This window comes from Tetrao urogallus (assembly GCF_951394365.1).
Source record: "Tetrao urogallus genome assembly, chromosome: 1".
Lineage (NCBI taxonomy): Eukaryota > Metazoa > Chordata > Aves > Galliformes > Phasianidae > Tetrao > Tetrao urogallus.
In genome coordinates, this window is record NC_136813.1 from 181341978 (window position 1) to 181472168 (window position 130191).

The 130191-nt window shown below is 38.0% G+C and overlaps 4 protein-coding genes across 4 annotated transcripts; 1 reads left to right on the top strand and 3 right to left on the bottom strand.

The window, feature by feature from the left end:
• Positions 1–310: 310 nt before the first annotated feature.
• ARMC10 (armadillo repeat containing 10) lies at positions 311–7101 on the bottom strand (the record flags this gene model as incomplete). Its single annotated transcript, XM_079535706.1, has 6 exons — positions 311–565; positions 1918–1989; positions 3055–3231; positions 4584–4718; positions 5679–5827; positions 6936–7101. 6 exons carry the CDS (start codon positions 7099–7101, stop codon positions 311–313), a joined length of 954 nt encoding a protein of 317 aa, XP_079391832.1.
• A 43-nt stretch (positions 7102–7144) lies between these two features.
• FBXL13 (F-box and leucine rich repeat protein 13) lies at positions 7145–83841 on the top strand (the record flags this gene model as incomplete). Its single annotated transcript, XM_079533747.1, is given in 23 exon segments — positions 7145–7222; positions 7384–7536; positions 11639–11742; positions 13909–13999; positions 15963–16114; positions 25710–25801; positions 26675–26778; positions 26781–26823; positions 45766–45818; positions 47929–47963; positions 47965–48024; positions 51371–51474; positions 51477–51499; positions 55436–55534; positions 56137–56254; positions 56417–56579; positions 59122–59241; positions 60249–60370; positions 60373–60375; positions 69725–69807; positions 74579–74713; positions 76979–77142; positions 83706–83841. Coding segments are annotated over 23 exon segments (2235 nt in total).
• Positions 37398–43497, bottom strand: LRRC17 (leucine rich repeat containing 17; the record flags this gene model as incomplete). Its single annotated transcript, XM_079549800.1, has 3 exons — positions 37398–37801; positions 38889–39044; positions 42744–43497. 3 exons carry the CDS (start codon positions 43495–43497, stop codon positions 37398–37400), a joined length of 1314 nt encoding a protein of 437 aa, XP_079405926.1.
• A 2802-nt stretch (positions 83842–86643) lies between the features above and the next one.
• On the bottom strand, positions 86644–126097 carry FAM185A (family with sequence similarity 185 member A; the record flags this gene model as incomplete). Its single annotated transcript, XM_079549839.1, has 8 exons — positions 86644–86759; positions 94988–95122; positions 97235–97330; positions 105104–105145; positions 110790–110928; positions 117085–117177; positions 120080–120189; positions 125731–126097. 8 exons carry the CDS (start codon positions 126095–126097, stop codon positions 86644–86646), a joined length of 1098 nt encoding a protein of 365 aa, XP_079405965.1.
• Between the last annotated feature and the right edge of the window lie 4094 nt (positions 126098–130191).

Consider the following 130191-nt stretch of genomic DNA (forward strand, 5'->3'; position numbering starts at 1 on the left):
ATCTAAGGCACAAAAATTCTAACCTTAAGAATATCTAGATAGACCTTATTCATGAATTTAAAATGTTCATTGTACATGTAAAAGCTTTCGTGCTTTAAAGTGTGCCTCCCTCTGTTTACATATATCAGTTGTATACTGGTTTCTCAGTGCTAAGTAACCCGTTTCTTATCTTGCTTTTTACAAGAAATCTGTTATACTCCGCAGTGTGTTTAATATAGAGTCTCTTGTGATTGATTGCCAAGTACAATAGCAATATTCAGCATTTTTTTAATATCTAATCTTGAGATATTTGTCAGTCACTAGTAAATTACTACTGTGTTAGTAGTCTCACAACTTGCTCTTTCACATCTGTGTCAGGGTGATGCAGTAAAGATGCCAGCTTCTGAGCAAATGCAGTAGAATCCCTGCAGAGTATAGAGAAAACAGAGTCTTCACTGTATTCATCCTCTATCATGATGCCGTCTTCACTGTTCATGTTCTTTTTCAAATTTGCTGCAAATACCAGGGCTCTGAGCAGAATATCTGTGTTCATGCAGTTGTCAAAGAGTAACAACAGTGATGGCACCTAGGACATCAAATAAATCATCCATATTTAATCATCAGTGCTATGTACATCTAGCTAAATCTAACTTTAAAAAATAGAAAAGAAATCTGCACCTAAACAATCTAAGCCAGAAACCTTGTGAAATACCAGAACTACACAAATGAGACATCGTGCAGGAAACCTGCACAGCATTCATATTTGCTCTTTTGAAAAGATGTGTCACAGGCTAATTAATACTTCATATTTTCAGTTTTTAAAATAGAGTGGTCTGGAAGCTTTCTGTCTGTAAGAGAGCCTGCTTTTCTTCAAGTAATGTTACTTTTGCCTTCTGTGGTGATCTGAACGTTTGTTAACGTGTCTGATAGAATTGGCAGGATATACTTTCAACAGAGGACTGAACATATGCCTACCCTAGTCTTTTTTAATTGTGAAAATCCAGTAGTATCTAGATTAGTTCTGCTTCTGGGAAATACCTCAGAAGTAAAAAGTTTGCTTTTTAAATCAGCCACTACCTATTTTAAGAAACATATTTTAGTGAGGAGGAAGAAGGTGCAGAACCATTCCAGCCCCAAATCTTTTGTTTTTGGTATGAGAAAAGGATGTAACTGAAATAAATGTGTATGTTAAGCCAGAAATGGGAAGTGTCAGATAAAGTTCTCCATGAAGACAAGCGATGCACAAGAAAAATTATTCATAATGCCGAGAGAAAAAGATTTATGGATGCATTTGAATAAAGAGGTGGGGATTTCAGTGGAATTTATTTTTCTTAGGTGTGTAAGCAATTGAAAAGGTGAAAAGGAAAAGCAAGAACAGGCTTCTCCACCTTACTACTATTTGGCTCTAAACTAAAAGAGGTTTGGATTAGACATTTGGAAAAAAATCTTCGTTATGAGAGCAGTAAGGCACAGGCACGGCTGCCCAGAGAAGCTGTGGATATCATATCCCTGGAACTACTCATGGTCAGGCTGGATGGGGCCCTGGGGAGCCTACTGGTGGGTAGCAGGGGGGCTGGAACTCTAAGATCTGTAAGGTTCTTTCCATCCCAAACTTTTCTGTGATCCTATGATCTGAAAAATTATACAGGAAGTCTGACCACCAAGTGCCTTCAAGTGCATACGCCCCATACATTTGCAGTTAATGTAATCTGTAATACACCACAACCTAGAATGTTAACCTGTGAAAGAACGTATGCTTCTAATTACTTATATGAACCAGGTACTTACTAGAATTTTACTTCAGAGTTGCATATAAACTTGGATTAGAGGAATTTAGCCGTATTACACGTACACATCTACATACATACACGTAAGTAATTGCTAAAAAAAAAAAAAAAAAAAAAAAAAAAAAAAAAAAAAAAAAAACTAAAACCTTACTTGAGCTTTGAGAAAATGTCTTGTTGTACCTGGGTTTGCAGACAAGTTCACAAGGACTTTCAAAACTTGTATCTGAAATGAGGAACATGCATGATCATTGCAGTCTCCAGAACCACAATGTGTGAACAGACATTAGTGCTCCCTGGCCTTTGTCATCTCTCTCTACCCTGAGCATATCCCATCACTTTTTAGTGTAGCCCACTATCTTCTGGTTTCCTTTATTCTGATAGTCTCCAAACACAAATTCTCACCTTCTTTCAGAGAATCTGGATGTTTCACTAAAGCAAGGAAAGTCATAAAAATCATTCTCTTAACATGGTCAGCAAACTGTAGGGACTCCAGTATAGTCTGTACTGTCATCTTTTTTAACATGGAAAAGATTATAGATTTTGGTTTTTCTCAGGATTTAAGCTTTCACACAATTACATGTGTAAGGCTTATATAAGTTTGAAATTCCTTAGTATTTTAAAAGCAGGAGGTGAGACTGTGGAAGGAGATGTTAATCTAAAGAACAAGCAATAAGGAACAGGATTCAGGGTTAAAAAATAAACAAGCACTTAAAACGTGATCAGAACGCACACAAACACAGCTTTGTCCTTTCCTGGACTTTGATGCACTAATCTTTTATATAAACACTGAAAAAAGGCCAAGTGTTATTTATTGCACTTCAGTGAAGTATATCTAGTAACTTTAATGGAACTTCATATTTCTAAAAGCTATTTTTGATCTGGGAGAACAATTCAGTGCATTGATATCGATGGAATATCCCAGGAATTCATGCATCCACGAAGCCTTTCAAATGCAGATCTTTCTTGCCCTGTCGTGCAATTGCAGTGTTTGGTAAGCAGAACTCTAGAGCTGCTGTAGTAAAGGAAGTGAGCAAAAACTGTGCACACAGCTACAGCTCTAGCCCAGTAATTGCATTATCAGGATTCTCTTCCTTCCCTCTCTCCATTCTTCCTGAATTTATGTGGAGTAAGTAATATCAATATGAATATCACATATTTGATGGACTGTCAGCTATTGCCAATAAATACTTGTTTTTCTAAGCACACTCTAAACCACTTATAAAAACAGTAGAAAGGAGGCAAGTAAAACAGCTTCATAAGTGGTTTATAACAATACAGTACTCAATACCTGTGTCCTTTCAGATCCTTCTGAAAGCAAATGAAGAAAGCATGGAATCTTGTTTATCATCTTATAATGATAGTCATTGGTAACAGACATGTTTGTCAACAATCGGAGTCCAGCTAGCTGCAGATCAGAGTTCAGAGGAGCTGATTCAATGTTCTTACAAACTTGCATAATATATACCTTGGGAAAAAGAGAAGATGAAAAGGAAAGACATTTCTTTGAGACAAGCAGATTTCCTATTCACAAATAGCATCAATAGTCTAGAAACTGGAGCTTAAATACCTACTGAACTGCTTGTTGAATACATAATCTGATCGAGGTACTTAGAAACAAGCATTTATGTTTTGTTTCATTTTTAATACATACAAATACTGTGACCTGATAGAAGGAGACAGGCCAGACTTACACTCCCTAACTTTCCTGAAGCATACTGAAAACTCAAATTGCTTTGACACCATCTCAAAATGAAAAAAGAAAAAAAAAAAGAAGTGGTACAAGTGGTACAAGTGGTTTGCTTCAAGAGGTTATTATTTTGAAAAACACCTACTTAAAGCAACTAAGGTCTTAAATGTTCAGAGCAAGCCAAGGGTAAGGCTTGGAAAGAAATCCTTCCAATTACATGGTCCATTCACTGGAGTACATCTCGGGAATAGTGATGACAACTGACACTGGCAACTATTATCTACAAAATTTTCTTCTGAATGATATCACACAGTGAACTCTGTGAGCGCTAAGAAAAAAATTACTTTGCCTTCGCCAAAGGAGTTGTTTTCTACCTACATGTCTATATAAATATGTGCTATGGGCAAGCACTTCTTTAAAATAAGTTGCTCAGCACTAAAGGTGCTATAAATGACAGTGTATAATCAAAGTGGCTTTCTATCATGCTACTGAAAAAGCTTCCAAAAATCTTCAAATCTGCATGTAAGCTCACTGCTTGGACACTTCTTGATCAAATAATGCCAAAAGAGGCTTTTTCTGATGGCTGGTCCCATCTCATCTGTACCATCTACTGTATTTATCAGCAGGACTTACTACCATTATTACAGACTTTTTCCTTTTTTTTTAAAGAGTAAAACACCACACTGAGAAGTGGGTCACAAACAAGCCCAAGGGATCAATTACCATTTTCTCATCCAGTTCCCTTGCCTACGGAGCCATGCGAGACTCAGAATGCTACCCATCTTATTACACCACCTTACTGATGTTCTAAGGATATTTAGAAATCACTTTGCCTCACGTTATTTCCCTATAAACCTAACAGCAGTATCTCTGTTTAGCAGCACTTGGTGAAAGCTAAATACAGCCTGCCCAGTTTCCTTGGTGCTTTTTCAAAAATAAATTGCCAGTGATACAAATGCATTAAGTTACCTGTTTGGCTTTAGGGTGCACAGCTCATCTACAGCTGATGACTCTCATGTCTAACCTCAAGACATTTTAGCATTCTCCCTCATATTATAAAGATATGCTGAAAGCCCCATACTATTTCCTGTGTCTCAGCTACTTTTATTTTTTCCTTGTAACAAACTTACCTGTATCTCTTCCTGATTTTTAATATTCATACTCAAATTATTAAGTGCATTCAGTGCTTTTTCTTTAACTGTGGGAACACAATCCAAGAGCATCCCTCCAATTACAGAAAGGCCATCCAAATTTCGAATTATATCCTGAAATATAAAAGGTACTCAATAAAATTGTTGCAAATTTTGAATTAAATGCTGAAAGCTTTACTCAAAGTTTCTTTTTGTGCAAAAGGAATTGTGTGAATTAAAACTTTCAGAACAGACTACTCTGTTTAAAGTGTTAGTTTGTTATTTTTTGTATTATGATTGCATACAAAATTAAATTATGGTATTTATTTTAAAACTGCCACCTGCTCACAGTATCAAAATCACACTGGAATGTAATTTCATTTGAGAGACACCAACAGCATAAAACCTTCTGCAGAGTTGCCCATAAAATAATAGAATTTTGAAGAGCTTGCAAATTAAGCAGGCTCCTAAAGCAGGCAGAATAAAACCCGTTACATTTTGCTAGTGCTTAATTGAAGAAGGATTTGATGCAGCTTGTTAATTGTAAAACATGTAATCACTAAGCTGCCGTTTGAATTTGGGATCTATTAATTCAAATGGAATTCTGAACAGTCCTGCTTAGGGCCAAAGCTTTTCTGCATCATATTTCCAACTGAATCAAAGAGAGCTGGATGGCAGGGAAGCTGCTGCAAATGGCACACAGCTTTGTAAACATCAAAGCTACTTGAAAATATTTCAGTAGATTTCAGATTGGATCCTGAGATTATTTAACTTGTCTCAAATTCAGCCTTTTAATTAACATTATATAACTGAATGCAACAAAAGACATATTTACAGCACTTTGAAAATACAGGACGCTGTAGAGAGTTTGAGTACATTTAATGCATACAAATATTAAGCACAGAAATCTTGTGAGGCTGATTAATTGCATTCTTTGGACTAGCATGAAATTAAGGCATAAACATAAAACACAAGATTCAGAATACAGGTTAGCCCAGCTCTCAATCTTGTGACACTCTTAAGCAAAACAGCACCCTTCATTTTCCATACTGATCGGTAGTGAAACGCTGTTGTTTTCTACAGAACAATACTTACTTGATTTACAGAGAAGGCAGCACTGTTACTAAGAGTGACTAAAGCTTGCTCCTGAATTAATGGATCATCTGTGGCCTTGAGCAAATGAATAAGCTTCTGTAGAGCGTCTGCGTCCATGCTGTGGGGTGATGGAGGAATTTCTTCCATCACTGTTTAAAAATTAAATAATACCAAGTTTGAGACATTTCACTTAGTTAGCAATGAATGCTTTTTTAGCAAGTTGAGTTTCAGTTCCAGTTTCTCCCCATTGTCCCTTGTTCTATTGCTGCAGCCCTCTGAAAAGAGTTTGCTCCCAGTGACTCGACTCCTTTACTTCAGGTATTTATACACAGTGATGAGATCCCTCTCCAGCCTTCTCTTCTCCAGGCTGAACAGCCCCAGCCCTCAGCCTTTCCTCATAGAGGGGTGCTCCAGGCCCCCAGTTATCTTCATGACCCTCCACTGAACTCTCTGCAGCAGTTCCCTGTCTTTCTTGAAGTGGGGAGCCCAGAACTGGACCCAGTACTCCAGATGTGGCCTCACCAGGGCAGAGCAGAGTGGGAGAATCACCTCCCTCAACCCACTGGCCACAAACACGTACATGTTTTATGTTTGACTGTACCCAACAACCATATAAAGGCAAAAAGATTTTGCTTTACCACAGCACAACTTTCATCTTTTTTCCTGAATCCCGTGACTACTTCTTCTCAAGGTACAAAAAGAAGGAAAAGAAAAGGAATGTGTAACAAAAGCTTGAGGTGTATTTCTCTAAGGTTCATTAACAGCAAACCTCCCTTGCAAAATTACAGGGAATGTTCACCAAACGTTAACTTTTTCCTTGTGTCCCACAAGATGAAATGTGGAGATCTGTTTGGACACTGCAGGGAAAGTGAACAAGCCTTCTGATCTGCAGCCTACTGCTTGCAGAAATCATGCTGGTGACACTGTGCTCGCGCACCGCGCTCCTCTGACACAGCCACAGCCCAGATGATAAGAACGGCGCTGCTCAGTGATGGAGACTCGCGAACAGAGAAAGGCCGTTCTGTCAGGATCGCAGAACCGCAGGGGCTCCAAGGCCTGCAGGAGCAGGCTCCCTACGCTGCCTTACATGGGAAAGCAAGCAGGCCGGTTCTGAATTTCTCCACGCGAGAGTCCGGCTGTAAGCCCGCCCCGCAGCAGCGGGCCTTCCCGGCGCTCACTGCGACAGCGGGAGTACTGCGCTGCCGATCCCGCGGCGCCGCCGCCGCCCCTCCTCTTCCTCTTCCTCCTCCTCCTCACCTGAGGGCGGAACGCAAGGCGCTCCCCGCCGCCGCCCTCGGCCCGCCGCCCGCCTCCAGAGGCGGTAGCAGTAGCAGGCGCCGGCGCCGAGCACGAGCCCCAGCACGGCTGCTCTCACGATACGCCGCTCGCCCATCTTCCCCGTCTGCGGAAGCCGATGCCGCATCCGGCGCCGCCCCACTGCGCGGAGAGCTGCGTGCCCGGCTCGGATGGCGAGTCCACCCGGTTCGGCCGCGGCTCGACTCTGCTTCGGCTTGTTCTTACAACAACAACGTGAAAATACCGCTGTCTTAACAAAGCACAGCGCTGTGTACAGTGCGTGTCCCAGGGACACGCGTAAGCGCTGACCAAAGCGGGAGGCACCGCGCTCGCCCTCCCAGCACGGACACACCCCGAGGGCTAATCGCTGCCCTCGCTTTTTCACGGGGAACCAACGCGTGTGTGGAAGGGGCGGAGCGGGGCGGGCAGGCCCGGGGCAGCACCTCCATCCCGGCCCGTTGCTACGCGACCGCGACGCCTTGCGGCCGTGGCTGCCCTCCGCGGCGGCGGCCCCGAGCTTCGCTCCTACCTGAGGCGACACGGACTCGCCCAGATCTACGAGGTAAAGGCCTCTGCGCGGCCTGACGCAGGCGGACGTGGGCCGCGTCTCAGGTGCCGTGCTGGGACGGGAGTAAAGAAGCTTCCGTGAAGTGTTGGGGAGTCAGGCCGTGGGGCATACGGTTTGCGTTTTCGGCTTTGGGATTTTTCGCCATTCTGCTCTATTTGTTTGGTTTCTTCCCGTTTTACCTTTCCCGTTTATCAATCCCGTTTTCTACACGTTTTACCCGTGTTTCAGTCTCCTCAAACAAAGGTGACGCACAAAGCAGTTTCAGAGGCTCCCTGATAGTCCTCAGGTACCAAAACACACTCGCTTGGAGGCAGGTCTTACAGCCAGGATTCCCATGGAAACATTTCTAAGGAAATCTTGAGCCAATTAGAATAATTACAGAGCAGCATGCCAGGCAGATTGAGCACTTCTGAGAATCTTTCTCCTGATCATTCCTTTTGGGTTGTTTTTCTTTACACTCAGAAAACCAAAAGAATGTGAAACTGAAAATGAAATAATTAAGGTTCAGAATAAAGGGGGTTACTTAAGGGAAAGAACTAGTTACAAAATCAGCCTCTGTAAGATCTTTTCATCCTTTTTTTGTTTTTATTTTTCGTTGTTTCTTAGGTGTTGGTGCTCACGGGTGCCTACAAGAATTTTGTCATTGTCATTCTTTATGAGGTTCCAGTATGCTTTGTATGGAGACAAATGAGATGGTACTGGTCTCAGTATTAAGGCATACCATACCTAAGCTGAGTTCTATAAACATTTATGTAAACATTCTCAAAATTAAGAAGGATGGGGAGTTCTAAAGTGGACATTTGCTTAAGTCATTTATGGTTATGTTGTGGTTTGGACATGATCCACGCACACTTGGTGTCCAAATAGTCATGTCCAAATAACTTGGGATTCCCTGCTGCGTCGGATTCTTTCATTCCTGTGTGATTTCTTCTTTCAGATCTCATCCAGATTTACTTTCATCAATAACCATAAAACATCAGGCAAAATGAAATCCTGCAAGTTGTATGCTTAATGTGACTTCACTGTAGCTGTGTTCACAGTGTTTAAATTAAATGTGGGTGCAGAGCTGGATCACTGCTTTTCTGCCAAATGACTCAGCTGAAGGATAGGTTGCTACACATTTAGGAATAGGAATGGGAAGGTCAGGGATTACAGCTGGAATGGAGAAGCTTGTGAGAGAAGTCAAGCATCTGGTCAGGGATAGCGGAAGACTGAAGGTCATGGCCAGGCCTCGTGGCTCATACACCCTCCTTTTGTACTGACAGGGATAGCAACTGTAGGCCAGACTTTGTGGGCCTCCAGAAGAAACAATGTTGACAATAGTTGTGACACATTTGTAGATCTATTTTGGAATCGGGGCTGCTTTAGGCTGCAGCCCACCTAATTGGAGCTCTTCCTGGAGATGCAGGCTTCCACTGGCTTTGCCAAAATGCATTCGGTGTACAGTGTAGTCTTCTATTGCAGGTAGATCTGAAGTAATAACATGTAACATTTATGATACTGCAGTGAAATTTAAGCAAAGTGTCATGGTGAATGTAAAATATAGATGTTAGTGTACTTTGAATACACAGTGAACAGCAGGTCTTCAATACTGTATATAACAAAACTGTTGATTCTCAATAGCTGTGTATTCCACACAAGGATATTATGTGGAATAGACTTTAAGGGGTAAGAATAAATTTGAAGGTATGAGTTTATTTTTATCTGTTGTTCAATGTATGCAGAAAGGGAGAGTAAGTTAAAGAGAAGCCTTGCAGACCAGCCTGCATCACAGAATCACAGAATGGCCAGGGTTGGAAGGGACCTCAAGGATCATGAATCTCCAACAACACCTGCCACATGAAGGGCCACCAACCTCACATTTAATACCAGACCAGGCTGCCCAGGGCCCCATCCAAACTGGCCTTGAACATCTCCAGGGACGGGGCATCCACAACCTCTCTGGGCAGCCTGTTCCAGCACCTCACCACTCTCTCTATAAAGAATTTCCCCCTGAAATCCAACCTAAATCTTCCCTCCCTCAACTAAAAATCATTTCCCATTGTTCTGCAGTTATCTACCCTTTCAAAGAGCTGACTCCCCTCCTGTTTGTAGGCTCCCTTTAGGTATTGAAAGGCTGCAGTGAGGTCACCCCAATGGCTGTTGTGGATTTTCTGTGTGTTAGACCTTTCAGAACATGAGAGGAAAAAAAGCTGTTGTGTTCACATTAAAGGGAAAAAGAAAAGAGCATGAACTTGACTCTATACTAATGACTGGAATTCATATGGCAGACAGGTACTGAGTTGATCCAGGAGAGGGAGTAGCTGAACAACAGCTTTGGGATTGGCTTTGGGAAATCTGTCCATAGGAGAACTTTTGAGGAAAGTTATTTAAATGTCTAGATATTATTAAAAATGGTATTATTTGTCATGAATGACAACAGTAAGATTTTAGATTTAGTAAGATGTTAGATTTATAATATTTTCTTAATATATTCCCCATCAAGGTATACATAGATACTTGTTTGTATTAAGAACATCATGCTAAGGTTGTAAGAAGTGGGTTGATAAGTATTACCAAATATTCAATGTGTTTAAACTGAAGACAGTTGCCTTTCATTGTCTGTGCATTAAAAAAATATTTTGTTTTGCCTTATTATAGTGGTCTTGACTTGTAGGCATGTAGAGAAACGGCACAGACTCATGGCCAAAAGTCTATTATTGTACTTCTTTGTTATGGCTGTCAGTGATCTCTTTCCTGACTGCTCTGCAGTTACAAATCTTTCTCAGTTGAGTTGGTATGGTGAGAAAGCCATTACATTCAGATATTGAGTTGATCCAGCACAGATGTAGCAGTTGCTTCAGATATGTATATATATATTTATATATTTTTAAATATATTTACTCATTTATACATATCAGTTGTTTTATAATAATAACAGGAGAAAATCAACATGGATGCTGGAAAATGAAGTATCTTTACCCATAGGGTGCATACATGTGAATAAATGGTTTGGAAAAAATTAAAGATGACTGGCAGGGGAGTTGGAACTTAATGATCCTTGGGGTCCCTTCTGACCCAAGCTATTCTATGATTCTATGATACTGAGTTGCACAGTCAGAATTTGGGTGATGAGCTTCCAGAGGTTAGACCAGATTCTGAAGGCAGAAATTAGACATAGAGAGTTAGCACCATCCAGCTGCATCAAGGAGAACAGCAGTAGTGGGAAGTGGGTTGAGACAAAGAAAAGCAGGTTTTTAAAAATCAGGGCTGGAAGAAAATCTAGAAACTCAGATGCTGCTTTTGTGATAACTGTTGAGAGCTACTTTATTGATAACCAGCAGAGGGAACTATAAACATAGAGCGTGCCCCAGGATAACTTCTTTTGCTTTAATGTGGATTACTATCTCATTAAAGATGCACAGTCATGTTCTGAAATTTTTATCTGGAAATAGAATCTTTCTAGTTCATAGTAGTAATTTAAATAACCAGAGTTTGCTCATATGCTTTTAAATATCAATATAATTTAGAAGATATGTCTGTATGTAAACTCATAATCCAAAAATGAATGAGCCATAGATTTTAGATGAAGATAGCTGAACACAAGTGAGAAAAACTGTTCATCAGTTATTTTGCAGCATTACTAAAACGCAGTGCAAATTTGCAAATCTTACTACCTGTATTTTGTTTTCGGTATTGATTACTGGATTGATATCTGGTCATGCTTCTTAATTCAACATATTCTATGCTGCACACAGTTAATCTTGTTTTATATTCTGTTTTTCATTAGATAAATGAAATTATCCTGTTTTATGGGTGTTCTTTCTTGAATGCATTTTTAAAAAATGAAATTTTTAGTAGGAATTTTTATGGAAATACCATGTATTTTATTACTGCCCTAAACCCAATGCTTTGAAGTCTAGCAACGGAAACATTCTGATGTATGCAATATTCTCTTTAAGATATAAATGAAATGAAATGTAAGCAATAAAAATTTTTAATTTTATTTTACAATATTTTAAAAGTAAATTTTAATCTTGAGTTTATTTTAATGTTTCACATCTAGAAGATCCTTTACTATTACCATGAAGGTATTAATTTACAATTTGTTTTTCAGGCTCTACTTTGTGGTGTAATTGTCATGCGACCAGAAGACTCACTTATATTTCTAGAGGAAAAGCTCAGGGAAGTGAAGGAAAAGGGAATAGATGCTGTTTTATGGTATGTATTAAATGCGCGCGTGTGCGTGATGTAGTTTATAATGTTGAACCTGGCCTTTTAAACATGCTAATGCCACAGCATCTACTGCTGACAAGAAGTTAAAAGTAAATATTAATGGCCTATGATACTGGAAATACAGTGAGGCCAATATTGGCAGTATCATGAAAACAGGATTTGGTGTTTTGCACTAGTTTTGAATATTTAAGGTTGTGTGCTCTTACTCTTCTTTGAAGTGAAAGCTCATGTACAGCTCATGTGGAAGCTAGTTTCTCCTCCTGTTTTGGCTTTCATGTGTAAGTAATTAATTTCATGGTTCAGATGTGTTTCTGTAAGTATACAATCTCTGTGTATGGGAACTGCTGAGTCACGGCCTGAACCTCTGACAGATCACCTGAGGCGAGCAGTGAGTCAGCCAGAGGAGCACAGCTAAAGGCAATTCACCTAGACCTAATTAAGAGCTGCTACCAGTGGGGAAGGATCTCTTCTGGAGATCTGCTCTGCTGGACTTCTGTAAGTGAGCCTAGGCTAGGAGTAAGCTTTCTATTTATTCTCCTTTTGTTATCGTCATCTGCTTTGCCAAGCTCTCTTGTTTATTTCATAATTATAACATCTTAATATTCATTGATTTATTTATTCATTCACTCTGAGACTACAAATTCTAATCTGATGAAGGTTTTGAATATTGGGAAAAAGTCTTCAGATGGTGTAAAGGAAAGAGAGCAAGCTGTACTAATACTTACTTTGACAAGAGTCACTAAGAAGATAGAGTATTTTTTTTTTTTTTTTTTTTACTAACTGGAATTCATCAGTAATGCAGTTTGTTTGTGTCACAGCTGTGCAGTAATTGAGTATGATATTGCATGGTATCATCAGGGTTGGGCCATGAGAAAAGCTTTGAGTATTGAGAAGAATTTCTGAGATTGTAACATAAGGGAAGAGGAAGAGAGGAAAAAATGAACAGAAGTTTGAAGCAATATGAACCAGAGACAAAAATTCAGGGAAAAAAAGGAAGGAGATGGAAAATTTTAATTAAATATGAATTAAATTTTGTGTTACATGTAAAGCCTCTGCTGTATAAGTTTTCTTTTAATTTATTTTCAATTTAGCTTAATTGGATTGCCATGGATACAGCCTTTTAGTAAGGAACCACTCTGTCGAGATACTGAGTTAAGCAAAGTGGCTCATCATTGTCAGAAAATTGCCATTGAGTATTTGCATTAACTCTGTACTGTGAACAAATCTGCCAGTACCAAACCAGTAAAGCACTCAAGAACTTCCTCACGTATTCTGTGCGTGTGTCACTTCATTTCAAGTTCTTTGTAGGATGTGGATCCTAACTCATTAGGCCCACCTATGAAGGGATTTCAGGCATTGCCTGAAGCCCACCCATTCTGAATGCTTTCAGACTGACCTTGGTACCTTACGATTACAGATGAAGTCATTGCAGTGAGTGATGCAGATTTGTGCCCTTACTGTGTCTTTTCCACAGCGTATCAGAATTCCTCATATCACAGGGTATGTCAGCAGCCTGAACAGCAATTATGAGATTTTATTGCTAATGTTTATGTTGTCTTTCCTGTAGGTAGAAAAATGACTTGATTTATCCTTTAATTTTGGTAAATGCTTTTCATTTCTATGTTTCTCATGAACGCATAATGAACTGCGGTCTTTTAAAATTTATTTTGATTTTTGGATGTGTTGTCTGCATTTCAAAATGTAAAAGGGGACACTTTACCTGCCAAACATACCATCATCTGTCTGTAAAAGAAGGAAACATTACTCCAAGTATTGGAAGTTTGAGATGTCTCTTAATTCAGTATTAAGATAAGAAACAAAACAGTTTAATCTGATTGAAAATGGCTGACGTTATATTGAATGTATTAAGCTCTGATTTTCACAATATTTCAAAATTGCCCTAAGAGTAACAATAAAGTGTGGTCATTTGTTTTTGTATTCTGTAAACACTTTAAAATGTCTTCTATAGTCGATTGTAATTAAACTGATACAGGTCTTAATCTTTTTATTAATAAAGTGTATTTTGTAACTATAATCTATTAAGTACAGAGAAAATATGTGTTTTCTTTTCAGAATACTCCTGTGTTCAATGTAATTTGATTGTACTTAATGTAACGGTTATAATTAATGTAATTTCTTTCATTTTTGAAGGTATCTGTGTATTGATTCATCTTTACACCCAAAATTAAAGAGGATTTCAGAAACTCACCTGGACACACATTTTGGAGTAGATGCGCAACTGGTAAAAATCATCAAATATATTGTATGAATAAACTCTGTACTGTAAACAAACCTTCTAATACCAAATAACTCAAATTCTGTTTTTAAGATTTTTCTCATATTATTTTTGTTACATCTGATGTCAGAAAAGTGATCCTTTGTATTTCGTTCTGTTGATACTGATTTATAGTCTTCTAAAAATTAACTTCATCAGAGGTAAGCATAGCATTTAGGGGGATATTCTTAAAATGAAAGATCATTGCTCCTAGTCTTAAACAACTTTGATTTTTTTAGAAGTTCTAAGAGGATTATTAAAATAAATATGGATTGAAGTCATGTAACAAATGGTGTACATAGTAATGGATGAAGGGAAGATTTATGCAGAGAGCATTTATTTAATTTGCTTAATTGCTGGATAAAGTTGATCGACTGAAGAGAGGATATGAAGGATAAAAGATAATTTCAGTTAGATTGAGCCCTCCTTCAAGAACACATAGTACTTTTGCTTCACATGTTAAGTTAGCTTTTCCTTAATTCACTGTGTTAAAGCAGGTCTGATTTGGCAGTGGAAGTACTTCTAACTGTAAAGAGAAAATAATACATGAACGTTCATCTCTTTAAAATAGAAACTTTAATTTGCACATGGACAATATTAACATAAGCTTTCATATTTTTGTTTGATTTAAAATATTCATAATACAGAACAGAGCTTCAGTCTGACCATAATAGATCTGGGTTCTCTTCTGCTCTTTATTCGGTTTCTTTTGTGCTTGGTGGTAGGTAATTTATACTTCTGGTAATCTCTCTTTTCCTTTCAAACAATGAGGATAGTACATAGGTATCTTTTAAAATACAGTAATCGCAAGTAAAGATATTCACTAGTTTCTTTGTTATAGACATGTGTATCAAAATTTAATGATCCTTCATTTAGAATAGATTAGAGATTTAACAATGCCGTTTTATTTTGGAAATCATAGATTGCTAACTATATCTGATGTACAGCTCTGTTAGAAGCGTAAATTCTGACAAGGGGTGACAGCATCATAGGATTGGTAGGGAGGTCAACATTTCACAAGCTGTATCTGCATTAGGCTTGGTGAGTATTTTTCTAGGCTGATTTTAGTGATCTTAAAGATCACAAGTGTTGGAGACATGACAATCTCTGCTGGCAGTTTATTCCAGGACTTCATAATCCTTTCTACTGGAAATATTTCCTCATAGCTGAATTTTCCTTGCTGCAAGGAAATTTTTGTCTTATGTACCAGGGACATGGCAGTCCTTCCTTTTTCATTTACGACAGCATTTTGAAGATTGTCTGAGCTAACGGTTATTTTTAATTATCAAAGAAGTTGAACAGGAACAATATGAATGTCCCATTCATTAATGCATCCATTACATATTTTAAATGCAAAATGAGAGAGATTTTTGCAAATGCAAGTGATCTGATAAGATCTAATTTATTCAATAGCCCTTTCAGAAAATCAGATGAAGAGAAATGGTACATTTTAATGAATCGGCGACATTAAATGTAATCAAATCTTGTTACTTCACATGGAACAGAAATGAGATTTTTAGCGAAGTTCAAAGTTGGTAATAACAAAAAATAAGCCTTTTCGTTGCCAATTCAGAGGAACACTTAAGCAAATGCTTGCATTTATAAATTTATTTGTATAAATACTCAAAAATCCTTTCTTAAATATGGACCAAATATTAAAGAACAGTGGATGACAGCATGCTATATGATGATGAAAGCAAGCAGGATTTTATTGTGTGATAATATAGAAATTAAGAAAAAACAGAAAATTTATTAAAATGAATAACCAACACATATTTTATTTAAATTTAAAAAACAGCTTTTATATTCAGAAATTTATATTGATGAGCTTGACTGCTTTGTGTTTCCAAGTAAACTGCAGTTTTATAGATTTTACTGCATTCAAGTTGAGTTAGCCATGTTAAGTTATTCATTCTGTTTCATAATTCAGAGGATGGATAAAATACAATTTGCTGAAAAAGAACAAAAGAAAAAAGGCAGACAGAAGATGGCTCTGGCAGTAGTTCCTTATGACATCCAAATATTAAAAACAGTTACACGAGTGGAGCATGTGGGTTCAGATTCACAAGGGAAAAATTGCATGTAAGTTTACACAGTTATTCTACATAAGGGAAAAATCCATGTCATATAGGAGAAAATAAATTAAATACACTTGGTCCAGTGATGTATCTGTCGTTTTGCTGGGTTGTATTGCAAGATGCTGTTTGTCGACTGGCCTGTGGCTGCTCGGTTCCATGAATGCCATGAAAGGCAAAGTTTCCCTGAGTTGCTTTGCTGGGACAAGTGGTGCTGGTACGCTTCTGTGAAGACTGAGCAGTGACGCTGATGAAAAGCAGGCATGGGAGGTGGTAGGAAAGTGGAGCGTATGTGTAAAGTACAGAGTGGTGTGGGCCAGTATTCTTTTCTGGGAAGAGTACAGCAATAGGGATAAAGTGGGAGGAATCACAGAGTCATAGTCTTGGCTTCAGCTAGGGTGAATCTTCATGGGAGGTGGAGAAGGAGTGAAGACCAAAATGAAAAGTCAGAAAAAAAAGAAATGCTTTATTTGCTCTGCCTGAGAATTTATGTTCCACAGGTCTTGTAGGTATATTTGTTTATTTATTTTTAATGTTTCCACACAACAGCTACTTTAAAGGTAGATACCATTAACATGAATCCTTTCAAATAAAAGTAAAAATTGGGCCACGAGTGCCACCTGTACCTATGGGGTTATGCTCAGATAGTTGTGTATGGCTCACACATTGCTTTTACAGAGCTGAAGTGCCATGCTATTGTTTCCCCTGTTCTTTCCTGTTACTAGCTTCTTTCTTCTCTTCTAAGTATTACTTTCAAACAAAGCAGCTTTTGTTAATTCCAAATTCATAGGGGCAGGGGAGGCATTTATTATGCATAACTACACCATATATTCCCTTCTATGACATATGGATAAGCTCCATTCAGTGTGTTGGTACCAATATAAGTGTCAGGTTGCACTGTAAACAAGTTAACTGCAATGACTGGGAATTAAGAAAAAGAGAAGAAGGAGTAGAAAAACTGTTGATTTTTTTTTTCCTTGAATAACTGCTGATGACTTCTGGGGTCTGTTTGCAGTAGATTTGTTACACTGTGACCCAGCCCAAGGAAGGAGTGGTGTGTGGGAAAAGTTCAAGAGCAAGCCATGTGTTTTGAGAAAGAGTTAGAGAAGCTTGCCAATAATGTGCTGTCAGACCCCGACTGATTTACACCAAAGCATGTCAATGTAGGTGCAGTTTTAACTTGCTTTCCACAAACAAAAATGGGTCTTAAATATTCCTTTGTCATTATTTGGTTTATTTTAGTAGAATTTCAAGACTTTTTTTGTTGTTGTTAAAATAATAGTAGATAAGTGATTCTATATTGCCTGTTTAATGTAACAAATTTTATGTTTTACACCTTGAATGATGATTGACTTTTTTTTGCAGAAAATTGTAGTAATCTCACTTATCTCCTCTCATCTTTTAGTGGCTATGAGGAGCATTTTTCCATTGTGTTTGCAACGCATTTTACATACAGACTACTGTGGGTTTGGGTTTGTTTGTTTGCTTGTTTTTGTTTTGTCTTTGGTGGTTTTTTTACATTGGTGCCCTGGACTAAAGAAAACTCTTTTTTTTTTTTTTTTTCCCCCCCCCCCCCCCCCCAAACTTTTCTTAAAATTATTTTGTTGTTTGCATTAATTCTGATTCTAATGATCTTACCATCAAACATAAACCATTTCCCAGAAAAAGCCTTATTACAGATTTGTGATTAAATAGAACACTTTTGATGTAATAATTAATTTTTATTTGATGTAATAATTAATTTTTATTTGATGTAATAATTAATTTTTATGTGTATATTTAATATTTTTGTGATATTTTTTATTTTACTTTTGTTGATATGCTTATGTGATGGAAACAAAGAATCCTGACCACATTGTTCTAGCTGCTTCAGTTTGAGTTAGGTGCAACCTCTGAAGGATGTATTCTTTTCTTCAGTATCAGGTCAGCATGTATTGCTCACCCCATTCTGACATCCAGAAGTTTCTACAAACTAAGAAGAACAAGAAATCAGGAAATTTGTCAGGGAGATGGAGACTGGAACTTTTGAGAGAAGTAAAGGGGTTTGTTTACAGTGGGTAGAAGCTCTTAATCCAAGCCCAGAAGATGATAAAAAGCAGTTTATTTTCTCAAAGATAAGACTGTATGGAGATTATGCAGCTCTGTAAGACTGTGAGAGCCCTGAAAGCAAGATTAGAGGAGAATCTACTGCAAGGGCACAGCTAGTAGGGAGAGATTTCATTCAAAACATTCTAAACCAGTTTGTTTAAATTTGTTTGTTTGTTGAAAAGGTTGCTTTATTCTTTTTTTTTCTTTTAGAAAATGTAGCTTGTTAATAATATACTAACTTCTAGAAGAGGAGGTAGTTCTACCCAGATGCAAGAAGCTCCAGATAAAAATGAGTCTTTGTATTCAGACTGGTAACAATGTGTATAATCAGTAGTGCTTAATCTGGGCAATGTTTAAGAAAAACAAGGAAACTATTAAGCATCGGATGGAAGACCTTCAGTTTTAGAGGACAGTTTGGCTGTGTTACAGGTTTGTTACTGCAAGTAATTGCAGTTGGGTGATACACTGTAAGTGCAGGTAAAATGTTTTCTTCTGTAGCTTATGTAGAAGCTTTTATTTGTCCTATCAAGTCTCTCTGCTAATTTAACACTGAGAAAACATTGAAGTGATATTTCAGTAAAACACAATGTGTTTTTCTTTTATATATTGTGCACTATGGCCTATAGTAAACTCAGAATTTGTTTTTTTGTTTGTTTGTTTGTTTGTTTTCAGCAAAACTTAAAACTCAAAAACAGATATCTAATTTTCATCATGTGCCTAAGGCCACTGAAGTCATGAAGTCACAGGAAACTTGAATCTGTAAGCCTTTGCTAAATTGTGTATATAGTTCTAGTGCTGTCATGCACATACAACACAGGGAGACCTGTCACCAAAAATCAACATACTTTAAGTCTTATTGATGTCATCTGTATGATTTCCGCTATTGGTTAATATGGTTTTCATGAATGTGAGATTGGTTTATTTTGGCCAAGTCCGTGAACAGAGTTCATCTGTGCTATTTTCTTACTACTGGCTCATTCAGTAACCAGTGAATTTCTGCTGTCAAATGATTCAGCCATGGGCCCCATCCAGCAGCAGTGATATCTCTCCTGAAGAACTTGGGAATCATAACACCCATACCTCTAATTTCTCAGACACTGGTGCATGTTAAAGAAGACTCTCTAATCTGAGCTCCTCTTCCAAAACAAAGCACTCAAAGGGCAATGTTTCCTCCCATAGAAGTGTGAACTCCAATAACACAGAGGGAGAGATTAATTTTTGGTATGAGAAGTAAAATGAACAAAATTTGATCTACAGGGCCACATCCTAAGTTTCTGTTTCTTAGTAAGATAATATTATATGCCAAAATGATTATATAAACTACCACAGTATATAAAAGATATGCAATAATAATGTCTTATATAATGTGTCCACACCTATCAGACTTTTCATAACTGTGAATAAGTAATTGATCAAGTTCTCAGAAAGACTGAGGTCTGCAATAGCATTTTTCTTCATTAAAAAAATTCTGTGGTAATGTAATCTTTCTGTTAGTTCCATATGAACAATATCAACAGTAGCCCTCCTTATTTTCCAGTCTGGGAGAGAGTTGTTTCTTTCTTCTTAATCCCCAAGCCCTGTTTTTTCAACATCCAAATTGTGAGCTCAATGTGTGTTATTCTTATACCTCTTCTGTTTTGACTTAGAGGCACTTATCTCAAAACAAAATCTACAGCAGTTACTTATGGCTTAAAGTTATTTACAGCTATATTGGACAGTGTATGTAAATCTCTGTCACAAAATGTGGGATTCAGCTTGGAGGCTGAGACCTCAAAAGACAAAATTCTATCAATAAGCCGAGAATTAGTCAGCTGAGCAAGCACAGCTGTTGCTGTGACCTGCAAATGAGCAGCGTGGTGTAGCAGTTTTAGTCTGCCAACTGCATCTTGCTTGAGGAATAAAATTATTGTTATTAATAGCTCAAACAAGAAGGAATAGCTATTTATCATACGTTGCTTGTAGTTCTTTGGAGAGGGTAATGTTGATGGCGCATTCTTTTTCTTAGGTTGCTGGGATCCTTGGTACTTGAGGACAGGGTGGAGGAGTTGTGAAGACTCAGCCATGTGTGGGTGCTGCTGCTGCAGAGAATTAGATCTCTCATAATATGTGATATCTATGCACACAAAAGCCAGAATCCACATAAAAAAATTTGAGTGATAACTATTGAGTAGTATGCAGCCGTTCTTTTTGATTAATGCTACAGAACAGCTGTAAAAGTACAAAAAATAAGATTTATCTTCTGTTTACATACAAAATTAATTTTATAGCCATTATAAATCAAAAATACTGTCAAGTGTTACCTCAGTGGCTTAGCAGAAAATGTTAATGTTTTCCACTTCTCATGCAATTCCAACTCTGAGGTCTGGATCTGAAAAGCAAGGTAGTTTGCCAGCCTAGACATTGGTCCCAACATAGAGAATGATTTTACGTTCACTTATGAGAAGAATCAAGTAGAAGATGAAAACAATACTGATTTTTAATAGGAAATAATAAGGCATAAGAAAAAAAAGTTGAATAACTTACACAGTTTTAACCCATATTTCTGTGACCCATGTATAAAGGTGTAACTCTAGGAAGAATAATTATTTTTGTAATTATTTAAATGGTGTTTACATATCTAAAATCCAAAAGTGATACTTATTAAAATTGTATTTCATAAAATCATAGCATCATAGAATCATTTCAGCTGGAAGGGAGCCTTAAAGGTCATCTAGTCCAACTCCACTGCAATAAATAGAAACATAAAGCAAAATTACTTCTATCGATTGAATGAATGAAGATCCAGTGATCCAGTCTCTAAATTTAAAAAATATCCTTACAGTGATGGTTTAGTACTGCTTAACCATGGTCAATCAAGTTTTCAGTATTCAAATTCCTTGGAATGTCAGGTTTGCTGAGGATCATGGACCTGCAACTGTAGTTGAAAGGAAACTGTCTCAGCCCTTATTGTCATTCACTCGTTCTTGCCCCAGCACTATTCTCTCCTTCGTGTTCATTACAGTCATTTATATGACTTTGTAGTGATCTGCACTGGGGAACAAGTCTGTTCAAAAAAATAGCCTCTTTTCTCCTTCCACTGAATCAGTTGGTTCAGTTCCTTAGTCCAGCTGCACAAGCACTTAGTTGGTAGGGGGGAAGAGATGGGGAATGAGTAGGGGGGAAATGGGTGAAGGGGTGAACCTGCATCTTAGGATAGCAGCTGCAGATTTTGCTGATGGAAAAGTGTGTGTTCAACCTAAGCTTATTGGGATCCATCACTGAGACATTTCTTAGTGAAGAGGCATGCTGAGCTGTCGTGGGCTGTGCTGTGATGTATGGGAGCACAGCTGTAATACATCTTTCTGAGTGTTACCCCAAGTGAAGCTGGGACACAGGGTAAGGAAGCCAATTCTCTGAGGTTATTTTGGTGTAGAGAGGGTTAAGGACTGAAATGAACAAATACAAAGATATGGAGGCATTCCAACTAGGGGTGTGCTTAGATGTGACTTGGAAGTGTGAGGCATTGGGTTGCACCTCTTACAGGTTGTCTTAAAGCACATATGGAAGGACAGGTGGAGACAGCTGTGCTGGAAGTATTTTTGCAAGTATTTTTTGTGTATGTGATACGAAATAAATGGTACAAGCTATTACATAAGTGCTCTTGAAGGTGCCTGTGCCAAAAAATAATGGCTTTATTTATGTGTAAATTGCAGAGGGAACAAAAATTATTACAGAAGAGCTGGGAGCTGCCCATATACATTGAGAACTGTTGCTGTGGAGAAAGAACATCAAATCCTAATTTTAGGTGCTTCCATTTTGGATTAAAAAAGAAAATACAGCTTTCTGGTTCCAGAGAAAAGTACAAACCTGTATTTCTGTCACCTAGTTATTCAGCTGTGTTTTATTCAGTGCAGTAAATACAGAAAGAACTCTTCTGTTTACTAGCAACAGTGTCCATTTGCTAAATATCTGTGACCATTTGACACTGTTGAAGGAAGGGATGCCATTCAGAGGGACCTCGACAGGCTAGAAAGGTGGGCCAGGGTGAATGTGATGAGGTTTAACACGGCAAAGTGCAGAGTTTTGCACTTGGGCCAGAGGAATCCCAGGCATCCATACAGACTGGAAGGAGCAATCCTTGAGAGCAGCTCTGTGGAGAAGGACCTGGGGGTCCTGAAGGCTCGGAATGCAAATGGTACCCTGGGCTGATGACAAGACAGGTGGCCAGCAGAGACAGGGAGGTGATCGTCTCCCTCTACTCTGCTCTTGTGAGGCTCCATCTGGAGTACTGTGTCCAGGTCTGGAGTCCCCAGTACAGGAAGGACAGGGAGCTGTTGAAGAGGGTCCAGAGGAGAGCCATGAAGATGATCAGGAGAATGGAGCACCTCCCCTGTGAAGACAAGCTGAGGGAGCGGGGCTTGTTCAGCCTGGAGAAAAGAAGGCTGCGGGGTGACCTCATTGCAGCCTTTCAATACCTAAAGGGAGCCTGTAAACAGGAAGGGAATCAACTCTTTGAAAGGGTTGATAACTGCAGGACGAGGGGAAATGGTTTTTAGTTGAGGGAGGGAAGATTTAGGTTGGATGTCGGGGAAATTCTTTACAGAGAGAGTGGTGGGATGCTGGAACAGGCTGCCCAGAGAGATTGTGGGTGCCCTGACCCTGGAGGTGTTCAAGGCCAGACAGGATGGGCCTCTGGGCAGCCTGGTCTAAATGTGGAGGTTGGTGGCTCTGCCTGTGGCAGGGGAGTTGGAGATTCGTGATCCTTGAGGTCCCTTCCAACCCTGGCCATTTTGTGATTTGCTGCAGAAAGGCAGAGAACTCTTTCTTTTCCTGCCTCCATAACTACTTCTGTTCACTTTTTGGTAGATCCGTTTACTAGATACAATCTCATTTAACAAGAGGTTTATATTGGGTATCAGTTTGGATGTCTTCTTTAAAAGCAGTAGATAAGCTCCAGCAGGGGAGGAAAACAGTCAAGCTGTGACATAGTTGTTGAATTTTGATGTAAGAGCTCAGCAATTTCTATTCATATTATGACTGTCAGATCCTTCGTATTCAATAATATTTTTATTCCTTGTTCCTCTATGGTAGCTTCCATAGAATTTGTTTTTAAGCATTCACAGACTATGGAAAATAAAGCATGCCTGAGTTTCTCAATGTTTTGGAACTTATGAGGAGATATTACTGTATCTAACACTGCAGATGTATTTGTCAGTGGATCATTTGAAAACCACAATTGTTTTAGTGATAATCTTTATTAGTGTGCTGTTATTTAGTGTCATTTTCTGTTCTGCTTTCATGGAAAAAAAAAAAAAAAAGCCTTGTCAGCTTATATTTGATGCTGGAATAAAGTCTGTGTTCAAAGCCATCTGGAAATCATTTACTTTCTAAATGTCATCGTTTTATGATACAGTTTCCTAAGAACATCACTGCTGCAACAGTACCCTAATGCTGAATTACTGACAGAAAATTATTGCGCTGCTTTAGAGCTGTAATAGCGGTCTTGACTTCACGTGAAATAGATGCTTCAGTGGGCCATTTCAGAACTGAAAATTCATAAGGTTGAAAAGTACCAAAGCAAAAATTTGCTTATGTTATTAGTCAGTAAAACTAAGCCCTAATAATAAATAATAATAAACAATTCATTTTCTCAAATACTTCTGTGAGATGTATCAAAATTCCTTGGAGTTTTAAGCTACACTGACTTTTGAAGTTAGGGAAATAATCCACATGAAACAGAGGACTGTGATGGTCCAACTGTAATTGTCATGGGATTCAAGTCTTTGAAGATATGAGGTGTACAGAAGGAATTTACTGTTCTAAAGGGGCTGCACATTTCTGGTTTTTTTTTTGTTTGTTTTTTGGTGTTTTTTTTTTTTTTAGATCAAACTGTGCCTAGCTGCATTCTGAATCACATAAATATCTTGAGAATTAGTATGGCTGTATCAGTCAAAGGTTTGTACTTGAATTTCTCCATGCAGAAGAAGTGACACCCACTGACATTCACTGACACTTCTGAATGTGGAGACCAAGCAATGCAGGTGAGCACAGTGAGGTGGTGAGTGGTGCGTTTCAGCAGTGGTGACAGTGATAGTGGGTCATCTCCACTGGTGCAAACGTTTACAGGTACAGCATGCATGCTGTTGATCATCGTTGTTGAACTTGCATAACTAATAGTGGTGACTATGTTGAAAAATAGTGTTTTGATAGTAAGAATTGTCTCTATTAAATAGTGTTATTGTGCTCTTTGTATCTGTTGTAGTTTCCATGGAAATAAATAGGAGGCATTACTTTTGGAGACACCTAGATTATTGTGTAGTTATGAAAATAATTATTTACATTACAGGCATAAAACTTTCCTTACATAGAAATTGGTTTAGGAAAAATAGTGTGCATTTTTTCTTACTATGCTTCTTTTAGGTGGTTTCTTTTTTCCTACTTTCAACTAAATATTTTAAACATTGAGTTTCATTTCAGATATTGTACTGTATTTTGGCATATGGTGTAGTACTTCAGTTCTGCAAATGATGTGGGTTGCGGGAGTTTTTACTATGTAAATCATAGAATGTCTTGGGTTGGAAGGGACCTTAAGGATCATCAAGCACAACCCCCCTGTCGCATGCAGGGCCACCAACCTCCACATTTAATACCAGACCAGGCTGCCCAGAGGCCATCCAACCTGGCCTTGAACACCTCCATGGACAGGGCATCCACAGCCTCTCTGGGCAGCCTGTTCCAGCACCTCACCACTCCCTCTGTGAAGAACAACTCCCTGACATCCATTCTAAACCCTCCCTCCTGCTGTCTTATATAATATTCAGTATATGGTCTTACTCTGAGTCTTAAATGTATTTTGTATTTTCAGATGATTAGAATATACTGCATGTTTTCTTCTGTTGCAATTAAATTTTACCATATTTTCTCTCATTTTGTTTACTGAGTTTCTTCTAAACTGAAACATTAATCTTGTATTGGCAGAAACACTGTATGGAATTGGCCTTAAAATGACAGGTGAAAAGCTATGGAAAAAGATTGCCAAATGCTATTTACTTTCAGTCTCTTATGGCTTGAGCTTGTTGCATCCAGTACTATCTATCTATCAGGGCAAGATCTTTTTGGAATAATTAGGTGCCACAATCATTTAATGTTTCAGAATGGTGTTTGTGGTAACAATATTTTATATGCTAAACTATCAGTGTAGCTTTTACAAGTGTTGTTTTAATGTAGATGAAACAAAACAGCTGACAGTCCATGGAAAACATCAGTTTAGAAACTCACATCCATCTTTCTCCATCACAGTTTTTGATTGAAGCCATCTTTTCTTATTTTTTAAGGTTGTTCATAAGAGCAATTATTGACATTCTGCCCACGTTTAAAGGGTTTAAAGAGCTTAAAAATACTAAGAAGTATTTAATTTGAAATTAGCTCTGGTTGTTTTTCTTCTTTTTAGAATAGATGTATGTGTATCATTTACTGAAGCTGTACTTCCTAATGAATAGCTTTCAATACCATGTTTCTCTGTTTTTCTGACCTAGACTTTCCCGTTATGTAAATATTGTTGATCTAGCAAGATGTGCTCAAGTTAGTCAAGCCTGGGTGCTAGTAACTCAGAACAGTTTGTTATGGAGTGAATAAGTAAGATAATAATTGTCAATATTTTATTGTAACTTTATTTACTTTTTAAAAAGAATATAAAAAGGAGGCAGGTTATTTTAAGAATGCTGAAGGCCTAGGATATAAATCTGATCTAACAGTTTGACCTATTCTACTTGGCTTTATGAATAAAAATGTTGAAGCAACTGAACCGAAGTTGCTTGTGCAATGCCATTATGAAACCAGTGGAACTGAAAGGACAATTAGCTGCTAATTCTTGGCTATAGTCCACTAAATTTAGACTGTTAAGTGAAGTGTCTTAAGCTCCATCAGTCGTCTGAACAACTGCTTGCATTTCCTACTTTCTGCTTCATGGCAGCTGCCTGTTGTCTGTGTAAGGTGTTTTTGTTTTTGTTTTTTTTAATTGAACTTCTGATGTGTTTTATTTTTGTGTATATTTTGCAAAGTGCCTGCTCAAATTTGAAGCACCAACACCTAAAAGACACTGCAATGTCCAGCTTCTAGGTGCATGTAGCCTTTATTTGGCCCAATCTTAAATTACTGAGATGACTTTGTAATCTTAATGAAAAATATTAAAATTCCTGTTGATTTTAATGTAAGAGGAACAAAATTCTAATAAAGAAGTGGAGAAAATTCTGAATTCCTGTCTTTCTGACCTGGTAACATCTTCTAAGTATCATACACAAAAATAATGGTGATTAATTTATTGAAGTGTTTGGTTAACAAGCATGTATTATAAAATGCACAACAAGCAGATGCAGTGTAGCTGTAGCAGATTCTACAAAAAGGGAAGAAAAAGCTTACTTATGTATATTTTGCATATGCACACATATTTTTAGTACTGAATTACACATTACATATGAATTACATATGAATTGCTTAAATTTTTATATCAATTTTTCATCAGTAAAGCGTAAGGCTCAGGACAAAATAGTAGTAAATATATTGCAGAAGAGGCGTCCTTGTGTACTGTACTTGAACCTTCAAGGTTCTCTCTCAAGTATTCTCTTCACTGGCCAAGCTTTATAACCATCAGTAAGTACTACACACACATATACATATTTATTTATTTTCATTCTTTCTTTAAATTAAGTTTTCACTTTAGCTCATCTCATTTTGCAGCCTGTATTCTTTTCTAGAGTTCGAGTCATAATGAAATAAATGAGCATGGGATCTGTAAAATTGATTTAAATTTGTCCCCTCACCACAATCTGTAAGCCCAGAACTATCCAAATGGCTGAATATTGTAGAGTAGTTTCTATTATGCGTGAAATGCTGTAACATGACAAATAAGATTTAAATGCAAATGTATGCTTAAATATATCAAAGTGCCAGAATCCAACTATACTGAGCTAACAGAATTGCAGAATCTTAGGTTATCTGAGGATGGTAGGGAGCTCTGAGTCCATCTGGCCCAATCCCTACTCAAGAAGGGACACCCAGAGCAGAGTGCACAGGGCCACATCTAGCAGAGATGTTTTCAAGCTGTGTGGGCCCCAGTGTGTCCTGGTGCCTAGGGTTGTTCCTCTCCAGATGCAGGACTTTGCACTTCTTGCTGAACTTCATGAGATTCTTGCCAGCCTTTCTCCAGCTTGTCAAGGCCCCTCTGGATAACAGCACAATTATCTGTTGTATGCTTGGGGAGGAGTGGCAGGAAAGCTGCCTGATGGAAAGGGACCTTGATGTACTGATGAACAGTCAGCTGAATATGAGCCAGCAGTGTGCCCATGTGGCCAAGAAGGCCAATGGCATCCTGGCTTGTATCAGGAATGGTGTGGTGAGCAGGATTAGGGAAGTCATCCTGCCCCTGTACTCGGCACTGGTGAGGCCTCACCTTGAGTACTGTGTTCAGTTTTGGGTGCCTCAGAACAGAAAGGATATTGAGGTGCTGGAGCAGGTCCAAAGAAGGGCAACAAGGGCTTGGAGAATATGCCCTATGAGGAGTGACTGAAGGAACTGGGGCTGTTTAGTCTGAGGAAAAGGAAGCTGAGAGGAGACCTTATTGCTCTCTTCCAATACCTGAAAGGTGCTTACTGAGAGAGTGGGATTGGTCTCTTCTCCCTGGTGACAGGTGACAGGATGAGGGGAAATGCCTCAAGTTGCAACAGAGGACGTTTAGGTTGGATATCAGGAAAAACTTCTTTACAGAAAGGTTATTAAGCACTGAATAGGCTCCCCAGGGACAGGGAGGTGGTTGAGTCACCATCCCTGGATGTGTTTAAAAACTGTTTGGATGTGGTGCTCAGGGTAATGATTTAGCAGAAGGACGTTAGAGTTAGGATGGTATGGTTAGGTTGTGGTTGGACTTTATGATTTCTAATGTCTTTTCCAACCAGCAATTCTATGATTCTCTGTTTCTATGATTATTCCAAAGTTCAGATGATAGCTATGTAATAACTTAAAGTCAAAGTCAGGAGATGAAGTTCACGGAAAGTTTTGATTCCTCAATACATTCTTTTTTTTATCCCAAAGAAATCAGAACAGATGCATAAAGGTCCACTGAAACTGTGTGGTAAGAATTCATCCTTGTGTCACTTAGAGATGATAACTGCTGAAAATCTTTTAGAGAGGTGCCTGTGGAATATTTACAGTACACTATACTTATGGCAGTTTAAGATCAAGTCAAATTTTGTCTACCCTAGATCTTCAAGTGTATTTTTCTAGACTAAAGACACTGAGAATCCCAGAGTTGGCCAAGATATTAATGTAGTGCTTGAACCTTTGTACAGATAATAGGTACTTGATTCTGCTGTCCAAAGAGTTCCTCTGGATGTGGAAAAATATCTTATTCCTTCCTGATAATAATTGGAGTACATATGACCATGTGATCAGAGGTTAATTGTCTTTGTGATAGCATTTTTCAATAATTTCAAGCCAGTCCTCTTTTTCCCAGGCCAGCTGATGGCTCCATTAAACAGGTAAATGGGCAGGAAAATAAAAGCCTTTATGATCAGTGTTAAAGGTTCAGTACTAGCTGTGAAACTGTGCTTGGTTCATTAGGAGTTACCTGCATCCCAACCACTATTCAACTATTTTATCATGAATAGTGTTAAAACATCTTTATAGTGTTTCCATGAGAAAAGTAAACCCTCTGTTGCAACTGGGCAAAACTCCAAGGGATGTTTTTGATTCCCCTTTTCTTCAGTGTTTCTCTAACAGTAGAGTATTACCAATGGACTCTTTCCTAGACTGTGCTTTAATTGAATGCGTATGTATTTATAAAAAAAAAGGAATGGAAAATGTTTTTATTTTCCAAAAAAGTATGATTTAACATTTTGAGACTACATTTGAGTGCATTTATTATTCCATCAGATAATACATTATTTAAATTGTTGATTTCAGTGTGTTTTCTTTTCCTTTAGAGAGTGATTGTGTAACTGTGGATGAGAACAATTTGCTCTCTCGAGTGGTGATGGAAAAGAACAGTTGGCCAGGAATAAAAAAATATTTGATCATGGTTTTGGCTTTTAAATCAGAGGATAGAATAACATTCTCGATGATATCAGCGTGCAAGTTACTTAGTAAACTAATTGATTTAAATATTATAATGAACTTTGGCAGATAATAAAGCCGGAAAGCCAAGATGAATTACACACAGCTACACTGTTTCCTTTCTGGGCGCTGAACTTTGAAATGTTACATCCTTTTATGATGTTGTTTTCCCTATGCATTTGAGTACAAAACTAAACCACAGTAGGGTTTATTGTGTGACATTTCCTACACTCTAACAATGTGCTTTTCAGCGTGTCTTCTGGAAAACATGTCCAATAGTATCCTATAGTAATATATTCTTTTAAATTTTATGTATCATTTCTGAGTTCTCTCTGAGTTAAAAAACATTGTTTCACACTTTGCCTATATGAAGTTCTGGGAACTAATTATTTAGTGCCTGTCATAAGAAAGACAGATTTTATTTTATTTTTTTCAGTTAAATTTTCACGAAGAGAATAACAGAACTTCTCTTATTCTATTCCTATTTTAGGACACTGTGTTATTGCTAATAACATGTATGTTGATATAAATCTAGAATTTCATGGCATTAGAGTTGTTCACAAATGTATGTACTGCCAAAAAGCAATGACATGAGTAAGGAGTGACTATAAAGTGAGAGATATTTCTCTCTGCTAAGAGAGGGATTATAAAAGTCTGGTAGACAGACATGATCAGATTTTTGAGATGAATACCTGATTGTGAGTCTATACATTAATTTTGAAAATTTGCAGGTTATATATTTCGTAGAGTCATAGAATTATAGAATGATTTATTTGGATTGGAAGGAACTTTTAAGATCACACAGTTCCAACCTCCTGCTGTAAGCAGGGACACCTCCCTCTAAACAAAGTTTAGATCCACCCGAGAGTGCGGAGGGAACTGGCGGAGGTGATAGCCGAGCTGCTTTCCACCATCTGTCAGCGCTCCTTGTTGACTGGTGAGGTCCCAGAAGACTGGAGGCTTGCCAATGTGACTCCCATTTTCAAGAAAGGTCGTAAGGAGGATCCGGGGAACTACAGGCCTGTTAGCCTGACCTCGGTGCCAGGGAAGGTTATGGAGCAGATTGTCTTGAGGGAGATCATGCGGCATGTGCGGGATGAGCGGGGGATCAGGCCTAGCCAGCATGGGTCCGTGAAGGGCAGGTCCTGTTTGACCAACCTCATCTCCTTCTATGATCTAGTGACCCATCTGGTGGATGAAGGAAAGGCTGTTGATGTGGTCTACCTAGACTTCAGCAAAGCCTTTGACACTGTCTCCCACAGCATTCTCCTGCAGAAGCTGGCAGTCAGAGGCTTGGATGGGTACACTCTTGGCTGGGTGAGGAGCTGGCTGGAGGGCCGGGCACAGAGAGTGGTGGTGAATGGAGTCAAATCCAGCTGGCGACCGGTTGTGAGTGGTGTTCCGCAGGGGTCAGTGCTGGGGCCTGTCCTCTTCAATATCTTTATTGATGACCTCGATGAGGGCATCGAGTGCACCCTCAGTAAATTTGCAGATGACACCAAATTGGCTGGAAGTGTGGATCTGCATGGGGGTGGCGAGGCCATACAGAGGGATCTGGACAGGCTGGAGAGCTGGGCTGAAGCCAATGGGATGAGTTTCAACAAGGCCAAATGCCGGGTCCTGCACTTCGACTACAACAGCCCCAGGCGACGCTACAGGCTTGGGGCGGTGTGGCTGGAGGACTGTGTAGAGGAAATGGACCTGGGGGTATTGATTGATGCTTGGCTGAACATGAGCCGACAGTGTGCCCAGGTGGCCAAGAAGGCCAATGGCATCCTGGCTTGCATCAGAAACAGCGTTGCAAGCAGGAGCAGAGAGGTGATTGTTCCCCTATATTCAGCACTAGTGAGGCCGCACCTCGAGTACTGTGTCCAGTTTTGGGCCCCTCACTGCACGAAAGATATTGAGGCCATGGAACGTGTTCAAAGGAGGGCAACAAAGCTGGTGAGGGGTCTGGAACACAGGCCATATGAGGAGAGGCTGAAGGAGCTGGGAATGTTCAGCCTGGAGAAGAGGAGGCTCAGGGCAGACCTCATTGCTCTCTATAACTTCCTGAAGGGAGGTTGTAGTGAGCTGGGGGTCGGCCTCTTCTCTTGTGTCATTAGTGATAGGACTAGAGGGAATGGCTTCAAGCTACGGCAGGGGAGATTCAGGCTGGACATGAGGAAGTGTTACTTTTCAGAAAGGGTGGTCAGGCACTGGAATGGACTGCCCAGGGAGGTGGTGGAGTCACCGAGCCTGGGGGTGTTCAAGGAAAGGCTGGATGTTGTGTTGAGGGACATGGTTTAGTGGGAGCTATTGGGAATGGGTGAACGGTTGGACTGGATGATCTTTTAGGTCTTTTCCAACCTTGGTGATTCTATGATTCTAAGTTGCTCACAGCCCCATCCAGCCCAGCCTTGAACAGTGTCTCACCACCCTCGCAGTAAACAATTTCTACTGTCTAATTTAAATATGATCTCTTCCAATTTAAAGCCATTTCCCCTCGTCCTGTCACTACATGCACTTGTAATTGAGTTGACTGAAAATGGTCTCAAGAATAAACAAAAAAAAACAGCAAAAAAGACTTTTTCAGCATTTTTGAAATCTGGTCTCAAATTCCTTCATCAGAATGAAAAGCACAGCTGCGTATTCTTTGCTGTTCACAGGACTGTGATCAGCCTATGCGTCAAAATGCATAAAATTATTTGCCATAAAATTGAGCTGGCACTACTCTGGGCCCTATGCCATGGCTTCAGCCCAGGTGGGGTTCATATTGCACCAATGTTTGATTGGTGCTGAGGCTCAGTCCAGGCCGCTTGGTGGGGCAGAGCTGCCATCATGATGGCTGGGGTAAAAAGCAGCCACAGTGTGAGGCCTACTGGCCATGGGTTGGATATGCCTGCTCTAAGGTGAGGTTTGAAGATAAAGGCCTGTATTAGAAACAGCTCTCCTCAAAGCTAAATCCAGATGTTGCCATAGCATTAAACTTTATTTATGCACTGCCTTTTCTATCATGTTTTAAGTGACTCATATCTAGATAAAATTATTGACCTTAGAAACACCAGCATGTTGGATATATCAGCTGGAAAATCAGTTTGGTGGTTGCCATAATATACATGGATCATTGTGTACTTACATCTTTAATCAAACATTATGTTTATTTTCTTCTACTCAATGCTGTTTATTTTAAAGTAATCATAGTAAAATAGTGTGATGGTCTGCACTTTTAGAAAACAGTGAAGTTGTTTCTTGCAACTTTGAAGATACCCAGTAATTCCTTCTAAGAACTAAAGATATTTGTGCCAGTGTACTATTGCCAATTAGAGTAATAACGTATTTCTTCCATTAAAAATCATTAATATTGATCATACATTCTATCCAATGCCATTCTTTTGAAGTTCTTGTGGGTGACTTAAAGTTCCTGCAGAATGATTTCTCTGTTTCCTTTTAGTGGTTGAATATCATATTGAAATTCTCTTCCTTTGACATTTCTTCAGCTAACAAACTGCCTTGAACTGTCTGTTCAGTTATATGCTCCAGATGTTATGATCCTTTCCATTGGAGCATCCCCCAGCTACAGTTCTGACCTCATATTTCTGAATAAATCCAAGATTACACAGATTTTGGCAATGGATTTTTATTGTTAATGGTAAAATCACAACGATGTTAGCTGCTTTTTAGGTCTGTTTGTCTTGGTAATCTTGTTAATATTTTTTGTTTGTAAATTAACTGCAATTTTTAAACATCGTTTTTATTTAAAGCAACATTGTTATGTATTATATGCACGAGATGGTAATCATTATTTAATGTCTACATATGAATGTTATGTGATTCCAGCCCAGACTGTCTTTGGCAAACGAATGTGTTACTGAGCCAAAGAAAAATGAGTACATGAAATACGTGGATTATAGCTCAGCTGTTTGTGGTGTTACTCCACCCACTCAGGGATCTTAGAGAATCGTTTCACCTCCATGCATGACTGGGAACTGTGTTTAAAAACTGCCATTCATGTTCATAGTGCAGGATCTGGGATTTCCTCAGAGGGATGTGAATTGCTTTATCCCCGTTAGTGGTCATAGTATTGACATATGAATTCATTTTTCTTTCACCTTGTCACGGCCAAAAGTGATGCAAAATAATCCTTTTTGTGTTTAATGTGTGCTGTGCAAAGAAGGGCCATGCTGCTTTAGAGTAGTGTAGTTGTTCCATCTGGACAGCACTCCTAGTGTATACCACATTTCAAGAATACAAGCAGCACTATCGTGCAACTATTCCCTGGGTATGGACAGAGAAAGAAGGGGAATCAAGAGAGATTATTGAAATAAACTTAAAAAGCATCCAAAGGAAGAGAAAGATCCTTGGGTTGCTTTTAGATACGAAAGTGATCCCAGAGCCTTTGTAATTAAAGAGTAGGGAGATAAAGAAATTTCAAGATTAAATTGTGACTGTGCTGTTTCATGGAGTGTATACTTTCATTTACAGTAGATTGCAGAGAAGCTCAGAGAAATAAAAAATAAGCTTGTAATGCTGACTCGCTTACCAACTGTTAATTGCTTGTATTTTTTTCCAAATAGATTTTTGTTTCTTACCGTGGGCTGCTTCATTCTCTACTATCTTCATAGTTCCTATATATTTTTCCTGTTCATGCATTCTTTTGTCCAAGAATTTGCTACTAGGCAATGTCCAGAGTACGTACACATACTCTGCATGTGCTCTTGCTCTTCTCTAATATTTCCATTCCTCTATTCCACTAACTGTCTGACACTTCCTCAATATGAAAATGCCAACATGGAAAACTGCTTTTTTTTTTTCAGGCCCTTTGCCTCTCTCTCTTAGCTCTTTTTGTTTCCCCAGTGGGTTGTACTTGAAAGTGTACAAATTCTAGTTACTTGTTTGAAGCTCTAGAGGCCATCTATGTAAAATAATGGCTGTGATAGAAGTTCCACATTCAGTGCTTGAGTCCGTCCTTTGATCCACTTCAGTTTGGTATAATTGCATGAGTCTTTCTTTATTATCTTCCTGGAACTTGTGGGATGACACTGATTTCAAAATTCCACATTGAAACTGTTATTTGCAAGATAGTTGTTGAACCATGATTCCTTCCTGTATGCATTGATATGTCCTTCACTCACTGCATGCGTCTGAGGCACTACTAAATATCTTGTGCAGACAGACACAGACAGCATGTTCAGTTGATCACTCTCTTGAACCAAGGATCAGCAGATGCAACATTTTCTGGTGCCAGTGTTTGAGAACTTGTTATTTCCAACTGTTACACCACTGTTTGTGGTCTTCCTCTTACTCCACTGCTTTTCCAACTGCAAGCATCCTGCTGACCAAAGATCAGAGAACTCTCACTCAGCTCTCCTCCTATACTCTATCCCTGGATTGCCTTTCCCTCCTCTGACTTTGGCCTATCTCTTCTGTTTTTTCTTTTATTTTCTTTTTTTTTTTTTTTTTAGCACTGACTCTGTGCAGAAATTATCCTGACATGGTTTATAAACTCATTTTTTCCTACTCAGCTTTTCTCTCTTGGCTGTGTTGCTGCTAACAGATGTTCTACTGTGGTTCCATTGTCTGTCCTTTTCAATCATTCCCAGTAGTTCAATTCTGTACTGAAAAAATCCTCCAGAATTTGAGATGAGGAGTTTGTTAGTTAATGCTGACCATGATAGATTTCTTTCTTTTGGCACTTTTAGAAGTTTCTAGAAAATGTCCTATTCAGTAAATATTATTGGCCAAATGGGAATTTCATCAGTGTTCTATCTTCCTAGGATTATCCTTTAAAAATTAGGATAATGCTTAGGATGTTCCCAGAAACTGAGAGAGAAGTAATATATTGTAGTATTTCCCATAAAATTTTTTAAAGGTATATGCACATATGATGTCTATATTATTCAGTTTATCTGCACCATTAAATAGATTTAATCTCAATAGTGGAGATAATGAACGAATACGGTTAATCACAGAATCACAGAACTGTAGGGGTTGGAAGGGACCTCCTGAGATCATCGAGTCCAACCAGCCTGCCAAAGCAGGTTCCCTACAGCAGGTTGCACAGGTAGGCATCCAGGCAGGTCTTGAACATCTCCAGAGAAGGAGACTCCACCACCTCCCTGGGCAGCCTGTTCCAGTGCTCCGTCACCTCACTGTAAAGAAGTTCTTGCGCATGTTTGTGTGGAACTTCCTATGCTGCAGTTTCCGGCCATTTCCCCTTGTCCTGTCTCCACTCACCACTGAAAAGAGTCCGGCCTCGCCATTCTGCCCCCCACACCTTAGATATTTATAGACCTGGATCAGGTCCCCTCTCAGTCTCCTTTTCTCAAGGCTGAACAGACCCAGTTCACTCAGCCTTTCCTCATAGGGGAGATGCTCCAGGCCCTTCACCATCTTCGTGGCCCTCTGCTGGACTCTTTCCAAGAGATCCTTGTCTTTTTTGTACTGGGGAGCCCAGAACTGGACGCAGTACTCCAGATGAGGTCTTACCAGGGCAGAGTAGAGGGGGAGGATCACCTAATAATAGCATGTTTTTACTTAAGAATTTTTTGGAATTTCTACCACGTTTAATTTTTTTTCTAAAATTTTCCTTTATGCTGTGCTTTTACTTCATGCAAGCATGAAAGTGCTGAGTACTTTGCATTACACTTCTAAACCAAAACATCTGACTTTTTCCGATTGTTGCTGGAGAACCAGAGGAACCCACAAACACCACACTTGCTTTAAAAGAGCAAGATTTCTCTCTGGAGTGTTCCAGAATTTCTTCCATAATGGCCAACAGATATTTAAAGTTTTGACCCTGAAATCTCTATCCTTCACTGCATATTTATTACTTGATCTAGGATTTCCTTGAGCTAGGAATATTGAAGTTTTAATCCAGCATCCCCCTACTTGTCTGGGGAGTTACTTATCCTTTTTGTGTGTGGAAGAGTTTATAATATCTATCTTTAACAGGCAGTAGGTCTAGTTCAACATTAAATGGTGCAGAAATTAAAAAAAGACAGAAGCATTATGTAAAAACTAGTAGGCATCTTTCAGTAAAAATAGCTCATTTTGGTAATGGAATACATAGCAAGGAACTTTAGAGATACTGACTGGTTAGCCAGGGCATTTCTATGGCTTTATACTAGAATAATCACAGGTTTTTAAGAACATGTGTTCACATAGACAGCTTTGTAATGAACAGATACTATAATGTGCATTTTTACAAATGAGTTTTGGGAAGGGTAAGCTGTGGCAGTATCAGTCTCTTCTACGAGCACTTAGATGCATACTCACCTTCAGTTTGTGTGGGCATCAGCATGTGGGATGCAGACTGCAGCAGCCTATGTGCTCTTCTTGATCTAGAAGGGAGGTTGTGTAAGCTGATATGATGACTGAAGTGCTTCCTAGGATGGCTTCAGCAGTATGAGCATGTGGAACTGCGTCTTGGGAACTGACCATGCCTTGGCTACTCCTATTTTCGGGCAGCTCATATACAGAAGAGGCAGAAGCTGGGTTGTTGAGTTAGGACAGAATAGGAACACAGGTAAATCAGAAAATAGAACCCAACTTCTGGGTTTGAATGTTACTTAGTATAACAACCACCATTCCTGTTCTTCTAGAACTGTATATAAGATTTAAGTCTTCAGGTGTTTGTTCGTTTGTTTGTTTTCTTTATATATACACAATAAAACAGGAGGCTGATACAAAATCTTAAAAACGTTTTCTGGAAATATTTTAGGAAACTGATAGATACAAAGAACTGGCAATGCATTCAAGAAAGTTGAGTGTTGGTCACAATCCTGCAGCGACTCCATGTCAACACATAACCTGCATTCATATATAATGTTCATGCACAGCTCCTCCCCACATGTCTACATTCATGTCTATCTATTTATAATGCATAGTTTTGAATTTCTACCAGAAAATTTCACAAGAGAGCGCAGAACAAACTGTCAGAAACAACTACTTATTGAAGGATTCTGTGTAACTAATGCCATTCTGTACTTATTTACTGCATTAAACAGAAATCCTTGTAGGTAAATAGTCTTGCAATCTGTATAATTAACAAAAATGTAAACAGTGTGTCGGGTTCCTTTTTTTGCCAGAGTACCAAATATTTGAATTTACTTTAAAAAAAAAACAGGGTTTCCTTATTAGCCTAGCACAGTGACAATTACACTGTGCTTTTTAACTGTTTGAACTGACTTTTCTTTGTGTCGTTCCCATTCCTCATCGTCCTTGTCCAGATCAAAAGTTTCTGGATAAATGGGCAGCTTGTCTTTTGGACACTCCTCGTAATAACTCCGAACATATTTTCCAACAGACCAGCCTTTGTATTCCTCAGGCATTTTGCATTCTAGGCCATTGTAGTGGACGTTGTAGTGATGCTTCAACCAGTAGAAAAGATAATGAATGTTGTAATCACATCTCCAAGGATTCTCTCTCAGCCACAGAACTTTCAGAAAGTAAAGATCTTCCAATACTCCATATTCAAAATTCTGCAAGCTGTTGTTAGATAGATCCAGCTCTTCTAAGTTATTGAGCCCTGAGAAAGCAGCTTGTCAAAAGAAAGATATTTATTTGTAACTTGTAAATATGAATTAGAGAAGACATGCTTATCTGCAACAAGAAATAACTTTTTCATAACTTTATTTGTTTTTACTGAAGGCTATAAAAAGACATTTCAAACACAGATCTTTATTAAATGGTTTGTGCCCTGAGTATCGACAGATATTATCCTGAAAATGTCAACATTAGAGTGGTTGTATTGCTGATAAAGTCATAAAACACTTATGAAAATGCATGAGTGTAGTATAGTGCCAGTGGAGATGAATGAATATTTGATTTACTCATAGAATTCTTGTATTCTTTCCATGACACAAAGTTCTGAGTCATGTTTCAGGGAGCACTTCATACTTTTTGCAAGTTTTGTTTCATGATAGAAGACTTAATTTGAATAAGTATGTTGCTAAACCTCAGAAATACCCTTCCTACCCTACCTGATATTAACAGTTTCTCCTATTTAACCTCTAAAATACTACTAAAGAAGGCTCAATTGCTTCATTATTTCTACCTCTCCTTGTGTCTGTTTTCATAATGAAAAATTGAATACACTTATGCAATAAGCAAACTGCTAAACAAAGTCACTTGAGATCTAATAATACATAACTTAAGAGCAACTATGTGTATCATTTTTTGATCAAAAAGAGTTTTAATTATTTTGGTTTGTCTATTACTTCATATCCATTACTATTTAAAAGCAGCATTCATTATATTACAGCTTTTTTTTTTTTTTTTTTTTTTTTTTTTTTTTTTTTTAATTGGAAATCATAATTCAGGATATTCAACTATTTGGCACTTTGGTAAATGGTTAACCTTCAGAATTCTATTTTTGCATTGGCTTGCTTAGTGTTAAAGAGCTGCTGAAATCAGTCACTCTTCATTGACTTGATGATTTATATGTCTTTTGTGATGATCTATGCAACCTTTGTGAATTGAATGCTACAAAAGGTTAAATTTGCACAGACTTCTAGATTTTTAGGTCCTTTCTTTCTTGCACATTTTTATGTGACGGAGACTTTACCAAAGTTTACAGTTTATGAAACACAAATAACTGTAAAATGAATATTTAAAATTATTCTTACCAGGATCAATGTACGTTATTCCATTACTGTTTAGGTTTAATATCTTCAGTTCACTGACGTCTTCAAACTCTTTGGGTCGCAGTTGTTTAATTTTGTTGTTGGACAAATCAAGTTTAACTATATCTGGAGGTATGTTACCAGGAACTTTCTTTAAATCTTAAAAAATGGAAAAGAGAGAATTTGTATCATTTTTAGGTTATTCTTATTGCTTAGGTTTCACACTTGCAAACAGCTTTGTTGGTCTCACATTATTTCTTTCCCTTTCTTTTCCCCCATCACTTCTATCAATGTTTTTTCAGCTTCTGACTTTGGCTGCCTTTTTCTTTTCCATCTTTACGTTTCATATGAAAGTTGCATTCTTCACTAGTGTTTACAGCAAAGCCTCATTCACTGTTTTTTATTTTTCTTTTGGTAGTACCATATTATTCATCTGTGTAGGAATGGGGGTAAAGACACTAATGAAAGGTGTGTGTGAAACTTGTAAATAGGGAAAACAGTATTCTGAGTAAATAAATGTTCATTGCCATGGGAACATATTCCATAATCAAATTACAATGTGCTCTATTACATCTTTTGTTTTATGTTGCCAAGAGGTAAAATTTCATTAGCAATAAAAGTGGTAATAATCATAGTATTTACTAAGAGGTATAGTTATAATTGTACTTCTATAATTATAGTTGCTTATTATTTATAAAAATACGTTTTGTTACAATGCTTATTTGCCCAGGTGATATTTCTAAGTATTCTATCTATCTACTTCTCTACCCTACTTGTATCATTGGCATTTCCAGAGCAGACAAGCATGTCTCAGTCATTATTTTTAAAAATTACTTTTAAAAGAGTTACAGAAAGAACAGCTTCTAGGTTGCCAGTAAGGGCATGTCCTTGAGAAGTGCCAGGTGTGGTCTGAATCTTCTCCAGATAAAGTTATTAAACCTTATCTCCAGGCTTTCTGTCTGCTAAATGTAGTGTTCTAATCCTGGGCTGTTAGAACAAAATGAGTGGTAGTACCCCTTCTTTAACTGTCTTTAAATGAAAGTATAATCCCTGAGTCTGTGCTGAAATTGGTGTTGTCAGTACATTTCAGAATTCTGAAGATGTCTCAAGCATCAGCATTCTTGAGACTAAAGCAACACATCAGAGACTTCCTGCCTTATATTTGAATTTCAGTAGAGCTTTGGTATGATAATACCTGTGTTATAAATATGTAAATATTATAAATGCTCCTGCCTGCTCTGGTTGGAATGTTTCCTACTTGTGCAGATGTCAAATTTTAGGGTCTAATTATTGCCAAATGAATGAAAATAATGCTTGAATTTATAGACATTTAACATACTCTTCATGTCTGTGCTCTAGAACATGGATTTTTTTCAGCTGTTTTTGTGAGTCCAGATAATTTTGCAGAAAAGCAAACAACTTTTGTGGGTTTTGTTTTTGTTTGTTTGTTTGTTTGTTTTTCTTTTTTATAACAGTCAAGGACACAGGATGCTTTTGTTCTGAAGTGCTGCTAGTTCTGGTGTATCACTGATCTGATGAGATCTGAATAAGAAGTTCTCCAAAAAGGAGGAGATATGTGTATTTATATTTATTTTCAAGAAATATTTACATTTTTAAGATGTCTATTCCATGAGCTTTCTGGCATTAACTAAAAGCTCACGACCTGAGGGACAAAGTGCAGGCCTTATGATTTCTCTACAGAAATGCATAGTAATGCTATCCTGCTTGTCGCTCTGTCCCCTCAATTGTAAAGAAATAATGCTTCAGCTTTTGGGGGCATCGTCTGATTTGACAAGTGATAAACTGTCCTCCTACTCTGAAATCTTGTTCATATGGATTTAGAAGAAATTTTATTTTTTGCCAGGAATTTGAGTTCATTATACTCCTCTTTCTGATGAAAATTCCAGTGAAATTGTGCATCTGCTGCACAGTAATCATATGCAGGGACAGATAAGTATGATGCTTTCATCAAAGATTACCATATGTTTAGAAATCCCAAATTTTCATTAGATATGTGCATCCAGCTGTCAAGCATATGCACAGTAGATCTGGTACTTCCTAAATGAGATTTACTCAGGGTGTGCATGCTAGACATTCAGGAAGTCCAGGAGTGATAGAGCTAGCTCTTGACCTGAAGGAAGGAGTCCTGTACCCTTGTACACCAGAACTGCAGTACACTCCTGTGGGTGCTGATGTAACTTTATTTCTTAGCCAGTAATTTATTTTTCAAATCCTGTGAAGCTCCCATAAAGAGCAGACATGATTGAAGGTCACTATGGAGTTAGGGAAAAAAAACATAACATTTTTCTTGCCCCAAATTTTTGAGTGTACTAAGGTATTCAGCTCATCTCTTCTATACCACCGAATGGGAAGAGATAGAAAGTCAGTATTATATCAATATTTATATTATAATAAATGTATATGTATGTGTACATGTATGTATATACGTACGTGTATAATATATGTATAATATATGTATATAGTGATAAATGTACATAATAATATGTACCTCTTTTTGTTCAGCTTTTGTTCAACACTGTTTTCTAGAAACTTGAAGTAATTGATGATGCAATTAAGATCATGTGAAGGATAGTTAAGATCATAATTTGTGTCTAATAACTAAGCTCTTATTCACAACGAGAGGAAAGATAAAGGAATATTAAGAAATTAATAAGTGTTAGCCAAAAAAAACCCATAATTAATAAAAAAAGACATAGTAAAAGAGGAATTTAGCAATGAGAAGAAGGTAAAACCATCAATATTTTTTATAGCATATGTAACAGACAAACCATGTCATCAAATGCTGAAATCATTAATTCTTTCTGTTTAGATAACACCTCCAACATCAAAGTTCAGGAGTAAGAACTCACAAAGAGTTATATAAATATAAGTCACTGTTAAATAGATAGAAGTTTAGCAAACACATTGCAAGATACAAGTAGACAAAATGTTCTGCAGGATATACTTTGCAAAACTTGGGAAAATAGTTCTCCCAATTTGGGCTACTTCAGGTAATGCTTTTTAGTACAGATTTTATAATGCTAAAGGACAACTCTCTTCAGGATTGTTTTGTTCCATGTTTTCTTTCATTGTGGTGTAAAATATGAGAAATATAAAGCATGGATAAATGTACATTTTCATTTTGATACATGCCACAGTTGGTTTACCCTTAGGGCTTAACTATGGCTTTTAGCAGACTGAGATGCATTTGGGAATGGAATGCATCCAAGAGACTGAAAAATATTTCTTAAAGTCACTTCAGCTTTAAAGTGTTTGTTGGGTACTGAGAGGAAGAACAGAGAGGAGATATTTCTTTATAAAGAAAAGTGTACAATTTCTTCCTTAAGAAGAAGAAATCATGCAAATACAGGTGGGGCTCTAGTGACTCTTCTTTGCATTTAGGTTCCTATGGGGATTGTTAGCACAGCTGGCCGGTCCAATCCTGCTTCACAATTAACTTTTGTGAAATCTTTGCGTTTATACATCGGGAAAAATAAGTAAATAAATAAAAATGCTCCATGCTTATTTTTGTCAGTGCAGCGATTTTTGCACAGCTGCAGTATGACGGATTAGTATGCTTACCACTGTAGTATCAGGCAGTTGAGGTGCTGACGGTTCCATAATTTAAGCATAGGCTTAATTTAACTACTGTTGATTTTCATTGGATGTGTTATACTAGAGAACTAAAAAATATTTGTGAGAAAATTATTTATGTTAAACAGACAAAAAATTAAAGTGTTAGTTAAAGTAACTCAAGAAAGAACTGGTGCCATATGGATTTGTCATAAATAATATGTGTAGCAGTAAGAGGGCAAGATTATGAAAATAATTCATTCAGTTAGAAGAATAGATACAAACCTTTTCTCTTGCAGTTCAGAGTTGGTACAGGAAACACATATATGTGGCACAAAGAAGAATCAAATTCTGGTTTGGTAGCTTCAGGCTTCTGCTTTATGTGTCGGGGATCTTGCCTGTCCTCTTCACTACACAGCTGTTCAGCTTTTATCTGTTTTAGCTTCTGATTTTTCAGTTCTATTGGGTACGCACACTTGGCATAGTTTCCCAAATTTCTGTTTGTTGGAACCTGTAGCATTGTAACAAGAGTTTCTAGTTCACAATTGCAATGCCAGGGATTATCATAAAGACGAAGATAGTTTAGACTGGGCGTATAAATAAAAATCTCCTCAGATAAACTCTTAATTTGGTTATGCTGGAGTAGGAGTGTGGTAAGTTTATTCAAACCAAAGAAAGCCTGGCTCTCAATTTTTGATATGTCATTCTGCTGTAAATCCAGACTTTTCAATACTTTATATTTAGAAAACATATTATTCTTCAATTTACGAATCCTGTTTCTTGCTAGCAGCATGTGCTTCAAATCCTCGGGCCAATCAGGTGCCACAAAAACCAATTTTCTTTCCTGACAATCTAGATATTTCTCATGAAGGTAAACATATATATCACATGGTTGGGCTTGGGCGTTGCGCTTAACGGTGCTAGACGCTCTTCTTACGATGTTTTCCTTTTCATTTTTTCTCAGATTCCTATTCCTTGTCTTCCTAAAGTCAGATGCTTTACAAAGAAGAAGTAGTATTATAATAGTAATGACTTGCATCCTGACATTCAGCTTGCCCACTTATTTTTTTGTGACAACTGGGAGAGAAGAAATTTTTGGTTGTCTTAATCAGTGTTGTCCAGATCTGAATACACACAGCTGGCGTATGTGGTATCCCTGCAGTGGAAGAAAAATAAAATATTAGAACAGATGAAATAAACTTTTTCACAGAGGCTTGTGCACAGTGTGCAGCTTTCAGTACTCAGTCATTACACTACTTAAAACTTCACAGTTACTTTGATAATGTTGTGTCCTTTTTCATTGCTCTTACTATCTGTGATCTACTGTCATTTATTTTGCCAAAGCACGGAAAATTAGGCAAACTGCTTGATAATTGATTTTTGTCACAAAGTTCTCCAGTGTTTAAGAAACACCATCGGACAGAATCTTCTTTCTATTTAAATTCATCTTGGTAGATAAGCTTGAAAAAGGAGCTTGAGGCTGGTATTTTCCAGCTTTCTGGATACTGACCTGCTGGATGTTCTAGTATGAAAAACAACCAATAGGATATAGAAATTGACCTGCATCCAGTGTTTCTATCACTCTCACAATATAAAGTGCATTTGTTTTCTGGTTGAGTCCCATTTTATCCCAACCAGCTGTGGTACAACCAGGTGTCTCTCATGGCCCATGTCAGGTAGACAAAGTTGCATAGACTGCTCTGTGAAGGACCCAAGTGTAGTAATTTTCAAAAGCGTATGTGGCTGTTGTGTCATCTGAGGGTAGACAGGATGCAAAGGAACCTGGGGAACCTGACAATGGTCTGCTTCAAACCGCTCACAGGTCTGCCCACTTGAGAAGATAGAGGATAGAGGGGTAAGCCAGGAGCTTTTATACAGGGATTACTCTTAGAGGAAGATGAGAACTACACTATGCAATCACATCCAAAATTGCGTTAGTAAGTTTTCAGCTGATGTTTGCTCCTGTATTTCTTACAGTGGTCCTAAACTTCCCTTAATGCAGTTGTTTTCAGTAAATTTTGGCCACAAAGTTGTGTTTCCTCAGAAACATTTTCACTCTTGAGATTTTTATAGTCTGAATTTCTTTTTATCTCATTAATTTCCTACTTTCTGCTCATTAGTATCATTCCTTCTAAAACTTTTTTTTTTTCCTACTTTTCGCTGTTTGAATTGTGTACTCAGTAATTTTTGCTCTGCCTATAGACATCTTTGTGTTATGATCTATCTTTTTTTACTTTAGTACTTAAGATGTAGATCCCAATCTTGAATGCAGTTTCCCAGATGTTTTTTTCTGAAGCAACATTGTTTGGGTCTCAAAAAACTTGTCTTTATCTGTTGGAAAGATTCTATAATAAAAAAAACAAATATTAAATAAAATTTGTCAGCAAATTGATAGTTTAAACCAGTTATGGACTAAAGAGCATTCTCAGTGTTTTTGTAGTTATAGTTTATTAAAAAAAAACCACAATCCTATCTGCATGCTGCTCTATTGTATCCCAACAGCTCTGGTACTGTCAGGTGTCACTCATGGCCCATGTCAGGTAGTTAAAGTGCATAGACTGTAGTTTAGAGGTGTACCTCCAAACCATGTGACCTACTGTCAATATCAGCTTTGAAAAGCCCTTAACTGGATTCTCCATTTTTAATGCTGTACTTGCCAGTTCTCTATTGGCATTCAGATTCTGTTAATTGGTAGTGTGCATTACTGTCAACACTTTAACTCTTTAACTCCCAGTGCACTACATGATGTTATGATGTGGAATACTGGTAGCCAAAGATCATAAAACCATGACATTTACACTGATGACTTCACATGAAAAATGAGATTGTTACTTTTCAGAAGTTCTATACTAGTTGGTCGAAGCAGTGCATTATAGTAACATCAGTCATAACTGGGATCCTCTGTGCTATTTTAAACTTTTCAGCATTTTTCAATATTCAACATTCATTTCCATGAGTGCTTGGAACTAGAAAAAGATAGGAACTTTATTCCATCATTTCCTAACTCTAAATTTCTTAACTAAAGAGCTTTCTTATCCTTTGGTAATGTAAGACAAAAAGCAGCTTGATTCATAAGCCAGAGATTGATGAAGTGTTAAGAAGGCATTTTTCCTCTGGACAACTTCAGTTTTGTATACTTTTTTTTTTTGTTTGTTTGTGTGTGCTTTCTTCTCAGTAATCTGACACTGCAATAGTTTCAGGTAGGATACTGGCCTCGATGGACTGAATCTGTAATAGAAATACTTAAGTTTCTCTGGCACTCAAAGAATTCATACTTTTAACATTCAAAATAACTGGTTTTTTTTAGGTGAATGTAGGAACTTGCAAGATTTAAATCTCTCTGAATGTCAGGGGTTGACTGTAAGTAACACAATCTTTATTTACATACCTATTACAGATGAATCTGGCAAATCAACCATCCACTGTATTTTTTTCAAATGAATTAAAAAATAAGAAACTTTACAACAAGTATCAAAATTTGACAATAATTATTTTAGGATTATGCTTTTCAGGATTATCCAATTATCCAGAGGCTAAAACTTACACTATACTAAATTAACCTTGTGAATAAATACGTTCTTGTCATGTTCAGAATGCTCATTTGGCATCGTCTTAAAATTTCTGACTATATACAGTTTGCATCTGAATTCACATAACATAGACCTCAACCATCTCCTTGATATGATTAATTTCAGCACGTCTCTTCAAAGAGCAGAAAAAAATTGCAACTCTTTTTTTAAATTTCTGTCATCTTTTTAACAGGTATTAAATGTACTTGCTTATCTGTATTACTTCAGATGTGTAGTTTGTCATAGAATTTGGACTACTTGTTCTAAAATATTGTTAGAATTTTAATTATGCCTAGTAGGGCAGTGGCTTCTTACCAACCATTACATAGTAAATTTTGAAAGAAAATTAAAAAAAAGAAAAAAAAGGAAGAAATCAGCAGTAATGTCACTACCACTGTAAACTTCCTAGTACTGTATTTTGGCAAACTCAGAGGACTGGTGAAATTGGTGAACTGTTGATATTTGGAAATAGAAGATACTTAACAATATTTGCAAGGAGGAAGATGTATTGACCCTTGAGGGATGTCAGTTGCCACAAGACACCGATGGTACTTAGCGATATTGGTGAGAATGCTTTGGCCTAGCAGTCCAGGCAAATTTTCAGTCACTTTGAAATTCACTTATCCAGCCTGTATTTTATCCATTTGACTATGAAGGATACAGTGTTGAAGGCCTTGTTGTAGTCAAGATACACACACTACTGTTCTCCTCTTATCCAAAGATTTTGTTATTTCATCATAGAAAGCTATTGCATCAGCGAGGAATGCTTTGTACTCAATAAATTCTTTCTGGCTGTTCCCTGTCACCTGTTTATCTTTCATTTGCTTGGTCATGGCTTCAAGGAGGGTCTGCTAAATAAACTTCTTAGGGACCTAGGTGAGGCTGAAAGACTCATAGTTTCCTGGATCCTTCTTCCCATTCCTGAAGGTGAATGCGACATTTCCTTCCTTCCAGTCATTTGACATCTCCTGTTACTTAGACCTTTGAAAAATGAGGGAGGACTCAGTGACAGTGAATATGCAAATGTGATATGCTTCAGCAGCACGTGCTAAAAATCCCATGTGCTTAATTGAACTGTATAGTGTTAAACATTTCCTTGAACTGCAATGTTAAATTTATCAAACTTCGTGCGAATAAAAGTAGTATCATATGTTTCTTAGTATTTTGCTTAGAGATTGAAGAAAACACCTTTCATTTGTAAAAATAAATATGATGATTTAAAAACACTTGAGGTGGGGTTTTGTTTTTGCTATTATATAAGGGCTGCTCTGAAAGTAATGCCTCCTACTTTATTATATTGGCATGTGACATCAGAGACTGATGTTGATAGTATGACAGTGGAGGCTGAAAAATATCCTGACAATATCCAGTTATGTTTTATTGCCATTCTACTCATGAAAGCAGGGGAACAATCTGGTGGAATGGCATTGAAATGCATATGAAGCAAAAGCATGTCACTGAATTCCTCCATGCAGAAACAATGGCACACACTGACATCTCTGCCAACATTTTTGAATGTTTATGGAGATCAAACATCTGTGCAGTGAGTTCAGTGAGGCAGTGGGTACTGCATTTCTGCAGTGCAATATCGGCAGTGGGTCACCTTTGCTGGCGCAGGTTTTTACAATCACAGCATGCAGGCTCTTGTTCATCACTGGCAAAAATGCAAAATGCTAGTGACAATGACTGTATTGAAAACTAATTTAATGCCTTCTTGTGCCACTCTTGTAAGTGAGACTTTGTTCTGTCAAATAGTGTTACTGCACTCTTTGTAAATGTTGTAGTTTCCATGGAAATAAATAGGAGGCATTACTTTCAGAGGAATCTACATATATACAAATGTAAGATAAATTAATGCAAATATAATGTTAATATACATCCGGATTTCTTTTAGTATTCAGGATGAATCAATGAGACTCATATCTGAAGGCTGCAGATCTCTATTTAAATTTGCCATATACACATATTACTAATGGAACAATACAACTTTTATCAAGGTGAAGTTAAAAATAAATGTTATAGTCTGTTTGTTTTACTCATACGGTAAGCTTAGAGGCATGAATTGTAGTAATACCCTTTTAAAGAGATGTACAGATTCTGTCTGTTAGACAAAACTTACAAAATACTCAATACATTTGACTCAGATGACAATTCTTTTTTCTCTTTCATTTTTATTATAATTTTATTGTAATTAATATTAATATATGCCAGGCCACTCTGTATATTTCACAGATTTCTGCAGAAACTTTTAAGAGAACGTGGTAATTAAAAGAATTCTGTGGCATGTCCAGCTACTCCTGATGATACAAGAAGTTTGCACAAAGGAATGTTCATAAAAATTCTTTTTTGTGACAGAAGATTGTGGGTGGGTCAATGTGAGCCAAATGGCTGTGTGCCAACTGCAAGAGTTATTCTAAGATCTAATTTGGAAGATCAGCGTATGGAAGACAAACAGTTAACATTGTTAGAGGTCTGTCATTCCTGGTTAGATGTGTCCCTCTGTAAGACATGAAGATTTGGTGAATAAGAGGTTGGTTGCTGCATTAAAGGCTGACATAGAGGAAAAGCATGAGGGTCAAGGATGTGCCTCCACAAAGATGTACATAGATTCTGAAGATAGATGTATGTTTCTCTTTCCCATGAATAAAATCAATGCCATCCTTTCAGCGACACCCCCACGAAGTCCAAAAATCTCTTCTTCTTTTTCACTGTCATCACAGTTTCTATTCTTCTCAATTTTGTGTGCTGCATCTTTGTATTACTAAAATGTGCTTTGGCAAAAATTTCTCTTGAGTGTCTCCAGTCTTGCCAGTCACCTCTTCATCAGTATTATTCTCATCATAATCTGTGTTTTGTCCACAGTGGCTCATATTTTGTCTTTTTACATTTCCACATATTTTTGTTGCAGTTTGGAAAAGTTATTCTATAGGTATTCCCAGTCTATTTTATTCTGGTTATCTAAGTATCCTATTACTACCAAGAGTCAGAACCATATATTTCTTTTGATGTGTTAATCACGCTTACAAAAGAAAAATGTCTCCAGAGTAGACAAAACTTTCAATGCAATAAAATAAATAAAAACAAAATGGCAAGTTCAAATACTAGTATATATTTTGCAGTTAACTTCTACGTCATAAATAATAAATTTTCCTTTTCACACATGAAGCTTCTGGTTTGAAAGTATAAAATACCACTCTTTCTAGAGACCATTTTTGGACAAAAAGCAAGGCTCACTGTTTCCAAGTTTACAAAGAAATAGAAAATGATGCTGGCCTGCGAAAGATTTGCTACAAGACACTTCTAACAAACACTTCATGTGCCATCTGAAAAGGCACATCTCACCACAGGTCTTGTGTAATAGTGTAACTAGTACAGAGTTCTTAAAGGTGGCAGTGTTGTATTTTGTAGTTCTGCGCATGAGGTTTGCCATTGGATATCAAATGTCCATTACTGGAATAAGGAACTACTGTGGGCTGAATGTGCTGAAAGCTATTTGGTGATTTTTGATTCTCTCTTTTCCATGCTTTTCCTCCATACTGACACTGATTATTGGGTACATTTTCCCTCTGAAAAGTGCTTCTTTATATGACAGGCATGAATATTAGCTATTAAGAATAAGCGTGAGATGGTGATTTTATCAGATCGCATTAACGAAATGAGCCTGAGATTGTTAATACCAAATTAATTTTAAAAAAGGCAGTAGGAGAGCATTTCTGCAGATTTCACACAAAACAAGGATTAATAAGGAGTCCATGTGCTCGAGCTTAAATTCTAAGAAAACTGTCACTTCCAAGATGGCAGAAACAGTCATGTACTAAAATTCTCAGATCATAAAAATGAGTCATATGACCTATAAGGAAAATCATTGTCTCTTAATAGTACTGGATGGTTTTGTTCACAGGTTTCAAAATCCAGTAAGAAAGGCTTCCCTGTATCTTAAGTTATGCATCCTTGTAGCACAACCTTATTTATAGAAGTCCATTACTTTATTATCTGTTTTGTTAGATGCATTTGGAAGCATCTAATCACTTGTAGTGATTTTTGCACTAAAATGCAAAAAAAGTATGCTTCTGTCAAGAAATATATTTCTGTATTCAAGAAGAAAGAAATGTTTCTGTTTAATAAAAAACAAAAAACAAAAAAAACAAAACGAACACATAACCTCATATTTTCAGATCTGGCCTTGATTTACATTGCCTGTCTTCTATAGTGTTTTCATGAAATATAATCTTACATTTATTTTTAAAAGGTTTGTTATTATCTTTTTTTTAAGGTTAACATTATTTTCCAGCTTCCTGTATACATTCACATATATATATGTATTTACAGTTCAGTTCAAGTTACCATGTTTCCCCACTCCATGTGGAAAGTATAAAGTCAGCTCTGAAAGTCAATGCCACTCCCTAGGTAGTTAACTCCTCAGTGGGTGTTCCTGTGTTTCTTCAAAATGCTAATTTTTGCTGACTTGCAGATCTGCAGCACTGTATGCCTACATCTAAATATCTACCAGAGCAGTAGGTCCTAATTCTAGGCTCTGATTTTTTATATACTTTCATTTGTGGTGCTTGTGGCAATAGTTATTTATTCCAGTTAGAAATTTAGTTCAATAAAATGAATGGTTTTCAATGTGCTATAAACCAGATCCACAGATGGAAACTTAAATACATCCCAAGTTTAGATTCTCAGCTTTTACAGAGTGCTGCAGAAAAACATTTTCCATTTATACAGTTTACTTTCTTTTTGCTAACATTTAGTATAAAAGCAACGTTTTCCAAAAGAACTGGTTAAAACTTTAGAAAGCATTGAAAGATAAAAGATGTAGGCACTTAATTCGCTTTTGTATCTCTATCAGTTTTTCAGGTTCTTTTAGTAGTAATCTTCTAAATAACTGCAGGAGCAGAGAAGCTCTTACTGTGCGTTTTTATTGTTAATGTTCTTTGATAGAGCTCTGGCTTTCATTTCCACCAGGCGCTGCTTGTAAAATCAATGGCAACGACAGTCCAGCAAGCTTGCACTGAAAAGCCTGTTAGTTTTCAAAGTATGCACACAAGAATCACAGTTAATTAAAAAAGTATGGGTTTGTAGTTATTCAAAATAACTTTAAAATGATACTGTTTTCATACAGTGAAGTATGTTATATGATAATGCTATTCTCTAATAAACCGGAGTAGAAAGTGCAGTGGAAATAAGAGTCTTTTACCAAGAAGAAAATTCTATTAAATGTCTAACACAATTCCTTTACAGTAATTTTCAGAATAGTTTAGCTCTGCTGTTTTGTCTTTTTCTGATTCTATAACATACTCTTGTGATAATTTTCTCTCTCTTCTATTTCATCTTGAAAAGGAGCTTTCCCAATTTGCAGTATTTCAGTTTAGCTCACTGCAGAAAATACACAGACAAAGGTTTACAGTACCTGGGCACTGGCACAGGATGTCACAGGCTCATCTATTGGACCTTTCAGGTTGCATTCAGGTTTGTACTTCACGTCTTTCTTCCATTCTGTGAAGAAGAGAATCCTTTATATGACTGGCTGCATCCTGCATTCATGGTATACTGAAGTAGAACAAGCACTGCAGAAGTCTTCCAGGGTTTTGAATTACACGACTACAGCTGTTTAAATTTTACTGAGGAATAATAGCACTATAGGTTTGGATCGCTTCCAACAAACTGTCAGATCTATAAACAGCTAGTGCTTACTGCATAATGAGAACAAGGCTTGCTTTTTGTGGCTGTAAATAACTAATTCTATGTTATGATTAGTTAAGATTTCAAATCAGGAGATTTGAAAATGCAGTTTTTACTAATGCACTAAAAATAAAGCCACCGTGCATTGGAAAAATGCAAAGTTACGCTTGAATTTCTGAGAAGGAAAGTAATTCAAATGTAATCTTTTGTTACTATTTTATAACAGTTTAAAACACATTGAAGTAGTGTTTATAATGATAATCTAAAAATAGTTAATGCCTTGGGTTATTTCAGTCTCCAACTAAGATTCTAAAGATGCCCAGTGTTTTAGAATCTGGTACTATTTTAGATACTTTCAAATATATTCTGTATCTCAAAACATACTATAAAACCGATACGAAATACTAAACCATAAGGCAGTAAAAGCCTGCCAAGGTCTTAATAAAAGCTCCCACATACATTCTTGTTTACACTGATAGGCTTCTCCAAAGCACAAAATATGTGGAAAATGGTGAAGAGTCAGAGTCTGACAAACAGAATGGTTTAGCTTCCCATTTGACAGAGTCTTTCCAGAGCCAAGGATGAGGGCAGAGGGGGCAGTAGCCTTCTTCTGACTGCTTTTTGCTCTGAGTGTCTCTTTCCTTCTTTTTCAGAAGTGCAATCATGAACTGTAAGGATCTGCCTCTAGAAAGCATGATCTAACAGCAGTCAGAGAAAAGTGGTCATCACTGAGCTAGGAAAACCGCAATCTTTCCACTTTCCAGAGGAATGAAGTGGGTTTGCTCACCAGTGTATTTGAGAGCTCTGAAAGTCATTCCACAGCTTCCTCCATTTTGGGTTTCCCTCTGATTCTGGAACAGCATTTAATGATCATGACTGAGCAATTAAGTAAACAGCTAAAACTAAAAAAGAGCATCAAATTGCATCACTGTTGCTGAAAGCCTTTCAATAGGACAGAATGGTGGGTGGTTTTTTTTTCCTCATTGGATTAACTAAGCAAAAGAGAACTTCTGTGTGGATAACATTTTAGAATTAGAAATTAGACCAGAAAATATGTTCTGTAGAACCCTGTTTTTTCCTTCATTTTAATATCGCTGTTCTTTTTAAATGTGTTCTTATATTACACCTTACTATTGTAGTACTTAAACATCTGTTTGGAAAACCCATCTGTAAAATAAGTGATTATGCTAATGGTCTTAGAGGTGGCAGTTCGGGGACCTGAGCATTTAAATAGCTCACTAAAGCTTAATTAGGCAGAAAAAAATAGACATTAAGCAAATATTTTCCAAATTATTGTAAAACACGACAGCCATTGTTCTGATTGACTATTATTATAATTCATAGTAATAATATATGGTGAATTCTAGCTATGGCTTTTTTGCATAAAATTTCAGAAGTTAAGGTTGTGTCTGTATTACAAGGATGGTAAACATTTCATTAAAAAGTTTAATGCCTTTGTTGTGACACAGAGATTTCCTTATGCCCTACTCAAAAGCATCCTAATATAGCACTGATAATCTCAAAGAGAGACTCAGAAAACCTTATTGCTTTGTCCTGCTTCTGAAGCAGAACAGTATAGATGGAGTATTTTCTGCTATGAGTCACAAAACTAAGATAAAGAGTGTAAAGAAATTGTATGTCATTTACTGACATTATACAAGAAGAAAAGTTTAGTGAGAGATACTTTCATTTATATTAGAAACATGGAGATTTTCAAAGAAATTGACTTATTTTTGGAGCCAAGATCTATGGCTTACTGATTTCTAGATGAACTATTCTGGCCCAAAATATTTTAGAGCAGCCTATCAATTGCTGTAATTAACAACAGGTGGCTAAGAGGTTACAAGGCACTGGGGAAACATGAATTTCACCTGTTCATCTCTTGACATGCCGTAGTGTCTGTGGGGATGACAGAGAAGCTGCTAGCAAATGTAGAGGCTTCACCACATTTCACCAGGTTCTTTCTGCTCTCACATCACTGAGAGAATTCTCTTTTTGGCAGCTACTGTCAAATTTTGGCTTCTTCAGACATATCAAGCAAGAAAGCAGGAGTGCTTAAGAAGAAAATCTGAACTGTGTTTATTAATTATCAAAGAAGAGGACTCATTGTTTATATTTCCCAATTACAACCTTGTGTAACTGAAGAATAAGTTACACACGCATTATTCTCTATTATTGGAAACGTGATCATTTGGGAGTACATTAATATAAGCTATTTTGGGTAGTGGAAAATATGAGAAAAATACATTTTCATCAATGAAAGAAACCAAACATCTGAATGTATGTCACACTTTGTTTTATCGTTCTTGATAAATTTGAAATTAAAAAAAAAAAAGATAGTCCCTTGTACACTGCAGGAGTACTTCCTCAGTGTGGAACACTGATTTTCAAGATTCTTCATTCACAATGTGTTGACAATACTGGAATCGCAGAATAATGATTCTTTACAATATCTTCTATGCTGCGGAGCGCATTCCACAAAAACAATCTTTTCAGCGTGAGAACATAGGAATTTTAAAGCAGTGATAGTGTGTGATAACAAATAAGCCAAAAGCCAAATAAAATTTCTGTGTTCCCATTGTTTGGAATTAAGAAAATATTTTTTTAAATGACTAAATGAAACGAATTTTGACATTCTCACAAATATTTTTGCATTTCACTACATTTATTTTCTAAATCTGTGGGGACAGTTTATTAGGTCTTTATATTTAGCTGTAGTTTGCTCCATGTTGGCTTTAATGTATTGTTTTAGACAACAGTATATTAGCATACAGTTAAGTAAAAAGGAAACCATTTATGTATCAGACTGAGAACTCGCAGACAAGGAATTGTGTTTTATGTAGGATCATTGTGTTGACTTCTGATCCTATAAATGATAAATATATATATATACCATACTGAGTCAAGCAGCAAAATTATGTTTTGCAGGATTTTATAACATCTTAGACTCAGAATCTTCTTTAACTTCGGAGCATCACCCCTCACAGTACGTTTGAAGAAAAAGGCTTAAATAGGATTTTCTCATCTAAAACAAAAAATGCAGTATTAAATTCCATATATGTTCTAGCAATGATTCCATGGTCAAACTGTAGTTCTTTAGCGAATCTTCTAAACATTGAAATTCCAAGTGAGTTGAGAAAGCAGTTGTTCTACTAAAATGTCCATTAGATTTCACATTATTTCAACGTCTTGTTTTCAAGAATGCCTGATGTTTCTTAGATAACCCACAGTGACTTTAGAAAGGAAATTCAAGATTAATACTTATGATATTGCAACAGCATCTGAACGTTGAGTAATGCAATTGAAACTTATCTGAATGCAAGAGATCTGTGTTAAAAAACAGTTTGAGTGAAAAAATTAGAAGCAATCAGTACAAGAGTTTTATTCGCTGCTTCGGTACAATTGTTTTTGGCTTACATGGAGGAAAACACTAAATTGCTGCTATTTGTGGTATTAAATTGCTATGCTAAGCAAGCAGTGTTTTTCCAGACAAAGAAATTAAAAATTCTTTAGACTACAGTTGACATTTTTGGTCTTTACTGAATTTCAGAAGCAGATACACTACATCTGTCCCTAAACATTGTTGAGTTTGACCTGATTATCTGCTACCTTCTATCTCTCCTTTTGAGAATGGGAATCCCACTTAGTTCTAGGTACCATACAAAGGGAAAATGACCATTTTGTTATGCTTGTGAAGACACAAATAATGTATTTCTTACTCAGATTTCAGATGATGGCTTCAGAAATATTGGCAATGGCTGCAGTGGGATTCAAAATTTGCCAATCAGTGAAATGCCAACTCTTACAGACAGATGTATTCAAGTAAGTATTTGAAATCTGAATTTTGGGGGCATATCTGATGTTAGACCTGGATTATCATCTCAAGTGATTTTGAAGAAAGTATGCAGATAAAGATGAGAATTTCTTTCCTGAAGCAGTTTTGAAAGCTATTGTTTAATTGTGTTTTAAAATCTTACTAACTTTTGTTCACTAACAGAAAATTTCAATTGTCTTGTCTTCTTTTGATACATAGGTGAATAGCTGAATTAAAAACTTCTCGTTTACATGGTTTTCCAGAGTTGCACCAAGTATAAAATATGGGAACATTCTGCTGCTAACTTAGCCCATCACAAGAAGTTTTTCAGACTTCTGCAGAAGTGTTTGTTAACTATATCACTATCTCAGGTGTTTGCCAAACTTCACATCTCCAGTTACTTCTTTGCTTTTTGTTTCCAAAGATAATAAATATATGCAAAATTTCAATTATATATTCTTAGAACTCACATGTTATGTTACTGTTGAAATGGGTTACAACTATTTGTTCAGAATTCTAACTACCAGTATTATATGCAGAATGTTTACTGATCTTTTGCTATGTGACCACATAAACATGTTAATAATTTATTTCACCTTTCTCTTCAAAGGCTCTGGTTGAAAAATGTCGACAAATAACATCTGTAGTGTTTCTTGACTCTCCTTATCTTTCTGATACAACTTTTAAAGTCCTTACTGAATGTAAACTTGTTAAAGGCAGGACTGATGGTTAGTACAATATTTCACAAAATTATTTTGAGTAATTTTAAAAATTATTCCACTTTAATCGATAAGAAATCAAGAAGAATCTTTCAACTGATTTTACTGAGTATTTGGATTCGGCCCTTAATGTATGCCAAATGTGTAACTTCATCTTATGTGTTTCAACAGGAAATAACCAAATTACTGACCTGAGTTTCAAGATGATGAGTAAATACTGCCAATACGTCAGGCATATTCATTTTGCGGGATGCCAGAAGGTAACAGACGCTGGTCTTAAGATGATTTCAAAACTGAAATATACTCTTGTCTTAAACGTGGCAGACTGCGTAAGGTGCTATCTCATATCCAGTTTCCTATAAATCATTCTAAAGAAATTTTAATAACTTTAATTGTACTCATAATAAGTCCTGTTAACATATCTTTCAGTTTTAAAAATATATACATTCTTATACTATTTATATATATATTAGCATTTAAATGTATTTATATATAAGTAGGTTTTTTTTGTTTCTGTATCATGTTTTCAAAAGTCCATTCACTATTACTCCAGTTCAAGCAAAGTAATCGGCTGTAAAAGTAGCATTACTTAAAAACTAAGGCCTATTTTAATGCAGCATGGCAAGTATCACAGCTCTATCAATATTTGAATATTGTTTATTTTTGTGAATATTAAAATAGTACATTATATCTATCTATTACTAATATACAAGCAAAACTGCCTGTTTTTGACAACTACCAGGACAATATAGTGTGTTATCTTGTAGAGGAACAATATAGTTGATGTGGAGACTTTTCTATTTCAAGTGAGTCATGTATCAGCAGAAAAAGGACCAGTGATAAACCTTCCGAAGTTGAACACTTATTCCCACTCTATGGCATGGTGATGGAGTTAAGGGAGGATGGGAACAGGAAAGGCAACCTCCCCAGCATTTCAAAATCAACAGACACATAAAATATTATGAACAAAACAGAATTGCTACTGCTCTTAAAAATTCTACAATCATGTTAAGTTTTAGGGATTCTGTTTTAATGCATAAAAATATGTACAGAATCTGATAACGTTGCATGTAGATGTGCTGAGAAGTGCTGAATAAAACTGTGACACCATTTTGAAAGTTCAGTTGTAAGGATGGGACAATTGCCTGAATATTCTAGTTTAACATTTAGAAGGCTGGATTTCCAGTGTGTTTGCTCCCTGTGCTGTGATGATGCCCACACACTTGTTCACTGCTCATAACACCAAACATTTATTGAATTATGTTAACAAAATTTTAAAAACCATTATAAAGCTATTATTAAACTGTATTTTAAAAATTATATTTGCAGTTATTTGTAAAGTTTTCACCATTAGCAGAGCTATAGATTGTAAGAAATATAAACTTTGCAAAGTGTTTCTTAAGAAAAGAGAGATGAGAATATAAAAGGGAATTATTAGCATTTATTTTTCTCTTATTTGGATAGTATATTGATATAAATATGTGCTCTGAATCAGCAACATATAAGAATTTATCACAGAAATCAAAGGGAACACCATGGTGGTGGTACAATCTTAAGAACAGATTCTGAAATATGTTGTTTTTAAGATATTAATACTCCTAATCAGTCCCTTTTTTCGTTGTCATTTTATTTTTGTCCAACTTTTTCTAAATTAGAAGTCACATGGAGTTATTATTATTGTTATTATTACTTTTTGAGGAATGAATGGAACAGAAAAAGCAAATCTAACAATTCAGAATTCTTAAAATTATACTAAGTGTTTGACTACATTTAAAAATGAAGAAAAAACTTGTCATGATTATTGGAATTAAGGAAAAATAGAGATGTGAGTAAAAAGCTGACTAAAAGCACAGGCAGTGCAGTGATTCAAACTGCTGGCATGTTTTCTCCACTTACATATGTTGTCTTCTTGTATGTTAATCCAAGTAAAGCAGTGTGTGATTTGTGTTCTTACATGATTACTCAACTGACAAAAAGCTCAACATGTGTTCACTGCACAGTTATTTCAGCAGTGCTGTTCTCACCCGTATGTTTCAAATACTCTGGGATTTGCTGTGATTGTTTGTGCTGCAACAAACTGTACAAGATAAAATATGATTCTGTCCCACTTACATTTTGGATATTTTGTTTGTCTATTACGGAACATAGAAGAAAAACTGAGAGTGAGTTGGAAAGCTAAGTGTGCAAGTAGTATTATCAAAGAAAGGAGCAGTACTGGAGCACTTACCAAGTTGTAGTGTTAGCCTTCCAAGCCTCTCAAGTTGAATGATGGATTTTCTGTTTACTAATCTTTCATAACTTATTTGTATGCTAGGAATTGGAGAGTTGTGTGTCTGACATGCAGTTGATTGAGTGGAAGACTCAAAGAAATGACTCTTCAGTCAGTGTGCATATACAGAATAGCTACTATGTGTACATACATGTACAACCTCTGTCTTCTGCTTCTGTGCTACAAGATTATTTTTCATTTAAATGATTTCTATTATTTAAATTTTTTTAAAAAAGAACAACTTATACCAAATATTGTATCAATAACAAATATTACTCCAAAATAAGGGTTAAAAGGGTTCTGATATCTCCTAGATAAGTTTTCCAAGCTGTCTTTTGAGGTGCAATCATATCTGAAAGATGGCAGTAATGGAAGTTCTCATAATTTCCAGTAGACTTTATTCAGTAAGTTCTATTTTTTAGCAGTCACAAAAAGCAGCTGAATCAAGACATAAATTATTCTTTTTTTTCATTTAAAAGGGTATTTAAAATTATCAGTATTCTTTTTTCCTTATCTATAATGTAGGCTACTGAATTTAAATTAAACATTGAATTGTACAGAACAGGAACAATACTTTCTATGGATATTGTTTGCATTTCTTATTTAGAATCATCAATGGAGGTGTACGGCAGTTTGTACGAGGTTCTTCAGGAGCTGAGCTGAGAGAGCTGAATTTGGCTAACTGTATCCATGTCACTGATGCTTCTGTCAAAGAAATAGCACAAAGGTACCATTGCCCAGTACAATATTTTTCTGATGTGATTAGACTTTCAATATGTTTTTAATGTCAAAGTTCTTATTATGTTAGTAAATTGATATAAATACACAACTGATTATATACAGAAGTTTGCACTAGTCCCTTGCTAGTTTGTGCTAGTTCCTTGCAGTAGCCCCTTGCTAGTCCCTTTTGTTATTGTAAGTATCTTAAAATGATCCATTATACCATGAAGAATTCATCAATATAAATATGGAAACCTGAGACATCTTAATTTTATGAAGAAAGGACTTAAGAGATTTTTGTCAATAACAAAACTGCATTAAATGATTAGTATGTCTGTGTCTCATTTTTGTAAGCCCAATAAATAATCACGTCTGTACAAACAAAAATTATTCAGTTGTTAAAGTCCTTCATTTCCTGGTTCTCAGAAGGAGTATTAGTATTGGCAATCAAAATATAATTTCTAAATCTCAAGAGAAGTTTGGAGTCAGTCTTTCCACTCATTACTTGATGTCTCAGCAGGCCTCTTGTTTATACTTTCATAACATTAGTTGTGAACAATTATAGCATGCTTGCTTGTAAGCAAATGCCATCTCTGATTTTTTTATGGAGTCTTGCCCCTAAAGCTCTGAGCAGAGATGCATTAGCAGTTTGAAGGGTAAACTTCTTAGACCTTTCGGTTTCGTAAAGGGAACACGCAACTTAATGTAGTTATTGAGGAAGTAAAATTCCGTCTTCCATGTGTGCAGATTTGCAGAACCTTGCAATGTCTTCATGGTTTGAGGTATTTGCAATACTTGTACATTATGAATGTAGTCTCTGGAAGTACCAACATAACATAGATGTCAAGAGCATGGTACAAACCTATGGGTCTAGAGAGTCTATTTTCATAGGCACCCTTAAAAAAATCACAGGGTTTATTAAAAAAATGTTCTTGTTATACTACATTTCTCTTTAAAAAATGGAAAGCCAACAATTATGGTTTATTTATTTATTTATTTTTAAATTTAATTTGGATGTCATCAACTGACCTACCTTAATCTACATCACTGTAAAAATGTGACTGATGCTGGAATTGAAGCTTTGGGAAATATGTTGTCAGTGATATCTATTGATCTCTCTGGAACCTGCATCTCAGATATGGTACATACATATATAATAAAAAAATAAAATCTGTTTACTATTTATCTAGACTTCCAGAAAAAAATAGAATCACAAATCACAGAACCATAGGATGGCTTAGTTGGAGGGTACCTTAAAGATTGTCTAGTTCCACCCCCCTGACACCCAGACTGCCCAGGATCCCATCCAACCTGGCCTTGAATGCCTCCAGACATGGGGTATCCACTACCTCACTCAGCAATACATTCCAGCACCTCACCACCCTCTGAGTAAAAAACTTCTTCCTAACATTCAACCTGAATCTTCCTGTTTTAGTTTTAAGACATCCCCCCTTGTCTTGTCACTATCAGACCATGTAAAATGTCAATCCCCCTCCTGCTTGTAAGCTCCCTTCAAGGCTGCAATGAGGTTTCCCCAGAGCCTTCTCCAGCCTAAACAAGCCCAGCTCCCTCAACCTTTCTTCATAGGAGAGGTATTCCAGTCCCTGGATAATCTCTGGGGCCCTCCTTTGGACCTGCTCCAACAGCTCTGTGTCCCTTCTGTACCGAAGGTCCCAAACTTGCACACAGCACTCTAGATGGGGCCTTACAAGAACAGAATAGAACGGGACAATCACCTCCCTCTCCCTGATGGCTACCACTCTTTTTTATGCAGCCCAGGATACTCCTGGCCTTCTGGGCTGCAAGTGCTTACTGCTGATTCATGTCCAGGTTCTCATCCATCAGGCTCCCCCAAGTCCTTCTCCTCATGGCTGCTCTCAGTGAGTTCTTCTCCCAGTCTGTATTTATATCTGGGATTGCCTCAACCCAAGTGCAACACCTTGCACTTGGCCTTATGGAACCTCACTGGATTCTTGTGCACTCACTTTTCAAGCCTGTCCAGGTCCTTCTGGATGGCATCTCTTCCTTCAGTTGTAGCAACTGCACCAGTCAGCTTGGTGTCACTTGCAAACTTGCTGAGGGTACACTCAATCCCACTGTCTATGTCACTGGTAAAGATGAAGAGCAAAGTTCCCAATACAGACCCCTAGGGGACACCAGTCATGACCAGCCTCCACCTGGACATAGAGCCATTAACAACAGTCTGGCTGTGACCATCCAACCAATTCTTTATCCAGCCTTCAAATACGTGTCTCTTCAATTTAAAGATAAGGATGCGACGCGAAACCATGTCAAAAATGTTGCACAAGTCCAGGCAGAAAACATCAGTTGCTGTTTTTTTTCCACCAATGCCATCACTCCATCACAGAAAGCCACTTGGCTGGGCAAGATCTGCACTTGGTGAAGCCGTACTGGCTGTGTCAGACCACCTCCTCATCCCTCATGTGTCTTAACTTCTCTTCCAGCAGGATCCACTCCACAATCTTCCCGGGCAGAGATTTGAGGCTCACCAGCCTGTAGTTTCCCAGGTCTTCCTTTCTCACTTTCTTAAATATGGGAGTGATGTTTCCATTTTTCCAATCACTGGGGACCTTGCCTAATAGCAACAGTTTTTCAGATGTGATGGAGAGCAGCTTGACAACCACAACAGCCGGTTCCTTCAGATGTGTGTCATCTGGCCTCATCGACCTCTACACATTCAGCCTTGTGAAGTGGTCTCTGTCTTGCTTTGCTCTTACACTGGGAGGGATTTTGCTCCCCCAACCCCCATTTAGAAGTTCAGGGACACGAGAGGCTTGGAAAGCCTGACTGAATGTGAAGACAAAGGCAAAGAACCTGTTAAGTACTTCAGCTTTCTCCATGTCTGATGAGGCCAGCTCTCCCTTCTTATTTATCAGAGACTGACATTCTCATGCCTGCCTCTTCTGCCCAATATATCTAAAGAAACCCTTGTTGTTATTCACATTCCTCAGCTCCATATGCACTTTGGTGTTCCTAATCTGATCCCTGCACCAATGGACAGCATCCCTATAGTCTTCCCAGGCCCCCCATCCCTGCTTCCACTGCTTATACTTTTCCTTTTTTTTCTGTCAGCCTGACCAGTAGGTCCTTGCTTAGCCATGCTGGTTTCCTGCCTGTGTGCCTGATTTCTTATTCTGAGGGGATCAAGAGCTCTTGTGCTCTCAGAAAGGCATCCTTAAAGCACTGCCAGCTCTGTCCTGTTCCTTTGTCCCTAAGGACAGTTTCCCAGAGGACCTCATCCAACAGTTCCTTAAACAGTCTGAATTTCGGTCTCATGAAATTCAGTGTCCTGACTCTGCTCTTTGACAGCCTGCGTTCCTTGAGATCACAAACTTAGCCAGTTAAAAACTCGCATGTGTATGAAGCAGTGGAGTTCCAATATCATTAAAACGTATTTTAGAAATGTGTAATACAATGTTTTCCCATACAGAGGCAGTACCTAATAAAAGGTAATTCTCACTTTGGACATTTTTCATATTTGAAAGAGAGAAAAAGAAACAAACAAAAAAGATATTTGACAGCTCTGAACCTGATCCGTAAAAAATGTTCACTAAACCGATTTTTTTTTTTTTTCTCCAGGATGATTAGGCCTGAGGAAAGCTGAAAAGCTGGTGTTTTTAAAGGTTAAATTTTCAAAAAATGTACTTTCCACAAGATAGATTTTATGATTAAAGTATTAGTTCTAATAGAGAGACTGCACTATGCTGTGGTCTAGAAAAATAATCTCGCGTGAATGAATTGCAAACAAGGTGTCTTCAAACTGTCAAGTTGCTAAGACTCTGGAAAGCAATATAGCAAGTGTAGGAGCCAGGTTAAACATAGCAGGCCTGCACATAAGATGTTCTTGGCAGATCCTGCCTTGTGTGCAGGGTTTAGAGCCAGCTCTGCTGTTACTTTTGCATTTCAGGCAAACTCTTCACTGAACACTGAAATCTAGCAGAAACTTCATGAAGAAGTGAATGATTCTATGACTTCATAAGAAAACTGTTGCTATGTTCATTCAATTGCTGTTCAATCAGAATTCTGATCCAAAACAAAATCAAAACTGATCCAATACTTTTAGTGCAAACAGTAAAGTCTTTTTTTTTTTTAAAAAAAAAAAAGCCCTTATTCCTCACAGGGGCCTGAAAATTATTTAAAAAACAAACAAAAAAAAAAGAAACAAAAACAAACAGAAAACAAACTAAGCTAAAAAAAAAAGAGAATTGGGAAATCCAAGGAGACTTCATTTAATGTGCTTATGTTAAATATTATAAGATATTTATGTATTAAAATTACATTGCCTTCACAGGCCTTGAATTACTGTCCCACAGTCTTTCAACACAAATGTTTTCTCTCTTTCTGCAATCCATACACAGCCTCTTAAAGTGCTGCATTGTTTCTTCTTCTAGTTTTCACATAGCACAACCCATGCCGTCGGCAATAATCCAAGCTCTTCTGCTTACACTGCATTTTTAAGGCATTCAGTTTCTTCCTTCCCACAAGACAGATAAACTAAGCTGGATATTGACCATTTATCATACTTGTCATTTCTGATCTCAGTGCCTTGCTAACTAGAAATCTGTAGGTTTTCACTGTTTAATGTGTTTAACTGTATGGCTCATATTTGTAATATATACATTTCCTTATCTTACAACATGAGTTGATGGAAAGAAATAGATCAATCTGCTTTATAAAAGAACTATTATTTGTATGTTTTGACTTACTATTATTCATTTTATCAGCATATAAATGGAGTTGTATTAAGATTCTTTTTCAAGTACTGTGTCCAAATTGCTTGAAAAATGTAGTAGAAAACAGTTATTTACGTTCAGTAATTGACTCTATTACACTATGCTGACAAAGAGAAGTTGTAAGACTTTTTTTCTTTTTTTTTTCTGTCTTGGTTTGTGATACATGCAGTATGTACAACATAAGTCTGCAGTATGCAGAGAATGTTCATTTTTTTGTTTTTCAGATGATGGAAGAATCATTCAGCCCACCAAAGCAGAGCAGAATTTACTGTAATGATAATACCAACATGTACTTAGGGGAAGAACAGGGGAGAAAAGATACATTAGAGTTAGATTTTCTTACAGATTTGTACCTCGTGTATGACTGACTTAAGACTATAATCAAAATGGAAAGGGTTTTTTTTTTTTTGCCTTTCTCTTCAATAGTTTCTTTGGGACAGAAATGTTCCTGTTGAAGTCTGTCTTTCATTCAGAGAATTTGTTGCATTTGGAAGAAATATATTGGCTCAAACTTTTGCCTGACGAGAGAGCTTGTTAATACAGAAAAATACTGTAGAGTCATTGTAGACTCACAGTTATAATAAAATATACTGCTTAGGAAAAAAAAAAAAAAAAAAAAAAAAAAGGTAGTCTCTCATGTTTGCAGAAATGTATTATATTTGTCCAGAATCTATCAGTCAGTAGTAGATAAGTCAAGAAATTTCATCACTTACTTAACTTTGTACGTGTGCCTAAGTGTCTTGGTAAGTCAAAGCCAAAGACCATTCATTCACGAAAACAAATACCATCCTCAGAAGGGGATGTCAGCTGTATGTGTGTGAGGACTGCCTATTCTATTACTGTGATGGGAACACTGTCAGTCATCTCCAAACCTATTTGTCATATAAAATCAGTCCCGGTGATTCAGTGGAAATGCTTCCATGAGATGGTGAAGCAGTTCTAGTTATAAGATTTGTTCTGTTACTCTCCATATTTTTATTAAAATGTTGTAAACTATTTCTGATGTTTGATGTGATACAGCCTTTGCAGTTTTGCTCCAGTTGTGATTCTGAAAGCGAGCAGCTGCACAGTGTTCATCTTAATTCTGACACAAGTTGCTAATGCACATGGTCTGGACCACCCATCTCCTTTTGATAGAAAAAATCGTTAAATATTGAAATATTGGGACTTTCAAGAAGTCAAGCAGGATTTAGACAGTCAGAGGAAGCATAACAAAGAATAAAAAAGGAATGGTTAAAGTAAATCACTTTATTCCTGACGTACAAATATACACTGTACAGCAAGAAAAACTGTATATGCCCATCAGGGAAACTTGTCACTGGTAAATCACACTCTGTGTAATAATGAGAGGGAATAAGATAGCCTTAAGTATAAAAAACAGATAAAATACTTTAAAAATTGAAAGAACTCTGATACATTTCTAAAATTAGAAGACAAAAGTAAATACGGAGTTTGTGAAGAAGTTTTCTACCAGTTATTTCTTCATCTTCTTCCATAGTGGCTGTTATGCGTGAAAGTCTCTCTTTGTAATGACCCAAGGTCCCATTCTCTCTTCTGGTTGTCATTCCTCCTCAAGAATCATATGTGACATCAAGTCACTTAATCAGTCACAGATTTTTTGCGTCCTGGCCATGTCAAATTTGTCTTCAAATTTGAGGATAATTTGTAATCCTTGGGAACTATGCAGTAGTGGTTACATGATGGCTCTATAAACAATTCTACTTTCTTTTCCTATGTGTTTGTACTTAATGATTTTCAGATACTGGCTGTGCCTTAAGGCCAGGCTGCAACATAAATATTTACTAATATATCAATAAGATGTTTCTAAACAGTTCACAGTGGGAAAAATACATCTTGGCTTTATGCAGTTATTTAGAGTAATATTTTTTTTCTTTTTTTTGCAGTCTTTGCAGGATTCAGGATTTATGGTGTCATGAATCCATAGCCTGGCTCCACATTTTGGTCTGTTAGAAAATTAGAGTGTTAGGACTGAGGAAGAGCCTTGTGAAGGTTAGGAAGAAAATATCTATAAGCAGCAACAGACTGCAAATGAATTGGTTGCATTTGATTTCTAGATAAAGCAGTCAGAAGGAAATGATAAACATTCAAGCAAGCTCCAAATTCAAATGCTAGCAGTCCAGTTCTCTTGGGAAAGCAGAGGAAGAGAATTTGGCCTGAAGAATTAGTAACTTACTTCTGCCTAGAAATAGGAGACTACCCCAGGGAGATATTGCAATCAGTTGTTTTGGGCTCAATGTTTTGACAAAACGATTTGTCACAGTAGAAGTCCCATTGTCTGGACTCAGTATCAAGAAACAATAGCAACTGTATTTCACAAGTCAAGATTTTGTCTAGCCACAAATGGTGTTAGATACAGAAATTAAGTAATTAAGTAATAATACATTTAAGGAATGTATTATACACAAAGTCATATAGGGAGATTTCTGCTAAAAATGTGTTTACTGCTCCTCTAAACAAATCTGACGCACCTTTATATTAGCTCAGGTACTGCAGACAACACAGCTACATTTGTTACAAATTTACCAGGTTTCCAGAAAGTGTTATCAGAAACAGAAGAAACAGAACTCAGTTCTGCCATCTACAAATTACTATTAGCAAAATGATACTGCAAGATCTCAGTTACGTTCTTCTCTACTAGAAAGCGCTTGAAACTGGTGCTAGAGCATGGCTGGTATGTGCAGAAATCGAAGCATTTTAGAGAATGAGCTGAGCCATTTCTAATCAAATCTCTCCCAAATGGAAGGTGGAAGCTACTTCTTAAGAGCTCTTCCAGGATAGGGGTGACTTTGAAGTCAGTCTCTTTGATTTAGGGAATGCGCAGGAAGAGACATCTGCTTGTCTCTGGAACATGAAGACAAAGATACATTACAGATGCTGACCTTTAGGGTTACCAAGAGATATGTGAACAGAAATCTCAGGAGTTGAAAATAGCATAGCACATTCATTGCACTCTGCAGTTGGAAGGCATACACTTGCAGTTGGTTAATATAGATAATAAAGAATTGTTCTCTGGTAAGACTTAGGTGACTTTCATCTCAAACAACAAAAGACCCTCACCAGATGTTGCAGTAGATTTTCATCTTTTCATTTACAAAACTTTGGTGAAATAATAACAAATGATGTTCTGCAAGTGTTTGTAGGCCTTACATGAAGTAACTGAAATAGAACAATGCAATAAAACTCAGTTGCTTGGAAAAAACAGGTATTAGCAAAGGGTGAAATATTTCTTATAAAGTTGTTTTCCAAATAGAGATTGCAATAAATATGCTATACAAGAGATGTGGGACAAAATATTCCCTTTCTCTGTGGCACTGGAGCGTTGATCCAAGACACATGAGGAGATTTATTTATGTTAAAGAATGATGGTTTTGAAAGCCTGTAGAGCAGAAGTCATATTCTTTATGCTGCTGTCTGTTCTGCTGACATATGTTTCCAGGAGTTCTGATGATAATATCATAGCTCTGACCATATCTTGTAAAAATGTCTGGAGGCTTAGTATAGGAGACAGAAGTCTCAGAAATAGGTCAGTATTCCAGATGGGAATCCCTGATGTTGTTTTTCAGAGAATACTACTGACCAAATCAGGAATTCTAGAAAAACTAGGGATAATTAGCTACTCTATACCTCTGTTAGATTTAAATCTGACTTCAGACTTTAGATTTAAATTTAAACTTCATATAGATTCTTGCACTGAACTTGCTTGAAGAGGTTTATTGTTGGAAATGTCAGTTTTGTAATTTCTCTGTGTGATTGACAGTTCATAATGACATTCCTTGTATTCCATATCTTCAGCCTTTTCCTTTCTCAAATCTACTGTTATTAAAGAAACCCCTCAGAGGAGACCTTGATTGTTATCATAAAAATAATCTTATTGTGACACAACGTTAGTATCATCACATAAAATTATTGTAGATTAGCTTTGAAGTAATAGCAGCAGTCATTGTCTTTTAGCAATATTAATTATTTCATATTTCATTTCCAAATAACATGAAGTTGGGCCACTTTTGGATAGAGAACTGGATGAAGAAATTTTGTTCACAAGGTCACACCTATCACTGTCAGTCTCTTCTGTAAGGAATTCAAGTTTTGAAATAAACATATCTGGGGATAAAGTACATAATCTTTTGTTGCCTTGAATAGGACTGCTCTGGTCAACAAAACTTTGAAATCTATTGATTTTCATGATGCTATTGAAAACAATGGTTACCATATAAATGTGTCTGCTGAGGAAAAAGTGCAAATTTCTCTGTTTTCATAAGCAGCCAGGATTGGAAATCTGTTTCATTGTTCCATTTTTTTGTTTTGTTTTTATTCAGCCTGTGAGATTTCAGGCATTCATAAAATCTGAACTCCAGGCGCACTCTCCCAGCATTATCATTGCAGTGTCCACATCTGGGTTCCAGACACTATTTACATGTGCTTAGTTTTTCAGTATGATTTGCTCTGCGCAGCGCAGTTCACTGCCTAATTAGATAATTTTTTAACCATACGGACTGAAGCGATAACTTTTGTTTTTCAGTAAAGTTTAATGCTATGAAGAACACAGACACTCTGCTGTAAATATAAAAATACATGTTACAAAAATCAACAATTCATTTTCCTTCAGATTTAGAGCTGAAATTCAGAACAAGGTCCTGTAATCTGGTGTACAAGCAGTGAAAAAGACAAAGCAACTTCTGATCCTTTTGCACTCCTGAAGTAGGAATTTACTGAAGTTGCCCCCTCTCAATTGTCTTTAATATGTTTTGTTGGGGGTTTTTTTTTGTTTGTTTGGTTTTTTTTTGTTTTTTTTTTTTTTTAAAGTAGAATTTACCTATGAGTGTGACGCCACCATTTCAAGTGTTGTCTTCTTGTAGTCAAAATTTGTAGTTGTAATCATAGCTGTAGTCATAAGAGCCCACTGATAAGCAAACCTTATAGGCAGCAATTTTAAGATATTTCATGGTTGCAGCAAGTAGTATTTTCTTCTTTCAACAAAAGCAAAAAAAAAAAACCAACAATGAAAAGTTCTTTCAAACTCAAATTTCGATGGAGATCCATAAATCTATTTTGTTTTATGATTGTGCTGTGTCCCATGGAAGTATTTTTCACATTGTACTATTTTTCTCCAGTTTCTTTCTTTCTGAGCAGACTTTTTTTTTTTTTCTTTCTCCAGTGCATTATTTCTGTAAAGAATTCTTGACCTTTTTGTGTACTTCAGGAATAAATCAGAAGATAAACTACATGCATTCTGCTGAAGATGCTCGCAAGAATCTAGCATTTATGTGGTCTCAATAGAAGTAGATAAAATAAAACTATCTGTTCTGTTGGATTCTGTTGGATCTATGAAAATCCTGAAGAAATGCTTCAGAATCAGAGGTTAACTAGACAACAATAAGAATTACTTTTATTTTTATTTAGAAAATAATTCCAGCCGATAGGAAAGTTATTTTCAGTATCTTAGAATGGAAATTCAGACTACAGTTCTTACTGTGTAAGGATTTCTGTCTGTAACTTCAGGCAGCTCATTTATATAACATCTCCAATCCTCTTTGTAAAAAGCTGTGAAGTTCTGTGAAGGTGCTCTGTGGGATTATTTTTTTGTGTGTGTCTTAAAAGATGCTATAATTCTTAGATAGAACATTTAATATGCAAACACTGAACGTATAAGCATAGTAAAAGCAATTATATGTAATTGCATGTTTTGATTTTTATTTTTTTCTGGAATTTTTTCAGGTTTGAAAGCTCTTGGCTGCCATGGAAAAATCAAGCAGCTTTCTCTATTGGAATGCAAAAACATTAATGACACTGGGATTCAGGTAAAGCTTAATCTCTTCTCTTGATGTTTCCTGGAAGCCTCTCTATTCTTCAAATTAACCATGTCCAAACAGATGATATTTTACTCTGTGCAACTTCATTCATTCTTCATTACACTATTCTACACTTTTATACGGTCATAGAATCATAGAATGGCCTGGGTTGAAAAGGACCACAATGATCATCTAGTTCCAACTCCCTGCTGTGTGCAGGGTCACCAACCAGCAGATCAGGCTGCCCAGAGCCACATCCATCCTGGCCTTGAATGCCTCCAGGGATGGGGCATCCACAACCCTGGGCAACCTGTTCCAGTGCGTCACCACCTTTTGTGTGATGTGATTTTCTTTTTACAGTCCTTTTCATTTTATTTTTCTTTACTTCCGTGAATTTTAATGAATTTCAAATTCTGCCCTCTGCATTGACTCTGAACAATTGTAAGTCAGCTTTACATTCTACTGCACTGTACTGTGCAAATTACAACCTAAATTGCTACTATTATTCTCTTCCCCTTGCTCTACAAATCCTTTACCAAATTATATTTATTACATATTTTTCCTGCTGCTAATGTGGGTTTTCAGGTAACACTTTCTGTTTATTTAGTCAGCCTTTAGTTGAATGTCATACTTACATGACCAAGCATGGCTAGCTCAATGGAATAGTTAAACTTCTTTTATTCTATTACATGAGGTTCTTCATGTGCTGCTGATATACTGCTACATGCCATTGTCTCTCAGAGGCACAACAATATGCCTCAGTGTAATTCTGAAATCTATTTCTTACCAACAGAAATCCTTAAAAATAATAACTTCTGTTTCAATGATACGCACATGTGCTTTCTCCAGACTGCAGATTTCGTAGCTGCTTTACGGAAGGAACAACACAAATTGTACTGTGTCATTTTAAAATGTCCTATAAAAACATCAACTGAGTAATTTGTTAATATCTAATGATGAAATTAATCTGTTAGAAAATGGACTACGTGTATTTTAGCTAGATATTGTCATTCTTAGGATTTCATGCTCCCAGTGGGATATCTGTTGAATCTCTGTAATTTCCCTTTTACACTGTTTTTATTATGAAAATTATATGCCTTGTTTTGAAAATTTAAACAGCGGATCTCAACAATATGAAGCCAGATGTTGTTCCTAAAATAAGAGATTAGCTTGAACTATGCATTGTTTAGTGTTCTGACCTTAAACTTAGCCTATAAACTGAGAAACTTTCCAGGTCAGTAATCAGATAGGAAATTACTTCATTTGTTAAAAGACAACATACAAATTGAAGTTGTCGCAGAGGCAATTATTTAAATTGATGATAAGTTAAGAAGTTATACAGTGAGACAAACTTTCCTCTTCTGAATCATCAGCAATTGTAGAAATTTTTAATACTAATATAGTATTTGAACTCCATTTACAATGCTTGTAAATTATTTTGTATTTATGATTTACCAGCTCTTGCTTTTTAATTAGCTGACAATGAGATTTACCATCCAAATATTTATCCTACTTACACTGTCACTACAGTGGCAACTACATATTGAATTCTGATTCAGTCGTACTCATTATCTTGTTTTGTTACACTGGCATAGTTATGTTACTGGAAGTCTTTTTATGGGTAAAGCATTGACTGAAGACTGGAAGAGACTTGGAGGGGAAGCAGGGATGATCAGAAATACGCACCGCTTTCCATAAAAGGAGCAAATAATCAAGCACAGAACCGGTGGTCTGGAAAGGAGATGGCTGACGGAATACAGCTGAGATCTGTACAATCACAAGTGGCGCAAAAAGCGTATATAGGGGTCAACATTTTGCTGTTTGCTTTATGTATTATCTATTGGGCATGAAATGAATCCAGTTTGAGGTCTGAGAGGAAGAAAAGGAGATGTCTCCAAAATGTACTGTTAGGGTGTGAAGTTCCTTATCAAATGTTGGTTCAATATGCTTGAAGCTTACTTATACTTCAGGAGATTTTACAGATTCAGTACGATTACATAGACTTACACCTTCATGTTTCAAAAAAATAGGCATTAGTTGGTTATTTGTCAGTGCAAGAAGGAATTATCTGCCTTGCTGGAAAGAAGAGAGGTAGAATTTACATTCAAATAGGAGCAATTTCTTTTCTGTAACTGAGAATTGATTCTAAACATACAGAACAAAAATAATTAAATCTCGTTGCTCAGTGGTACCAATTTTGTGCCCATAAACCCTTGCAGATTGTCAGGCAAGGTACAGTGCAATCCCTGTCTCTGGCCTCTACATTTTTTCCATTATAAGGCTCCAACATCCATCATTTTATAACCATATATTACATGCATGAGTCAGTCGTTGTTGCACCACAAGGGATGCATCTGGTTTGAATCTTCTAGAGGCATATACATCAGGCCACTAGAATTTGCTTCTTTAGGAATAAATCTGACTGACCAATCATGAATGTTCTGTGTAAAGGTCTGTATTTCCATGTTTTTGTTTCCATGAAACAATGATCAAGTACATATACCTTTTCTATTTCATCAAAAGTTGGTGCAGAGCCAGCACTGCTTCCTTCAGAGGAGAATGTTCAGTTCTGTGTTCTGCTACGATCATTCAGTATCTCAGTATATATTTCAAAAAAAGAACTTGGAAAAAAAGAAGCATTTGCATTTTCTGTATCTGCAATATGGATTTGATGAATCTGAGTCAAGTTGATCCATCAGCAGCAAGCACATGAAGATATAGGTGTAACAGAACCATGCAGTCATGGATCTAGGAAGGGCAAGTGGAAGAAGAGATAAGAAAGTAACTCAAAACAAAATGGCACATCTTTATTTGAAGATGGAATCTGAGGTTATGGAAAAAAAAACGTAGAGAGTAACCTCACTGTATGCTGCATATCATGATTATTCTTTGATGACATAAAGTATACTTAAATTATGTGAAAAAAATGCATATGGAGACGGCTTTAATAACACAGTTAAGGTAAAATGCTGAGGGTTATAAAATGGCACAAAATAATGCTGACCTCACAGCGTTAATTCATTTACTTGTTCATAGGCATTATAATAGTAAATTATAATCTGATCACATATTTTGTAAATAGGATTTCTTCTCATTCATAGCTGAGACAATGCTCACTTTATGTGCAGCAATTCTGTTTCAGATGTTCATTAGTACTTGTGTGCTTTAAGATCTTATTTACACAGAATGAAAACAGTGCAAACAAGATAGAAAATTATATATCCTTCTTATGCTATTCATTTATTTTAATGTTTTGCAAACTTTGTTTGAAATATTTTCATAACCTCTTCTGGAGATCTTAGGTATTAGACCCAAAGATACAGAGATGAAGATAACAAACCAATCTCCATTTCCTTCACTTGAAAATTATATCCTAATTGCTATTTGCAAAAAAATAATGTAGGGGTAGACTTTAAGAGCAAATACAAATCCTAAATCTGAAGGATATATTAAGTATGGATGTAGGCAAACTATACCAGTATAAAGAAGATAAACATCTCTCTCAGGCATTGAAATCTTGGCTTCAGCTTGTGCTGCATACCCTAGCTGAGAATGTAGTGATTAAATCAGCATGTCTGAGGCTAATTCTGAAGGGAGTTCAGTTTCTCTTACACATGGAAAAAAGATATATCAGTTTTGGTGTTTAGAATATTTCTATATTGCTGTTAACACCCTGTAAAGCTAAAATTTAAATAGGAGAGGTACAGAAGCCAATTTTTATGAATTGTGACTTGTTCACTCTAACCAGTTCTATTTTAAAATAGTCACCATCAAATATTTTGTAAGAACCCAAACGCAAGAAGCGTTGCATTGGTACAGCCATGCTGATGGAAAAAAAAAAAAAAAAAAAAAAAAAAAAAAAAGCAAACAAGTTAGGATACAGATGAAAAAGGCTAAAAAATTTGGTCTGTGAAACAAATTTTAGACCTCATAAGTTTCTTCGGATCTATTAATGAGAGGCATTAAAATCACACACCTCTTGGTCATCACAAAGCTAGCATTTGCCACTGATCAACCATAGGCTGGTGCCTGGGTTCCTGCTTAGTGCAAGGACAAAATGTCAGTAGTAAAATTAGAATGGACTTTTTTTCACAGTGGTAAGTAAGTGCATTTATGCAGCTGTGTGTGCATGCACGTATTTACTTGTCCATGTAGTCCTTAGTCAATTTACTTCAGAAGTAATTCTAGAAAGTTCTGAAAAGCTTCAAGCAGCCAATATTTTCTATAGAGGAAGATTATACCTATTGAGGTAGAATCTCTATTGCAATAAATGCCAAATTGCACTGCCTTTAGACCAGGCATGGAAGATCAGCTCAATGACAAGTTTAAGTTATCTTACCATGGTTTTCAGCTGGAAAAGATAGAAGAGGAGAGATATTCACTGAAGCTAATTCCACAAAGTGTACTGCTGCACTCACTTCATGGCACTATTAAGTGAAGAAATAGCATTTTAGGTTACTTTGTTCTTGAGGAAACAAATCTACAGGCTCATAAAACAAAGATTTCAACACACTGAATTAGAAGAAAGGAACAGAATTTTATTCTAATGACCACATAGTTCATATCAGCTCCAGCAGTGGAAATAACTTCTTAATGCAGCTCTCCTTTTTCCAGTGAAATTCCCAGTCTATGGCTGAGAGAATTCACTGCTATGAAGGCTACATAGAACAAATGAAGTGCTTAAGGTGGACCACAGGATGGATGTAAATGTGTTGTGCATTGAGAAAAGCAGAGTGGACACATTTCCAAAGAATGACTGCTCTGTTTGTTGCTCTTTCAGGTGTTCTGCAAAGGCACTAAGCAGCTGGAATATTGTCATGTCTCCTGCTGCCGTCAGGTGACAGATGAAGCTGTGAAAGCTTTGGCATTTCATTGCCACAAACTGACATCTGTCAGCATAGCTGATTGTCCAAAGGTGCGCATGAGAATTGGGACTATAGCTTTGGGGTTGCTATTGCAAAGGAATGCACAGTATTTCATTCAGGAATTTGGCCTGCTGCCGTCTATATCTTGCCACAGTTCTACAGTGCATTCATTTAATTTAAAAATCAGAGCCTAAGTTCAGCTGGTTTATGTTCTGAGACTTGGTTCCTGAGTGTGTTTGGCATTCTTCTAATGGTTGCCGTTAGAACATAAAGATGCCTGCACTGTATTAGGCACAAGCCTGTCTCAAGGAGCTGATGTCTGGGAATGAATAAATAGAAGGGCTTTTAGAGATGCTTCCTGCAGATACTGTCTGAGCTTCTGGTGTTCTGGGTGCTCCCAAAGCAGGGAGTCTTTGTTTTAATGCGCATTTTCATGCTTTGTTATTCCTCCAGTGCTCTTTCTGAAGGAGATCCTAGTCTCTACCTACTTCAGCTCTTGATACTGTCCAAAACCTCCTAATGCAATGTATGAGAAAAGCTAGAAACAGAGGAGTACTTTTTAAGAACTTGGCATTTAAGTGGAGAGCAAGCTTCATAACCAGGAATGAAGCACTGTTTGTATCAGATGAGCCTGTAGAAAGTGGCTGCTGAAGCACGGTGAAATGCCTTATGGACATGTTGTTGTGTATCTTCATATCCTCTCTAGGGTGTAGGCCAAGGATGTTGCTCCATGTCTTAGAACAGCCCTTAGATTCATATCTTAGGGATATCTACTACACAACATTAATTATTATATATATAGTTCCCACTGTTCTGTATTCTTTGTTTTTTGGTAGATATTAAGCAATTTTTCCAGTAATAACAGTAATAACAATGAAATTGTGAATGTTTATCTTGCCAAAGTAGTTCAAGTTATATATTTTTGCAAGCCACACATTTCACTGAAACTTTTAGGTATCCACACACACATCAAATTTAGCATAAAATATCAGTGGATGCATCTAGGCTGGAAATTGCCTAAGTTTCTGATTACCAGAGCAGTGAATTGTAAAACAGAATCCTGGAAAGGGAGACAGGGACAAAGTGTCAGCTAATGTTAGGATGGCCCTTAATAAGGGAATGAACTGGGTCATATTTTGTAGTTCCGTCAAATAGGAACAAGAACTAAACTCAGTAATCTAGAAGTAATCCTTTTCTAGTGCTTTGTTCCTAGACGATATCTTCCTCGTTAAGTGGTTATTAAGCCAATCTGTTAACCACTGTATTCAGAAAAGAACATCAAGGCTTTTTCAAATAAAACTACATGTAAGTTTACAAGTCTTCTTCTGACTTGAATCCAAATTGACGCTCCATAAAATGAAACTAATGGGTCATTCAAATCCTTTGGCAACTTCTAGTACAAATTGAAGAGGTCCAGCTGCTAAGTAAGGAAACATTTTCTACTCAGAGACTATTTAAAAATGGCTGGGAGATTAAAGTAAGAATAAACCTTTTGCAAAGGGTAGATGTTAATACATCTAGATCTAGTTGTGTTGTGTCTGACAGCCATGTCCTGCAATAGCAGGACCCAAACCCAAATGAATTAAGAAAAATTGTAATGATAATAATAATGAAAATACAATATAGAAGCGTGTATCCAATAAGAGTGTTTTGTCATGTGCTAGGCAGGTTACTATAAAATTGGAGTAGTTTTTCGCTTCAATCATATTTTGGGGGCAAATTAATTGTCTTTAAATAAACCGCACTGGCTTCAGTGAGCCTTTCTATCATGTATCTTCATGCCCCCAGGAGATAAAATTTATGCTGATAATATAAAATATTCAGCAGTGCAATTCTGAGTCTTACTCAAGGAATGAGCCTGATTCAGAAGTAATTCTTAACTTACTTCATAGGAAAAAAATGAAGTTGCTCTGGGAAACATATCTTATACATGAAAAAATACAGAAAGAATTGAATCTCTGATTGAGTGATTCAGGTATTTAAATAGCAAAGTTCTGAAGACACCATTCAATGGACAGTGAATTCAATAATTCAGTCCTGTGGCAGGATTAGCATTTGGAGTTTGATGAATGTGGATTTCCCTTAAACTCATCAGACAGTGAAGTTCAGTAGCAACTTCTGTTTATTTCAGTATTAACCTCATTAACCATTTATTAACCTCTAAATCTGTTTGTTAATCTATTTTATATCTTATCACTGAGCACATAGCCAAACTTTAATTTTCAGACACTGAAATTGCGTGCTATTAAGTGGGTTTTTTTGGTTTTTTTTTCAACTTTTTTCTAATTTCAGGATCCCTTTTGCTTCATTTACAGATCACTGATACCTATATCCAGTACTTGGCCACAGCTTGCAATTATCTCCACTTCTTAGACATCTCAGGTTGCATTAATCTTATTGACAAAGCACTAAAATGTCTTTGGAAAGGGTGTAAGCATCTCCAGATTCTCAAGATGCTGTACTGTAGAAATATTACCAAGTAAAGATACTTCCTAATCTTCATTTAGTTTTAACCTCAAAGCATAAGATCTGTCTTCACTGGTATTTTGCTGCTCCTTTCATCTCCATCTTTCTCCTTTATCTGAGGAGTGGGAAGGGTGGGCAATGCCCACGTGGCTGCCTTAGGATTCTTATGGCTCAGTGTAGGCATCTACATGTCCTACTGTCAGCCTGAAGTGAAGGGAAATAGGGAATCCATCTATCTTTATGGCAGAAAATGCTCTGTTAGAAAAGTTTAGGCAGACATGAGGTATCACATGAAGGAAATGTGGAATGTGAGGGAGAAAACCAGGCTGGGCCTCCTGCCCTCAGCCATCATTCTGACTACATACTTGAGCTTACTCAGTGTGTTTGTAGGAGCCTGGGGGAGCCCACATCCCAACAATTAAATGTCAGTGCAGGGATGAAGTGGAAGTGAGCACTGATGTGGGCCTATGCTTGTAATGTAGCATAGTTACAGTGAATGAATCAAGGTACCCTAAGCATAGTTTCATGAAGTATAAGTGAAACATACTACAATTGGAAATAGCAGGTCACCTGCCACCATGTTTCCCCTCTGTTGTAAATGGACCAGCTCTGTTGCTTCTCCATGACATTCAACACCAGTCCATTCTGGTCAGGTTTAGATTTGAGTTTTCAGCCCTGAGTCTGCAAGATGCACACTTCCATTGTGTTTAAGAGCCCTGCAGAGTAATCACCTCACAGCTAGAGCTGCAAAGTGGCCAGACACACCAAAGGTACTGACACTGCTTGGAAAAGAGCTAAAATCTAAGTACGGTTGATACATATGGGTATACAATTTTTTACTTAAATAACATTAAATATATTAGATTATAGAGAGTATCCAATAAGAAGTGTTAACCCCCACATAGAACATTTACAGGACTGCTGTAGATTGAGCACTCCCAGCTAAATCATTCCAGGGTTCAACAGTCACTTCATAGACAACAAAGCTAATGCAGATCCTTAGCAATTTAAAAGATATCTAGTGTGCTTCGTGCTTTCCAAACCCTCCTTGGTTTATTTTCCTGTTTCACCACAGACAATTCTGTTCTCATTACTTTTATTTTTTTTTACTTGTCAAGCCTCATTTTTGTCTCTCTGACTTAGTTTTCTTAATGTCATCTTAGAATTTCCTTCTCAAAATCTCTACTTCTTTAATTTAATTTAATTTAATATGTGTTAACTATGGAAAGTGTCTTGAAGGATTGGTATGCAACAGTGGTGATTGAAAAAAATAATTATAAATGAATTACACTTAATTCACACACACACACACACACACAAAAAAAAAAAAAAAAAAAGAGTATTTGAAATACTTTTAATTTCTTCATAAGTTTCCAATCTACAGTTTTTCCCATGTTAAACCTCAGGGGGTTTTCTCCTACTCACAGATTACTGTTGACTTGCTTTTTCTCTCTCTTATACCTCTATATGGAGCACTAAGCAATATACCAGCCCTTTGGGGCTCCGGTTGCTTCTACATCTTTTTGTACAAGCAATAAGTAATAGGAATGGAAATTCAGTGCCTTCCAATTTGTATGGTGAGCCACAAACAAAGGGCTGACTTGATTTCTCAGAAACTCACTTGCAGCACTGTAGCTTTTGCAGGATGACGAGGACTGTGGCTCTGCCTCAGAGTCCCCCATGCCACGGATTCCCTGACCATCTTGATTAAACTCTCCTGACTCAGCCAAGGAATTTCCCAATTAGCTATTTTTACTGTAAAGAAAGCCCTAGAGAGTTACAGATCTTTACAAAACAAAAAGCAACCATGAGACACGTATCTCCACCCAGTGTCATCTTTCTAGTTTATTTGACTTTCCAAACCAGGAAAAATACCACTTTTATTTTCTTGATCCTGACATTTTGGTGTGTGACAGCAGTTGGTTCTTTTCTCAGCTATCCTCAGTCTCTGATCCTTTGCACGTACATTCAATGATAGGAAAGTTTTACCCTGTGCAGCTTGAGTCAGGGACAAAAGCTATCAAGAGGCTCCACAATGTAAAATAATTCAGCACTGATGCTTCTCTGCTTGTTCTCTCTAACACAGCCAAAGAGCCTCCCTAGACGTAGGCAGGCTGCAGAATGCACTGAACCTATTGGATCGGAGTGGTTTTTCAATTGCTATTAGATGGCACGATATGCAGAAAATAGAAAGGGGATCGCAGTCAGATTTAGATATTTTCCTGTATGTGTCACACTTTCTAAAAAATCTTTTATTGTAATTCAAGGTCAATGTTGGGAAGAGAACACCTTTCTGCCAAAAACTACATCAGAAGCTCAGTAAAATATAACAATGATTCTGCACTGTCAGTCGTCCTGCAGCAGATTTTTACTGGTGACATCAAAAGCAATGTCACTACTGTCACTTACATGTCATCTGATATATTTATAAATTGTGGTTTTTAGTCACAACCAATATTGCTAATGGATTGTAAGCAACAGATTGCCATAAAAATAAACAACAGATCCCTGTTCCTTGTTTTCAGACTGACTCTTAAAACCTTCTGCTGGCCCTGTGAGTCACAGAATCACAGAATCACCAAGGTTGGAAAAGACCTTCAAGATCATCCAGTCCAACCATCCACCCATCACCAATAGCTCTCACTAAACCATGTCCCTCAACACAAACCCAAACGTTCCTTGAACACCTCCAGGGTCGATATCTCCACCACCTCCCTGAGCCCATTCCAGTGCCTGACCACTCTTTCAGAAAAGTAGTATTCAGAAAAGAGTCTCACAGAAGGTGTTGGAAAAGTCTGTTTTCAGGTGTATTTTGTATTCTGTTGGTGTGAAACACACATTTCAGAGACATTTCATTCCATATTCAAGGAGACAGAAGGGATGGATCTGGAGAACCTGCTAAAGCAATAGAAAAAGTATGCTTTTAATTTGAAGCTGCTCTGCAAAATTTATAAATCATGTATACTTCATTTTGCCAAAGGAATTCCCCATTATTAAACACTACCCAGTCCTAGCAGACATCTCCTAATAGATGAGCCATGCAAGCATTGAGGCATATCTCTCGTACTGTGTCATACACTTTTTCAGAGCTTTGTTTTTACTCTTTCCTGAGATTTAAATAGAAAACATATGGATCTACTCTATATGACTCTCGAAGCTTTGCAACGCGGCTTCTTTGGAAACAGTTACGAGCACAAAGATTGTCCATTCTTGCCAGTACTAGATAGCATTTGATAGCATTCTATTTGCCAGCATACTAGTCTCTAGTGCCAAGTTTAAAAAACATCCTATGAACTGATAGCCCGTGGCGTTCTTCAGTATCTGGAGGCTAATGACTCTCTAATTAAGCCACAGAGGATCATGGATGATCTGCCTGCAGGATGAAGTGATGATACAACTTTCTTCTACTAGAGGAAAACAAAGGTAACTCACTGCTCCTTAAAAGGTGGCTTCTGTAGAAAAGGCCGTGCCAGCTTTGATGTGCTTAGCAGTAATCCTGGGGGAAGTCATTGGTGTCTAGAGAAACACCGCTCTTCATTGTAACAGTCTCCTTAAACTTCATAACTTCGCAAGTACCGTAGGAAGCCAGCTAAGAGCTGAGATAGCTGTAGGTCTCTATTAACCTTTCTGAGTGCCGAATGAATGAGGAAATCTGCCATTGCCATCTGAATTCCTTGCTAGCCAGTGTAGTGCTCTGAGCAAAGGGTAGATTGTGTGCAACAGTCTGCTTCTGATGAAGAGCAAGAATAAATGCTTCCTTCTTTCTTGTCTGCTCTAATAAGGAGCCAGTTACATTTCTTTTAAAGCCATGACCATTTTGTCAACGATTGACTCACCAACAATTACATTTTTTTGTCTTTGAAATGGAAATGGCATTGGTTCTTAATAGCTGCAATACATCTGACACTTGGAGAACATTCTGGGTTTTGTTTCGGTTTTGTTTGGTTTGGTTTCTGATGGCTGCTGTTAGTAAGCAGATTGCAAGAGCTCTATTTTCTTGAAAAAGCAAACACTTTCCAAATACTATCCAAATATTCTCAGGAAAGTCTCAGGAAGGATTTGGGCATCTGACAGCCTTGTAATCAGAAATGAAGGCAGCCTACACACGAGTTGGTGATGGACTAAGAGTACTCTTCAGTTGAGCAAGCAAAAATTATCATAGTGCTGTCTTCTCACTCACTGTTAAGTTGGTTTTCAGCTGTGACCTGAGTAGAAACTTCACTGCCAAGTGGGGGCTCCTGGAAAGCTACATTTCAGCTTTTGTGTGCACTTGAACTGGATACTCTAAAATAATACTACAGGGTTGACAAAGACTTTGGAGCACTTTGGATTGTATGTGGATTTATCATGTTGTAATGATGTAATCTGGAGGATGCTTTCTGCTTTTCTTGTCTCCATTTGCTTCTGTAGCTTCACTACACTTTGCCCCCTGTTTAGGTTTTTCTTTTCGATCACTTTTTCTTGATTGTTTTTTTAACCTTTCCTCATTACCTTGAAATCTCTGCTTTTAATTATAATGAACCTGGTAAAATCTTCTGAATCTTGGAACAGCTCGGAATTCAGACCATGAGGAAGAACTGTATAGCTAACTCCTCTTAGTAAAAGGGATTGAAGCTTTGGGTAAGGATTGAATTACGTATTCCAGTACTGCTCAAGCCATGTCTGTGGTCTGAGCTTTATACCAGGAGACACTTGCTTCCAAAGATAATTGTAATTATTCACTGAAAAGATTTTATTCATCAGAGCATTCATTTAAGACTTTATATGAATGAATAAAGAGGCTCTATCATAGTACAGCACATCTTAAGTAAATGATGTATTTTGCCATGTGTTGGTGATTAACGAGTGGCTGTTTCTGGCAAACTAATCAGCTGTAGCTCCAGGCATGGGACAGCGTAAGTTTCCAAAAAAATAGTAACAGCTCCACTCATACACGCTTCAGCCAGCCACTATACATTGCAGTTTCCATGAAAAACAGGAATTTGGACTTGCATGAGTTGATTTTGTTTTATGGCTTACGGCTTATAGCTCACATAATTTGTGCACACATTCCTCAACGGCAAAGGCCTCCTTAATAGAAAAACAGCTAGAGCCTTGTGTTCATGGGCTAATACAGAGTGTCAGTGTTGTTTTTTAAAAAATAAAAATCCTGCAATGGTGGGAAAGGAGCCCTCCCACCCCACTGCTCGTGGCCCTTTTGCAGCCCTCCTGCTTCCCCAGCCTGCTGCAGGGATGTGAGCAACACAGCTGCGCATGGCTGGGGCTGCTGTAACCAGCTTCATGGTTTTCACTTTGGAAAAAGAAATGCCAGAATATTACTAATATCGTAGCAGCATTAGTCAGATAATTTTTATTATCTGTCTATTTCAATTTGGATTTTTTTTTCTAGTACTGTCTAGATGCTATGTATTATAATCTCTTATTGGGCTCAGTGGGGAGGAAGGCGGCCTTGCTGTGGCCATGACACATAGATAGGTCGAGCTGCCTGCAGGCGATGCAGGGCTGGCCCCTCCTCAGCACCACATGAGCACGTTGGGCCCCAGGGAGCTTGCTGGCATGCAGGCAGTGAGGGGGAAGCCAGGGGAGGGAGCTGGGGGGCGGCTGCTCTCTGCAGCTGGGAGCAGGCCAGGAGCCAAGCTGAAGAAGGATGGAAAGAAACGGGCTTTCAAAAGACTGCAAGCATTGGGTCGAGTTTCTTCAGCTCAGGAAGCCAGTGGAAGCTGCTGGGCCGATAGACACCGTGTCTGGAAAGGAGGGAGAGTTGCTCTTGAAGGTCTGTCAGCCAGCAGTCCTGATTTTGCCCTGTATGTGTGTCACTTTATTCACTGTCTTGGTGTTCTAACAGAACACTGCAAAGGGGCATGGCCACAGAAGGGACAGACGAGTAGGAATGAGTGACAGCTACTGGAAAGGAGGGACGTGACACAGTCTGTGCTTTTGGACACCATAAATGATTCCTTCCTGGTTCAGCTGCCACAGGCTCCCCAGCCCAGCCAGACATGGGCACGCCTGAACAAACTGAGATGAGGGCCATCAGGACTGCCACAGGGCTGGAGCACAGGCTGGGAAAGGACAGGCTGAGAGTTGGGCTGGTCCAAGTCTGGGAAGACTCAGATCAGAGTGGGAGAGACCATACTGCTGTCTGTGGCACTCTGATGAGAGGATACAAAAGAGAAGACAAGGCCAGACTCTTCTCAACAGCGCACAAAAGCTGGCATATTTGAAGGTCTGATTACACAGAAGGAAACCATCTTTTAACCGCAGGTCGGTCAAACGCAAATCCCAGAGAGGCTGTGCAATCTCCAGCCGTAGAGCTATTCAGAGCTCACCTAGCAGAGCCATTCCCACCTCGTCTGGTGGATCTGTTCTGAAAAAAACACAACTACCATGACTTCCATGGGCCTCTTTCAACTTGATTTATTCCATGCTCTATGATCTAACCAACTATCTTCTTTTCTAGTTTCCACACCCAACATCAAGAGATTCAGTTAAAATAAGGAAACTTTTAGTGTTCTTTGTAGAAACAACTTTTGCAAAATATTTTTTTTGTCTTGTTATTTTCTTCTGTTATTGCAGACAAGCTGCCTTGAAATATACTGCCAAACTGGAGCAACAAGACCAAAGTAATGCTGACCCTCCTTCCTGGCTTGGCTATGACAGGGATGGTAACATACCTTCACCAAAAAGCACAAGTGAGAACCTGGCTGAATGAATTCTTCAAAAGTAGAAGTGAAGAAATTATGCACCATCTAGAGTTGAAGTTTGGGTTTGGTTTTTTTGTCTGTTTTTCACAAGAACATGAAAAGAACACTGCATTATTTTTTCTTGAAATTAATCAGACTTCAATAACAGACCACATTGGATTAATAAGGATGTTCTGTAACTCTTTCTCACAGGGGCATGCACGCCTTCAAGCAAGACAGCTGCACTGAAACAACATTGCTAACTTTCACATGTTGATTCAAGCTGTCTTCATCTTTCAATATTAAGAGGTTTTTGTAGTCTCCTGCAGAGTAAGCAATAAATAAATCTGTATGTGTTTAGGGCTTATTTGCCATCAAGGTTCTCCAGATCATAAACACTCAGACTTCCCACAGAACCTCCCCCTTGACACGGCTGGTACTCATCAGGTGCTCCTTGAACGTGCGAGAGCGATGAGGAACGGTGTCCAGGTAGCGATGACCGCTTTGCTCATACACGACTATGCACGCACATTCAAGCCCTCTTCTACTTCTCAGCAGTCAGCTGCACACTCAGAGCACTAATTCTTATGAAGGCCTCTCGTGCTATGAATTCAGCTCTCTAAGCAAGCCAGTGCCTATACTTTCAGTTCTGAACCGCAGGCTAGCTGGCAGCTGACAAAGTCAGGAGCTTCAAAGGAAGGGGAGCACAGATGGGAAAAGTGCTACAGCCTCATTTTTCTCCAGTTGTAAGAACTCGTCTTCCTATCAAAAGGACAAGAAAAATGACACGTGGGGCTTGCCATTTATATCCCAATTACTGATAACCCATTAATCTTTTCTTATCTAGAGAAAAAAATAAAAGTTTCACCTCATTATAAGAACAAGACATTACTCAGATGTCTTTTCGGTAATCTCCCAAACATTTATTTTTCTTCAACTCATTCTTGACCTTAATGTTAGAATTCTAGTGGTCTCAACAGTTACTCATTTAGAAAGAATATCACCACAGTGGCTCTACTGGTAGTGCAACTTTTCCAATGGCTTATTTAAGCTTCTATAAGCAAATAACTAGCTATCCTAATGTTTAATCACAGCAAGTTTTAGAATGCATTATTCTGCTTAATTTTGAACGAGAGGAAATCACATGCTTTCTCACTATGCCCTCCTTTTGATAGCCAATGCAGCAGTACCCCAAAACAAGACCTTCATCACAGATGCTAACAGGCTTTGTAATTAGGGTGAATAATAGAACCAGTAGCAGACTCAATTCTCTGAAATATCTACTACACATTTTATTTCCAGCTACAACAATTTAGGAGCACTTCTTTCACTTTGTGTCTGCAGCTCATAAAGTATTTCAAAACTTTTTGAGGAAACCATTACGCATTTATTAACTGTATATCTTTTAACAGTATAATAATATTTAGTAATATTATATTCCTTTTAGTAGTGACATTATTGTTTCATATACTAGAGTATTAAATACATATATAATTTGCCATAGACATCAGAACAAACTGAACACACAATGGGGAACAGAATGTGGAATTTTTAACCACTCTCGATTAAGTGAAAAAACTGCCCTTGATTGCTGCAGAACATTAGCAAGGGGCAACTATAGCCCTTGGGGAACATCATTTTATAATGTTATGGTCTACAAACACGTATACACAATTTAAAACCTGAACCGACACTCCGAACTCTTCATTTCTTCTCTCCATCCATTCAGTTGGCAGGTAGTCCTGCATTTCAGCTGTAAAACACAAACTTCAGTACTAATGTTATAAGGGGCCATATAGAAACAGAAAGGCTTTTAAAAGCCCTTTTTAGTTTACTGTGCGTTTGTAATACGGTAACAAAATCCTCCTCAAAAATCACTGTCTCTTGTGCAGGGTGTATAAACTTCCCTTGCCTTCCTTCCTCCTCTGCCTTTCTGTCTCCACGAGCTTACAGTCCTGTCATGCAAGGCTGATGATAAATGGAAATGTAGCAAGGAGATTACAGCTCTCATTTATTAGCTCAGTAGCTTTTACTTTGGGGAACACTGATATGAACTCATATCCAACATCCTGCTTGGTGGAGTGTTCTTCCTTGAAATCAGCCACACCTGTTGCACTTCGGAGTATTAATATCAAAAGCTTTTCTTTACAGAAAAACTGCAGCATACACAGAATTGCTGAATGAGTCCACAAGGAAGTGGTTCAGGACAACATGGAACATGTTTCTGTTTCATAGAAGCAGTTTTACACATACAGTGCCTGCTGACAAGGCAGAAACAGCTCAGGGGTTAAAAACAAACAGAAAAACCAGTGATGAATTACAGTTTGAAAGTGGTTTTATCCTGCCCACAATACACATAATTTGATTGAAAAAAGAATTGTATGTTTTGCATAAACAATGGAAGTCCCACAGTAGAAAGATATTTTGCTAAAAAATATAAAATAGTTGGCAGAGCGCAGCTCCTTGGAAGTAAATTTTCATGTTTCCAAAGACCAGGAGGTGAAAGTGCTTTTTTTTCCCCTAATTTTCTTATTTTAAATGATGACTCCAAACTTTTGTTTGAAAGTTACCAGCTTTTAAGACTGATTTGGTGAGTGGGTCAGGTCATACAAATTCTGCGTATGTAAGGCCTTGTAGTTCCTAAAAAGCACAAAAAGGAAACCAGACCCATTAATCACCAGCAATGTCACCAGCAAATCTTGGGTTAAAAAGTCCTCATTTTTAATATCGTTTCTCTCTTACATTAAGAATATGTATCAACAAAGTTTCATAATTCCAGAGAAAATGTTCCTTTACAGTTTCTTGACTTGATTGTTTTGACTATTTCGCCTTTAAGAAATCTTCAGCTTGACAGACTGAATCCAGCTTTGGCTTTTAAGATACACTTTGCCACTTTGTGTGTCAGCCTTAATCCATTTGTCTTTTTCATTTCTTTGATTCATGTGACCTGGAAAAGAGAGTCCTGCTTAGTTCAATTTGTCACACAGTAAACATATCACCTTCACACCAAGCTCCTTGGAAACATTTCAGACTGTACCAAAATAGTCTTTATGCAATTTTAGCTGGGGCTTCTGACATTTCCTTTTTGATACAGTTCTTTGTATTCATCCCATTTCCCTTAATTTGTTGTTACATTTTTTTACTGTGTTATTTATTATAAAATATCATAGGCTAGAAAATATGTCTACATTCAAGGTAGTTTGAAGTTGACATCTCTTTTGTAAGCATGGAAGAGAGATGCTGGTAAGACCCAGTGACCCAAAGGACAAAACATGTTGCCAATATCACTGCTTTCTTATGCCATTGGCTTAAAAACAAAACAAAACTGAGATGTCTGTCTTCTATGTTTCATCTAAACTCAGTAAGAAGGGTCTGAAAACACTCTGAAAACCTCACTCTGTAACAAAGAAGAAAGTTGAACTTAACCCCATTTTACAAATCAGAAACTGAGGCCAAGAGAGATTAAGTGACCTTCCAAATTTATACAGAAGGTTTGTGACCAAATTGGGAATTAAACTGAGATCTTTTAGTCCCATATCTGTGCCTTTATCAGAAGATCAACCTTCATTTTGGTTTATTTTTACAAAGTGCCTTTTATTGTTATTTCAGCGTTCGTGTAACTGAGTGAATTCTAAGTTTAGAACTAATCTGAGCTTGGAATAGCATGTGAGATGGCAGGGAAGCAGATTCTGAAGCAACTTTGCAAACATGCTCCGCTCTGACCTGTAACAGAGCTGAAGTAAAATTCTGGCCATGTCAAAAGCAGTGGCAAACCTCCAACTTACATCACTGCATTGGTTTCTACAACTCAAGCCAACATGCAGAATTTTTCAATAATATTTCAGCTTTTTGGTACAGCTAAGTGGGATTACTTGATGGCAATGGGCCAAGGCCAATACTAGCAGGCTGAAGCACGGTTCAGCAATACAGGATTTTCAGAGGAGTCCCACGCTGACCAAGTTCTCCCACTGAATGAAGAAGGATTTCAGTATTCTTTCCTAACAGGCTGTAATGTGCCTTCAGGGATCTCCATGAGGATGTCCCAGTACAACTTCTGCCCTCCTGGTTGCACAAGGTAGCAGAGGCCTCAACTACACCACTTGCCTACTGCATCCTTTCTACCTGAAGGCAGTGGCAGTACGGTAGAATCCACTCCATCTAATCAGGGACTTAAAATACATCTACGACGATCACGACAAAGCCAGGCAAAGCACTGTATATGAAATCTGGTAACATCTGAAACAAGGAGAGTCTCCACGTATCAAAAAAAAAAAAAATGAACCAACAATGTAACACAAAGGAAAATTTCACCTGATCCCTTCACAGAGTTCTGCAGCACTGAAAATGCAGCTGTTCTTCTAAGAGGAGAAGACACAGCATTTACAGGACAAAGACGTTTTCTCAGAAAGCGCCCATTGGAGTGCTTGGCCACAGCCATTTCCTCTCTCGTTTTTTTGTCACCATGTCATGTTGTTCTGTGGAAGGAACAAAGGCTGAAGCACAGAACCAGCCCTGTAGATGATTTCACCCTGCCACATTTCTGCTAAAATTTTAACGGAGAGTTTTGGAGAAACACAGAAACAAACTGAGTCATTTCAAAGCTCAGTTGTAGTCTGAGCTCTGTTTCTCATTTTGTATTTGCTATGTGAACTTAGAAAAATGTTCTGTTCCTTGTGCTTCTTTTGGAGATTTGCCCATGAACAAATGCAGGAATATAAAACTGCCTGCAGCAAACTCAGTATCAAATTCCATTCCCCGCGGATGCAGATCTTCAAAGTATCTTAAGGTTATTAATCCTATTGCAGTAGCAGCTTCAAATCAAGCTTAAGATACTTAAATTGTTTTGTGTAGGAGGTGCTAATCAAGCAACAAAACTTAAATTGGAGATTTCTTGATCGCAATTTGATCTTAATGATACCCAACTGCCTGTACTGTGGGAACGTTAAGCGGGTTTTGAGGATGACTTTTAGCATGATTAAATCACAAAAAAAGCATTTCAAAACCCACCAGTCAAGGCAACAGCATGAACTGAGGGAAAGACAGATGCATCAATATGCCATGGCCACCTTCTCAGTATAAAACTTAGGAAAAAGGAAGTTTTTCCACATTTGTTTGTGGAAAAACTTCCGTTGTGTTTGCCCAAGGCAGAGAAGGTCTTTGCAAAACTTTATGCAGTCAAGAATTGATCACTGATCCATATGCCTTACTGTAGGCCAGAGAAACTGAAGTAGTTCTATGTTCATATCATAACACGTACAAAGATAAGCAAGATTTTAAATGCTTTTCTCTGGTTTTCTAAACACTGTGGTGCATCCCAAAATTGCTGCATAAAGCTTGAGTTAAACACAAGCTGAAACCAATAAAAATCCGTAGGATAGCATCTCATCTAATGCATTTTTTAAAAGTTGGATGAACTTCTTATTTGACTTAAAGGAATGTAATCTTTTCCAGATACAACCTGGGCGTTTGTTTGTTTTTTAAGATACTGCTTTAAGGATCAAGGCTTCAAAGAGGGACAGTGTTTAGAGGGACACTGTAAATCTGTAAAACAAAGCTCTTCCCACTCAGACCTAGTGGCAAAGATTCAATAGAAAGTGCTTCTAGAAAAGAAGGGAAGTATTAAGGAAGTGCCTTGAGAACAAAGAAAAAATACAAAGGACACAACAGCTAATAGGGTTACTCCTGGGATCAGAACTGAAACTTCGAATGCAGCAGAGACAAGTCAGCTGCAAAGCGTGGAAAAGGAGCGCTGTGCTTTCACAGCTGCTAAGTTTCAGAAGAAAGTTAGGTTTCAGCTGAGGGCTGTGACACATGTTCTTTCAGTTATTTCCCTTTTAGAGGCAAGTTGCTTGCCTCACATTATTCACTCCCCCTTCTACTGTGTTTGTGTTTAACTCTGGAATTCAATGCAGCAAAAAAAATTATCTTAAATAATACAAATTTCTGATAACAAAAGCAAATAATACATCCATAAAGCTTTGTAGATGGTGTACAAAGCTCATGGAGCTCATGCAGTCAGCTCTCTCCTTGCATCCTGGATAAACCAATCCTTGAAGCAAAACTAAAGGTAAGCCCGCAGTACTACATAGGCAGCTCTCCCACTACTGCTGGATGAGGAGCCATTCTGTGAGTGATGAGAACACCTACGTAGGAAACAATCTGTCTAAATCCAATAAGGCCCAGACAGGAATCCAGTCCTAACCTCAAGCAGACATGAAATCCTTATTATTTCACTGCATGCCCAGTTGCTCTGAAGGTACTCCTCGCCACAGTCGTGTTGGAGAACCAGGCAGGGTAGAAAGACATGAACTGTGTTATAGGAGAAACCTGAGAAGTCAGAAATAGGATGGTGGCAGTGACACCCGTTCTACCAAAGGGATCCAGTAGTTGGAGTCACTTTCTCCAGAAGCAAATGAGGAAGGCGGGTATATAATGTGTTCCTAGTGGTGAAAGAATAACTGGAGATGGGTCTACGCATCCTGTAGAGGCAACATGTATCTGGAAGTTTTCACAAGAAAAGAAGATTAGAAAACAGGAGATTCCTCTCCATCACCAGGACAGATACAGTGGGAAAGGCCTAAGTTAACGTGAAGGAAAGAGTCCTGGTTACTCTTGTGCATGGTCAACAGGTGACATGGCTCAGAGAAGCAGCCTTCAGATAAGGCTCAGCAAGATGTTAGTGCTGTAGACTGATGAGATTAGACCCCAAACTACAAATCCTGTGAACTCTTGCAACTGTTGTCATGTTGGCTAAAATAAGGGAGCAGATATGCTTCTTGACTTGAGAGAAGATAAGCATTCACAAAGAATATGTTTGTTATTAGTAAAATAACAGAAAAGTATGACGGGACTGGCTTGTCAGCTTGAGAAAGTAACAGTGGGATGTGGTAACATGTAAATACAAACATCCACAGCCACTGAGGAGCACCTGTGACACTGTGGGACTTGGACCAAAGACACTTGGTGCTGAAAGCCAGATTGAGCAACTGACCACCAAAGTTAAAAGCTCACTCAGCTCCAAGTAGATGGATGGCACCATGTGAAAGGTTGCTGCTGGATATCAGCTTGGCACTAGGACTGGGCCGGGGGAGAGAAAGATCTGGAATCAGATGAGTCACTGGCACCACTCAGAGACAGAAGATTTACATGTTGTAAAAGATGGATTATATTCCAGACTATTCGATTTGGAAATTGACACCATCAAGGAATGACTGCAAGACTTTTTTTCCAGCAAACTTAAATTGTCAAAACATAAGCTTGCAGTGTAAGCATGTCAATAGCTGCATTCATTTACTCCCCAGATTCATCCACACACATGCTTCATAACCTTCCTTACAGTTACTTTGAAGTTGTGGGGAGCAGATGGCCACATCAGCTTGGAAGAAGAGGAAGTAGAGATGAAAGCAGTCTCCAAATGTATTTTAATCTGACATGCTTGCCTAGGTCCTTCTTCAAAACCTGCTACAGCACAAGTACTGTGACCTCTCCAGACCATTAGTTACTACTGAAAAGTTTATCCTGCTATTTAGCTAAGCTTTCTTTACTGTAAAATCAAATCATAATATCTAGTTCCATCACCAGTTGACAGAGGACATTTTGTTTCATCTCTGCAGCAATTTCTGACATAGTAGAGAAGTGCATCTTCCCTCAGACTCCTTTTCTTAAGAAGAAAACAGCACTTTTTTTTTTCCTTTTTAAATCTCCCTCCCATAAATGATGTTTTTGACCTCTGAGCTTATGCTCTCTTCAGGATTCCCTACGGTTCCTCATATCCTTTTTGAAGTGGACTACTCGAAACTGAACACATTCCAGCAAAGTATTACTAATGCCAAGTAAAGCCAAAGGATTATTTTGAGTTTTACAGAACAGTCCTGTTAATATACTATTATGTTTGGGTGGTTTTGTGTTTTTTCAACTGCATAACATTATTGCTTCCTGTTTACTCAAATACTCCTCATCTTAGGAATGCATATGTTCCTACCTCCACACTTCAAACGTAAAAATGATATACTGGAAAAACAGCTTAAAATGTAAACAAATCAGGATTATTAGAATGTTCATCAGTTAATTTAACATGTTTGTAACCTCTTTGGCTTGAGAGTCTCCTAATTACCTTATCTGCTTAAATTACAGAATCAATTACTGCTACCTCTCCCGTTACCATATGTAGTTCCGGACGTAGTTAATGGTCTCTACAGGCTTCTTAGACGAGCTGATTCCTGGATAAAAGCAAGCCTGGAGAAATGGGGAAGGCACACACATCTGCAGGAAGAGCTATGAGTTGCAAGAAGCTACAGAGCCTACTTGACAAGGACATCCTCTTTTCCTACCCTCTTTGCTATGTGAAGGAAAAAAAAAAGTCTTGACATGATTATTATTGTAAATTACTGGATTTACTTAAACATTCTCAAACGAGGCAGGAAAAGAAATGCTTTCACAGATGAAAGCTGGACCAGTGCTTAGCATGAAAAATCTGTTTTTACAACTTTCATTGTACCATACTACAAGAGTGCCTACTGATGGCAATGGAAACAGATCCTTATTCCCGCAAATTACTCTGAGGAATAAAATACCCGGCATGTTCTCTGGTTCCATCCCTTCCCTGACAAGCATGCCAGCTTTGTGGGCAAGTCCCTCACTCTTCTGAAAGAGAAAACCTTTTGATAGTTTCATCACTCTGCGTCTGAAGTGCTCGCTTCTTTTATCCTTTTGCTTTGATGAAATCCACATCATTTTTCCTCAGCTGCCTTGCAAAACCCTGGATGTGATTGCTCACACGGCCTTAGTGTGCCACCTTCCTCACTCCTGTGGAAGCAGGAGCCTTGAAGCAAGATGAGGACACAGGTCATACCTGCCCTAACAGCAGGAGGGAAGGCTGTGTCACATAGTGCAAGTGACAACCCAGGTGCATATTTACTCAAGTCACAGAGTTCTCACTGGAAAACCTCCTCTCTCATATCTCACACAACACTCCCAGAGTCAAGAACAGCTTCCTGAAAGCAGCCAGTTCCCATCTCATCCACATGAAAACTGGCTGGTTTCTGAAAAGACATCTATTTTTAAATTAACCTCTGAGCTCAGAGCTGCCATGCCTCTTGAAGTTTTTGGGTTTTTTTTCTCTAGTTGGCAAAACTCCTCTCCCTTCCCCATTTGTACTTCTTTAGTTGCAGCAGAAAGACATCCATCATCTCTGTACCTAAAACTTCAACAATAAACAATGTTTTCATGATATAGAAACAGCATTAAATCCCTTTTAATTATTTGATATTTAATTATTGATATTTAATTATTTGAGAATCTACACTTATAAGAAAATTCTCAATATCAGCTTCTAAAAGAGATTGTTGGGAATGAGAAGACAGGTGCTTGGCTGCAGAAAGAATGCAGCATCCCTATGACGAGAAGCAGGAAGCTTCCCCCTTGCCATGTCAAAGGAACATTACAGGCTTGGCAAAGAAACAGAAAGTACAATTTTCAAAGGAGTACGAAAAGGAACCAAGCATATCTCAAAACCAATTAATTCATCTTCCTTTAGGCTTGGTGCCTTTTACAGACCTTTACAGAGAAGAAAAGGGCAGAATAAATCTGCTAAAAATCATCGGATATATAAAAAAATATTTGAGAAAGCTAAATGCCCAGTGTAGGGCAGATGAAGATGAGTCACTTCAGCCCAGCACTATACCCTGCAGAAAATCTGTTCCAGGGTCTGTTTTCCATTCACCTGTATTCTGACAAACTTATACGTACATTTTATAGACTTCTTGTGCAACTCCTCTTTGAAAGCAATCAATGAGTAGTGGCCAAATGCTGCTGCCTCTGCGTAATTCCTGATGACTTCTGTGGCTTTGGGATACAAATATCTGAGAATTAACTAATTGGAGCTAACCTGCCAGAGTCATTTAGATATGGTATGGTATACTGAAAAATTGCTTCTGCTTCAGTGTTGATGGCACTACAAAAACACTGAGTGGACTGCAAAACCAGAGAAGCCTTTGAGCTGTGTATAGCTGAAACAGTAATTTTATCTTTAATGCTGCCAGAGTAGGAGGATGATTAGCAACAAGGAAATGCATTGCTTTGCTGCTGAGGCGCTTCACCACCTAGAGCCTTGTTGGAATCAAGGGCCCTTCCACAAGTTACTGAGTTACTGAGGAGTTTTAAACAAGGTTTTAAAAAAATTATATTTAATAATCAGTAACAAATTTAGAAGCACATTACAGTTCAATGCAGGAGGAGATATGTTCATACATTTCAAGAGTACAAGCAGGTTACGTACTATTAACATACATTTCTAACATTTCTTACCTGTGAGAACTCAGGAGTTATTACTTTACATGGGAGAGGAAAAGAAATTTTGAAAAGATTTTCTTAGTTTCCAAACAAAAGAAAACTCAGAGCCTCACCCATCTGTTACTGTATCAGATCACACTGACATAATGCTTTCAAAAACAAAGCTGGAGCCTTCAACACATTATATTAGCATTGCCTCTTGAGCAAACTGAGTAATTGGTAACAGTAAGAGCCTCAGCTTGGAGATGGACATGTCTGGAGAAGAGGAGACGTACACACCCAGACAATGAAAAGTGTAACTGCTTTCTAACTCAGGAATCAATAAGACTTGGGATTCCCAAATCCATTTTTAAGTCTATTAGAAGAATGTTCCCAGTAACCGCAGACACCTTTTCATGGATCCTTTATACCGTACTCCAACTTCTGTTCCTAGCCACCTCCCACCCATCACTTCTCAAACTACCCCACCCTGTTTAACATTCATACTGTACATTTATAAACATACCTTTTAATTCACCTTCCTACTTATGCAGAGAAAACTTTTCAGTGTATTTTTAATTGATAGTCTCTGGCGATTTATTACATGAGTTTGCTTAAGGCAACAAAGCCCTGGCTTACATCCCACAAATTCAATGGAAGAATGTTGAGAGTGAGTTTAACATCTAAGATGTTAAAAAAGCAGTTGTTTGCATTCACAATCATTTACCGAACAAAATGAAAGAGCCACCTAGAAACAAGGAGAGTTCAATGGCACAAGCAAATATCTGAAATCTGAAACAGATGAAACAAGAAGAGGCCAAGAGCAACAAGCTCATAAGAAAACGTGGATGTCTTCGACTGATGCCAGACAGACATTTAATGGTAGCCAAGCTTAGTAAGCCTTACCACTTAAAGTTACGTGATCATCTTTGGAGGCTCTCCGTGTCTCTTTTAACTCGATCTCTGAGCTCACATCCACTTTTCTTCCAGACAACTCTAAGTAGGCTTTGAGAGAGGCAGGTACCTTGACTGTTATAGAACCTGACAGATTTAAATGAAAGCTTGTTAGATTAACATTGAGATCAAAGCATGAAACAGGCCATTATACAGCGAACTTGAGGCAAACAGTCCTTCAGACACTGTAACCTCTTTTTTTCTGTCAAGAGATTAATAAAGATAACTTCATTTCTCATAATCAGAGTACTGTATGTCACATATAAAATAGAAACGCAGTATTTCTTCAGGCAGCATGAGAATTCGCACTGCCATACATTGCCAGAAACAGCTCTTGCTAGAGGACGTTATTGCAAGGAAGGCCTAAGGAAGCAAATAAAACAAGTGACACAAGTATTATGACTCTGGTTTCATCTTACAGTTGTGTACTTGCACTCCTGAGCATGGACACAAGGTTTGATTTAATGAGTAATCCAGCTACTGCACGCAGCACAACACAAGAATGTTAGAGAAGAACTGCTCCTCTGCAGTGATGGGATCCCGTTTGTGTACTGTTTATGCTGGCAAAAAAAAAAGGATCTATATGTAGGAATCCTTTTTCCTCTAAATAAGTGCTTCTGTGCAGCTGACTGAAAGCAAATACTGGGCCCCCAACCTGCCAATGTTCATCATATTTGGAATTACTCAATTGCAATGTTTGGAAGCTGCACACTGCACACTAAAATACTAAAACTAGCAATAATCAAAATATGCATTCTACGTACATACATACTTCTTAGTTTCTACCCAGCTCTAACATTCACTTTGGAAAAAAATAAGACATTTTCACACTTTCTTTAATTACATTCAAAAAGCTGAAGCAGATCACAGTTACAAAACTGATGTAATGGCTGCGTAGCAGCGTGAAAGCAACCCAAGCTATGCAGTTTACATTCGCATAAATCCATTGCCTGTCACACTCCTGAAGAAGAAATAGCTGCCAAGACTTTAGGCCTAAATTTTGCTGGATACACAAAAGCAATGGGATAAAAGAGGAAAAAGTCTTTTCCTTGGTCCTCCCCTCTGGGAGCAGCTCAGTGACGTGACTCATAAAATCCAACACATGCAACTCGTTTATCACAAATAGGACATTTTCTACTCGGCAACTGTCAGCAGTTACTCCAAAGTTACATAGTAAATGAAAACAGAACTTTATCAACTTTGCCTTAACTAAACTGTACTGCCAGAAGAGCCATCAGGCAGTGTTTTCAAAATAACATTAACTAGCTTTTGTTAAATACATTCTTCTTTGCTACCAAATCAAAGAGACATGACTTAGTGATTCAAAACGCAACTCAGAAATAATATAAAAATAAATTTACTCAGACCAATGAAGCCAGAACGGCATATAAAGAAGAATGGCATAAATGATTCTAATCCATTTTTTTCATTATTTCCCTTGTGATTAACTGCTGCATGTAATAGGGCGTAAGATTATCTCTTAGATAACCAGAGGAAACTACCAAATACCACATTCATTTAAAACTGTCTGACATCGTGTTAACATAAAGAGTGCTGTAGTTTTGGATTTCTTCGCTTGTTTTGCAAAGTTAGGGCTAACAAGATATCTTCAGTGCTTAGTTATTCACAACATCATCTCTTCTGAATGGCAAAAATGATAAACTCTAGGAGTGTGCAAAGTTACAGTGAGTAGACAGGAGGGGAAAAAAAACCAGGAAGAATGGTAGAGGGCACTCTCACATTTATTGTTCTGTCTTCCTGATTCAATAACAGAACATTTCATCAACAAAAAGCAGGGAAAAGAAATGTCAGTGCATGTTGGTCATCAGTGAATATGCATGTAATATATACCAGCAGCATGGATTACACTGTATTCAAGACAAAGATAACCCAAGTCAACTCTGCAGAATTCTACTGAATAGATCACCAAGAAAAAGTATTTAAAGAAGTAAAAAAAAAAAAAGAAAAAAAAAAAAACTTTTTAAAGCATGATTGTACCTTGTTGAGTTTACTGCATTATAAGTATCCATATACGTTTTTTAACCATGAGGAAAAAAAGAACACAAATTACCAAAAATCATGTAATAATCATTTTAAATAGACAAAAACAAACAAACAAACAAAAAAAAACCCCCTAATCTTCTTTATTTTATATCATAAATTGCCATTTAAAAAAAAAACGTGCTGCAGTTTTCTAACCTTTCTGGGATTTCAGATCCACTTCTCTTAATTGACTGACATAAACATCTATTGCCCCATGAAGTGTAGAAGCTTTTAGACTTCCATCTGATGAATCTACAAAAGAAAAAAAAAGATGAAAGGATTTGTGTACATTTAGAAAGGTGCTATTGTTCACTTTTAGAAAAAAATTTGCAATAATCTTATTTTTGCCCTTTGAACTAACTTCATAAATTCCTGTATGTTTAATATTCGCTGTTAATTTAATGAATCCTCATAAGAAGACTTGGGTTGGAAGGGTCCTTAATGCCCACACATCCCCACCCCCTGCTGCGGGCTGACTGCCCCCCAGCAGCTCAGCTGCCCAGGGCCCCGTCCAACCCGGCCCTGAGCGCCTGCAGGGATGGGGCACCCACAGCCCTTGAGTAAAGAATTTCCTCTCAACATCAAACTGAAATCTTCCCTTTTAGTTTAAAACCATTCCCCTTTATTCTGTTGCTATCTAACCACGTAAAAGACTCCTTTGAAGCACTGAATGTCAGACTTCGCTGAGAAAAACAGGCTTCTGATCAAAACTTCTCTTTCCAAATCAGAATTATAAGCATGTCCACCTCCTAATACAAGGATAAGTTCATATTTGTATGGACTATCTGAACTATTTTAGTTGTCCACTAAAAAACTGCACTAAAAACCACTCTGGGCAGGGCAGCTTTACCCACAGAAATACCATAAGCCAAGGACCAGCAGTTGTGCATTGCAATGTGGTGACAGAAGAATTTCTGAAGTAACTGCTGCAATTTAACATGCATAAGAAAACAACATTCATTCTTTGCCCTGGAATAGGAAAGGCACACACTTTCTTCTATAGCTCACTAGCTGCCACTTATGAAAGCAGAACTTTCTGAAAAGCCCTATTCTCAAACAGAAAACATTTATTAAAGGCTACTTCTCAGGTATACAAACAATTTACCATCTATTCCAATTGGATTTACACACAGTTTTCCACAATATTACAGAGTTCACTTTTGAGCTACCAAACAGACCTACTGCTGATAAAAATTGCGTAAGAATTACAAAGCAACTCTGGAGAAGTGTGAAGAAAAATCACATAATTTAAGTGAGCAAATTAGGAAGACTGCTGGAAGTGAAAATATTAACCAAAAATATCTTGAAACACAGAAGAAGAATATTTTCCTTAGTTTCCACTAAGTAAATAACAGAACAAGAAGCACAGTCATGTTTTCAGAGGTAGCTAAAACAACAAAATCAAACCTGACTGAAATTTGTCATTTCAAAAGTGAAAATATTCATTGGGGAATAAACTCAATTAATCACAACAAGGATGTCCACCATTAATGCCTCAATCTCACATCTGGAGCAGATGTGGAAGATCAGTGTATTACAAGCAAACATGGAAAGGGATTATTATCCCTCAGCTAGAAGTGAGTTCTTTGGAGGGAAAAGCAACAAAAAAGTGGGCAATCCTGATTTAGACAGCTGAGAAACTGACACCATCTTTGGCCAACAAGAAACCTGTAACAGCTGGAACTGGCTGTGAATGTTTTTCCCATGCAGTGGATTGTATGTAAAAGGAATACTGTTCCAGCTCTGAAAGAACAAATAAACTCTTTGTTACCCGAAATTAAGTGGATAAGAGATTTTGCTTGGGTAGGTCACAATTAAGCATTTTCTTGGTAACTTTTTTAAAGTTTGTAATATTTAAGTTTGAAAATGACAGTCGCAATGAAACAGTTAATGTTTACATGAGTCAAACTTCTAATAAAAAAACTGGTACCAGCAGATAGACATTTTCCCATAAAAACTATTTTATTTTTTGCAATCAAATGTAGTAACAGCCTATCACTGAATATCCATGAGTACAAGGGTGAATAGCAATAGGACAAGGAAGAATGGTTTTAAACTAAGATGGGAGATGTAGGTTAGATAGTGGGAGGAGGTTTTTCACGCAGAGGATGGTGATGCACTGGAACAGGTTGCCCAAGGAGGTTGTGGATGCCTTATCCATGGAGGCATTCAAGGCCAGGCTGGATGTGGCTCTGGGCAGCCCGGTCTGGTGGTTGGCGACCTGCACATAGCAGGGGGGGGTTGAAACTGGATGATCGTGGTGGTCCTTTTCAACCCAGGCCATCCTATGATTCTATGATCCATATATCCCGGACAGAGTTTGTTGATACAGGAAATATCCAGTCTCTAATTCTTCTTTTTTAAACAAAGCATATTATTAGTTCTTTTCTCTGCTCTGGGAAGAAGCACCACCCTGTTGTGATAGGACACTGCTACTACAGGGGGAGCTGCTCGCAGTCCGGGCAGCACAGCTAGCTGATGGAACTTTAAAGAGATCAACAGAAACAATAGGAAACATGTTTTAGATGAACAACCAAGTGTGATTGATAGAAAAAGTTTTATGGACATCAAATCAGACACTGAAAGACATAAAGTTGCCCATGACTTCTACAAAGCCCATCTTTTTTAATGCTGCTTAAGGTTTGCATCTCAATATGTAAATAAGCGGGAAGCAGGAAGATGGCAGAACAGGAAAAGGGGTTAAAAACAGAGATGACAAAGTTCTACAACTCAAATAGGTGAATTCAAATAAATCAAGATTTTAACAAGAAAAATTACCTTACATTAAATAAGAGAATCTAGAAGGACAGAACAGTTAATAGAGACAATCTACAATTCACAATTCAGACACAACAGAAGTGAGACAATTAGTTTTTTATGTGTAAGTATATATTCATCATTAACTGGGTTTTAATGCAAATAACGGGAGTAAAAATAAGAAAAGGAGCATACTTCAAAATTCAGTTTCCTAAGGACTGACAGTTCAAGAGGAAATACAAGGATGAATTGTTCTGCAAAAAGAACAGATGATTACTCGAGCAACCTCAACTATTTAAGAATTTACTACTACTACTACAAAAAGTTAGTTGTTAAGCTTTAAGAAAAATAACTCTGTTGTAGTAGACATCAGCTATGCTACATTTATAACAGCAGCAAATGGAGACAAATCTGTTGCTAACAAAGCTGTCCAGAACATTTTTCAACCCCTAATTTCCACACAGATTTTATAACTGTCACCATTGCTTTTAAAGGCCATAGTCTGTTGTGAATAACCTGTTCTGCTGGCAAAAAAAAGAAAATAACTTCAATTATGCACCACAATACAATGTGCCAAGTATGACTTCATCTTGATAAGCCTCTGACCTACTGTAGGTAAGGTAGGATCTTTTTTCAGAATATCCAAACTCATGAGGGAAGAAAGCAATTAAAATATATATATCAATTGTTTTTCCATTTGTGGCAATTATGAAAAGCTTTCAGACATTGTATCTGTATGAGGGAAAATACTGCATGTTAGAGGTTACCAGAACTGGATCATACTTGGATGCCTATTTTTCCTGCCTGCAATTCAGACTAGTTAGCTCTGCATTGGAACAAAAGCATCCTTTTGTGGGTGAAGCGATAGGACAAGGGGGAATGGATTTAAAGTGAAAGAGGAGAGGTTTAGTTTGGATGTTAGGATGTTAGGAAGTATACACACTTCATGGAATCATAGAGTGACTTGGGTTGGAAGGGACAAAGTCAAAGATCATCCTAAGATGTTAGGAAGGAATTCTTCACTCAGAGGGCGCTGCCAGAAGGCACTGGCACAGCTGCCCACAGGATTGTGTGTATACTTCATTTTTCACCTATAAAGGTATGGGTATGACAACTGTTGCAAGATATACATTCTGCAAATACATAATCTCTTATTAAAAGTTCTAAAAAATATATTGCTTCAAAGACACTAGGTATCTAAAAGTTAATATTGTAACAATATTGGGAATTTTCATTGTCATTACATAAGAAGCAATGAATCATCACAGCACCATCAGCATCGCTTAGTGTTTGAACACATCCAAAAGAAAAAAAATTGTGGTTTTCTAAGCTGCAAGGAAAATGACACTACACCCAGACAACACCTACTTTTACTGTATACTCAAAACCATTAACTGTTTTCTCCAGTACATAAGCTCTGTCCAAAACACACTCTACATTCAACAGGACATAAAGAAAGGGAAGAGGAAAGAGAAAACAGAGGTACAGAGGTAATAACTCAATAAGTATTAACACACAGCAGACTAAGTTTTTTTTTTTTGTTTGTTTGTTTTTTTTGTTTTTTTTTTTTGAGGGATGAGAAAATGCAGCTGACTCCAGTCTCTCTCTGGAGAGCAGGATCCTTTGTGAAAGATGGTGTAGGGGAAAGCATGGGCACAAAGGAAAAAGAATTTGCCATCAGCAGAGCCAAGGCCAAGTTCTGAGACCAAGTTCTGAGATAGGAGACTGGAAGACAAAGGCTGCTTAAAATGAGGACAAATACATTAACACGTTTCACGTAGATGGCAAAGACTAGATCAAATGAAGCACTGAGACACAAGGGTGCGCATGGTTAACACGTATGTATTTTAAAGTATATATGAACACTACTGTAGGATGGTACAAAAAAAATGGCCTCAATGGAATTCTGAAATAAGATTTTCGATTTAAAAATTCCCATAGAGTACATTTTAAAAATCAAATGCTCAAGGAGAGGGGAAAAAAGAAATAATCAGATGCAACCTTGCTAAATAAGTTATTGTTTAATTTTTCAGTTGTCCAAAACAAACAAACAAACATTGTTTTTCACATTCTAAGACCTCTGAAAATAAGATTCTGGTATTCTGCCTCAATGCTAGAGAAGAGAACTACCTTATGAGAACATTCTTAAATCAGAAGTCTTAGATACTTCAGCTCACTTACATGTAAGGATCATTCAGAAATAGTAAGGAGATACTCCGCATATTTTCAAGAAAATTGAAACTTTGCTGTAATTGCTAGGTTTCAGGTCATTTAAGACAGTGAGTCTACCATAGGAAGTCACTGAAGCCTTTTGGTCTTCCAGTATTGGTTGCTGAAGAAAGAAGCTGGCAGAATAATGCCAACGGACAATGACATCCATAAAAGGGAAAAAACAAAAAGATAAGGGATTTCTTGGATGTTTATATACATTCCTGCTTTCCAGAGTAAGCTCCTGGTGTTTACAAACCAGTGTCAATTTGCCATCAAACCTGTAAGCCATTTCCCCTGAGTTAAAGTAATACCATAAGAATTTTCTCTTTATTTTTTTGAGCTGGTAGAGGAAAATTTGGTCTGGCAGCAGAGTAGAGAATACATAGTCAGACAATAACAATAACATTGAGGAATAAACAAGTTTTAGCTGGAGTGAACACAAGTCAGCCTTGCACCCTGGCAGAAAAGAAGGCCAACGGTAACCCTGACAGTATCAGCTGCAGCATAGCCAGTATACCAAGGCAAGGGACTCACTCAGTACTTGCTAGCCACGTCTAGAATACAGCATCTAGTTTTAGGGCTCCTGATAAAGGAGAGACATCAATCAACTAGAGAGAACTCAGCGGAGGAACACCAGATAGTTGGGGTCTAAAGTATATCCCAGTCAGGAGAGGCTGAGGGCTTATGCAGCCCACAGAACAGGCAGCTTCAGAACCTGACAGTTAGCTCCCTACTATCCACGAGGAAGCAATGAAGATGTCAAAGACAGTCATCAGAATGGAAAATGACGAGAATACAAGGGACAAAAGGCTTAAGCTGAAACATGAAGGATTTCATCTGGATGTATGGAAAATCTTTTTCGTCCTGAAGGCAATTACATACTGGAACAGTTTGCCCAGAGAAGCTGTATAGTCTGCATCCTCGGAGATCTTTGAAACTACAAGATAAAGCCCTGAGCAACCTCACAGCCAGCACTGCTTGAAGCACTTGGGTTGGACAAGACAACCTCCAGAGGACCCTTCTAACACTCGCCATTCTGTGCCTGACTTCCTGAAGACTCTTCCAACCTCAGTTTTTCTATGAACTTAGCAAATAAGAGTTTTAAAAGATCAAACAAATTCTTAAAAAAAAAAAAAAAAAAAAAAAGCTGTCCACTGTTTTTTGTCGTTTAGATTTCTATTAGTTATTTTAAGTAGTAACATGCAGTAGACTTTAAAACAGTTGCTTCAAATTAAGTCATCCAAAATCCACAGAACATGCTAGAAGTAAAATGCTTCTAGTGAAGGGTTGGCAAACAATTTAGTTAGTGACTAACAAAGCTCATGGTATGGGAAAAGGCATTGTCGCTACTTTCATATTTTAACAGTAACAGTGCAGAACACTAACACATGCTAGATACTTAAAATTACACTGAAGTTTGGAGAGAATCTTTAAACATATATTTACACAAACATCCCAAAATAAAAAAAATACATGAGCTGGCTAAAACTAGTCTAAAAACAACAATAAAAATTAGAGTGAAAGACAAAATTGGTTTGCTGTTTCAATATAGGAGTATACAAGAGATTCCTCAAAACACAAAATTGTGTTGTTTTTTTCCTCGAATAGTTTGAAAATAAACACAGCATTCTCAACTGTGCTTTGCCTATTCAATAAACCTTCCAGAAGGGTACATCCTCAAGATCTATAAAGGGTTGTATTTTTCAGTTATCTGATAGAATTATTACTGCAGAGAATTAAATAATTATATACATATGAAAACCCAACTGAGGATGTCAGAAGATGCAAGTTTCTCTTCCTATTTCTATCAGCAAATGTCAATTTGTTGGACAGTCAGAGAGTTATCTTGTGGCATTAATTCCTCACGTACAAAAATCTAGCAAATAAATTTTACATTTTCAAGTTTTCAGAGTTGAAACACTGAATCATAAAAGCCATTTGCCTTTAGAAAAGTTCATACAAAATTAAGGGGCATAATCCTCTTCAGGAAAAGATTAACTGCAACCAGCCAGAAATAAAATCTGAGAAATAAAATTAGTTCAACAATCACAAAGCTTCTAAATGTTTAAGCTGAACCAGGTTAATTAAGGGAAAATAATCATCTGTTGGTGGAAAAAATTAGCTCCTGTGTTAAGAAACCTTTAAGCAGTCTTCATATTCTATGAGTTTATTTAACAGAAGGAAAAAAACAGACTAGCAAGCTTGATTTAATTCTGTGGTTTAATGACTAACTCATGAGAATGTGTATTGCACTCATTTTCCAGGAATATTAATATAGATTGTTCAGAAACATAAGAGGACTTGTAACAGGACAGCATGTCCTGAAAGATGCTTAGTAAATGACTGTAATAACCATCACTAGTCTTATTTATACCTTCTGTTATTTCAGTTTAATACCAGAGAAATAACAAGAAAGTGGTCAAGAAAGTGAGAAACTCAACATATAGAACATCAGGTTCTATATATCTATATAAGGTTCTATATACATATACACACACACACACACACACGGTTTCTTAACATAATGCAACTGATAAGGTGTAACAGTTATTAACTGAGAAGACCAACTTTCTACTTCTTGAGGGGAGAGAGTCATCAGTGTAATAGCTTGGGATCACTAGGCTCTCACAAGCTTTTTTCCTACCTCACAATACATCAGTGATTAATGTTACATGATATGAAAATTACACATAGCTAATCACTGATAACAAACATAAGACAGAACTAGATTAAAGGCAAAATGATTACTCTTGACGCACACTTAGTATTTTCTCATGCCCTTTTGTCCAGTCTTAATCAATAGATACTTAGATTCAGTCTAATGCCTAAAGCACAGGGAGTATGGTGGCTTGCCTGCAAAAGGCTGTTAGAGCCAAGTTTGGGAAATATCTTTCAAATACACACTAGTGAATGCTGCTCTTGAAAATAAAAGGAATGAGGGCAGAAAAATTTGAAGATAAGAAGACTATCTACTTTCTTTTTGTGTGAATAATCATATTTAAAAAGGAAAAGGGAAGAGTGAGAGAAAAATTATCTTAGAGAGAAGACATAACGTACCTACTGTGACACTCCCTGTTTTTGTCTCAAGGTTGGTGTTACCTATTAAAGAAAGAAAAAATATGATTTTAATATTAAAAGCGGATTATTTGACTAGTTTCTCAAATCTTAATAGAGATTAAATAATGTGATCTCATAGTGAGATATATGCTTTGCATATAAAAGCAAGAGTATAAGCCAGTTATATTGCTTCAATATTATTGTTTTACAAGCAAAAAAATCTTAACACATGGGGAAAAAAAGAACTGATCCTGGATGAAAAAAACTGGTCTGAGTAAAGCAAAAAAGGAAGAGAGGCACAGTATTTTTTTTGCATTTTTTTTTTTTTTTTTAAGTTGTTCAGATGCCCACATCAACACTATAGATTATTTTAGTAGTTTAATAGGATGAATAACAAAATAGTTTCTATTCTCCTTCTTTTCCTGTGTGTCAATATGCATATGTCCCTCATCCTCCAAAACATGAATTTTTGCTTTACATTCAAAGATTGTTTTCTAGACAATTGCCTAAAGAATCACTGAACTGTACCTACTCCCTCCAAACTTTCTCTTATTACATATATAACAACCCACTGACAATGCTCTTCATTGAATTCAGTGAGATCTGAGTGTACTGTGCAGACTGGAAAATCAAACAAGAGTGTAGAATGCCTACAACACAGAATGGTCTCTTACTGACGCTGCATTATGGAATCATAGAATTGCTCAGGTTGAAAAAGACCTTAAAGATCATCGAGTCCAACCACAACCTAACCATACTACCCTAAGAAACAGCCCTCCACTAAATCATGCCCCTGAGCACCACATCCAAACAGTTTTTAAACACATGCAGGGATGGTGATTCAACCACCTCCCTGGGGAGCCTATTCCCAGCGCTTACTTTCAACTGGCCCTGGTTTGTTATCAGTAAATCTCAAAATAAACATTCCTTCCACATCACATTAAGCACCAAGATATGTGGAAGGATGAGGGATGTACCTCATAACAGCATGGGTGGCTCTTCTGTTAACAGTCTAAAAGTTGGTAAAAGCTCTCATATTTCCATTTATGCCATGCGTACTGCATCAGAAGAAAAGCTTTAAGTGAAAAAACTGAACCGTGACAGCTCACTCTTGCTACTCCCTCATTGTCCCAGAAGGATAACAAACCAAAATAAAAAGAAAAGCTGATCACAGTAATTTAGTCTAATTTAACAAGGCATAGTATTCACAGAAGTTTCCAGATCCTGATCAAGTTCTACTCCTGTCTTCTGTAATCATACAGTAATTATATAGTCATTAGGGTAAAAGGCATTCCACTGTATGATCTGTAATGTTTTCTTTAGCAGCCCACGAACTGAAAGCAAGAAAAGAATCCTATCATCAATAGTCTTGAATTCATTGTTTCAAGCACATACTGCACAAAATACTGAGCTGTTCTGCAAATTACATTTGAAACATAACAATTTTTCAGTGGATTTGAAAGAGGCTTGGCTTCATTGTTGGGTTTTTACTTTGCTTTTTTTTTTTTTTTTTTTTTTTTTTAAGAGCACACAATAATTACCTCATCCTTCTCCCCATCTTATCATTACTAGTATTTACTTTTATACAATCTACAAAACAACCCTAGCATTTCATCAGCCAGCAACTCCCAGAGATTACACACAATCTGAATATAGCACTCATATAGGACTTGTGGATTTGCCGCTCCATTTGTTTTTGCGGTTTTCTTTCTCCCTTCTGTTTTGTTAAACAGTTCCTTGAAGAACATTAAATGTTTAGAAATCAAAATCATATCAATCACAAACACATTGTCACATTGCATATGACTAAAATTGCATAATGTACACATATTAGAGTGATAGGCTGATTTCAAACACCTAGCTAGAACAGAAGTTACTTTTAAAGGAGATGGGAGTTTCCTGCTGTGTCCACAAATAGTGCAGAGAAGCGTATTTTTAGTCAAACACTGAAAAGTCTAAGACCTAATAGTTTCAATAGAAAATTTATTACAGTGGCTTGGTAGTTTTTGATTTGTTTTTCTTCTTCTGAAGAGCTATCTTTTCCACCACATATTAAAAGCTTCAGACTATATAGTTTTGCAAGACAGGGTCAGTGCAAGTCCAAGGAGAAAAGAATATATATATATTCTTTATATATAATATTCCAGCTTCGGGAATATAAATAAGGGCATCACTTTAAATTATGTTATTTCTTTTTCTTCTGTTTGTTTCAGTGACTCTCAAGGAAGCTGGGTTATGCTGATGAAGCATGCAGAAGAGGAATTAAGAATGCCTACATGCATATCATCCTACCTCTACTGTTATGTTTCCTTGCAAGACTGATTAGATTCAACTGGGACCATTTAATCCCTTCACTTCAGTTGTGGCTTAGACTACAGAAACAAACATGTATATTCAATGACATTTCCATGCAAACTAAAATCCCCCATTCTAAGGGCATCTTAAATAATATAGCGACATCAGCTCCGAAACATTCTATAAGAGCATATTTCTGGACACTTCATTCTAACTGTCTAATTGAATAAAAGTTAGTTAGCTCTTATGTAAAAAGGTGCAGTGACCTGCAAAATCATAGAATTATAAATTGGTTGGGGCTGGAAGGAGCCTCAAAGATTGCTTAGTCCCACCTCCCCTGTCACAGGCAGAGAAACCTTCCAATAGATCAGCTGCTTGAAGCCCCATCCAACCTGGCCTTGTGCCTGTCCAAGAATGAGGCAACCACAGCTTCTCTGGGCAGCCTGTGCCAGTGCCTCACAACCTTCATACTGAAGCATTTCTTCCTTATATCTAATCCATACCTATGCTTCTTTACTTGAAGGCCATTACTCCTTGTCCTATCACTACAAACCCCATAATACAGCCCCCATCCAGTTTTCCTTTGGGCTCCCTTTAGGCAGTAGAAAGCCAATACAAAACCTTCTTAGAGCCTTATTTTTTTTTTCCAGGCTGAACAACCCCAACTCTCAGCCAGCTTTCATAGGAGAGATGCTCCAGCCCTCTGATCATCCTCAAAGCCCTTCTCCGGGCGTGCTTCAACAGGACTACATCCTTCTCATGCTGGGAGCCCCAGAGCTGAAGGCAGTAATGCAGGTGGGGGGTCACACAAGAGCAGAGCAGAGAGGAAAAATCACCTCCCTCAACTTGCTGTTCACCCTTCTGATACAGCCCAGGATACGGTTCACTTTTTGGGCTGTAAACACACTGCTGGGTCATGCTGAGTTTCTCATCAACCAATACCCCCAAGCTTCTCCTTAGAGCTGCTCCTAACCCATTCTCTAGCCAGCCTGTATTTGAGTTTGGGATTGCCCTTTCCCAGCTGCAGGACCTTGCACTTGCCCATGAGCCTGGCACAGGCTCACCTCTCATGCGAGTCAAAATCCCTCTGGATGGCATCCCTTCCCTGCAGCATGTCAACCACACCACACAGCTTGGTGTTGTCAGCAAACTTGCTAAGAATGCACCCAATCCAACCATCCATCTTATCAACCAGGATGTGAACAGCGCAGGTCACAATCCCAGCAATGACCATTTGTCATTGGTCTTCTCCTGGACATTCAGCCACTGACCACAACTCTGAGCACAACCATCCAGCCCACTCCTTATCCACCAAATGGTCCATCTGTCTATTCTGTAATTTTGAGACAGTATCACTCGCATACCTCCTAGCAAGAGTGAAAATATACACCTCTGCAGACAAGCATTTTTAATTTAACGTAAAAGTTATGCTTATGGCTTGAAATTCTGTTTAGATTTTTAATAACTAGAAAAGTACAAACAACAGTCTTGCACTGAGAGAAGGAATAAAATCTCACAGACATTAAGAAATCAAGCTAATAAATTAGAAGTCAGGTGCTAAAACTACTACTTGTATTCATCCTCCTAACAGTAATACAGGTGCCCTGTAAAAAAGCAGTTTTCATTCTCTAGCAAAACCACCAGGTAATTTCAGCATTGTAAGACTTACGTAGACATAATACACACTCAGTTTGTTTAATAAGAAAAGGCCAAGACAGACTTTTGCCTCCTGCTTCTTTGTACTACTCTGGTGGTGTACTTTGTGTGTGTGTGTGTGTGTGTGTGTGTGTGTGTGTCTTTTTGTGACAGGGAATTATCTTCTGACGATATGCTCATGCCTCCATAATCTGAGGCACTGGAGAGCAAAAGTACTGAAGACAGAATTACCATTATGGTATTACTTGAGGTCTATAATACATGATCACTGTAGTATTTCTTTAGAGTTGTTTCTAGTCTTTCATTTCCTAATTTTAATTCAGTTCAGGCCCTTCCAGAGCCAAGGTTTCCACTCAAGCCACTAGGATTATACAACCCAGGTTTCAACTACAAAACAGGACTCATGCAGGTCCGTGAAATTTGAGTTGTGTGTGTGAAAACCATAAACTTTTTCTTAACCATAAACTATTTCTTTTTAAAAGAAACAGCTAAAATACTGTTAGGTGTTCCAGTCCCATTTAGTAGACTGCTCATGAAAATAACTCTGAAGTAATGTTAGAAATATCTTGTATAATTTTGAAATAGTTGAACTTGTTTTCACACTGTTCCTTAGTGAAATTACAATGAAGCATTACAAAGGGGGTATGTCATTAACAACAGCTGTTATTTCATCTTTGTATCACGATAAAACAAACTTCTGGATGTGCACAGAGGCATGAACACAAACTCATTATTCCACAAAAGCATAACTGACAGAAGTCAGAAGAAAAAGCAAAAGCAAAAACCTCAACAGCTTACTGGCTGGAAGTACCAGTAGCAGAACAGCCCACACATTATACAAATACAACAAAAAAATCATTATTTCTGCCTATGCATGCTGAAGTGAACTTTACTTCACAGGTTTAGAAAACAATTTTGTCTACTATAAATGGACAATGGAGAATCATTTCTGGAACAAGATAACAGAAAACTGCTAAAAATTGCAGCAAATTGCTTATAAATGTATAGCTAGAAACTTTTACTTGGATGGGCCTCAGTAATTTTCACAGGCTGTAACATCTTCCACTTTGCTTTACTTGTTAAATCATCACAATTGCATTATGGTACAGTCAGGGAACTTCATTAAATTAGAAAAAATAAACATTAGGTTACAACACTGACTACTGTTTATATCAAAAGACTAATAAATAAATTAATAAATTAAGTTCTAGATAAATGACAGTAAAGGGCAGATGGATGAGAGACTCCCTCCTCCATCCCCCCAGATAACAAAAGCTGTTACCACTCTGTTACTATACAGTGTCAGTACACACACAGACAGAAAGAGACTGCTTTATTTTACTCATAGATAAGGTAGATCGTACAGCTTCTATGAAGATTTGTTATAGAACTTGGCTGTATGTCAAAGATTTTAGCAAAAATAGTCTTTTTTAGTATAATTGTCATTGCTTCTTTGAAAAATATTTTGACCTCATTAGTATATGTTTTATGTTTGTTTCCTATTCCATTTGTGTGCTTACAAAATTCTTTTCAAAAATAAATACAACATATTACATGGTAAGTTCGCCCTTCTCAATTAAGTACCTAGCAAATACAGGATTGCTTTGCTCACATACCGTGCACAGCTGACTATACAGAGATAGACTACTGCATTAGTCCTTTTGTTACTGTGAACATTATGAATACCTTCAAAGCAGCTACAATTTTGACAGAATTTCCCTAACTAAGCTCTTACCATGAATACTTCCCAGCAGAATATCACCTGCTACTGAAGAGAGAGATGAAGATTCTGCATAGAGATACTTAGTTTTCAGGAGCCCATCTTCTGTGGATATGTTGATAGATGTCCCCTGCAGCTTCTCTATGTTCACGCTCTAAGAAATAAAAACAATGGAAAACATAGTGGTTTGAAAAGGCAAAGTGAAATAACAGAATTAGGAGAAAACAAATGGATAATTGTTGGTGCAGAACAAGCAAAGCTCCTCATTACAAATATTTTCATCTATGAGCTCTGACAAACAAGTTGATAGTTCTTTACAGCATTTCTATGAATTGTTGCATCCATCAGACAAGTGAATAACTGAAAGAGATAAATGGAAAGAAAAGCTCAATTTATTTATAAAAAAAACCAACTTTGCTTTGGAAATTAGCTCTCATTATTAAAGCTACTACTTTAATGTTCATGCATCATTAGGACACTTAAGGCACTGGGAATCAAGTTTTCTGGCACCAAATACCGAAACACCCACGGGCTTTCTTGTTAACATAAAAATCTGCACAAAGAGCTGTAATTTGTTCACCCTGTAGGCACAGCTTTGGTGAATGTTTGAGATTACAAAAGAGCCACAGCTGCCCTTAGCTGCGGCTAACAATCAGCAAAACCATTCATTTTACTGTCCTCTATATTTGGAGGTAAGCCCCAAGCTATAAAAAGCCTTAAAAACAAGTGACAGCATCTGTTTCTTTTCAGCAGAAATGGAGAAAAGGGAGAACATTTCTAAAGTTGCACTGTGGATAGATCTGGGGAATAAAAAGTGATAAGAGTTACCTACATACAAGTAACTAGTCGTGATACAATCTAAGCCCATTTGAACAGAACAAGTTGCATTCTCATATGTGACTACCATGTAATTTACTTCTACTCTTCTTCAGTTAAACTTGATTCATGACTCACGTGACAGGTCATATCATACTTAAACATTTTGTTGTTACTTTGCTTATACCAAATTCAAGTGAATTGCACAAAATTATTATCACGTGGAATGACATATGGCCTTTTTAATCAAGCTGTGCCTTAAGTCAATTGAAATTCATGTTGTCAATTTAACATTATCATCTTCTGGAAAAAAAGTCAGTACAAAAAAAGCAAGTCTGCTGCCCCTTTCCTTATGTTATATACAGAGCAGGAGTAAGAGATATTCTGACAAACCAGTATTACACAGATTCCACACAATACTGTGTTACAAGAGATTAGCTAAAGAAACTGATTTGGCATGGGACTGCATCACAGCTAAATTATACTGTGATCATAGCACTCCATACATAAAAAGTTTTATGGGGCCCTTTTCCCTTAAGCAAAGTGATAGAAAGGAGCCTCGCAGTAAGACATTTTACATTATATAATACTAGAATACACAGTACATCTCACATAGTGTAATAAACAGTGTTAATCTGCAAGAAACTCTGATTACAGAAGTGTAGTGCTAGAATTATAGATATGTGACAGCCAGCATCTACAATCCCTGTAGATACCGCTGCTTTTATAGCAATGCTACAGAATCTAAGCATCAACAGCAAACTGAAAATGATATTAAGGTGGCATAATTTGAAGCTACAGCAACCTGTTGCTACAGAAGTGACAGCAATTTGAATTTTGACACTTGTAATCAAACTTTAACAGTAGAGACATCGAAAAAAATTAACTGCATCCTTCTCACAAAATACTCTGCTATTCCCTTAGTCATTGGCCCTGAGGATGACAAAGTATATAACAGCTGAGGCACAGGCCCAAAGCAACAAGTAAAAGAAAAGCCACTATCACATCCATGATCAACAATTTAACCTACTCTGAAGGGAGTTAAGAACAACTTGCAATGCACAAAATCACTTTTTGCAGAGCCATTCCTGCCATCAACAGGACAAAATTAAGAGCTAGCCATGACTTTCGGAAAAAAAATTTAAAGAAGTCACTCAGAAAGCAATGCCTCATTTTTATTTCCCAGGAAACTACAACAAAGAGCACAACAATGCTGCTTGAGGGAGCAAATTCTCAGCTGAAGAACACTATTTTTCAGCACAGACACCACCATTAGCTATGCATTTTTGCCAGAGATGAACAAGCACCTACGTGCCTCCCTCATAAAAATCTGCACCAGCAGAGGTGACCCACTGCTTCACAACTGCTAGGAAAACATTGCCATGCAGTCATCTTTCATCAGCCCAAACAGATGGAAGTCAGAAGACGCTGAATTGGACTACAGTCCAGGAAAGCCCAGTCAAGGTTGGCAGTGTGTTTCACAGCCTCAAACTGGTACGGAGCATGGCATTTTCTTACTGGAAGAGAAAGGCTGTCTTCTTCCCTGGCCTTGTTGCAGTTCAATCCAGCAGGCAGCTGAGCACCATACAGTCATTGGCTCACCCTGTCCCTTCCCAATGAGTTAGCAACATTGCTGTTTTTTTTTTGTTTGTTTGTTTGTTTTTGTTTTTTTTTCCCCAAAAAATATAAGCGTAGCATCATGCCAGGCACTACAAACTAAAACAAGTCTGCCCCAGCTGAAACTAAGACAGGGCTGACTCCAGAATTTCAAGCCTTCACCTTAGCCAGTGTCACAATGTAGTGGTCAGAGTTGATGGTTTGTCTGAGTTGCAGGAAATCCAGAAGGATCATCACTTTACTATCCCAAAAGACAGTACACATCACTTCACACGCTGAGGGCTGTGTTTGAAGCATTTTCTTCCATGGAGAATTCACATGTCACTACTCCACACGTTGCTGTTTTGGCTCCAGCTCATAGTGGAGAAACCACATCTCATCACTGGTAATGATGCAATCCATGAAGCTGCTGCCTTCAGCCTTGTATGGTTCAGTAGGTCCTGACAAACTCGCAGGTGGTGTTCTTTTTGCTTCTTTGTGAACATTTGTGAGACCCAACACAACCTTTGTTATATTCCAACATTGCTACCATCGTTTCCAGCACACTGAAGCAGATATTCAGCTCTGTACACAGACCCCCAGTTGTAATCCAATTCACGTGGATAAGCTGATTGAGACGCTCTTCATTTCACAGGGTGACAGCTGTGCATGGCCATCCAGAACATAGCTTGTCTTTCGTGGTGCTGCCATCATTGCCGAAATGCACCACCCACCACCTCATTATGTTAATTCTGTCTTTGGTCTCCTTGGCCAAAAGGGTGCAATTTTATCCACACGGAGGAATTCAATTCCACACCTTTGCTTTGCACGTACTTCCATGTCAGACACCATTTTGTCAGACTGCCCCTCCGCTGCCAGCACAGCAGCAACACATAACAGAATATTGGCTGGAAGGTTCAACCTCTACTGCCATACCACCAACATCTGCCTCTGATGTTGTGGGTCAGTGTAATAAGATAGGAGGTATTACTTTCAGAGCAACCCTCAGTTTGGGTGCAAATTGACTGCCTAGAGGCACCTATTGCCTAAATATTAATATAGCTAAAACAATAACATAGTAAGGTAAATACCTTATGAGGCACCTCATTATAAACAAGCTCACTGATCACTGATAGATCAGTTGCACCTATCTCTTGAAAATCCAAAGCAATAAGATAAGTAATCTAAGTACGTGATAAACAGAAGTAAATGGACAGCACTTCACTGAAAAAAGCCACCAATGCAATGAAAATTTGCTTTAAAATAAACTAAATCTGGGGAAAAAAAGAAAAATAAGACTGCTCAAAAGACAAAATATTCTAGATAGGAAAAGCATGGGAAAAAAAAAAAAAAGGTAGGGATGCTTTTTACTGAGATCGAATATGTTTTCAATCTCAAATTATTCAAGTCCTGTGATTTTTTGGCAGAACACAGATGTTTGATTCTGTTAAATAAGTGATAGAGGAAAGTCCCTACAGACAGATTAGCTAATGACTCCCCAGTCAAACAGATTTGATTATATTTGTCCATCGAGCCGCCAGGTTTTCTGGGAAATCTCCCTCCCTTTGGGGTAAAGCTGCAGAGTTACAGTTACTGACCACATGCTCAAGTTCCATCTGTTTCTTGACCTTTAAAGAAAAAAAGTCAGCCTATCATCATAAATCTGGTTGAATATGCTTTCACACCTGAACATATTTTCAAGATGAAAACTAGCACCTTGCTAAAATAAGACGAACAACTCCTTCCTCACATATTCTGTTTTCCTTGGCTTTGCTTTTTCATGCTATTCTTGGTCAAACATTTTACAAATAGCTTCTCCTTTTCCCCACCTTAAGAATATTCTCTCACATGTGTTCAATGTCTTCCACCACATCCTTCCCCTCCCCAGCTCCAGGAGGGCCTGGAAATGCTGACAGAGCCATTGCTACACAATGACCGCAACTGATGGAAGAAACATCTCATGCAATCACACATGGGAGACGTAATCTAAGCTGATTATTAACTGAAGTTGCCAAGTGAGAGAAGAAATCCTGATATCCTAAGTATGCAACAATTTTTTTTAAATGAGTTCGGTAACACTAACTTCAGTTGTTCCATAGCCACAAATTCCTGTTAAAAATTATTTACTCTACTTAAGTTACTTCAGTTTTGCAAACAGAGGAGTAACTTCTAACAATATTACGTAGTGTATAAACATTTATGATCACAAATAAGAATTTCAGATTAATCTTCATGAAGTTTTTTATTTTTTCAGGACAGAATGTCTGAGGGTGGGAAAAAAAGCAGATGAATGATATTAAGAATTAAAAGCAAAACCATTACATGTACTTCCACGTAGCTCTAGATCTCATCTCCCTACATATTTTGATCAGCACAATTAAGCTGCTATTTGAAATGAACTGCATGGATTCCAGTGGCGTAACAAACTAGTTCTGGGACAAATGACAAGGCAACATGCAACTAATTGATAGATGACCACCATGCTAATAGGTTGTGAGGAGCATGAGTCCATGGTGGCCAAAGCACTCTCTAAATAGCATGAAATACTTACTTACCATTGGAAAGTAAGAAGGCTCAAAGGAGTCCACTGACTTAGTAAGAAGGCCCAAAGGGACTAGTAACTGATCTGCACTGATCAGTCCAACAGTGGCAATGACAGAGCACGTTGTAGTCAGAATCTATCCATGCTGCTTTATGCTGACAGGTTTTGCTAGGATTAAATAATGTTCATAAAGAAATAGCAATAGCTCAGCTAGAGCAGCCTTAGGGTTCCTCTCTACATAACAGGAAGGCTAGCATCCACTGAAAAGAAACACAGGTAATTTAATGTTGGCAGTCTACTTTTCATCAGCAGTTCAGAACAGCTCACAGCTGGCTCTACCTAAGTGAGCATGTGACCACAGAATCTAAATGACCAGGTGTGCAACACCATCAAATAGAACCTCAGAGGCAATTTTGGACTGCGAGATCTTACCAGCTTGCTCTCAATTCTACCCTAGGCTAGAGAAGGCTACCTGAACTCTTTCTGATTCCTTCCAGTTCTGCTGGTTTTAAGGGTACTCACTGATTTTGACAAGAGCTCTGCAAGCAACCAACCTACTTCAAGAACTGGCTCCACGCTTTCACATAGCAGTGCTTCAGATCTAATGAATCCTAATGTAACCAGTTGCACAGATATTACAATGGCTTGAATTATAATTCAAGCTGAGCCTAAGAACCAGATCAGGAGTGAAAACATCACATGGGGATCCTAGCTCTGCATTATCCTAAACAATGAAGAATCGACCGCTAGTGGTAAGAAAACCGAGTTACGGTAGTATCAGGCTTGTCTCCTGCTGCCATCTGCTGGAAAAAAAAAGGTTATTTCTCTGAAATTTCCTGCTGTCAGGGTTCTTCTCACTGCAGGTCACAGCAGGATTAGATGCGATTGCTTCCTCTGATGCAAAGAAATATACAGAACTTTCTACTCTTCAGTTCTTACAAATCATATAATGCTGGAGGTGAAAAGTATGTGCACATGAATAACGACCTGATATGAGACACTACAATAAACTTGGGTGCCTACTGCAGAATCCAAGTGCCTAAACATCAGCCAACTAAAAAGCTTTAATTTTGCAGGCCCTCACAGATGTGTTGTATCTGCTAGCCCAGCCTCAACTGGTGACAGAATGATCACACGTTCATTACTCCTCTTTCTACAGAGCTTTTTTATAGAACCTTATCCAAACAAAGCATAATATCAGGTAGTTTAGTCAGACAAATATAAGTTAACATTGAAATGACAATCAGCCAGCGATGATCATTAAACATTCCTCAGTGTATGCCCTTAAAAATGTCATCATTTTGCAACAGACAAGCTGAATAAGTGATTGGTGAGAAAGCCTCAATTCTTACTTACACCCTTCCCTGTTGCATGAATATCTGTATTTCCATAGAGCGTTCCAAGACCGATTACTTTGCCACCATTTGTTCGTATATCGATTTTATGGCTCTGAAAAAAATAATTAAATTCACATGGTTAGGACAACCACAAATTATCTCCTTTTACAAGTTGTATCACAACTTATACTTCTATCTTCCTGTTTTCTTTTGAACTAACTGCCAGATGTGTTGCTTGCTTCCAAAGCATTCAAACCTAAAAACATCTTGTATTCTAACCAGAAACACAGGTGAAAGAAGGCTGCCAAGTGCAACTTTATTCTCAATGCAGTGTTCCGTCTGTGTTTTTCTGTTTGTTTCTTGAGACTGGCTGCAACCCTCAGTGGATGGAGATGGAGAAGAAACAGCTTGGAGTAGTTTGTACAGCCATAAATCTATACGAGAGTAGTCCAAGTGCTAACTAACTTTAGGCCTCCAAATAGAACCAGATCCTGCTGTGTTTCACTCAAATACACAGTAAAGTTCAGTATTTTACAAATATCTGTGTTACTGTCTCAAATCTTCCATAAAGAAGCCAAGAAGTCAAAATGCAATAACCCTTATACTTCTGGCTGCTGCATAAAATCAGACAAACAAAAATACCACAAAATACCCATCCAAAAAAAAGGAAAATCTAAGCAAACTACATTCAAACAAGAGATTTACCACAAATTACAAGACTCTCAGAAAGACTACAAATAGAAAAAGTGGTCTTCAGAGTGGAAAGCAACTATTTTAAGAAGGGAGAAGGAAGGGAAAAAAAAAAAAAAAAGAAAAAAAAAATCACAAAAAATGAAAAGAAAAAAAAAAAAAAAAAAAAAATCAAAGTTCCCAACATGGAATTCATGAATTCTTATTGTTTCCATACGTTCTGATGAAATAACTCTATCCACGTGGCAGAATCAGGTCTTGTACTGCACTGAAAAATCCATCCTGAAGCACTTTCAGAATCTTGGGGAAAAAGCCCATGAGATTAAGAACTCTATTTTTTACTACAGAATATAAATCTTAAACCTACACCAGAAAACTGAGTTACAGCAAAACTTAGACCTGTTTCTTAAAAATAGGTTAGACAAAATTGACTGTACACAAAAAGATGTTGTAAACAGACAATTGCTTGCACCTGCAAAAACCAAGATGGTTGGTAATTCTCATTCAAACTCTTTAACCTGCTACTTCATAGTCAAGAAACCAAGAAGACTTGGCAACATCTTCAGTAGTAGAAAATGTTGAAGCAGTCACAGTGACCAGAACAACAGGTAGATCAATCAGAATCCACCCACAACTCACAAGATCTCTTAGGGTAACTAATTGAGAAAGCAGACTCTTGCAAGCTGCTGAAGGTTTATTTAACAAGTACTCCAACTGAAATCCCCAGCTCACTTTCAATTCTTTGCATTTTAAATGATTTCTGCCTTCTGGGACAAGGTCGTTCCTCTCATCTGGAGCCTAAGGGAGCTAAGAAGCTTCCTGTGGTCACCAACACTGCAACACACACACAGGGAAAGGATTATACTTTCTCCTTATTGCTTTCCCTTACATTTTCCTTATTTTCCAAATCAAGCAGGCTCAGCGAGCTGATGGAGAAGAAACAGCAACACTAAGCTCCTCCAGACTACAGTGAGGACACAGAGGAGCAGGGCTCAGAAGCCTCATTTTGCCTACTTCACAGTGTTCAGTTCATTAGCGAGCATCACTTCACTGTTGCTTGAAGTCTCTTAGAAAACCATGATTCTTCCATTTTCAAAATTCAACTGTTCTCAAGTCTCTTATCTTTCAAGCATCAAAAGATGCTCATCACATGTAATAGAATTCTGAGGGAGGACAACTTTCTCTCAACATTACAAAAACTCAGCAATTTCGATGATATCCTGCGATTACTATCAATAATGCTGGCTAAAATTACTTTGTTTCTTATATTATGCAGTTTCTCATGGTTTTTTGTTGTGTTTTTTTTTGTTAATATACAGTCCTCATTTTTTAACTAAACCTAGAATATCTCTTACATACAGCACTGTTAGCTTGTCAAACTTTAGTTACTTTCAAAGATTAATATGGTCGATTAGAATCTGGAAGATACAGACAGACTGTAGTTCACTGGCTATGGAGTAACTCTAGCTCTATGGTACACTGAATTACCACGTAACCTGAACTTCACACTTACATAGCTGCACGCTACGTAACTACCTCTTATTGTACAGAAAAATGTTGAAAGGCTTTTCACATCTCAGAAATACTTAGAGGAATTACTCCAGGGGGAAAATGAAGTAAAAAAATAAAAATAGGGTGCAATCTCAATTATTCAAGTGAAATTTATTCCAAACAGCACTTACATTGGATATTCTTTGATTATTTCCACAAAAGCATGTCAGCAAATGTGAAGTCGAAAGATCAAGAAAATCAAGGTCATTCACAGCCATGTCGCACACGGTGTTTATCGGTATATTCAGTTGGGTACTTCGGACATGTAATTTACATTTCAAGTTACACATTAATCTAAGGAGTTTCAAAAGCACTGAGACATCAGAATTCAGAAAATAATTTCCCACAGGAAAAAAAAAAAAAAAAAAGATGAAATGATGAGGCATACAGCGAGGTACCTCACAGCGCCACCTAAGCAAACATAAATATTAAGTCTGCTGTTCAAAGAAGGGAATTCCCAGCATTTTTATTTTGGAGGGAGAGTGCAGTAGGGGAGGAGCACAGCAGAAATGATGTTCACTGCTTCCACTGTTCCAGTAGCTTTCAGCTATCAAAGTTGCCCGGACTTCTTACTTCACGTTATTTAGTGTTACTGACTTCGCGTTGTAATGGTACGCAATAAATGAAGACACAATGCTACCCACACACAGTAATACTTAGAAATACCATAGTATTTCTCACCCGTAGAGCTGGCATTCTGCACTTTGTTGTACTATACTCTATCACACAGTGCCTTTTGAAACAATGATGGCATAGAGAAGGGTTCATCATACCTTTATTGACTGCAAGACACTAGTCCCCTTCTCAGTTTCTATTCTGCAGTTATCACATTCCATTTTCTGAACCTTCACACAGCCCGTTCCTGATGTTTTGATATCCAAATCTAGAATTACAAGAGTTTTATTAGCAACAGAACAGTAAGAATCAGATCTGTTAAATACAGCACTTGATCACAATACAGAGCAACTATACAGAGTAGGATAAAAATAGTAGCTTCTCTAATATAAAGAATCTAATAGCTAAGTTCAGCCATTCTTTCAACTGTACAACTAATTACTATCAGCAACCAATAGAGAAAATTGGCTGAAGATTACAAGTGGCAGAGTGACCGGCAAGCAATCAGCAGTGCGGCCCATTACTGAAGCTATAATTTCACATACATGAAAACACACACACACACACACACACACACACACACAAGACATTCCCACACTCCACACTACTATATAGCCACGCTCCACGCTCATCACCATATTTACTAACAATGCTACCTGGACATGGTAGAATAGTTTGTTTGTTCCTATCCCATAGTTTTGGGGTGGGAAGGCTGACAAAGTTGTTCAAAACCATACACAGAGTAACAGAACTCAGCTGCAGATGCTGTATTTGTACTGTTAGTCTTCTTAGACCCATACTGCTTCAACAGCATAACATAAAAACAGGTATAGAGGAGTTCCCCGCTACCCTTTTGGAAGGCCTGACTTATTCTCCTGGCATGACAAAGCCTGAATCACCTTACCTTACCTTACTAACGTTCATTGGCTCTCATGAAAAAAAGTTCCTAAGTCTTGTAGATAATTTGATTATCAGGTAAGTAACTCATGGGCTCAGAATGTTCCACACAGATCAGCATTTTTGTGTCACTTAAGATCAAGGATGAACTCAAAGGACAGGGAGAAATGTGAGAACCTGCAGTCAGGGAATTCTGACTGTATTAACAATCATTTACATTAATGACCAAAATAGACTTCCTTGTTCTATGGAAAAAGGAAGAAAAATAAGTGAGAGTAAAAAAAAAAAAATTAAAGATTTAATTGCCACGGCAAGCTAAGAGGTTAAGTTTAGTGAAGGATACACACGCTATGTGAAGGCCACTGCTTCATCAGAAAGGGGCCAGCAGAGCTGGACTGGACAGGCAGGTTTCCCAGAAAGCCTTTTGTTTGTACACCTTTTTCCCTTACTCTACTCATAGAACAGGGAGATGTACAGTCCTCCAAGGTAGAGATATAGTGACTGAGATTTTATCTAATTGAATATTTCTTGAACTTCAAGCCAATTTTAAGAGGTTTTGAAGCATGTAAAAGCATAAGATCTGACAAGTGTGATTGGTGGCAATCGTCAGAGGCTGCAGAGCCAGCACTATAATGTTTGAATGGCCAAAGCCTAGACAGTTTCACCAGACTAAAAATATCAGAGTAGTATTTGAGCAATTTTCCATCTGATCAGTGCTGATCTGCTGGTTCTCAAGTTGCCAAGGCAGGCAGATAAAACTTTTCTAGGATGCTGTATTTCCTGGGGAGCAGCTGAATTGTTTAAAGGCAGTTCCAGAGAGACACCAACAGAAGCACTTTTCAGATACCTGAGCTTGAAACAGCATGTCCCTGCATGGCACAAACCTGAAGACAAAAAGGAAAACAAAATGGTTTTTGAAATACAAGCTGTCTTGCTCAAAATTCTCAATTCACTCACTGGAAAACTGCACTTGGAATGGCCTGTGTGCAAGACTTCTGCTACTTTGCTTTCAGCGAAGAGAGGGATTACAAAAAGTGATTTGCTTATGCAAACTTTTAAATTCTATCAGCATGGTAAGCCTCCAGCTCTCATCCCTTCTGTCAAAAAGACTCTCACAAGTCCTTGGGGCCAGACAGGATCCATGTGAGGGTGCTAAGGGAGCTGGTAGAAGAGGTTGCTAAGTCCGTTTTAATAATAAAAGATTATGATCCTGCAAGGTATATTCTGGCTGTTATTTGAAAACTATATTAGAAATGTAATCCTAGATGTCCTCTTCTGGCATTGATCTTCAGTACTAGTCTGAGGGTTCAAGTGTAAGTTGTCAAGAAAAACAGGATTCCTGGCCTGCAAACACACCATCTTGATCCTTCACAGAGTCACAGTGCACTGCTAGCCTCGATCTAGGAAAAAATTAGCAGGAATGGAATGCTGCTGTCTTGTGAACAAATGACTCAAAAAAAAAAAAAAGCAGGCTAAGAGCTGGATAATATTGCTAATGAAACCTCAAACAAGGAGGAGGATATAATTTCAGTGCCAAAGCTCCAAGTTGGCACTGACTGCCAACTTCCACCACACAAACCTTGAAGAACACAGAATATCTCTGAGGTGCAAACAACCCACACCTTGATGTGCGCAGGGAAAACAGACCACTAGCATGGGAACGTAGGCAGGGGTACTCAGAAACACCACCTTTAGCTTTCGTATTTAAACACTTTACCAGCCTACTTCCAAGTGACTCAGCAGCACTGAACCACAGGAATTACTTTATGGTACTGATCCAATTCTCAGCTCACAGAGGAAGCTTACCATTACATGCATATACATGTTAAAATCATTCAGCTTCATTTATTGTGATAGCCTCAGTATTTGCTACTCTGGGCTTGCAAGTCTGTCACATTTAGTAAGTGTGAGCAATCTTTGCTTCCCTACTCAATTGTTGTTTACGCTTAAGAAAAGCAAGATATGGATAAAACATTCATATCTGCTTTCCATTAACATTTATGAAAAAGATAAAGAATCTACATTATTTAGCTAAAACTGAAAGTGATCCTATGGGCTTTCATAAAACTAACATGGAAGAATTAAATTCTCCAAGGAGAGAACTGACACCACAACAAAAAAACACCACAGTGGATTATAAGTTGGCCTAGCGCCAGAACACCCTTAAGGACAGAGTGCTGGTATTCTCAGTGAAGCCTTGCCACATTTCAAGCTTCATGGTTCTCCTACATGACTTTAGCATAGAAGCCTGTGTTGTAAGCAAGATGTAGCAGAGAAGAGCATCAGTACAGTCTGCTGAAGGAACCTGTATAATCTTCATCCCTGGAGATTTTCAAAACCTGGAACTAGAAACGTCTGAGGTCTAAGTTGCCTCTGGGTTAAAGTATGTATTTAAACTTGTCATCTAGCACCTTCTGCACATGTTCTTTTGGTTCTATGTTGGAGCTTCCTGAATAAGCTCCAACCTAAACTGCTAAAGCTGCTATGAAACACTTCCAAAACCAGAAAGCTAGCTAGAATGCTGGAAAGACATAATGTAAAAACTACTCAACTTCTTACAGTTGACAGATGGGAGCTGAGATAAAAGAGTCTGCACAGGCTGCTGTCAACATCCTCATGCACTCAAGGAAGGACGGAGATAAGCCAGAATGTTCACATGGACTGGATGACCTTGAGCATCTTTCCCAACCTCAGTGACTCTGTGAGTCTAGAGCCATCTAGGATACATTCTAGATTGAGGCACACCTTCCAAGGAGTAAGATCCTGTGCTGATGCAATGATATTTGCTTACAAAACACTTCTTTCCTAACCAAAGGAGAGGAAAAACCCAAACATAAACTCAGAGGACCCCAGAAAATCAAACCAGAACCGAGAGGACACAGAGTGGAACCTTACTGACATGCAGCAATTCTGCTTAACTGGGTACAAAAAATATTTGCATTTTAGGAAATATATCTCTGAATATCTCTGATTAACAGCATGATGAGACAACAGCATCATGCTAATTAAGATATAACCAACAGCAAGTAGCAGAATTTGACTACAACCCAGACTGTATAGGACACTCGAGTTGTATGATCTTCCCACAACATTAAGTGGAACAATTAGCTTAGAGACCTAAAAGTTAATGAAGCCTATTTCAAGAACGTCCAAAGGAAAAAGACTATCATATGAGACTGTCTGCAGAGCTAGTGATGTTCCAAATATAATAAGAATATAATCTCAAAAACAGGACAAAGGCTAAATGAGTTCTTTGTATTAGAATTCATTGCTGAGAACTTTAGAAGAGGCTCCATACATTGAAACTCTTCATCAAAGCTGAGATTCTCCAGGTCTTAACACAATGAATTGTCTCCTTGCACTCCGTAAGAGAATAACAAGAAGCAGCACGAAACACCCCGGAGAAAATGAAGTATAGGTGAAGCCTAATCAGATGAAGGATCTTGGTTTGACTGTATTCCTGGGAGGAACCCTATCAATGAGCTATAGAGAAGTCAAAGTAATGTTTATAATTGCCAGCAGGAAAAAAACAAAACAAAACAAAACAAAACAAAACCATAAGAACATAACAGATAGACAACTCTTAAAAAAAAAAAAAAAGTAAAATCTACAGAATTCTGATAGAGAGGGCATTTCTGCCACCTAATGTTGCTGCAGTTCAGTAAAAGAGGCAATCAACAGACAATAGCTGTTTAGAAACAACCAACTTGGATTCTCAGAAGGCTTTGACAAGGCCTTTACTTCTATATTTGTTCTCTGTTTTTTTTAACTATAAATGATGAATTATCCCCAACATTTGGTGAATTTAGAAACAAGTACAAACAGCCAGGTTCATCAACTGACTTATTCAGAGTACTTAAAGCTGACTGACAAATTGTACACCTGCATGATAAAAATCAGAGGAAATTCAATGGCACATCTAATGAATCTGGAGAAAAGAAGGCTGCAGGGTGACCTCATTGCGGTCTTTCAATACCTAAAGGGAGGCTACAAACAGGAGGGGAGTCAACTCTTTGAAAGGGGAGATAACAGCAGGACAAGGGGAAATAGTTTTAAGTTGAGGGAGGGAAGATTTAGGTTGGATGTCAGTGGGAAATTCTTCACAGGAGTAGTGATGTGCTGCCCAGAGAAGTTGTGGATGCCCTGTCCCTGGAGGTGTTCAAGGCCAGATTGGATGGGGCCTTGGACAGCCTGGTCTAGTATTAAATGGGGAGGATGGTGGACCTACATGTGGTGGGGGGGGTTGCAGATTTGTGATCCTTGAGGTATCTTCCAACCCTGGCCATTCTGTGATTCTGTGGAATCTCTTTGTCAGAAGACAGGAAGTTTGTCAATCAGCTTTTCACAGACAAGCACTTCTTCCCAGAGCTCCTCTGTGAGTCCGTAACAGGCCATGACAGCTGACAACTGAGAGTACTCCCGGGTGAAGCATTGTTTCTGTCTGCCCGGTTCTTATTCTGCCCTGAGTTAACTGCTGGACACAGCAATGGGCCAGCTGTACTCATCAGTGCAATCAGTATGGCTGTCCTGAGACAAAGCAGGTAACAGTAAACAGATTAAAGGTTCAGCACATCTTTGCCATAAAAGCCTGGAGAAGTGATGACAAAAAAAAAAAAAACATAACAACAGGCCTAGAAACTCACAGGTGACACATATGAAGCTTATATCGGACGGGATTATTCACCACTCCCAGAGCATGGCATAGCACGTCATCTGCTGCAGCAGGGCAGCAGATGACACAGAGCCTTGAATAACCACTCGAAACAAAACAAACGACTTTTCTTTTGGTACGCCGAGGAGTCACGGTGCATCTCAGCTCCCCGCATTAGTTACCCTTCAGGCACTACCGGCAGTCCGAAGCACGCCGCATCACAGCCCCGCCCCGGCGGAGCCCCACCGCCCCGTCACGCACCGAACTTCCCCGGCGTCCGGACGTCCACGGCAGCCTTGCCGTCCATGCCCTCGGCCGCGATGGCCAGCAGCTGCAGCGCCTCGTCGTAGAGCACGCTGACGTGCTCGAGGTGGCGGCGGGCGCTCCGCTCCACGCCGCTGACGGTGACCAACACGCGGTCCGCGCCCGGGTAGCGCTGCGGGTCGAGCGGCCGCACGCTCACCTGACACGGCAGCCGCACCCGCAGCCGCCCCCGCGGGCCGACCACCAGCGTCCACTCCTTCAGCGGCTTAGGGCCGCCGAGCTCGGCGGAGCCGCTGCAGCCGCGGCACCACCCGCCCGCCGCCCTCAGTGCGAACGGCGCCCAGCGCGGGGACAGTGCCTGCATGGTGCCGGCAGCACTGCCCGTCCGGCACCGCTTCGGTAAACAGGCGGCGGCCGTCGGCGAACGCCCCGCCCGCCGCGGGGCCTACTGGGAGTCGTAGTTCGCCGGCGGCTGGAAGGCGCTGCCGGTTCGCCGTGCTCATTGGCTGAGGAGAGAGGGAGGAGGGCGCAGCGCAGCCGTGTTCTTCTCGTATTGGTCAGCGGGAAGGATGCTGAGACCAATCGGCAGCCAGGATGAGAGGAAGGCCGGCAAAGGGAGCAGGAGGAGGCGGGTCCGTGTTGCCGTAGCAGCGGGACGCCGCGAAGGTAGGGTCGGGCGGCGGCGGCGGCGGCGGCAATTCGCGGTCCCTGCGGGGATAATTTACTGAGTTCTCTACAAATGTGTCGTGAAACAGTTATCCCGAGAGGGCAAGCAAGTGGGGAGCCGCGGAGTTCAGTTAAAAAAGCTTTTTCGGTATTCAGTGCCTGCAGTTTAGGATAGTTATAACGGGGAGGTGGGGGTGCGGGCGTTGCTCCGTGTTTCATCTCAAAAATCGTTAAACGAAGCATAGGAAGGTCCAACCTGCCTTGTGCTGGTTTAGTATGGAGAAATAGAGCTCTGCCGAGACGGAAATGCAGCAACAAGTATCTTGGGACGTGTGGAAGGGTATGAGTTAATTTTTCCAAGATTTGAGAAATTGCCGATCTTTGAAGAAAGGAAGAAAGGAAGAAGGAAAGGAGAGGAGAGGGAAAGGGAAAATGAAAGGAAAGGGAAAGGAAAGGAGAGAGAGAGAGAAAGAGAGAGAAAGGAAATGAAGGGAAGGGAAGGGAAGGAAAGGAAGGGAAGGAAGGGGAGAAAGGAAGAAAGGGAGAAAGAAAAAGTTAATTGTACGAGTTGTCGTGGAAGCCGGGACAGAGCTGCAGTGTGCGGCACTGCCGCTAGGTGGCAGCAGACGCAACAGGTTGGCCGCCCCTTCCCGGTGGGGCGCCGCTCACACATTGCTGCTGGGACGCAGCAGCCGCCGCCTCACCGTGCTCACCGCCACTGGTTGGTCTCTATAAATGCTCAGCAAGCATCGATGAATGTCTTTGGGTGACCTTGTTTCCACATGGAGGAATTCAGTTTTTGCTTTGTACATACTGCCATGTCAGATGCTGACAAGACTGCCCTTTTGCTGCCACGTATTGCACAGCAACAAAATATGACAGAATATTGGTGGGAAGGTTCAAATTTTACTGCCATACCACCAACATCTGCCTCTGACATTGTAGGCCAACATAACAAATTAGCAGGCTCTGCTTTCAGAGCAGCCCTCGTCTATTTTGGCTGTAACACTGATTCCATTTCATATTGAATCCTCCCTGCAGGAGTATTCTTGCTGGTGTTAGCTCGTGCTGAGGTTCCTATCTACAAGAACCTGTCTTTTGACTTAACACCCGGTGCTTGGACAAGGTTAGCCTCACTTAGAGCTGGCTGTTCACTTATGTTTCTTCAGCTAAGGCTTAAGAATTTTAGTTTCAGGACATAAGTTTTTAAGCTTATTAAAAATTCCATGCATTTCCACTGTAGAATATTTGCATGGCATTATTGTAATTATTTTTTGTGGTTGGTGATTTATATTTTCTATATCTTTCCGAACTGCCACTTTTCCTTGAGCCCTCAGAATTTTCAAATGAGTAGCGCTTGGTGGTTAGGCAGAGCTTGTTTTGTTTTTTTTCGCTTGGTGTTTCAGTGTGTGTGTAGTGATGGAAACGGTTTCTTCTCAGGGTTGAGAGGGCAGAGGCTTAGATTTCAGGGTTGTTTTTTGTTTGTCATGCTACAAGATATCTTCTGAGGAAATCAAGTTCCTCATGGAAACCAAGTGAAAAGGGAAGTGACAATTCTCACCATTCAAATCATCCGTATCTAACTATGGCTCCAGCAGATGAAGCCTGTGGGTGGCTCAGGGTGATTCCATCCTAAACAGCAGGGACTTGAAAACAAACAGAAATAATGGAATTCATAACAGAATTGTTAAGCAATTGAAAGTATGCAGTGTGTTAACATTTCCCCAGAATAGTTGTCTGTGTAGTCACATGTCTAATCAAAGTACTCTGAATTGCATGGAATAATAAATAACCTATTGTAACTATGTAATTTTAATTTCAGCCCTTGCTTAATGTTAGTATAGCTTTGTGTTTTAAAGACACAGCCTTCAGTGCTGAAGCTTTGCCCAGTTAGTACAGAGGTCCTGCTATTTACTAGACTGTAAGCTTTAACTATAGGAAAGAAGCATTAGGAAATAAGATGTTAAGAAATGAAAAGAAAATCACTGTGCCACTGAATAAATCCCCGGTACTCCTATATTACCAATATTTTCTCGTCCCTCTCTTTGAAGAGGATATGATACAGCTGGAACAGACTTGGAGAAGGATGACAAAGACAGCAGAAGGCAGAGAAGGACTTTATTACCAGTAGCAGCAGGCAGGTTGAGTTGTTCTGCCTAGAGAAGGGATTACCAAACAGAGAGACTGTGTTGGAAAACAAGTGGCATTGAAAGGTTGAGATTCAGTGACCCATCCAGTAAAAGAACTAGGAGACATCAAAGAGCCAGATTCAAAACAAACAAAAAGAACTGATGATGCGTGTCACGCAGAGGTAAGATGAGAAACTCCATTCTGTCAGATTTTGCAGACACTGACAGTTTAGCATAAGTTCAGGAAAACACCACTGATGGATTCTTCTGTCTGCCCCCTGGCACCCAGTGCTGGCTGGAGGTATGATGAGCTAGACCAGCTTTGGTCTCTCTAGGTATCATTGCTCTGGTGTTCCAGCTGAATTGTGTAACTTTTTTTCTGACTAAACGCTAAGCCAGTTGTCTCATTCTCAGAGACATGTTTCTTTTTTTAACATTTGTATGCAAAACTAAGCTACATGGAGGTGCAGATAAATATCCTGTGTCATGCCCAGTAGCTTGGCTGAGGTCCTGTTCATTGTCTCCCTTCTCTGGGTGCTGCCTCTCAGCCAGCAGGACAGATGGGAATGTGCTCCTTGACTAACTTCCATCAAAATTAGCCATTTTATCTCATAACATTGGCTTAAAAATAGTAGGCTTCCTTAGCTGATTTTGTCTGAAAAATGGTCCTAAAGCCATTCCTCCAGCAGGTCAGCATTGAGGGAGAAGAAAGGTATCTCCTCCTGCAAAGGAAGGCAGTGGTACCCAGCATCCACTGATGTCACTGGCTCAGGAAGGAGATCCGTGTCTATGGCCTTGGTTCAACTTAGTGTGGATTTACACCTATTCTTTTAAACTTGCCTAAACCTTAGCTTTGTGCTCTTGTGTGAAACAAGAAAACCTTTAGTGGTTTTGGAGTATTTAAATGTCAGTCTACACCAATTTAACTAACTTGGCTTAACTGTAATGGATCTATTTTGTGAGATAACACAATTAAGACAAAGTGTAAAGCATTAATGAAGTGTAGTTCCCCCAGCAGAGACTTTTATAAATTTGGTGCTTTCTTAGTAAGTCTTAAAGCTGATGCATCTTCATACATAGAGCTTTATGTCTTCATGTTCAGAATGAAATTTTACTGCTTTCACTGATGTTACTACTTTTTGCAGTTGTCATTTTAGAAAGAGCCAGTACAACTAAACATGACCTTTCTATACTCTTCTCTGGCTTTTGTATTAACACTGCTGACTGCTGGAGAGAACTGTAAGGTTGCTGGAGTTCATCATCGGAACTGCATTCAGACTTTTATTGCTGTCCTGAAGCTATTTCACAAGATATGACCTGGATTCTAAAACAGACTTGTAATTCTCTTCCTCAGCAATTCTTTGTGTTGGTTCAAGGCCTCAGTGTTATTTGCAGTTCTTCTGTTTAAGAACATCCATGTTTATTGAACTACTCTGTAAATTTAGAAATCATTTCAGCTTTCATTTCTATTTGAATTAAACTGTTTATCAGATATGGCAAAAATACTATTTTTCCACTTTGTTTTTTTTAACTCTGTGTATGCGATTTTCTCGAATTGGATTTTAAATGTAATTATATAGTGGATAGTTGAAGAATGCTAAACTTCACGTATCTTTTGTTACAGTACTGCTTGCTAATATTTTGAAAAGGCAAATCTGTTCCC